The 140,467-nt window shown below is 58.1% G+C and overlaps 1 protein-coding gene and 1 pseudogene across 1 annotated transcript; both read left to right on the forward strand.

Annotated features, from left to right (window-relative positions):
* Positions 1 to 10,998: 10,998 nt before the first annotated feature.
* Positions 10,999 to 12,659, forward strand: LOC123645642 (annotated as a pseudogene).
* A 10,254-nt stretch (positions 12,660 to 22,913) lies between these two features.
* Positions 22,914 to 49,064, forward strand: OLFM1 (olfactomedin 1). Its single transcript, XM_045562301.1, has 6 exons — positions 22,914 to 23,377; positions 25,436 to 25,585; positions 30,265 to 30,420; positions 32,492 to 32,711; positions 40,209 to 40,315; positions 47,395 to 49,064. The coding sequence occupies exons 1-6, from the start codon at positions 23,228 to 23,230 to the stop codon at positions 48,067 to 48,069; spliced, it is 1,458 nt and encodes a 485-aa protein (XP_045418257.1). The 5' UTR covers positions 22,914 to 23,227; the 3' UTR covers positions 48,070 to 49,064.
* Positions 49,065 to 140,467: the final 91,403 nt, after the last annotated feature.

A 140,467-nucleotide genomic window follows, 5' to 3' on the forward strand; every position in this document is an offset into this window, starting at 1 on the left:
AGCCGGGCATGGTGGTGCATGCCTGTAGTCCCAGCTACTCGGGAGGCTGAGGCAGGAGGATCGCTTAAGCCCAGGAGTTTGAGGTTGCTGTGAGCTGGGCTGATGTCACAGCACTCACTCTAGCCGGGCAACACAGCGAGACTCTGTCTCAAAAAAAAAAAAGAAAGAAAGAAGTCTCCAAAATCACCAAATTCACAATTTGAGAAGCTCAAGGAGCTGCAAACAGGGCACATTCGCAGAAACCGCACCTGGGCTGTCATAGCAGCTGGCTAAAACCAGAAGTAAAGGAAAATGTCGAAAGTAGCAAGAGAAAAAAAGACAACAGCTTAAGTGACCTCAGACCCTTCTCATCAAAATAATGAAGACAAGAGAGCAGGGAGGCGTCTTTAAAGAGCTGAGAGAGAGAGGAGCGCGAGAGGAGCCCTCCCAGCCCAAGACTCTGTATTCAGTTAAAATATCCTGCAGCAATGAAGAATAAAGGCCTTTTCCGCTAGAGGAAAACTAGGTGTGTCCCTCTCCAGGAGACCTCCCCTGCAAGTGCTAAAGGAATCTCCTTGTCAGAAAGGGAACAAGGCCACGTGGAAATCGCGGTCTCCAGGAATGAACGAAAAGCATCGGGAATGGGAAACATACAGGTAAGTAGAAACGACTGTTTTCCCCTTAATTTCTTTAAAACACATGACTGGTTAGAGCAAACAGTATGCAGTGCTTTACGGGGTCTCTAATGCATGTGGAATAATGCATTTCACAACCGCAACACAAAGGATGAGGGTGTGAATGCATCTGTAGGATTGTTGAGTCGTGCAATATTAACCCTCAGCAGGCTGAAAAATTAGATATTGCCTATCAGAACCGATAGAACAACCACTAAAATAATAATGCAGAAATGTGTAACTAAAAGCCAAGAGGTAAATTAGAATGGAATCCTAAAAGTCAGACAAATAATCCAACAGAAGGTAGGAAAGTAGGAGAGGAACCTAAAAATAAAGGAAAAACAAAACACATGATAAAGCAGTAGACCAAAATGATTAAAAAAAAAAAAAAGCAAGACCCAACCACGTGCTGCCTGTAAGGGAAACACTTTAAGTATAAAGACAAAGGTTGAAAACAAACGCGTGACAAGGCATGTGCGGGGCCAGCAGTGAGGCTGAGACGTCGCTGGCGGCTCTTTATTAATGTCAGAGCAACCAGACTGCAAGGCAAAGAATGCTGCCGGAGATGAAGACAGAAGCTTTGCAAAGATAAAAGGGTCAGCTTATCAGGAAAATTTAAAAAATCATAAATGCGTGTGCACCTAATAACAGAGGCTCAAAATATATGCAGAAAACACTGACAGAATTGAAGGAGAAAGACAAGTCCGCGATGGTAGCAGGAGACGTTAACACTTGTCTCCCGGCTGCAAGTGACAGACCTGGAGGGAAAACGTCAGTAAAACAGAGAAATCTGAACAACACTGTCAACTACATTGATGTAATTGATCGGTATTAGACACTACAAGAAGCAGCTGAAAAGCAACATTCGTTTTACGGACACGTGGTCTGCTCACCAGGACAGGCCGTTCCTGAGCCAGGAAACAAATAAAATAAATTTTAGAGAGTGGAAATCATACAGAGCACGTCTCTGACGACAATAGAATTTGGCTGGGAATTAACAACAGCCAGATATCTGGGGACCCCCCGGAAACACACGGGGCCAATGACACTTCTGAATAATTCGTGACCAAAGATGAAATCACAATGGAAATTGGAAAATATTTCAAAAAACGATAATGAAAATACAATATATGAAAATTTATGGGATGTAGTTAAACAGTGTATAGAGAGAAATTTATAACTGTAAAATGCTTGCATCAGAAATGAGTAAAGGTCTAAGATAATAACCTAAATTTCTACTTCAAGAACTAAAAGAAGAGCAAAATCAGCCCAAGGTAAAAGAAAATAATAAAGACATGAAAAGAAATCAAAGAAAGAGGAAACCTAAGATAGAGAAAATTGACAAAGCAAAAAGCTGATTCTTTGAAAAGATTAAACAATCGACAAACCCCAGATAAACTGACCCATAGAAAAATGAGAAAGAAGGAACAAAAGAACGATTGTTATTTCAGATCTCACTGACATTAAAAAGAAAGGAAATATTATGAATATATGTAAACAAATTCAACAACATTAAAAAGATAAGAGAATTTCATGACTAACTTCATGCCAACGAATATGACAACTTCAATAAAAAGGGAAGATCCCTTGAAAAACAAAACTTACCCAAATTTACACCACATGAAAGAGAAAATCTGAATATCTCTTTAGCTGTTTTTAAAGTGATTTTTTAAAAAATATAAACAAACCTTCCCACAAAGAAAATTTCAGTCTCCGTTGGTTTCATTGGTGAATTCTATCAAACATCCCAAGAAGAAATAACACTAAATACACACAAACTCTTCCAGAAAGCAGAAGGGAAACTTCCTAGCTTGTTTTATGAAGTCGTCATAACCCTGATACCAAAACAAAAAAGACATCACCAACAAAACAACACAAAACAAAACCAAACTAAAAAAAACCCTGCAAACCAATGTTCCTTACGAACATAGACACAAAAATCCTTAACAAAATAGTACCAACTCAGGAACTCTGGTGACATGTGAAAAGGATAGTAAGTAGGAGCACGTGGGTGTATCTCAGACGGCAAGGCTGGTTCGACATTTGAAAATCCACCGATGCAATTCGCCATCTGAGCAGAACAAAGGAAGAAGATCATACAGTCATTTCAACAGATACAGGAAAAAATCAACAAAATTAAATGTCTAATCATCAACTCTCAGAGAAGTGAGGACAGGAGGGAACTATCAGCGCAGCTGTGTAGAATCTACAGCAGCCATCACACCTAACAGTGCTAAACGCTTTCGCCGTGAGACTGGGAACAAGACCCGGATTCCTGCTCTCATCACTTCCATTCCACGTTTACTCGAGGTTCTAGTCATTGCAAGAGGAAGACAAAGACATACAAGCGCGCAGATTTGAGAAGAAGTAAAGCAGTCTCTATTTGAGGGTAAAATAATTGCTTTGTAAAAAAACGTTGGGACGTCTACAAAGCACCGGAACTAACAGGTGTGTCAGCAAAGTTGTAGGATATAAGGACACAGAATCAATCACTTTTTATATACTAACAGGAAACAATTAGAAAATGAAATTTTAAGAATTCCTTTTACAATTGCACTAAAACCTTTAAAAGGGATGAATTTAACAAAAAAATGTGATTCCTCATCATTAAAAATCATGGAACACTGCTGAGAGAAATTAAAGATGACCCAAGTAAATGGAAAATAGACTATTCCTGTATGAGAACACCCCAGCATTGTCAAGAGGTCAGTTCTCTCCAAATTGAGCTTCAGATTCAGTGCAACCCAAGCAAAATTCCAGCAGGCATTTTGGAGAAATTGACAGGCTGATTTAAAAATGTGTATGGAAATGCAAATAACTTACAGTAGCCAAAGAAATGTTTACAAAGAACAAAGCCGAAGGAGGGGCTGGGCGCATTGCCAAAGGTTGGTGGACAAATACAACAGTTCAGCTAGGTAGGAGTAAGCCCTAGTGTTCTAGAGCAGTTCAAGTGACAGTAATTAGAGCGGGTGTTGAGTGTTCCCATCACAAAGAAATGATAAATGTTTGAGGAGATAGTTATGCTAATTGCCCTGATTTGATCAGCACACATTGTATACAGGTATTGAAACATTACACCGTACCCCATAAATATGCACACGTATTATGTGCCGATTAAAAAAAAAAAGCAATAAGCGAATACATACAGATTCCTAGGCCCAGCCACTCCAGCTGGATTGGGGCTTTTCAGGGAAGGAACCTGGGAATCTACATTTTGATGATGCCGGCTGCTCTTACTACCAGGCAAGCAGCAGAAACCCTGGAACTAATTCTGCTTGGATCGAATAGTAAATGTCTTTTAAGCTGAATATAAATAATTTTGTAATTTTGAGCTTTCCAAGTATAGTTCTACTTAAATTACATCATCAGATGGAGATATTCTATGCTTGCATTTAGATAAAGCACAAAACAAGCAGAACTAAAACTGTGCCGTTGAAAATCTGAGAGTGGTCGGCCTTGGGGGCTTAGTGGCTGAGAGGGGCTTTCTCGGGGACCGAGAACATCCTGTTTCTTCCTCCGGCACAGGTTTCGTGTTCAGCTTGCCAAAATTCATCAAGTTATGTGTGTGCATATATATAGTGTATAGCATGTATACCTAATGTATAATTAATGCTATACACATATACATCAATAAAAATGGTTTTCAGAAAGATTTAAAGGTGGAGGCATTATAAAGGTTAATTGAAAAATAAAGAAAAATAGACATGCCAAGAGTGGCTCTATTAAATCAGCATTTTTATTAATATTAAAGATCCATAACCCAAATATATATGGACTTCAGATTATGTGCTTCGCCCCCGGAAAAATAAAAGAAAAAAGTTTGAAGGACTTAATACTAATCTGACTTCGAAATTTATAAATATATAGTAGTCAACACAGTGAGGCCTGTGCAAAAGGATAGATATAGAAATCAATGATACCTAATAGAGAGTTCAGGAATATTCCCATGCATGTATGTTAAATTGATTTTCGACAAACGTGAAACAGCATTTCAATGGGGAAAGGAAAGTTTTTTTCGACTAATGTTGCTGGAATGATGGGGTGAGCCTATGGGGGCAAAATGAATATTGACCCTAAAACTAAAACTATAAAACTTCCAGGCCAGGCAGGCGGCAGTGAGCTATGACGATGCCACTGCACTCCAGCCTCGAGTGCAGAACCAGACCTGGTCTCAAAAAACAAACATACAGAAAACTTCTGGAGGAAAACATAGGAGAAAATCTTTGCACCTCTGGGCAAAGATTTCTTAGATTGGATGCAAAAAGCACAAATCACAAAATAGAAATTGAAAAATTGGGCTTTATCAAAGTTAAAAGCTTTTGCTCTTTGGAAGACACCATTAAGAAAACAAACAAACATGAATAGGGCAAAGCACAAAGTGGAAGAAAATATTCAAAATACGTATATCTGACAAAAGACTCATACTCAGAATATATGAAGAACTTTTACAACTCAGTATGAGAAAAAGCTCGATTAGAAAATGGGTGAAATATCCGGACACACCACAAAAGAGAATAATATGCACCAGACCAGTAGGGCACAAAGAGATGCTCGAAATCGTTAGTCGTGGGGGGCGGGGGTGACCAGGAGACCCGAGAAGAGACCGCGAGACCGTCCGGGCCTAGGCACCTGGGCTCGAGCCCCCCCAACTGAACCCATGGGTGTGACTGTCCTGGGGCCACTCTTAGAGAGAGTCCCAGAGAGGCAGCGGGACAGCAGTGGGACTTGCTGAAGTCCCACAGGGAGACCAGCTGACTGGCCCACGGGGGAAGTGAAGCCCAGTCCTAACCTCGCTGGCCCAGGAATGCGGGGCTCATATGGGAAGACTCCCCGCCCTGCCCCTGGTATCTCAGTGCACCTGTCTGTCTCCCCCTCATGCCCACCTGCCTCCAACAAGTTACAGAGTGCCCACCCCAGAGCCCACAGTCCTGCCAGAGAGGATATGCCCCCTAAGAGAAGCAGACAGCCCCAGCCGGGAGGCCCACGTCAACAGCGCAGACACACGGAGCCCCACGGAACTCCCAAGCGAGCCAGGGCAGACCACCTGCTCCCCACATTGCAGACCCCCTCTGTTCTCCCACTGGTCCAGCCCCGCATCTGGGGAGGAAGGAGAAAGTTACCGCCACGAAGGGTCAGGCAGGACCCCGCACAAGTTAATTGTTCAGCAGGTGGCAGCCCACTTATGTCTGTGTCCCCTGATGGCTCTTGGCTGCAAGGGTGGAATTCAGAGCAGGTCTCCACCCTGGGAGCCGGGGCGACAAGACCAAAGCTGCGTGGACTCTCGTGAGGCGGGTGATACGGCGGGAAGGCAGCTTCGGGACAGGAAGAGGAAGACGCAGACGGTGCTTAACAGGTAAATATTCCCAGATCCGGCCAGAGCTTTCCCATCCTCGGCCTTAAGGAAGTCATGTGTCCAGCATTTTCATTAATACTTCAGTTGTGCGGAAGCCGTTGCATCCCCGCACTGACCCCGGCAGCCCTGCAACGGTGGCACGCCCCGGGCTGCCCAGGACTGGGCCCGAGACCCCACCCCTCCTGTTCTCCCTGACTCGGTGCCCCCCGAGAAGCAAATGTGGTGCAGCGCCGGGACAACCGAGCCATTGTTTACGGAACCAGAGCCCTGTGAGGCCTCCGAGTAGCCCTTCCCCGGGGTCGCCCACCCCAGAAGCACTGCGATGTCTGTCCCGGTGCCTGGCACCGCACCCGGCAGCCACCATCTTCACAGAGCGCGTCACTGAAACGCAGTGCAAGGGAGCGAGGGGTGTGTCCAGGAGGAGGAGGAGGTGGGAAAGGCCGGCGGGTGAGAACGCAGGACTCCCAGGCTGTGGAGGGAGAGTGAAGGGGAGAACCCTGGAGAGGGGTCTCGGCGCTGCCGGCTCTGGACGGACGTCTGCAAGTGCACACCTGACACGAGTGGGCATCGCACGTGCTCCTCAGGCTCCAAGGACTGAGTGACGGAACACGCGTGAACTCAGCACATGCCGACACGCAGCAGGCTGGCGATTCCCAACGACCCGGGTGGTCCACGCAGTACGGGGTCTCCCACTGTGCCCAGGAGTGGCACCGGCCACATTTCCTTCCTTGCCATCTTCCAAACAGCAGCAGCCGGCCACTGGGTAGCCAGCCACGGAGGTGATAAGGCAGGACAGCCTTGAGTCCTGCATGAGTCCACTCGCGGTGGCCAGGGGTTCTCAGGGCACTTGGGGAGCTCAGTGGGACCTGCAGAGGGTGAAACCTGAGGGCACAGAGCACAGGTGGCCACTGGCTAGGTTTCAGGCCCCATTTGGTAGGCAATTCGCAGAGAGGAGGGCAGAGTTAGTGCTGTTGCCTTGGCAACGCTCTGTCACATTATAATGAGGCTCAGCAGTAGAAGAAGCCTCGCCTTAAAGCAGCACAAAGCTTATCGATTTGCTGGTGTCCCGAGGCAACTCAGCAGGGGAGGGGCTGCTTCCCTGGCGCTCGCTGGCCATCAGGAAGGCAGCGGGAGTGGGGCTGGCGGGTGGGGGTGCCACAGCCCTGAGACCTGCTGTGCCCGCCCGAGAGCCAAGCCGGGCCTGTGAGCTGGGTGTCCACTGGGCCTCGTCCTGGGACAGTTCAGGGTCACCGCGCTGGCATGGAAAGGCGGGCGGCTGGCCCAGGCTGACCAGAGCCCTGGGACCTGGCCCCATGCACACCTCTACGTGCAGCCTCTGCCCCAGGCGCAGATGGGCGGGGCTGGGCATGGGCAGAGAGACGGGCACCTGAGTCGGTCAGAGTGAGGGGTGAGGGCTGCAGGAACGAGTGTGAACATTATTAACTCTGACGGTGTAAAAATAACACCAGCGAGACAGACTCAGAGAAGGGACAGAGGAGGGCAGAGGGAGAGATACGGAACATTGCCTAGCCTTTCGACACAGGACGTGGCCAATACGGTAAAAATGGGGGCGTGGGATAGAAACGTGGTTCAAGGCCACCACAGACCCTCGCTCGCAGTCTTAGCAGGTCCTTCCAAGAAGCAGGATCCCGTGCGGCAAAGATAAACGAACTTCCAGTCAGCGTCTCGGGTTTACCCTGGTTTCCCTTCCTTCTTTAAAGCCAAGTAATACTTCTAAGTTGCGAAGAGCAGAGAGGATGACCTCACCATCCACGCCAGCGCCGCTCACCTTGGCCTCCGGGCTGTGTCCAGCCACGCACAGTTCCGGGCACTGTGCACGTGGTAGCACCCCACCTCCTCCCAGCACGGGGTGAGTGGGGTGCGGAGAGGGGACTTGCCCACGAGGGTCACAGCAGCCCCTGAGAGGCAGGGTGTGGGTGGGGACCCAGACACCAGGTTTCAGAGGCCACCGTCACCCTCTGACCCCACGCACAAAAGAACGTCTGCACCGTAACCCCCGGTGCCAACAGTGCTTATTCTGGGGAGGGGCTGTTGTTAGTTCTTGTTTGTATTCTATTTTTTTAAAGCAATATAATAACAAGTCTGTGTGACTTTTAAAAAGCAGCTTTATTAAGATATAATTCACATATCATACAACTCACCCACTTAAAGTATACGATTCAATAGTTTTTGGTATATTACATTATTTATTTTTAAAATTGTGGCTATGTATATGTATATATAACATAAAGTTTGCCATTTTTAGTGTACAGTTTAGTAACATTAATTACGTTCACCATATTGTGCAGCCGTCACCATTATCTATTTCCAAAACTTTGTCATCACTCCTAAGAGAAACATGGACCCATTAACTAATCACTCCCCGTCCCCCCTCCCGCAAGCCCCCAGCCTCTAATCCACTTTCTGTCCCTGTCGGTTTGACTCTAGGTCCCCCACGTATGCGAAATCACATAGCATTTGTCCTTTGGCGACTGCCTTGTCTCACTCAGCATAACGTCCTTGAGGTTCATCTGCTTCGCAGCATGGGTCAGACTTTCCTTCCTTTCGCGGCTAGTGGTCAGTTGGACGGTGGGCCACGTGGTCCATGCACGCGCTGATGGCTACTCGGTGCTGCTGTGAGCAGGGAGTGCAAACATCTGTCCCCATCCCTGCTGTCAGTTCCCGTGGGTTTATACCCAGAAGTGGAATTTCTAGGTCATATGGTTGTATAATGCGGTCAGTGTGACTAAAAGAAAAAAGTAAATTAAAAAAACTAAAAACAATTCTTGCTAAAATCGGATCCTAGACCTAGTCCACCTGAGCAGTCAGTGCAGCCTTCCTTCCCCGCGGGGAGGAACAAAGCCTCAAGGACTGGGGTGCGCACGCCAGCTCCTCGGGAGGTCCACGTGTGTCCCTGTTTCCTCTTCTGGACACAGTGGATGTCAGCAGAGCCTCAGAGCAGGAGCATGAAGGCTGAAGGAGAGGCGTGGGACGCCGGGTGTGCTGAATGTGGTCAGTGCATCCCAAAACCTTCCCTGGAGACCTCTGAGTTTGCAAAATATTTTAACTATTCCTGCATTTGATCTTCTCAACAGCCCATGAGACACAAATTACCCGCACCGTTCATTCCCGTTCTACAGATGTGAAAACTGAGGCTCAGAGAGTCGCTCCCTGGGAGAGCCAGGACAAGACACCAGCCCCTTCAGCATCAAATAGTGTCCTCTCCAGCCCCTGCTGCCTCTCTCAGTGACCATGGTGTGGCCGAGAGGCCAAGGGGCTTACAAACAGCTTTCCTTCCTTCTACGGTAAGAACACCTGGGGTAATAAAGAAAGGGCAACTGGGTGGAGAGAAAAAGAACTCCCCGCAGCTCCACCCTTTGTTTCTCCCAGCGCCAACTCTCTCTGCTAAAACCCCCCAGGGGTGGGAAGCCCACCCTTGTTTCCCCTGGTTGCAGCTCTGCTCTTGGGGCTCAGAGGACAGAGGCATAGCAATGCCCCCCAGAGAGTGAAGGCCACGACACCCCCACACCATTTTCTCTTCTCAAGGTGCCTATGCCCAGCTCCTTCACCCAGTGCCCAGAGGACCCTCCCAGATGCTGGGCAGCATGGTGACAGGGGCAGGAGGTGGCAACTAGTCCTTGCTCTGGAACTCTCTGGGTGGCCAGGGTGACTGATTCAGCCCTGGTCCCAGCATCCTCATCTAAGACATAGGAGGGTTGGACCACATCCTCCCTGGCAGCTCTGCCATCTGCGATTATGGGCTGTGGAGCCTCTGGCCACCAGATAGTTTCTTTATAGAGTTTATTTTTCAAAGACTGAAAACTAAACTAAGGGGGAGCAGATAAGAGAGGCATCTAAATATGAATACCGATTGCAACCTTATCTTCTCAGAAAACAGAGGTGCTTGGGAACACTGCCCCCCAAATGGAGAATTTAAATGGAAAATGTGGCCCCCAAGACCAGCTCCCTTGGTCAAAGGCTTTGAGTATGTGTGCAAGGAGGGCAGAAGGTGCAAGGGCAAGAGAAGGAAGAAGGAGGAGCCTGCCTCCACCCCAGCTGGAGGGTGGTCTCTAGGCCAGGGGCGAGGCGGGTGGGTATGAAGACAGGCCAGGCCCAGGGAGATCTGGAAGACCCCGGCCTGGTTGGAGAGCTCCTCTCCTAGGCTCCTGGTTCCAGCAACGCATCTGGGGCGGTTAGAACTGTGTCACAACCCAATGCCAGACTACAGTGACTCTTACAGGATGTGCATATTCACCCCCCCAACACAGACAGACCCTCATCCCTAGCCTGCCTGGGGGCAGGACCCCAGCATCCAACGCCTGTTCCTGGTCAGCTTGTGCTTACCACCCCACCAGGACAGATGACCTGGGTTCCAGCCCGGGCTTCTTCCCCTGACCCCTGCTCCTGGAGACATCCTTCCTGGCTCTGAGCCTCAGTTTACTGCCTTAACGGTGACTTCTAAGGATCTGTTCAGCTTCATCTCCTGTAACTCCTGGAGACACGAAGACTCTCCATCCTAGACCGGCCACCAGCTGTCCTGCCCGCTCCCCTCTCTGTGGTCCACTGGCTGTCCAGAGGCCCGGGTCCCGGCGCTGGCCGCCCGCCTGTCCCGATCCCAGGGACCCGGAGCCCGCCCGGTTCAGCCGGCCAGGATGGAGTTCTCTATCCCATTCAATTTCCCCCGCCTTTTTGATGTCACATCCTGTCCCAGCCTGCTTCCCCGCCGGCGCCGCCGCCCTCCCCCTCCCCGCGCGATCGAAGCGCGGGTCCCTCGCGCCACCCCCGCCCCCGCCCCTTCCCGAGCAAACTTTTGGCACCCACCGCAGCCGAGCGCGTTCGTGCTCCGCAGGGCGCGCCGCGCTCCGCCAATGCCAGGCGCGCGGGGGAGCCATTAGCAGGCAGGGGAGAGGAGGGCGCAGCCCGCGCCCAGCCCAGCCCTGCCCAGCCCTGCCCGGAGGCAGACGCGCCGGAACCGGGACGCGATAAATATGCAGAGCGGAGGCTTCGCGCAGCAGAGCCCGCGCGCCGCCTGCTCCGGGTGCTGAATCCGGGCGCCGGGACACGAGCCAGCGCCGCCGCTGGAGCCCGCGGAGCCGGAGCCCCAGCGCGTCCGCGTACACGCAGCCGCCGGCCGGCCAGCACCCAGGGCCCTGCGCGCCAGGTCGTTGGAGGTGGCAGCGAGACATGCAACCGGCCCGGAAGCTCCTCAGCCTCCTCTTCCTCATCCTGATGGGCACTGAACTCACTCAAGTACGTGCATCCAACGCCATTTTCCTCCCTGCCAGGCGCCCAGCCCGGCCCCAGGGGAGCCAGGCAAAGTCGTGAGCGGCTCAGCGCCCCCGTGAGCCCCCTGCCTCAGCGCCCAACCCCGGGATTGGGGAGGGGGCCAGAGTGCCCTGCCGGACCCGGGTGGGAGGGCGGTGCAGGCTGACCTGAGGCTGTGCTCCCTCCAGCCCCGGCCCAGTGGGGCTGCACAGCTGCCCCCCACTCCCTGCTAAGTTCAAAGGGCAGCCCGGGGGGTCTTTGGCTGTTGTCATCTTGGGGGAAGGCTGAGAGTCAGGCAGCCGAGCCCCCAGACATTCTCAGAGGTAGAGGGACCTAACTCCTTGCCTCCAACACACACCCCTCCCTTTGGACACAATGCTGCCCTTGGGGCTCCCAGGCGGTGGGAATTGCGCCTCCAAGACCTGCCTGGAAGGGCAGGCAGGTACCGGCTGGGGTGCATGGTCTGCCTAATGTGGAGGGCGTGGGGGCTGTGGCCACATGCACCACAGGAGGTGTGAGTGACAAGTCCGGATGGCTCTGCTGGGGACCGCCCCGGGCTTCGCCTGAACAATGTATCAATAGAGAACGTGTCTCTGGTTGGTATTCTCCATTTTAGAAATGCATCTTAGGGCTGGCAGGTCTGGGAGGAGGGGAAGGGCTGTCTGGGAGTGCTGAGCTGGGGGTGCTGCTCTGGCATCAGGGTATACGGAACAGCCTGCCAGCTCCTGGAGCCCGGCTGCTCGAGAGTGACATTAAAATGCCCTTTCGATGGTGCCACTGTGCCACACTCTGAGCTCGGGGCCTCTGGCCCTTTGGAGTTGCAAGTCCAAGTGGGGGGCAGCCAGCATCTTGGCGCCAAGCCCCAGTCGCCACAGCTGCCTTGACCCTCCTTCCCTCCCTTCCTGCCTCCCTCTCTCAGAATAAAAGAGGAAACAAAGGAGAGAAGATGGGAGGGCCAGAGAACAAGAGAAAAACCACTAAAGAGAAGACGCTGGAACAAGCTCCCCTTGTTTTGCCTGGAAGCCCTTGCTGGCTCCCTGGCTCTGCCCAGGAGTGCAGTCCAAACCCGGACCCCACAGTGGCGTTCTGTCATCCCACTTGCCCTCAGAACCCCCTGCCCTGTGCTGCCCAGGCAGTCGAGCAGTCCCCCCTAAGGAGGTTCTGCATGGCCTCTGGGAGATAAGTTTTCTTGGCCCCAGGAAGGCCTGGCCGAGGAGTGGCAACTGTGCCCCGTGGCTGGACAGATGCATGTATGCGCACAGATGAGCACATGCCTGCAGAAAACAGCCAAGCGGGTCCCTAGGGGTGGCACGCTGCCCTGCAAAGGACTATGCCTGTGTCTTATGGAGACATCTTGGCAAAGAGATGCTGGTTCTGGGTGGCCCTGAAAGTGGCTGTCCCCAAAGGCTCTCTAAGCCTTACTGGCTTCTTCCTTCCAGGTACCCCTAAGCCTCCGTTCCCAGACCACAAGCTGCTTTTCCTTCATAAGTTCTCCTCTTTGTGTCTTTTTAAAGATCCCCTGTTCTGGGAAGAAACTTTTGGTTCAACTTCAACTAGAAGCTTTGTCTCAGTGGTGAAAATGTTTGCCCAACATGCTGAAGGTGCCGGACATCCGAACCTCAGCTTGCCCTGCGCACACCTGCACCCTCGGTCTCTGGAGTCAGGGCCAGCGGGATGCCTTCAGGACCCTGGTCAGCTCCCCGGCCCGCAGCCTCCCCTGGGTCAGGCAGGGAAATGATGTTATTTTCTTTGTTTGCCTCAAGATCTCTCAGGGGCTTGGGGTTCCTCAGCTCAGCCAGGAGACACCTCCCACCCTTGCCTCGTGGCTCTACCCTCCCTGGGCCAGCCTCTGGAAATCATGCTTTCAGAATTTCGTGTTGGAGGCTGATTATCCCCAGTTGTGGTGGAATTTTGGAGGAAAGTCTCACTAGTTAAAATCGCTTCAGGCTTTTTGAGTCTATGAAGGGGTCAGAGGGTGGCTGGCTTGACGACCAGCTCCTGAGGTCCTGGCTACCCTGGTCCACTTGTGTGGGCCCCACTGGAGCTGAGCCAGGCGACTCTCACCTTTAGCCGGGAAGCCGGACCTCTAAGGCGGAGCCTGGGATCCGGAGTAGGTGTGGGTGCAGGACTGGGCTGCTCTGAATCTGAAGCTGTTCCGGACGTCCACACCCAGGAATCTTGCTTTCTGTATCCCAGAGCGATTCCTTGCCAGGTGCCTTGAGCAATGCGCTCGCATTTGTGAATGAATGAAGCAACACCCCTGGGCTGCAGGAAGGGTGATTGAGCTGTCTGGGTCTGTCTCCCACAACCAGTGCAGGTAAATTGCTCCCCACAGCCACACTCTTGCTTCTAGGCCCTCCAAGGGACGTGGTCACACCATTCCAGGGCCACTGTTTCTAGATTAGCATGCATCAAATGGGAACAAGTTGGAAACGTGTGGATTTTACCTGCACTCAGTAAATGCTGCTTGCAGGACTCAGGCAGACAGGCGGGGGGAGTGGAGCACATGGCAGGGCCATCTGTTCTCCTGACAGCTTGCTTACGATGAAACATTCAGTCCAGTGCCAGCCGTTGATTGATGGCCTACTACGTGCAAGGCTGTGGGGCCAGATGAACTTTTTTCTTAGCCAGAAAGATATTTTACCTGGTCTTGCTCTGTGGTTTTCAGTAAGATGCTGGCACCTCGTGCCTTTTGAGAAGCAGGGTGCGGTGGCATATATCGAACTTCCTGACCAGGGAGCTGAGGGGTTGATCCCTCGGCCCTGAGGGGCTGGGGCAGGGCAAGGGCTCCAGCCCACCTCAGCCTCCCCTTCAGAGAGAATCTTGTCCCTTGTATGCAATGGTATGAAAGGGGCTCAGAAGCTCTGTAGCAATGACCTTGAACCCAGTTGTCTTATTCTTCCCCTGATCCCACCAGGCACTGGCTGGGTGACTTTGAGAAAGGCGCTTAACCTCTCTGAGCCTGAGCTTCCCTCTCTGTGAAGCAAGGAGGATTAACATAGGTGATTTTCTAAGATATCTCTCTACTCCAAACCCCCAATCCTATCCTTTCATTTGCTCACTCATCAGCTCCTCGAATAAGCCATGCTTGGCTACCAACTGGTTGGATTTAACGCAGTCAGATCTGGGCTTACAGTGCTGAATGGGCCAAACCCTTGCGGTCGGGCATCTGGGGCGAGCGTGCTTTGTGGGAAGACCTGAGGCTCTCCCGTGATCATTTGTCTCTGTGGTGCAGGAGCTGCGTGCACCACGTGCTCTGGGCGGGAGAGGGGGAGTGAGTTCTGCCTCGGGGCTGGAGAAAGCCTTGGAGAAGGGGTGATGTTCGATCTGGGGCCAGGGTTGCATCTTGGTCCGCTAGTGAACCCAGGGAAAGAGGATAGGAGCGGGGGCTGCACACAGGCCGGGAAATCTCGACCCTCATACCCAATGCTCAGCACATGTTTGTTGAGGGTATTTGATTCATTTTAAGACTGAAGTGGAGTTCTTCTCACCAGCAACTCACACCCCAGGCTGGGCACGGCCTGTCTCAATAATGTGACATCCTGCATGCCCCAGTGGTGGTTCAGGCTGTAAATGAGCACAGAACGGCCTTGAGTGCCAACTGTTACTGAGGGTGCTGTTCGCCTTCAGGCTTTATTGAGTGACTAATGCATGCTTGGTCTCAGAGTTGGGTGAGCTGTTTGCCGTCTAGGCACCTGCACAGGGACACGGACTAGCCCTGGACGGTGTTTGGGGAGGTGTGCCCTGGTGCCGGGTGTAGACAGGACTTGTGGAGATGACAGGGGAGGTGACACTGACAGAGCCTCTCAGAGCCCCCGTGGGGCCTGTCACTCCCAGTCTGTTCTCTCATCCTCACATTCTGCTTGTTCTAGAGCAGACTTAAGTCTACTCCCCTGGACAAACTGGATGAGAAAAAAAAGCTGAATGTTGTGACGTGCTCCAGCCTGGGCTTGGGCCGGGTGGTCCCACTCACCTGCCCTGTCTACCTGCCAGCCCCCCTGCCGCCAGCTTTGGGGCCCACATCTGCCTTGGATGTGCTGGAGGGAGAGAACCTCTGCAGAAGGGGGTGGCGGGCTTTTCCCAGCAATTTCAGGATGCATGGAATGTACTCGGTGTTTGCACTGAAGTCAACCACTGCCCCTGGGGCCAGTGACACCTCTGGACGCACAAAGGCTGTTCCGGGGAAAGGAGCACTGGGGAAAGGGCCACCTCGCTGGCGGGGAGGCTCCGCGACACGGGGGCACTGGCTGTAAATCCTGCATAGGAGGCAGCTGCTGCATCTCCTGAAGCAATTTGCTTCTCATCCCACTGACTTGAACCTTCCCCAATCAAAAGAAGGTAATTTTCTGCCTCGAGTCGTATTTATTACTAAAGTTATCAGCCCTGTAATCAGTATTAACATCACCGTGTAAAGTAATACAAAACTAATTACTAGCTAAACTGAATTAGATACATAGTGACTGTCAGCCGGGCTGACGGGGACAGCGGCCAATTCTCAGCCCTGAACGATGGGCCACCGGAGCTGTTCATGCTCAGAAACCAGCGCCGTGAGGTCACTGCCACGGGCAGAGCCACTTGCAATCGTAAGGCTGCCCCGCTGGCATCACGGTAGGACCGAGGTGAGGGGAGGAGAAAACAGCCAAAATGAGTATCTCTTTCTTTTTTCAGATTATTACACATGGGAAACTTACCTGGAGTGAAGGCCCCGGGGATGCCACCAATATCAAGGGCTAATATTCTCTGAGTGTTGTTGTGTGTCAAACTCCCTGCCACGAGCCTAATAGTCCCACAGCCCCGGGCCACTGTCCTCACTCTTGCCACAAGACACTGAGGCTTGGGAGGCGACACCACCTGCCCAGTGACCCAGCAAATTAGTGATGACCCCAGGTGCAGTCCTAGGTCTGCCTGACACCTGGGAAACCTGAGTTCAGGTGCTTGTTAAGACAGAGAGAAAATAGAAAGTTCAGAAAGCAGCTCAGTGTCGCCGAGCACCAGTAAAACGGAAGGGCCTGGTGCGGTCATGCCCGTTGCCGACCTCTGCATGGGTTCCTGGAGAGCCACTTAGCTGTGTTGTCTAACTGTGGCCAGACGCTCTGCGGCCGCTGGCCTGGCAGATTGGCTTTCAAAGGGGTGGCAGCAGGGCGGGAAGGAAGGGGTGTGGGGTGGAGGTCGGGCCGCAGTCTCCCTCCACCACCACGGATCAGTGACTCTAGGCAGGTCCCCGCAGCCCTGGGAGATGGCAGGTGTCCGCAGATGCCTGCTGGGGCTCCTCACCTTGCTTCTCCCAGGCGTCGTCGTGTGAGGGGTTACGCAGGGCGTGTCCCAGCATTTGCTTGGTGACTTGAGATCTCGGAAGAAACAGGACGTACGTACTGAGCTAAGGTTGCCTCGAGCTAACTCTCTAAATGCCTGTGGCTCTAGCGACATCCTTTGTTGCATTTGGCACATTTTGCACAATTCCGGGGAAGACAGTGTGGCCAACGTGAAGAGAATGTGCCTCGAACATGTGTGATCCGCCCTCGTTCGTGGCTGCTCTTTGGGGGAGGGTTTCTCTTCCCTCTTCTCCTGCGTGACGTTAAAGCTCATGGCCGCTGCCTGGGTCACAGCTGCTGATGTGGCTCCTTTGGCCTCAGATAGTGTTTAGGACACGTGGGCTTACCTGCAAGCTTGCTCCACAGAGACACCCGGCAATAGGGACGAGGCCTGCATACTCCTCATTACAGTTCAGTGACGTTTAAAGTCCGCTCAGAGAGTGAGTAAATACGCAGAGTGGAGACTGAGGGGTCCAGGGCAGAGATCTCAGCCCCAGTCCGTTCAGCAAGTTAACGGCACTTACCCAAGTGGTCACCTAAAGCAACCCCGGCCGATCCCGTAGTTTTAGCAGGGAGGCAAGTTGCCCTCAGGGGTTTAAAGCTCCCTGCGGAGATTTCTCTATTCACAGAATGGCTCTCAGGGTGGTTCTGAAAGGTGCTTCAGGTGATGCTTTGAGCATCTGAGGGTCAAAGAGAGAACACAGGTGTGTCATAAATAGCTTCACTCGGTGCCCCCCAGGGTGTCGTATTCAGACAGCACAGCAGGACTCAGAGAAACAGGGAGCCAGCCGTTTGTCAACAATTCTGCCTTCAGGTATGTGAAATGCCCCTGCCTCCCCAACACACTCACGCACGCACACAGGCACAAACACGCACGCACACGCACACGAGCTCCCGTTCCCGGGGCCTCCCAGCCTCAGCATCCTGCCCCATTGATTCCCAGGCTGAGTCAGCTGTGCGAGGTGACAGGGGGAGGGCGTAGAAGGAGCCAGGGTCTCATATTCCATAAGCAAAACACCAAGGATCATAAAACAGGAGACTTCTCCAGAGACAGCACCAATGTTTGTTAGCAGTCGCCAAGGACGTTTCTGAGGCCGAGTCCCAGCTGAGCAGAGGGTGGGGTGTGTGTGCCAGGAAGGCCCCCATATGGAGGCCGAGCGTCCTCCGAGGCAGATAACTTAGTCTCCAGAACCCAGCTCTACACAGACGCTGCGTCCTCTGCTACACACCCAGCCGGACGCTGGGGCTGACCCGTGGATGCTTGCATGATGGCGCCATCTTTTCATTCACGTCGGGACCAGTTTCTTATTCCACAGAAGCTGGACTGTCCTTCGCAGTTAGCTGTGGCGAGTCCCCTCCCCCTGGACAGCAGGAAATGGGATGCTCGTGGGGCCCCTGAAAACCACGAGTTCAGTCCAGAGGGGGACGTGTCTGCTGAGTTATCTTGTCCCTGTCCCACTCTCAGAGCTGGACCCTATTTCTACTGGGCAACCAAGAGAACAGGGAGCTGTGGCTTCCACAGTCTGGCCGAGAGCCAGTCTGAGGCAGCATCCGTGGGAGCTGCGTGGAACTTGCCAGAAGAGGGAGCGGAGGGGGTGTGCAGCGTCCAGGGTGGGCAGGGCCATGGGCAGTCCACTCCCTGGACGGACAGAGCAGTAGGACTGACAGCCAGAAAGAGGCAGATTGTGCCTGGATGGGAAAAACTGTCCCTCGTGACAGCCATGGGGCAGCAGGGTGCTCTCCCTAGGGGGAAGTGGCTCCAGGTCACTGGGGGCCTTGAATAGAAGGACCAGCCCTCGGAGGAAGCCAGGTCCTGGGCTGGCCAGCCCTTGCTAGCTGTGCTGACAAACCCCATGCCCGGGCCGGGAGCCAGGCCAGGACGAAACCCTCTCACGGGAAGGGAGTGAGGAGCAACGACGCCCTCACCAGTTTGTGAGCCCAGAGGCCATGGAGGAGGCAGAATCACGGGGACATTTGGCACTGACGGCCCACGGTAGTCTTCCGCGGCTGCTGGGAGAGGGTGCTTGGGGACTCGTGGCTCCTCACAGGCTGCCCTGCTCAAGGCCAGGTCCTTTCCCAGCTCCGAGAATGAAAGAGGCACATCAGGGTGGCAGAGCAGAGGACTCCACATGGGACCACTGTCTCTCTCCCCCCGACTCTTTCACTCTCACCTTCTCTCTCCTTCTCTCTCCTCTCTCTCTCTCCTTGCCCCCTCGAGCTACTTGCAAATAGCTGGAGGACAATATGTACATTTTTAAACAGCAAAGGGGCATCAGCACTTTGTCCTTTGGGATGTCCCGTTGCCAGGGAGCATCAGGGAGTTACCCAGAGACCTGCTTCTCTGCAAGCGCCACTCCTGGCTTGGGGCCCTGTGGCCTCGCGGTTCTGACCGTGAGGCAGCGGCAGCTAGAGGCACCTCCCGGCTCCTGGCGTGGCTGTTGTAGGGCTTCCCGAGGCGGTTCTCTAGCACGCTGTGCGTGTCTGTCTCTGGTGGGGACGACAGAGTTTTAGGCAGGAGCATCCCTCAGGGTTACATAACACCAGCCCTCATTCTCAGAGCCGTGAGTGCCAGGGCTGTGGAGGCTGGTGTTCTTGTTTCACGTGCACTGATGAATCTGTGCAAAGCCTGTCGAGGTCGGGGCCTGTAAGGGGCTGGCGTGAGGACAGAGACCAGGCCAGTCTGACCTGGCGTGGCAGGTGACCTGGCACTGCAGGCGGGACAGGACATCCCACGGGCTGGGTGGGCAAGGGCCCAGGAATGCTCTGGCAGAAATGTCTTCCCGTGGGCCTCTGTGCCCAGGGAACTGTGCAGGTGGCCAGGGCTTCTGTGGCCTTGCAGACTGTGTCACTTCTGGGATTCACGACACTCGACGGTGGCCACCACATCTGAGAGACGGGGTGCTGCCATGTTTTGGGCTTGGCTCTGGAAGCTCCCACCATTTGACCTTGGACAGACCTTGTTACCTTTCTAAGCCCGAGAGTCCTCATCTGTAAAGTAAGGACAGCAGCACCGCCCCTGGGCTTCGGTGAGGATTAAGCGACATCATGCATGGCTAATCCCCAGGGTGGTGTGGGGCACGGCGCCGGCTCCATCAGTGTTATTATGATCATTCAGAGCGGCAAGTATAAATGCGCCTTTGCTTCAAGAGAAGTCGTGTGGAAATTGGGATTTAAATTCCTCTTTAGGAACACTACGGATGTGCCGATGCCATAGATCCTTTAATCCAAATACCTTCATTCTTCAACAATCCATGACTTGCTTTTGGAATGTCACGCAGCCTTCCAAATCACATTACACTGCTCCAGCCTCCTCTGATGCCCCTCTCAGAAGCATTAAAGGCAGCAGTCCCTGCCTCCGAACCACAGATTTCAGAAACTGGATAGGACTTTGGTTTGGGATTAGAAGAGTTGGAAGTGACTTAACTGGAACCTCCCAGCACAGAACAGCACAGGTGCAGCTTAGTGCAACACAGTTGCAGGTTAGTACAGCACAGGTGCAGGCTTGAAGCTGGAAGGCCAGTGCTGTGTCCCCTGCACATCCTGTTCTAGCCATACATTCCACGGGGGTGCGAACTGTATATCTATTCAGTTCTCTATAAGCATTAAAGATAATGGCTAGTAATTAAAGGTAAGGGGGGGTCATCTTTTCCTTCCATAACTCTAAAAATCCTTTGACCTTAGCTCCTAGAGATCTTAGGAATAACAAAGTCTGGTTCACATTTTTTAGCAAGTTCAATGTGAGTCACCTGAAACCACATTTTTAAAAGAATGCTTCTCAGCCGTGCCTTAGGGAACCATACACCCTCTGGCTGCCCGACAGGACGTGAGCTCAGGAGAAATACGGACGGGGTTCAGCTCTCCAGGCCATGCCTTAGCTGCCTGTCCCCAAGAGAGGTGGAGAGAGTCCCCAGGCCAGTGGGATGGAAGCTTGCTCTTCGGTCCCTGGGCCTCACTGGCTCCAGCGATTCTGCTGAGTGGCATGCAGCTTCCTCACTGCAAACTACCTGGATCCCACGTCCTCCATTCAGAAGCCCAGCCAAGTCGGTGCTCTCCAAATTCAGAGCACCAATTCCAAATCCTGTGCAACATCACTGACGTAAGGTCAAATTGTAAGTTCTTCAAGGTCAGGAGAGTTTCTTTTCTTTTCTTTTTTCCAACTAGCAAGGCCCATTACTTCAGAAAGGAGAGTTTTTAAATTATTATCATTCTTTCTATTTATCCATCTGGAACTTACCCTTCCTAGAACGTAGCTCCCGTTGCTGGGGGTTATTTTTATATCCAACAATACCTCTTTCACATTTGCACATCTGTACCAATAGCACCTCTTACTGATGGCCTGCAGCCAATGGCAGCTCTAGAGGGAGGTGGCAGAGGTTTCTGGGGACATCAAATCTCATTTTGAATGCAAGCTCTGTCATGCGTTTCTGCCCAAGTCACTTAGCTGAGGTACTCACTGAGCCTGTTTTGTCTCCTGCAAAGTAGGTGACAATGTGCGTCACCCCATCAGGTGCCAGGCTTGTTCCTGCACCCAGTCATTTAATCCACATAATGCGCTGGAAGGGGAAGGTGCTATTATTAAACCCATTTTGCAGATGGGGGGGCTGAGGCTCAGGGAGGCTGATGAACTGGTGGGAGGTCTCACAGAGCCGCACCTGGAGGCAGCGTTTCTAGCAAGGCCTCTCTGGCAAGGGCATCTCCCGTTGGGTCTAGGGGAGTTTGGGTTCAGGCACAGTGCCCAGCTGCGGAAAGTGCCTGGGAGTGTCATCATCGTGTTGGTGTTGCTTCTGTTCTGGGATTTATAGCGCACTGTACTCCACAGCTTGCACATAGTGGGTGTTTAAATTATCTGTGGCTTCTGAGAGTACCTGAGAGTGTTGTGGATTGGATTGGATTGGATCTGAAGTCGTTCCAACAAAATAAGCATTCCTTGTCTTTCTGTCCTGGCCAGTGGGTGTGAGGGATTTGGGCAGGCAGGCGAGGCTCGTGGCCCCGACTGGGTGTTGCATATGGGTGGCAAGAGAAGGGAGGCGGAGACCCCAGCCGGCGGCCAGGTGCTGCCCGGCTCGGCGGTTGTGCGAGCCGCGCCTGCAGTGCCAGCCTGCACTGGGAGATGGCGCCCTTCCCCAACAGTTGGCATGTGCTGGCGCCCAGCCTGCCCGTGCCCCGGCACTGACTGCGCGCCCCGTCGGGAAACGCGGGGGCCCCGTGGCCCGCGGGCCTCACCCCAGCGCTGGGGCCGGGCGGTGACTGGAGGCCTCTCTGCGCATAGGGACCGCGCACAGGGACAGAAACGCCCAGCAAAGTGGCGTTCTTTTTAGGCAGGTGCCAGGGAGGCTCCCTGTCTTTCAAAGCCCATCCAGGAAGGGAGATTAATTTTCACCCAGGCAGAAAGAGTGCAGTGAGCGATCCGGGGATTCTTTCCTTCCCAAATGGCTGGGAGAGTTTAATGGAAGGCCTGCAGGAAGCGGCTTTCATCTCCGATTAGGAGCCTTCCGCAAACTCGAAAGCCCAATTAAAGCGTTTGACCCGGTGGGGCCTGTGCACGCGGGGAGAGAGAGCTACACGCCCAAGTCCTGGCCGCGGAGGGCTGGGAAGAGGGCAGCTCGTGCCAGCCCGCCCTGCCCTGGCGCCTGGGCACCGCGACTTGGGCTCCAGCCTGCGAGGGCCCCAGGGAGCCCGTGGGACACCCCCGGCCCACGCCCCTCAACCCGAGACCCCAGGTCCCGCCACACTCCCCTGCAGCAGCGCATCCAGGTGGGTGCGGGGAATGCCCGGTTGGCGCCCTTCTGCCCCAGGCCTGGGGGCACCGCGGCTGCCTGCCCGGTTCGCAGGAGCGCCTTCCCCTTTGCGCCGAAGCCCCCCACCCAGCTGGCGCTGGAGACCCCCGCGGGGCCCGGGGCTACCTACTTTCGGAGCCGCCCAGAGCCCCCCTCCTGGCTGAGCTTCAGCGGGCGGCCCGGGCTGGCCGGGAGCCCCGCGCGGAAGGTTAGAGGGCAGGCTCCGCGGGTAGCCCTCGCCCACAGCGGGTCCCCGGGAGGATCTGAGACGGGTGCGATCGTGAGGGCGGGGGAGCCCGGGATGGAGGGCGGCGGGCAGCGCGCCCAGCTGGGTGTTTTATGATCCGGGACGGTGGTTTGTCTCTCCCCGGGTCACCCCATCCCAACTCCTCGGCGGACCGGGTTTGCAGACCTCGCTGCCAGCAGCCAGGGGGCGGCGGGGAGCCGGAGCGAGGAAAAATCCACCCATTTCTTGGGCTGATTGCGTCGGCCGCCGCCCGGCCGTGTCTCCGCCTCCCGGCCGCGGCCCCCGCGCGCAGCCCGCGCAGCGCTCAGAGCCGGGCGGCCCTTCCCGGCGGCGGCGGCGGACGCGGAGGGACGCGGCGGGCGCGGGGCGCGGGGCGGCGGCGCGGGGCGTTGGGGACACGGCCGGGCGGCGCCCACCCTCCTTGGCGCCCGGGGGCGGCGCGGCGATGGCCGGGGCGCGCGGGGCGGCGGCGGCGGCGGCGGGCGGGCGGCGGCGGGCGGAGGGGGCGCGGGAACACAGCCGGGCGCCCCTGCCCGCCGCGGTGCCCGCCGCCTGAAGGCTGCCCGGGCGCGGGAGCCGGTGCCAGCTCGGCGCGGGCGCTGGAGGCGACTCGAGGCGCGATGTCGGTGCCGCTGCTCAAGATCGGGGTTGTGCTGAGCACCATGGCCATGATCACCAACTGGATGTCCCAGACGCTGCCCTCTCTGGTGGGCCTCAACACCACCAAGCTCTCGGCGGCCAGCGGCGGGACGCTCGACCGCAGCACCGGCGTAAGTGCGCCCGCCGCCCTCCGCGCGGCCCCCTCCTCCCTCCCCCGCGCGAGCCCAGGGCCGGGCGGCCGCCGCGCGGGACCCAGGAGCCCTGGCAGGCGGCGGGGAGCCGGGCGCAGGGCAAGGGCAGGGGGCGCGAGCCGGCCCTCGGGCCCTGCTCCCCACGCCCCCAGCCCAGGCCGTTTCCCAGCCACGGCGCCCCTGGGGCGACGCTGCCTTTGCCCAGTCCCGTCGCCGCTGCGGGGCTGGGAAAGCCGGCCGGGGCTCAGGGGCTTGGAGCCCGCATTTACTGATAAGCCCCTCCTCGTAAAGGTTAGGAAACTGAGCATGGGGACTTGGGGACTTGTCCAAGGTCACTCAGCAAGTAAGGGGTGGAGCCGCCGCCGGACCCCAGCCTGGGCTCGGTCCAGCCAGGACTCTGAGCCCGCCCTACTTTAAAACCAAGCCGGACTCGCCGGAGTGGGGCCCCGGTCGGGTGGGGTCCGGAGCCGTGCCCTCTCCGGCCTTCCGAAGTCCCAGGGCGCCCTCCCTTCCCTCCCCATTGCCATAGGCCGGGTTTGTCGGGGTCCCCTTGGAGGAGGGTGCACGGGGCTGGGGCCGCCCTGGGAGCCATGCCCTGCTTGCCCCCCGCCTTTGCCTTCTGCGCACCCCTTTCTCCGGGCCTCGGAAACTGAAATCAATCGCTTCTTCCCCTTCCCAAGCCGAGGGGGAGGGGAGCGGTGGCCAGGGCCGCTCCTGGCAGAGCTAATTTAGATGGCTGAAGAGGAGGCTGAGCTGAAGCCACCCACCCCGAGGGCCGTGCCCTGAGGGTCCCGCACTGGGAAAGGGGGGCCACGGGGAGGTTCCCCCGCCCCAGACCACTTCCCCGGAGCTGAAAGGAGAGGTGAAGGACGCCATCTCCTGTCCCTCTCTCTTTCTGCTGCCAAAGGCTCGTGCTCTTAAGGAGGTCTCCGTGCTGTGACCCCCTCCTAAGACCCTTGCTAGGGCCACCTCACCTGCTGTTTCAGGAACTGCACCGTACTTCCTTCATAATGACTTTGTTCCCTGCCCCTAGGTCCTGAACATCTGGGGTTGGAAATGAATGAAATTAAATATACCAATGCTATAGATTCTCTCCGCCCAACTTCTCCTCCCTGTCTCCATGCTAAAAATAGCAGGGAGGTGACCTGCTGCCACTGGAGAGGAATGTGCTTGGAAACAGCAGGCAGGCTGCGGGGGGCAGCGGCAGGGTGTGGGGTGTGTGCTCAGAGAGGATTGAGGGCTTGGCGTCCGCCCTGTGTACCTGGCAGGCAGGACTACCTGAGCTGGGTGGAAAGGTGGGACCAGCCACGCACAGCTCTGGTTTCTTAGTGGTTTTGGGGCAAACCTCAGGAACTGAGGTTGAGGGTGACCCCTGCAGAACGTGTCACTAGCAATTGGGTGACATCCACCAAATGGCTCGTGGGTGGGAGCCCGCATGGACTTGGAAGCCCAGTGTTTTCTCGGGACAGTCTGTGCCAGGCAGCCAGCAGGAAGGTTGTGTGGCTTGTGGTCATTGCAGCTCCCAGCTCATAGGCCGCTGGGTCTGGGGCTGTTACAGCGGGTGCTTCATCTCTAAGTGTCAGGGGAGGGACCGCAGAGTGAGGCTCAGCTGCGCCAGCCACCCCTCTTTGCCTTAAGGGGAAGAGCCCTTATTTCTGAATCGGTGCCTGCAACCAACCGCTTGCTTCCATCCAGCTGTGGCCCCTGGCTGCCCCTCCCACTCCCCCACAAACGAGTTTGGTCAGATGCCAAAACTCCCAACACCCCTTGGGTTGCACTTGAATTTAAAGAAATTTAAAGAGTCACACCTCTTTGACTTCCTTCTGGCCCTGGGCACCCTAACAGGAGACCTCTGTCTCTTTGTAGTCAGGGACCCCTTTCTTTCCTCTGCGTCAGAGCATGTCTTTGGACCATTTCCTTGTGCCTTCTCCCTGGGGTTGGATGTAGACAATCCCCCTGGCCGTTATCTCGGTTGCACCACCTGATAGTCTCTCTTTCTCTCCCTCCCTCCGCCTCCCCACACCTGTGCCGCTCCAGGTGTTGCCCACCAACCCTGAGGAGAGCTGGCAGGTGTACAGTTCTGCCCAGGACAGCGAAGGCCGGTGTATCTGCACAGTGGTCGCGCCCCAGCAGACCATGTGTTCACGGGATGCACGCACAAAACAGCTGAGGCAGCTACTGGAGAAGGTGAGTCTGCGTGGGTGTGTGCCCGTGCACGTGTGTGTGCCCGTGCCAGCACCCAGGCTTGGCTGGCCTGCGGGGGCCATCCCAGCTCTTTCTTGGCATGCCCCAGTTGAAATATTTGTGAATGAATGAATGAATGGAGGATGGGTGGGTGGGTGGATGAGACTCCCAAGGGTGGCCCAGGGGGAGATAGATAGACCCCCTCCTGGTCACTGCAGGCTCCACAGAGGAGTCATGTGGGCATAGGAGGTGGCGTGCAGGGCTCCTGTCCCATACCGCCATCCGTCTGGGTGATGCGCTTAACCTGTAGCCCAGAGGGTCAGAGTGTTGCTGAGCAGCTACCTGGGAGGGCTCCTTTGGACCCGGGAATGCGTGGCCATTTGGATTTTATGTGGTTGGACCTGGCTGGTGGCTGGACAGGCGTTCACCACCACGGATACCTTCCTGGTGTGAAGCAGGCACACTGCCGTCTTCATAACCCCCCGGGAACAGCAGTGTGCAGTTTGCATGTACAGTTTGAATCCGTGATTTCACTTAATCTTTACAAGACGCATGTGAAGTTGATGGGGGTTTTCACTCCATTCCAAGAAAGGGAAATTAGTGTTCCAAGAGGTGGACTGACTTGTCCCAAGCCAAACAGCCAGTTAGCAGGGTAGCTGGCACTCCAGCCCACGTGGTGAGCTCGCCACCTGGTCTGGCCTCCTCCACTCCTCACTTGGGTCAGGGTGCCTCCTCCTGACCAGTGCAGCCCACCAGCCTTCTGGCACATTCCATCCCAGTAAACCTAAGTGCTGGGGGTCCCCTGGGAGTTACTAAGGGAGGAAGGAGAAAGGAGTGGGCCCCTCTGTTCCACCCATCCCGTTCCCCAGGGAAAGGGGCGTTTATATGTAGCCCCCATGGGCAGGGACCCTTCCCACCCTGAGCGAGTGGAGTCACACCACACCCGCCCCCAGTACAGCCGGTCTTTTCCCGCAGTTTGGCCTTGGACTTTCTGAAATGAGTTTGCTAGCTTAAGAGTATGAGATGAGGTCTGCGTGGGGTGGGGGGCTTCTGTGACTCGGGGACAGGCCCCATGTTGTGAGGACAGACAGGGCTGTTGCTACGCCGGGCAGGTGGGAGCAGCTGGGTGGGGGGACAGCGTCGCGCCAGCTGGGGTCAGCATTCTTCAGTCGGAACCCACGGCAACCACAAAGCCTTATGCAACTCTGGGCAAAGCAGGTCCCCTTTCCTGGACTCTGTTTCCTCAGCTGTCAAGGGCGAGGTGGGCTAGAGGTTCTGGAGCTGAGCCAGGCTCTGAGGACTCCAAGTTACTGCCTGTTTCTGTGCCCCAGTGCCCGAACGGGCACCCTTGTGTCCTGGGGCAGCAAGGAAGCATCGTGGCCTGGTCCGTAGAGCACCCTCACCTTGAAGGAACAGGGTGTGACTTTTTCTGCCATCTTTAGCCACCTGAGTAAATCACTTTAAAAGAATTAAAGTAAAATGCACTTAACAGATTCCATAAACATTTATTAACACCAAACTAGACCAAAACCTAATTGAGCCTTGAATTATTCAGAACCACAGAGGAGGGAAGCGGCGCGTGGCGGCCGGAGTGGGGAAGGTCGGGACAGAGAAGAATAGGACTGAGCCTGGAGAGGCGGCACTCGGTGGGAGGGATGGTAGTTGGGAAATGGATTCCAGAAAGCTCTGTGCCCCTGGGAATGCAGGCCTCAGAACTTTCCTTCCTGCCTGTGCGTGCCACAGCATTACTGCTTAAAAATTTAAAGCCTCATTTGATACCATAGCGGGCGCTCTATTTTCAGAGGGCCCGAGCCGTTTGCTGGGAAAGAGGGCTGCACTCCCTAATGCATGCTGAATATTGAAGAGGGGTAGGGCTGCCCCCGCCTTTCTTTCCCTTCTCTTTTCTTCTGTCACCTGTGTGTGTGTGTGTGTGTGGTGGGGAGGAGGTCATCACCCGTGGGGGCAAAAGCAGAGAGATGCTCCGGCAGTGGCAAAGCACGTGCCCTGCTGATGGGGTTGGTCACAATGGCTCATTCCACCGAGTTCAGGGTTTCTCCAGCCTGGCTTTGCCCCAAAGCCCACCTGGTGAGACTGCAGAGGTGCTGAGTCCTAGGACCCACCCCAGACGCTCCAATTTTCGTTGGCCTAGAGTCGTCATGTAGGGCCTGGGCGTCGACCTGCCTTGCAAGCGCCACCATGGTTCTGACGCACAGCCAGAGCCTGCAGGGACGGGGCCAGGCGGGGGCCCGGGCTCTGTTCTCTCTGAAGCGGCACTTGGCTCTGAGCTCGAGAGCATAGGCTTTGGAGTCCGTCCAGCCTTGACCTGGCTGACCTGGCCGTGTAACAGGGAGCACGTGGCTTAACTTCTCCCAGCCTCAGTCTCCGTGTGTGTAAAATGGGACACAAAATAATGTCCACCTCACGGGTTTTTGCTGAAATCAGGGAGATAAACAGCATGGCAGGCTCAGCATGGCGCCTGCACCTTGAAGCGCTCTGCAGAGAGTAGTGAGCAGGTGTCCCCTGGAGGCCAGGTGTGCCTGCTGCTGTGGCTGAGGCTGCTATCCCAGCTGCCTCAGCGGGGAGGACATGGGTGAACTGTCATTCGGTAGCTCTGTGACCTTGAGCTTGCCATTTGGCTTCTCAGGGACACATCCTGCAGGTAGGAGATTGCGAGTGCCCAGAGGAGGGGCTGTGGGCTGTGGCTGCGGAGGGCGGAGGACCGGCGGGTGGTGGCAACCCCCGGCTGACTCTCAGGCAGAGGCCCCGTTTCCTGTGCCCCACAACTGGCCAGAAAGCAGAGCGTGCAGTCAGGGTTAGGAGAGCTGTAGCAGAGTAAGTGTTTTGTTTTAAGGAGGCTGAATAGCTTGGCATCTTTAAAATTTGTTTTTTACATTTAAAGTCTAATCTCCAAATCTTGTTAAAAGCATTCCTTCTCTGGGGAATAAAAGGCCCAACATACTGTGTGTGGTCTCCTGACCAAAGCCAGCCCGGGCCCAGCCCCTTCTCCTGGTCACGTGTCAGCCCTCTGCTCCACTCACGTGCACTGGCTATACTGGGCTTTGTGCAGCCGATACAGATGTCCAGACGCCCAGGCCCCTCCCTCCAGGGGTTTCCTGTCCAACAAAATATAGTAGCTGAGACAGGTGTGTGGCTCATTCCTGGGCAGGTGCTGTGCCCACGGGGTGATGTTTCCAAATAGCAGGTAGCCACTCACAGCCCAGCCCGTCAGGGAAGCCTCCCTGAAGGAGGTGGCGTTTAGTCTGGGCTTTGGAGGATGAATAGTACCAAACTTTGCAAATTGTCTTGAAAAAAGTGCTGCAATTATTCGAAGTGACAGAATAAGACAGGTGAGGGGTGGAGGGAGACAAAAGGCAGTAAAATGTGTAAAGAAAGGGATCAGAGAGCGTCAACGTCACCCCACATTGTGTGTTGCAAACTTGAAATTTTAAAATAAATTTGTGTATGTTACTTTGAAATAAGACAAAACCCCATGCATTAAGTGCCGACATTAACAATACTGGTCTTGCTCTCACTGAGAAGGCTTTGGGTGGCTCTCTCTTTTTTTATTTCACTTATCTGCGGGGCTGGAGGGTGCACAGTAAGAGGTGGAAATCACACTATCGTCTCCTCTTACCACAGCCCAGGCACAGCTGAGCCTCAGACCCAAACGATTTTGTTCCTAGAAGGGAGAGTATTTTCAAATTCAGCAAAAAATCAGAAATGAAGATTTTCTGTCACGGAGGTATCTCCCTCCCGAGTAATTGGATTAGATTCTGAGAAAATGACCCAACACCACTGCGGCAACCAACCCTCCCCTGCTCTCCGCCAACCAACCCTCCCCTGCTCTCTGCCCGCCTGGTCCCCGCGTGCATCTGCACAAGCGCAAGCCAGTTTCATGAAAATAAAACGCACTGGCAGGTGGCTGCACTAAAACTGTTTTTCTTTTAAGCTCTCTGGAATCCTGTTGAATATTAAAGTTCCATCTTGAGGCCAGACTCAATTCAGATCTGCCTGTAAAGATGTAAAACAGCGATTCTTCATTTGCTGGGTGATTGATTCCTGACTCCACGCTGGCAACGTGCGTGTTTGCAGAGCAGTCATCTACCTATGATACTGCGGGCCGTGATGGATGGCTCACGAGATGGGGGGAAGAAAGCTTGGTGCAGAGTCAGGGAGAGCGGCTCCCTCGTTCCTCCCTCCTGCACTTAAGCAATCAGACTTCTCAGCAAGGCACTCAATGAGATTTAGGGGGAAGGAGAGGTTACAGCTGGGGGTGGGGCAGCCTAAGGCTGCTGCTCCTCTGTGTTGGTGTTTATGCTTGCTGAACTGACTTTCTCCTGCAACATTAAGAGACTAGAAACAATGCCCCCCCGCAAAAAAGAGGAAAATATCTGTCACCCAACGTCCTGTGCCTGGAGGTGCACCCGGTGGGGTTCCTCAACCCACATGCCTGACTCTAAGAGCATGTTCTGGAAGATGGCACAAGGAATGTTTGCCGAACCAATTTGCTCTGTTTGGGGAGTTACCGGACGCTGGCGATTAACTAGTAAATAATGCATGGCCACTTCTGGTTCCCAGCGGGTCGGCTGTGTGGGAAAGGTCAGCGTCAGGTGTGGGCAGGCAAGTAAGATCGTCTGGCACCTTCCGCAGCTCTTTCCTTGAACCTGTTGCCCTTTTGACAGGTGCAAAACATGTCTCAATCCATAGAGGTCTTGGACAGGCGGACTCAGAGAGACTTACAGTACGTGGAGAAGATGGAGAACCAAATGAAAGGCCTGGAGTCCAAGTTCAAGCAGGTGGAGGAGAGCCATAAGCAACACCTGGCCAGGCAGTTCAAGGTATGTACCCTCCTCCTCCTCCTCGCCTTCCTCCTCCTCCTCCTCCTCTTCCTCCTCCTCTTCCTCCTCCTCCTCTTCCTCCTCCTCCTCCTCCTTCTCCTTGCCTTCCTCCTCCTCCTCCTCCTCTTCCTCCTCCTCCTCCTCCTCCTCCTCAGCTGGGCTTGTTTTCCCTTCCTGCTTTCCCTTTCCCTGTAGAAATAGTGATTTGGGGCCAGGAGGAGCACAAGTGAGGGTTGCTCTGTGCCTTGCAGAGGATGGCTGCCTGGAAGTAGAGTGGCAACCCACCCTGGCCCCAGTTTGCCAAAAGACACCCTGAAAGAGGCAGGCCTGGGCAGCAGTCTCAGCACACACTGGCTCCCCAAACCCCCGCCAATCATGCTTGGAAGCCAGGGGACCCAGACCTGCGCCTCTCTAGCCAAGCCGAATATTAGCTGGGAAGGGACGTCACTGTTGGCCCTTGTCATTCCACAGCTGCTGCAGGTAAATCACATTAGCCAAGGATTAGCTTAATTGATTAGAGCCATTTCTGAGCAGGGATCTCTGAGGGCAATTTTTCACACCTGACCTAGTCTAGCTATGACAAGGCTCGCTGTAGACTTGCAGGGAGAAAAGAGAGAGACACCAACAGCTTTTGCAGCCCATGGCAAGTGTTCTGCTCCTCCCGGTAATTCTGGGCACTGAACCCTGAGTTTGTTTGACCTAAAATTATATGTACATGTGTACAAATATGTACATATACACCTACAGCTGACTCGATTTCAAAACTATTAGATTGAGCAATTATATGTCACCTTACTTAAGGTATACATGCATTTTAATTAGAAATCTAGCCCCGATGTAAATGACTAGGTCAAGTTACACAGCCTCGCTTGACAGAAGTGGCCGATATGCTGTCTGCCTGTCCCTTTTTATGCTAATGTTTTTCTTTGATGTGCTCCCTGCATGAAGCAAGAACTAATTCTCTTTTAAAAACAATACATTAAATAGACGAAATGGCAAGCTAATGAAGCTGTAAATCTGCATTATAAATAAAATAATAGCAGGCCTGATCCTACGGAGGCGAACTGAGCCGACTGCTCTTGTCAGAAGCAGGTAGACATCTTGTCCTTGCTTCTGACCCATCAGCAGGAATTATCCTGGAGAGAGATTTTGACCTGTCTGACCAGAAAGGGCTTGTGTCTCTCCTTGACGGGCCAGCATTCCCTTCCCTGTGGTGACAGACTCCTCTAAGGATGGGGTGTCTCCAGCAAGCACGAGGCAGCTCATTCTTTGCGGGTGTTGTCCACACAGCCATCTCTCCTAGTTCCAAAATTTGGGGCACTATGGCTCTTGGGGAAGAGAAGCAAGCCCTTGCCTTTGACCATGCTTTAATTTCATTGCAAAATTCCAACAGACATCATTGTGAGGGAACCTAAAGAACTGTTAGAGCAGTTTGCTTTGACCAACTCCAGCATTAAAGTGTGATGTTTTGTGAGCAACCATGCAAATATTTGTTTGCTAACCTCTGTCTATTGAAGGCAGGCTAGTGAGCTAGTTCTTCAACAGTATTTCATTTTCTTGCTTGCAGGGCTAACTTAAAAGCGTTTTTTCAATGCTGCAGTGACTGAAGAGGCAGTCCACTCCCATGTAACCCTGAAAGAGAGCCAGAGAGCTTTTTGCACCATGCATTTTTACTATTATTTTCCAATACTTAGCACCATATCACTAAGGAACCTTGAACACAACCAGGATCCTCCTTTGCATGCGACTGTAGATGCATTTCATGAATAGTTTGAACACTTGTCAATGCATTTTTTGAAAAAGAAAGAAAAAAAAACTTCGTGTATGTGACTCAAAGCATGTAACCTTAAGATGTTGCATTCTAAACTGACAATAAAGACCTTTCCCAAATATGTTGGTGTTCTGAGGACTGTTTAATATGCTCTTCTAACTCATTTGGACCAGAATAAATAACTCTATAAATAAAGCAGGAGGATGTACGTTTTCCCTCACCTAGGGAGAAGCCAGGCCAAGGCAGGGTGTTAGAGTTCTTGCATGCATCGCACTGAACCAGCTTATTTTAACCTTGCAGGCGATAAAAGCGAAAATGGATGAACTTAGGCCTTTGATACCTGTGTTGGAAGAGTACAAGGCCGATGCCAAATTGGTATTGCAGTTTAAAGAGGAGGTCCAGAATCTGACGTCAGTGCTTAACGAGCTGCAAGAGGAAATTGGCGCCTATGACTACGATGAACTTCAGAGCAGAGTGTCCAATCTTGAAGAAAGGCTCCGTGCATGCATGCAAAAACTAGGTAGGCCCAGAACCCTGCGGGACGTGGCGCTGCACTGCCCACCTGCGGTACACACACAGGCTTAGGGAGTGGTGCTGGAGTGGACAGCGCCTGCCTGGCTTCAGCGAGGTGATGGCTGGCTTAGGGCTCCTGGGTAGGGCCACCTGGACAGAAGCTGAAGGAGGCGTGTAGGCAGCAGCCATCCTAGGGCACTGTTCACAGCCAGGTGCGGCACAGAGGCTGGTTCACAGACCCCACCGAGTCGCACATCTGGACAAAAACAGGGTGATAGATGTTGCATACCATCTGGTGGATGGGTATGTGTGTGTGTGTGCGTGTGCGAGCATTTAAGACACAAGTTTAATAGGCCTGGAAATGTACATCTCAGATTCCTCCAGGTTGAGAATGAGGGCTGATGAAGCTCCTTGAAATACTGAATCCTGCATAGTTTGAATAAGAAATAAAATAGCAGTCACATCACAGCAGAAGATTTGCCATTCACGGCAACTGAGGGAGCCCTTCCTAACAGCCTGGGAGGGAGGAAGCCCAAGAGCAAATTAGCTCTTCATGCAGGTTTATGTTTCCCAAGAAGGACCCCTGGTGCGGGGTGACCTGTTTGGATTCCCATGCCTGATGGATTACCCTCCCCTTATCCACTTTCCAGCTAATTACTTCAACAAATCTCAACACGTTCGTGTCCGCGCCCCCTTTTAAAGAGCGCATTTCAAATCCCATTCTTAGGTTTTCTTAATGCATATTAACCATCCGTCCTCACCGACTTTTATTAGCACAAAGGTGGTTAATTTCCATGTTGTATACTAGGGTACCTTTTAGGGTAATTTACCTTACGAAGAAATTTTCCTTGGGCTTTTCCTGACGTTCTCACTTGGTTCCCTTTTTATTCCCCTTTCTACACACACACACACACACACACACACACACACACACACACACACTCTGAATGCCTTGCTATAAACTTAAAACACCCAAAAGGAAGAAAAACCTTAAAATATCTCCAGTGTTGGTAGGTGAAAGAGAGAGATCCAAGGGGAAGGAAATTAGAGTTGGCCCAACCCTCTGCCTTAGCAGGTTCCTGCTTCTAGATGGTTCGTAAGTGCTGTCCCAGCATCCTCAGAAAAGGCACAAAGTCCGACGTCCCGGTGCTGGGTGGAGACAGGGATATGCTGGGAGTCTGCGAGTGAGTGCGTTTTGCTGGGCGCACTGCTGTGCCCGCAGGGCTTGCCACTGCGCGCTCTCAGCTTTGTGCTCCGTGGTGCCCGAGCCCCGGGGTGGCCGGGGCCGGGAGGCGTCTGGGCCGCATGGTCTCCACCATCTCTCGCCATTTGGCCTTCCTAGGAGTTGGTGTGAACGTTTGAAGTGTTAACGGCTGCAGGACTGCATTGGTGGTTATGGGCTATGTGAGTGTTTCCGTTGGGCACAGCCTTCAAGTTTCTGCCCACAGTGACCCTGAATCCACCATTGCCCCTCTCTCCCAGCTGCATGGGGGGGTCCCTCAGCCTCTGAAGAATCCAGGGGTGGGGCTATGTTTGCTGTTTTTTATTTCCCCACAAGCAGTGTCTTCCTCTCTGGTGTACAGACTGGGTCTGCCAGAGAGAACCTGAGACAAAGCCTCCCCATTTGCCAACCAAAGAATCAGAGGAGCAAAACAAAAACGCGGAGTAGAAAGTTGCCAATGCTGGAGGGCGCGCCCCTCCCAGGCGAGCTCCCCCCCATCTGTGTGCGGCCTGTGTTCAGTAGCTGGCAAGTTTCCCTTAGGGCTTCGGGTCTCGAGCCTTTCACGTGGCCACCCTTGGGCTAAACACCATTGATCTGGGAGTAACGAGAGAGGGGGGTAAATGGGCCCCCAGAGGCCCTGTTCCCCCACCCTTGGAGTGCAGCTGCCAGGTCTCACCTCTGCACTTAATCCTGCCCTCGGAGGGGCCTCGCAGTGTAGGCAGAGCGTCTGCAGCCGGGGCCGGGCTCTGATGCACAGCACACTGGGCGCCCCGGTCTGGGCGGCAGCTTTGCAAAGTAGCAAGTGCCACTCGGTAGCCGTGCGACTGTCCCAGGGCGTCCATCTTCTCTAGTGTCAGTGGCCTCCTCGTCTGTAAAGTGAGGAGGGTGTAAAGGGTGCGGGACATCCCCGGGCTCCGGGGCAGTTCACAGAATGACAATTCACGGAAGTCATTCATGCCCCAGGCTGTGCACTGTGCCTGGCACAGAGGAGGTGGTGGCAGGCAGGGAGGTGGGTGCATAGAGAGGTGGAGGGTGGGCGTGGATCATAGCTGATTAATGGATAGGTAGCCAGATACATGGTTGATTGATCCATAGGTGGTTGACAGACACACGTGTAGCTTTAGCAGCTGGTGCTCTCTCTCCGCCCTCTTCTGAGGCATTCGCTCAAGCTCCGTAACTTAAGGACCAAATCGATATCCTGTAGCTGCTTAAAGTAGCTTCATTTTAGCCCTGCAAATAGATGCCCCTCTCAAGACCGTCCTAGCAACCTGGTCCTTGCTGGGAGGTTGCTGTGTCCTGTGGAGCCAGCACGCTCTGCTGGCCATCCTGGGGGGACAGGACTTCTACCCCCCAGGATGAGACGTAGTATCCCAGTAGCTGGCAGTTTCCTTCCTCGCCCCTTGACTCAGTGGCTCCTTGGCGTGCCTGCCACACCTGCTGGTGTGAAGTCTGACTATGGGCTCCTTGGCCTGGGGAACAGGGTCTCAGCTCTCTTCCTGGGGGAGACGGGGCTCCCTGCAGCTCTCCAAAACTCATCTGAATTCCTCCTCTCTGTGCTGCTACCCTCTCTTCAAGCCACTGTGTGCTAACAATTCCTGAGCCCAGAACATACATAGAAACAAGCAAGGAAACAAGCAGAACAGGGACCTGGGTTCCCTCAGCTTTCCACGTCCTTTTCCAAGGTCCCTGTCTCCCTGGGACTGTTTTCCCTAATGGCCCAGCCAGAAATCCACATCTGAAACTCTCATCTCTAGAGCTGGAGGTTGGGCCAGCGTCTGTCAGGCATTCTCTGGGAGAGAGGCAGCTGCTCGGGGTTCCCTGGAGTAGGGCTTGTTGCCAGGCAAGGGGAGAGGCAGTGCTGCCCAGAGACCCGGTCCCCGTTGTCCCCTGAGCTGGGGCATGAGGCTGTCTCCCCAGCAGCTAAGCTGGGTGCAGCCAGCAGCGTAAGACCCAGTGCAGAGTGCTCCTTGCCCCCGGTGCACCTGCAACTTCAGGCCTCAGCAGTCCTCTCTGTAAGCGAGGAGCGAGCTGAGTTTTAGGACTTCTAGTCACACCATGCTGGAGCTCCGATGCTAAAGGCTTCCTTAGTTTCTTTTCTTTAAAAAGGTGGGAAGGAAGCCCCCAGACACTCGTAAGTGCAGGTAGAGCGGGGGCTGCAGAGTCAATGGGGGTCTTTTTGCCCCACTGAGAACACGTCTTACAAAGCCTGCTGGCTCCACCTGCAGCCTCCCCCGCCAGCTGCCGGGAGCTGGGCCTGCCCCAGCGTCCACGTTGGTGAAGGTCCCATGACAGCTCCTGTCCCAGTTTGGGGACGTCAGGGCATGGTGCTTCCTCTGGCACTGTCCTACACTTTGTCTCCTGGGAGACGAGTCTGAAGTCTCCTTGTTCCCTGGCCCTTGCGATGTCAGGCAGCGAGACTGGCGCTGTCCTGCCCAGGGCCCTGGGTGGAGCTAGACAGTGAGCCACCGGCCAGGGCGCTGGCAGAGCAGCGCACGGCTGGCGCACGCGGTCAGGCTGAGAGAGGTCAGTCCTTGCCAGGGATGCCTCGGTTGGGGGGAGCCACCAGGGTGGCGGGGGAGGAAACGGGCTCCAGGCTGAAATGTTCAGAAGCACTGACTTCGGTGGGGTCCAGGCAGGGCCAGGCCTTCCCCGGTGGGATCCCCGTCCCCAGAGTTGTCGGGACTGTGTGTGGGGAGAGGGTTGGAGGCCCTGCCCCGCCCCCGCCCACATAAGGAGGGGAATGCGCCTGCGCTGCCTCTACCCGGCTCAGGGTCTGAGTGTCAGGCCAGTGGGGGGGCTGCTTGGTTTCCCACTTATTTCGTCTGCGTCTTGGATGTTCATTTGTCCCAGCTCCCGCTTTTCAAACTCCTTCTAGCTTAAAGCTTCCAGGTTTCAGGGGATGAAAGCCGGGCCCACGGAAGATGAGCCCAGTGGCTGGGTGGCAGGCCAGGGGCAGTCAGCCCTCTTCACTTGGTCTCCGAGTTTGCCCAGAGACCCCTCTGTCTCTTGGCCTGAGTCCCTTGGTGGGCACCTCCCCTGGGCCGGTTCCGTGAGGTCACCAGGCTGCTGTTCACATGCAGCCTCCTCCTAGGAGTGACAAGAGGCAGATTGCTCCAAGCACAGGGGCATCGGATGGCCGAGCTCCCAGCTTTGGCCCTGCCTCCTGAGACCTGTCCAGGGCCCTCAGGGCAGCCAGGCCCTCCCGGCTGGGTGTGCTGTCCCTCCCTCTCAGCTTCCTCTGAGATGGAGCCTGCGCGGGTGCTTCCTGCACCTCCAAGGGCTCGGGAAGCCCAGCCAGCCGTCTCCCCCGCCCCTCCCGTCCCTCCTTGTGCATGCATCCTGAGCACTCGTGACTGGAGAGGGACACGTTCCTGAGCTGCATGTGCCAAGATGCCGCCGAGCTCTGCCGTGGGCTTTTTTAGATCCTGTCAGCTCCTGAGGTCTTGGCAGAATCGGTCTGGACGGAGAACCAAAAATAACTGCCTGCCTCAGGAGGGCGGGCAGCCTCCGCCCCGAGGGCCCTGGGACCTGTACCTGCAGCCAGCCGCGCCCTGCCCTGCCCTCTCCGAGCCCAGATTTTTAGGCTTGCTTCAAGGGGGGACTTTGGCACCGGAGAGAGCCAGTGGTGAGGGTGACGCTGAGCCCCGGAGCTGAGGTGCACGTGGGTGAGGGAGCAGGACGCCCCCAGCCCCGCTGGAGTGCTTCCCTGTGGAGGTCACACCTGGGACTGCTGCCTGTCTCCCCGGGCGGCCGGAAGGTCCAGGTCCAGGGTGGGCAGGACGAAGTGGACGGAAACAGACGGCCCCTGGCCTGGCCTTCCCCGGGGATGAGGCCCTCACGCCTGCGCATGCCCAGCCTGGACCACGGTGACGCTGGGCCCTGACCTCCGAGGAGCGCTGTTCCGGAAGCACTCCAGGGGTCAGACGCTCGCTCCCCACGGCCCTGTGAGGGGCACTGTTATCACTGTCCCTGCTCACAGCCCGGGCGAGGAGCACAGAGCCTCCCCAGGACAGGCAGCCACGTCCTCGCTGTCCCCTCCTCTGGGAAAGGTGGTGGAACCGCAGACTTGGGAGGATTTGCTGAGGGATGAGCCATTCCTCCATTTGTCCCTGGACACATCCCCGGGCCGAGTGTTGGGAAACGGGGCGAGTGCAGGCAGCGGCTCACCTGGTGCATGGAGGCCTGGGCACCCCTCGGCAGCCCCAGGAGCAGACGGTGATCTGCTTCGGGTTTGGGACAGAGCTTGAGTCTGAATCAGCATCCTGGAAGGGCCCTGTGTTGACCGAGGAGTGTGCAGTGGCCGGACTCTGCACGTGCTGTGGGGAGAAGCCAGCGGGCCTTGCCCTGCGGCTCCCAAACCGTGACACCCTTTGGGGCGATGGCTCCTCTGGCTCCTCCTTCCAGGCCACTAGCAGAGCCACCGTGGCAGGGAGACCTTCCACGGGCAATCACGGGGGCGAGGCGCTGTCTCAGTGGACGCTGGCCCCTGGATGGCAGCGAGGGCAGGAGGACAGCTGCTGGGGGCAAAGGAGGACTCGGCTGGAGGGCGGGTGGGGTTGGCCTGGGCCCTGCTCCCTGTCCCCCAGTCGAAGCTCCTGGCGAACACCCTCCCCATCCCGAGAGGCACAGGAATCTCATGAGGTTTCCCAGACCCACCACCTTTTCTTCCGGTCTCACTTCCAGTCGCCGTAGACGCTGGCTCAGCTTGGCCACCTCCTCTCTGTCACAGAGTCCCCTGCCTCTGCTCCCACAGGTGGGGCGTGGTTGGGGCCTGGCAAACTTGCTCAGAGTCCAGCAGTGACCCAGCCGCCTGTCTCCGCTGGCCCTGGTGCCAGGAAGCCTCGAGCCGTGAGGGGACAATGTTTATGTGGCAAAGCACATAATTTCTCACATTCCTCCTGAACGTGGGGACAGGAGACATAAACATGGAGAAGGGGTCGGGAGAGAAAGTGCTTGTGGCATTTCTTTTTCCAATCTGGGCGAAGGAGGCCGCCCTGGAGCTGGGGCCTTGGAGGGCTTGATGGGAATTTGGGTGCAAACCTGGTCTTTTCCTGCTTGCGGCGGGGTTTCAATCGCTCAAAGCCTCCGTTGCCCAGGTACGCGTCCTCCTGCTGACGGGGAAGGGAGGCGCCAGGGCTCTGGGCCGGGGCCAGGGGTGTCATCGTTCCAGTCTGGCGTGATGCTGCCAGTGGGCACGCTCACTGCTGCCGGTCTGGGGAGAGGGTGGGAGCAGGCCGGGCCGCGCCTTGGTGCTTTGTGGGATTATCCTGGCTCAGCCGCCGTCCCCAGGTTAAGTCACTGGCAATCTCCGTGAGCACCTGGATCTTCTCTGACCTTTGCAGACCGCTGTGTACCTAGGCTAACGGGCCCCACCCTAGGGTGCCCGCAGACTGCGGAGGCGAGGAGGCCCCTGATCGGCCGTCCCGCAGGGGAGCCGCGCACTCGCCACCTCGGGTTTCTGAGAATCAGGAGCATTTTGCCCTGCGGAGGTCAGAGGTCGGTTGGCTGGATTCACGTGTTCGGAGAGAGTTACGCGGCTGTGCACACGGCCCGCTTCCAGCTGTGGTGGGTGCCCGGCATACAGGGCTGTGGGGGCCTCCAGCCTCAGCCCTGCCTGGATGACAGGTGGCCCTGAGCATGTCCCTCACCATCTTCGCTGCCCTCTGTGAGACGGGAGGGCTGCTGAGGTCACATCCAAGATCCCACCCGGCCCGGGGCTCCTCCTCCAGGCGGAAGAGACCGTCTCACCTGTGCAGGGAAAAGCGCACAGCCTCTCCGAGCAGGAAGGGTCAGTTCTAAGGGACAGAGGCCACACACAGGAGCTTCCTGAAATGAAGCTGAAGGCCTGGGCTTTGGGGTGAATCCTGCCTTGGGGCAGCCTCACACTGAGCCTGACTCTGCTCGGCCTGATGGAACATGCCAGCCTTCTAATGCCTTCGGGGGTGGGCTGCTGCCGTGCCCATTGCATAGAGGAGAAAACTAAGCCTTGAGCCTGAGCCCCCTCCCAAAGGTGCCACCCTGCTACTCCGGTCCCCAGACCCCTCGGGCAGGCTCTTCCAGGAGGGGTGCAGCCCTGGATGGCCAAGCGTGGCTCTTGCCTGCTGTCCTGGTCTCCACTACTCTGTTGGAGGAGGGGCTGGCTTCTCTGGGCTGGGCGCAGGGTGATGTCTGAAAACACGGCAGGGCAGCTGATTCACAGACCCAGAGGGCGAGAGGAGGAAGCGCCCCCGGGGCCGGGGCCCTCACACTCCTCCCCGCTGATGCGTGTGTGCTCTCTTCCAGCTTGTGGGAAGCTGACTGGTATAAGTGACCCTGTGACTGTCAAGACCTCCGGCTCAAGGTTCGGGTCCTGGATGACAGACCCTCTGGCCCCAGAAGGTGATAACCGGGTGAGTGTCTATCTCATAACGGGGTCATTTGGGTGGGGTGCTCTGGAGGGCCTGGGGCCCTGGCCTGTGACCCCGTGTTCTTGCACCCATACCAGCTGCGCCCACCTGGCGGGCAGACCCCTCGGGGCTGTGTCCTGGGCAGAGCTTGTTGGCCCCAGGGCGTCTGTTCCCGGGAGGACTTTGCAGAGGGCCCGGCCCCTTGCTGAGGCCCCTGTGCTAACCCACAGGTGTGAGGATGACGGTGGCGAATGATGGGGCCCCGCGGACCCCTGCAGGACCCCTCCCCTGGCCTGCTCTGCCCTGGTGGGCCGGCCGGGCCGGGCAGGACCCGGGTCTGTCTCTCTCCCGCCAGATTCCCCCGTCCCTGCCTCTGCTTTAGGAAGAGAACCCGTTAGGCCTTTCTTGTTTTAATGACATCTCATTTGTATTTCATTTGCCATTCCTTTCATGGCTGATAGGAACTCGTGTTCCTTTTTGATTTAGGAAAGAGGCCATGTTCTTTTTTCTAGGCTTTTCCCCCCGGGGTAAAACCTCAGAAAAGGAGAGAAACAAGCACCACGTTTGCCTTGATCCGGGGCCTGGGTTTCATTATTTGAGCCCCTTTGGGGAATGGGGTGAGGGGGGCTGCCTGAGAGTGCGTGGCGCCTGGCCCTTCCGTCTCTGGACCCCCAACCCCATGCCTAGGACAGCACCGGTCCGTGGCTTCCTCCACAGGGACAGCCTCCAAGGCTGCTGGGGGAAGGAGATGCCGCCTGGACTTCACTGTCCCTTGGCGATTTGCAAACGTGACCACGGCGTGGGCCGCCCTGCGGTCTGGGGCGTGTCCCCCCCCCACCCCCCGTCTCCTCCAGGGCTTTGCAGAACTCCTAGAAGATAAGCACTTAAAACCCTCCCCTGGGGCCGATTAAGAAAGGGACCTGGAGATGTGAGACCCTCTGAGCTTTATCTGGGGCGTTTTTCATGGAAACGACGGATCCTGCTCTCTCCCCCCGCCCCGGGTTTCTGACCCTTTGGGCTCCCCCTTCCCCACCCCCGGCATTTCCTCGTGATCGCTCCTATCAAAGTGTGACGTGGCGCCATGCTTCCGGCACACTCCCTCCTTCTGGGGCTTTCTAGAGCCTGTTGCACTTGCCTGGGTCCACCGACCTCCGTGGGAAGCTCCCATCTCCCACCCACCTGTGGGCCAGCAGCACCCAGACCCTCTCCCCGGCTGGAGGGCTGGCTGGACCGCTGGCCTGGAGTGCCACTAGGGGCGGGTATTTGCTGGGCAGAAGGTTGTTTCTGTCCTGTGTTCTGAATCGTGTCCGCTAACGCTGGGAAGTTTTCTAACAATTTAATTGGCTGTCACTTGCTGTTCTTTGATTCCACATCCCGCTTGGAAAAGCCCACCTCAGTCTGGAGTTCGGTTAGGATCTTGCTCTTGCTGCAGATGTTGGTGATGATTATAGTAATCATGGCACAGAAACAAAACCAGGATGGGGACAGCCTTCACACCGAGAGCAGGTCCTGCGTGCCAGGCACTGTCCCACGCATCTCATTGTGTGTGTTAACTCCATTCCCCTCAGACACGGCAGGGCCACCATGCACCCACACTGCGTGCCCTTCCTGGTTTGATCCTTCCAGGGATCCTCTGGCATCGAGATCGTCGTCCTCGCTGCTGTGTCCATGTGTGATGAGGGACAGTTCTCTCACCCTGTGCACAGGTCTATGCAGGGAAGGCTGGGCCGCGGCTGTGGTGGGCGCTGACACTCCAAGCTCAGTCTCCAGATACCACCCTCCCCGCCCCCCGAAATCTTGCCCACCCCACCGCACAGGGCAGGAAAACCACCCACAAACCCACGCAGGCGGAGTCGAGATCTGTGGGCAGGAACCAAGCGCCTCTCTGCCGCAGAGGACAAGAGGACAGCCGCGTGGGGAGCATTCTGTCCCTAGCTAATGCTGCAGCTCCGCCTCTTGGCCTCTGCTTTGATATGGGGTCCCCGTGTCGTAGGGAGTCAGATTATCTTCTCCCCAGATACCGAGGGTCCGGGGCTCCTGGAAGCCCGGCTGTTTGCTGTGCACAGTACGGCGAGGGTGTGGGTTCTCGAAGCTGTCGGGCTGCTGATGGATGCCTTTGATAATTAGACAGCATTTTCCGCTTGATGACTAGATCGCCCTCCAGGAAAGGAGGCGCTGGCGGCGGGCGGAGCGTGCCGAGGTGGGGGAGGCAGGCCTGCGTGCGGAGCTAGCGGCTCTCGGGGAGGGAGCAGAGGGGGCCCAGGGTGCCTGCTCTGAGCACGTGGGCTGCGGCCATTCCGACTCCCAGCGAGCTAAACACACATCCCCGGGTCCTGCCATTGATCTGCACAGCAATGGATTGTTTTGTTTTGATCTATTCCAATCTCCCATTCAATTTTGATCACACGCACGCAGGAGACCAGTAACTCGCTCCAAAAAAACAAAGTCATTGTCATCGCCAGTGCAGGCTGCCGTGGAGGGCGTGCCCGGTGGGCGTGGTGGGGCGGGGCGGCGGAGGAGGGGGGAGCTGCAGGGGGATCGGAGTGTGGAGCCCGTCTGGGCACCTGCAGGTTCCCTGCGCTCACGCGACCCTGGGGGCACCGGCCTAGCCCACGTTCAGGCTTTTGCTTTCTTTGCGCTGAGCTGTTAGAACTAGGTTAACTGGGGCTGCCTTTGCATCAGACCTTCCTCAGTTCACTTATTAAGCACCAACTGTGTGCCCAGCAGTGTGCTGAGCACTGGAGCCCCCACCGTGCCTCTCAGCGGGGAGCTGCCCACAAGCTGTCCATGGCCCCGGGCCCCACAGCCCCTCCGTCCTTTCTTTCCCGCAGTTTCCAGGCCTGGCCTGGCCCATTCCATCAGTGTTGGGGAACGGAAGGGCTTTGTGGGGGCTGGCCAAGCTGTAGACCGGATGCACATGTCCCCTGCCAGGCTGTGTCCCTACCCCTCGAGACTGTGTGAGCTCTGGGACCCTGTTCCCTGACTCAGAGGCTTGCAGCCCACTCTGACTGCGGACCACCCTTCTGCTGCCCCACACCTGCTCCCCTTCTTACGGGCTGCTTCTGCCGTGACGTCTCAGGCCAGCTCACATCAGACACCAGAAGGGACCAGCCTTGCCCTCTTGCCAACCCCAGGACGTTCACTTTCAGAGGCTGGTGTAATCACTAAAACACAGTCGTTTTACAAATAGCAGCGAGCTCATTGTAGTGTTTCAAAGTCCTTTCCTGTCATCTAAACCGTGTCAAAGCCATCCAGATGTTTCATAAGGATCCTATAGGATCCCTTGTCCTGAAGGTGAAATTATCCAAAATGCAGTAGACTGTGTGGATGCGGCCGGGGCTCGGCCCAGCTCAGTAAACAGACACCCCTGTCAGTGTCTCTGCAGAGTGGGCTGTTCTTGGGGCCGCTGCTCTCTCTGCTCCCCCTCGACCTTTGCCCCCCAGTGGCACCTCTGCCACGACCGCCAGCGCCTCCCACCTGCCTCTCTGCACCCGTTCATCCAGCGCCTCCCTCTAGAGCGTCTCTGCCAGCGGCCCGGCTCCTTGGTGTTAGCAATTCTACCAGGACACGCGCAGACGCCCGCCCAGCCGCGGGAGGAGCAGACTCAGACCCTTTAAATAGCAGCCGCTTCGCACCTCCGCGCCGTGTCACGCGCTCCGTGAGGCGGTGCCAGATGCAAGGCCAAGACGATGCCCCTCACCCGGTGCTGCCTGAACTGAGATGGCCTCTTCACGGAGAGGCAGATGAAAATATTCGGGACAACCTGGAAAATCCTGTGTTCTCAGTAAACTCGGCCATATGCCACTGGGACACAGGCGAGGTGAGGGCAGACCGGTTCTTCCTGCAGGGAAGCCGCGTTCAGCGCTGTGTTTGGAAGAAGTCTCGTCCCCTGGAGCGGGCGGGCTGTGGCGGTGCCCCTGGCCGCGGGGGAGCCTCTGAGGCCGGAAAGCCCAGGGGATCCTCCATCCACCAGATCTGCGGGCACGCGCTGGGCAGTGCAGGCCGGGCGCTCGGTCACAGTGATGGTGAGGAGGCCGTCACCTCCAGGCTCAGGGTCCAGTGTGGGGCACAGACCAAGGACAGTGAGGGGGACATGTGGGTGTGGAAGTTGAAGGGCTGTATTCATCCTGTGGCTGCAGAAACAGACCCCTGCAGACCAGGGGGCTCGAAACAGCAGGGATTTAGTCTCCCTTAGTCCTGGGGGCCAGAGCCCGGCGCCCAGGTGCATGCGGGGCTGCACGACCTCTGGAGGCTCCAGGTGCACCTTGGCTTGTGGCCACGTCACTCCAGTCTCTGCCTCCGTCTTCCTGTGGCCTTTTCCCTGTGTCTGTCTCTTCTGCTGTCTCTCTTAGGGGCACTTGTCACTGGATTTAGGGCCCACCCTTGTCTAGGATGATCTTTCCTTGAGATCCTTAACTTAATCATATCTGTACCCAGTGAGCCTGTGGAGTGGACAGCAGAGCTTCTAGGCCAGGGCTTTTCAGCATCACCCCGTTGACACTTGGGACTGGAGCAGTCCTGCTGCAGGGGCTGTCCTGTGCACTGTAGGGCGTGTGGCAGCATCCCTGGCCTCTGCCCACCAGATGCCAGCAGCACACCCTGCCCTCCCAAGTCATGACAACCCCAGCTGCCCCAGACGTGACCAACGTGACCTGGGGCAGATCACCCCTGGCCAGAGCAATGGTTTTAAGCACAGGGTTTGGAGTCACCTCCTGGCCCTGTCAACTGCAAAGTCACCAACCCTCCCTGGCCTGAGATTTCTAGCCTGAAAACGGGGCAACACCAGCTCCCCTGGTGCATGGGCTCATAGGAGGATTGAAGATAAGAGATGCTGCCAGCGTCTGGCATGGCGAATGCCCTGGGCAAAGGCACGCGAGCCCCCAGGCACCTGCACACCTGGCTCTGCTCTTGGCCTTTCGCTGGGTGCCCTTGGGCCTTGCTGGAAAGAACAGTCGGTCCTTCCAGGAAGCAGGAGGGCCAGATCTCCCCGAAAGTCACACTGTCTTTGGGGCCACCTCCCCAGAGACAAGACTAGCAGGCAGTGAGAGGATTTGATCTGAGCCTTGGGGCTTGGATACAAAGGGAGAAAAGGCACTTCAGGCCAGAAGGTCAGAGGGCGTGAACTCAGAGGCGGGGCTGCCCTCGAGAAACACAGGGCTCCTTATTCGAGGCCCGTTGGATCATGTGCCTGTCTTTGCGTAGAGTGGCTTCTCACTGGTAACTAGCTCAGCCGTGGTGGGAGCACTGACAGCAGGGAAACTGGCCAACAGCCAGGCAGCCTGCCCCCGCGCCAGGCCCCGCCGCCAGGCCCCAGCACCAGGCCCAGCCACCAGGTCCGAGAGCCGGTTGTTACTTGCTGAGCACCTCGTGCCGATTTTCCCTCCCATCCTCGATGACAGTTTAGAAAGTGTTGTGTCCTGTGTCCAGTTTGTCCGTGTACCGGAAGGAAAGGCCATTTAAAAACCCTCAGTCATTGATGCCATCGCCACCCAGTTCTGCCCCCAGGAAGGAGGCGCTGGACCCTGGGGGTATAGGGACGGGTCAGGCTGGGTCCCCGCTGTCCAGGGCTCACTCCTGGGAGGCCGATGTGCGAACGTACTGGAAAGTGTTCTCCGTACTGAGGCAGGAGGGGCGGTTCCTCGGCAGGTGGGGCAGGAGGGGGTTCCTCGAGGAATGTCATTGGAGCCGAGTCTCAAAAGCAGCCAAGAGCTCCCTGACTGAGCAGACGGCCGAGAGGAGGCGGCGGGAGGGCGGCTGTCCGGCAGTGCGATCTCGGAGGTTTCGGCGTGTGACCCTGGCTCCCCGGTACCGTTCCCAGTCCTAATCCGTAACTCACATCATGGAGGGCTGGTCCGTGGGAGGCAAGGATAATAACAGCCTCAAATGAGACCCAGTTAAAAAATAAATCTCATTAAAAACAAAAGGCACATCTGCCTCTAAGTACCTAAATGGATGTCTCAGGAACAAGGGCATGATTTTTTTTACAGTTCTAACGCATGTGTAATGCCAAGTCTGAAAGCTCCTGCCCCTTAATCTCTCGGCGGCGGCCGAGCCCTGGCTGGGTAAAGCGGCTGTCTCGCCGTTAGACAGACGCACGGGCCCATCAGCCTGCCAGACTGCCCTCCGCTAGCCGCAGCGCGTTCTAATTTGCTCCCATATTGGTTGAAAATGCCTAGAGCATTTTGTGCAAAGTCTAGACGGTTCCCAAGTCAGCGGGCATTTAGGCAACCATCAGAAATCTCTTCTTCTGTGACCCCACACTGGCCCTGTTACCGGGTTGACTGAGACAGCCAGAGCCTTCTTCCAGGCCCAGGTTCTTTTCAGAGCGGCGCTTCCCCCGGATCAGGTGTGACAGGGAGTGATGACACACGCAGCATCCCAAATGCCAGACCAATGATGTTCCACCCACCAGTTGGGATGACTCCATCCTGCCGCAGGGGTGGCCTGGCAGGACATGGCGGCCTCACGCAGTGCCCTGTTGGCATACGGGAGATGGCCCTTCCCTGCAACCTTGAGAGCCAGTCGTCACTATAGGCTGCCCCGGTCCAGGGCCCAGGTGGCCGTGCCCTTTCCAGGGCTGCCTTGCGGGTGTCGGGGTCCACGTGCCAACGGGGTTCCTCCCCTCCCCGTGTGTGAGCACCTGCCGTGGGACGCAGCAGTGGACAGATGCAGCTCCTGCGTCACGGCCCGGTGGCACCCCAAGCAGGGGGCTCGCTGTGGGGGGCTGTGGTGGCTGCCTGTGCCACCCACTTACATGGCTTGCGCCGGGCGGCCGCAGCCCATACATGTAGTGTGGCTACGGTGGCCCGAGTGGTCTGTTCCCACATCCGCCTCCCCCCAGCATCCTTTCTTTAAACCGAATGACTCTTTCCCGGGTGGCAAAGTAGCCCTGTCTCCTTTGACAAGTGCACTGTGGGTTTGGAGGGAGGACCTGGTACCCTTTAGTCTTAATTGTTCTTTCCTGGTTCTGTCAACTCCTTTCCTGGTGACAGTGGGTTTCAAGTCGGAGAGCAGATTCTCTCCTGGGAGGAGCCCACCCCGTGCTCCTTCGGAGACGCTGACCACGTCTGCTCTCTCCGCAGGTGTGGTACATGGACGGATACCACAACAACCGCTTCGTCCGCGAGTACAAGTCCATGGTGGACTTTATGAACACGGACAATTTCACCTCCCACCGCCTGCCCCACCCGTGGTCGGGCACAGGGCAGGTGGTCTACAACGGGTCCATCTACTTCAACAAGTTCCAGAGTCACATCATCATCAGGTTCGACCTGAGGACGGAGACCATCCTGAAGACGCGCAGCCTGGACTACGCCGGCTACAACAACATGTACCACTACGCCTGGGGCGGCCACTCGGACATCGACCTCATGGTGGACGAGAACGGGCTGTGGGCCGTCTACGCCACCAACCAGAACGCCGGCAACATCGTGATCAGCAAGCTGGACCCCGTCTCCCTGCAGATCCTGCAGACCTGGAACACCAGCTACCCCAAGCGCAGCGCCGGAGAGGCCTTCATCATCTGCGGGACCCTCTACGTCACCAACGGCTACTCGGGGGGCACCAAGGTGCACTACGCCTACCAGACCAACGCCTCCACCTACGAGTACATTGACATTCCCTTCCAGAACAAATACTCGCACATCTCCATGTTGGACTACAACCCCAAGGACCGCGCCCTGTACGCCTGGAACAACGGCCATCAGATCCTCTACAACGTGACCCTCTTCCACGTCATCCGCTCCGACGAGTTGTAGTTGCCTCTGCCCGAGGCCTAGAGTCCCAGTGCTCACCTAAAGGAAACCCCTGTGACACAGCTGCCAAAAAGATACTAATAACACTAATTCTGAAACATCATCAGCAGTGCGGATTCCGACACCGAGGGATGGCATTACCTCTTAAGTTTCTCCCCTTGCAGCCGGTGGGCGACAGGCTTGGGAAGAAACCCCTGTATTTGCAGCTGGAACTGCAGCCCGAGGCGCCTGGCCCCCTCCCCCGCCCCCTGGTCAAACAACATACTAAAGAAGCAAGGCGGTGACTGTTGGCCCCTCTCGCCCGAGAACACCCGCTGTTAGGGCCGCATGGACATTCCCGGCGGTTGAGTCAGCTCCGAGGGATGTGATCGTCCTGTGTCCTTGAGAGCGCCGGGCCGTGCTTGGCAGTGGCTAGTTTAGCGCGCCCCATCGCAGTGCTGTTTCCTGACCGTGTTGTCGTCTCTCAGATTAACTGTACCGCGACCCCAAGTAGTGCAAGGACCCGTGTCTAGTGCCCCCTGACGCGAAGGTCAGAGTGTGCGGAACGAAGTTGCTGTGCCCACGTCGTCCGAACTCGCGTACCCCGTAGATATATCGTGCAGTGTCTGTCCGTTAGTTCCTTGAGGTGGTAACTGTGTGTGTTCGGTTTATGCAGTGAATGTTGTACATGCAATGCCGTAGTTTGGATTACTAAGTGGATGGTTTTTGTTTCTCAAAAGAAAAAAAAAAAAAATCAGTGTTCACCCTTATAGAGACATAGTCAAGTTCATGTTGATAATAATCAAAGGAATTATTCTCTTCTTGTTAAACTATCTAAATCATGTAACCGCAGATAAGAAGGGCTTGTCTAGGGAAACCTCGGTTTCCAAGGGGAAAGGAATGTCATGAGGGTAACTGTGAGGAAAGTACATTTTTTAAGTAAAAAACAAAAAAAAAAAACAGAGGAAAACTTTGTACTATCCAGTTATCTAAGGAACAATAAAAACACTAGGAGATGTTTTTGCCTCACTTGTCATTTCTGAGGGCTTAAAGACGATCAAGAATTGCAGGTCCTTGCGGATGTATTCCAGAGTTGGGGGTCTTTTCAGACAGGGAAGAAAGGTCCTTCCTTTCGGAGAACGGCAGAGGACGCATTCGCCATTGGATCTCGGACCACCGTCGCCCTAAAAGTCAGAACCTGGAGAATCAGCCTGGGTCCCCTCCCCCAGGTGATGCTGGGGTGCCACTCCCACTTGAGGATGCACTGGGATCCCACCCACACCCCGGCCCCACGGACACAGCCGGAAGGGGTCCGGGGCAGCACCCACTTTAGATGGCCCTGACATGCTGGGGGTGCCGGCAGAGACCTTGCTGAAGAGTCGGTGAGGTGAACCCCCAGTTTGCTCAGCAGGGGGTGCAGCCGGCCCCCTCTGGGACCCAGGGCCCGTGGCCTTGGAGACGGTGGGCCACGTGCAGGCCTTGGCAACCCCGAGGAGCCCGGGCCGCAGGCAAGGTCCTTGGAAGCCCTGTGGGGTCCCTGCCCCTAAGCAGGCCCTGAGGTCTCAGCAGGACCAGCCCCGTCTCAACGTCCGGAGCCTTTCTGGAGTGCCCTGGGGTTCCTGCCAGCCAGAGAAAGAGCAATGTCAGAGTGAGTCCCTGCCCGGGACAATGTTCCTGGCCCTGGCTTGGCAGAAGAGGGCTGCTCGTCTGGGTTCCGCGATGCGGGGTGTGGGAGTCCCCCACTCTCACTCCCCACCCTCCTGCTGGGGCAGCTGTCACCCCACAGCAGGAGGATGGCAGGGCAGTGACGAGGGGCACTGGGAAAGCCAGGCGGCCTGGGGAGCCTGGCCCCGCGGGCACCTGCTCAACCCAGAGCTGAGCAGCCCCTGAGCTTCCATCGTCATTCCTGGAAGGATGGGGACTGGTACCCAGGCAGGGCTGATGATGGCACTCGGACGTCTGCAATGCTTGGTACATTGAGGAGCCCAGAGTCTGAGGATGTCTGAGAATGCACGACACTGGCTACTGTACCCACACGGAAGCTGGGACCGCTGGCACAGGGAGCGGCCAGGGAAGGAGGCAGATGGGGGCATTTGGGGCCCATGTCCACCTTGGTCTCAGTAGCCACCCTTGTTACCTGGCCCTGCACAACAGTTGGGAAAATCTGGGATGATAAATATGGCAAAAGTGAGCCCTAAACCATTGGGTGGGAGGGAGGGTCACAAGGCGTGTCTCGAGATGTACTGGGGAATTGTTGAACGACGGGCCTGACTCCAAGTCCGCACGGCCACCGACCACTTATGGGACGGATGTCTGGCCCCAGGTCCCCTCCTCACCCAGCCGCTGGGGCCACATCTCTGCAGGGGGCTGGGTGGGCCAGTCCTCACCGGCTCCAGGGCCAGCATGTGTCGGGAGCGACTCCTTCCCCACCTCCAAGGAGAATCCCTCCCTCGTCCTGCCCTCCTCTGGGCCCTCAGTCCTCCCTGACCCTGTCCCCTGTCGGTCCCGTCTTCCCAGCACCTGTGATCCCCTTGCAGTTGGCATGATGTATTCTTTGGGATTTGGGGGGACGATTTTTGGTGCCCAAAATAGGTCATTTTCTAAACTCGAGACGAAAGAAAACCCTCTCTTGTGTCTTCTTGTTGACAGCACTTACGTTTCTTCTGCCGGGGAGCTCAGAGCATCCACTGAACGTGACACTTGGGACAGGGGACGTGGGGGGTGGAAATACCTGGTCCCTAATTACAGCCTCATTAGCAGCACGAAGTGCCCCTGAGCAAGGCGGCACTCCCGCAACCTGCAGGAGGGGAGTCCAATAAAAACTTTTAGAAGTGGGAGGCGTGTTCATACCTTTATGTTTACAAATTATCCTGGAGTGAGACGGCACACCAAATCCCTCCTGCGAGACAGAGAGCTGGTTATTAATACAAAAGCCCTGAGTTTCAATAAAGCCGCAGCTCGGTCTGTGCGGCTGCCGACTTCATTTCTGATGTGATGGAAACCTGTCCAAGCGCGATTGGGCGGGAATCGTTCTGTAATCACAGCTGCCATCATGGGCTGATATCTGTGTGATTTCCCGTAATGACACAGTAAACAGCAAATGTACAAATACCTAGTCTGAGTCACCAGAAGACAAAATGATGACCTCACAGGTCCAGAATGGATTTGCTGTCTCAGGTGAGTACCTGCTGGGAGAATATTCCTCCAGGATATTAAATATACAAGAAAAATTGTTCTACCCAGAGAACAAATAAGTAACCGGCCTGCCGTTACATCCCTCGGATTCCAATAACCGAATATATTGGCTGACGGCAGAACATCTGTGAATGAATTTTCTTTATTAAAACTTTGGCCTGGAATCAAACTCTGGCGGTTCTATGCGGCACTCAAAGACCAGAGCACCCAGCCTGAGCAAGAGCGAGACCCCGTCTCTACTAAAAATAGAAAGAAATTATATGGACAACTAAAATATATATACAGAAAAAATTAGCCAGACATGGTGGTGCTCACCTGTAGTCCCAGCTACTCGGGAGACTGAGGCAGGAGGATCGCTTAAGCCCAGGAGTTTGAGGTTCTGTGAGCTAGGCTGACGCCATGGCACTCTAGCCCAGGTGACAGAGCGGGACTCTATCTCAAAAAAAAAAGACCAGAGCACAAGACGCTGGTTCTGTGTGCAGCTGCCTGGTGTTCTCCGAATTTGCACAGGGTTTCTTTCCTTCTGGCCCCTTCAGAGCCACAGGACGCCCATGTGGAACTCACGAAGGCTCCACGCTCTGTGCAGAGCAGCTCGGCTCTGGGCTCCTGGGAAGCGCAGGGCGGACAACTGGTAGGAGGCTCTGTCCTTGGGAGGGACCAGGAAATGAAAGGCAATGTTATTTTGAATAGCTGAACATGCTGGAGCAGCCCATGGCCAGCAAGCCAGGTGACATCGAGGATGTCCTGAGCACAGACGGGGTCATTGTCTCAGACTGAGGGACTCTCCACCCAGAAGAACCAAGGGCTGTTGGTTCACAGTCTGTAAAATCGCCAAGTGTGAAAACTTTGTTTTTCATTGAATCATTTCAACTAATTCCCTTTGAAGGTGACAAGTGACAGCTTAGGCACAGAAAACACCTGGAAGCCATTCCCCAGGTGTCCCTCAGATGTCACACTGCCCCTCCCATCCTAAGATGGACAACTCAGGCTCCGAGAGGCCAGCGACCTGTCCAGGCAACTCGGCCGGAGGAGCTCCATGGGCCAAAACAGAGAAGGATCTAGAGTGTTTCCTGACACTCAGGGGTGACCCGAGCCTGAGACGTGGGATGGCACACAGGTGCTGATGCCCGTGGGGAAGTGAGTCCCGGGCAAGCGGCTCCCAGGGGCTGAGCCGGGACTGGGAGGGGAGGGTGCAGGTCGGACCTTTGTCCAGCCACGTGCAGGTCCTGCTGCAAAGTCAGCCTCTGACTCCGCCCTCTGGCCTGAAGGAGGGGGAGGGGAACACTGTCATCTAGGGCAGAAGGGGATGGGGACGGCACCACCTAGGGCAGCGGGGGGACCAAATGGGCCATTCTGTGGCGATGCTTTCTGTGAACATTCAGTCCACATTTTCTGCCCATTTTCCTATTCAGTTGTTGATCTACCTGCTCTCAGATTTTAGGGGCTCTTTATATGTGTGGAAGGTTCACCCATGTGGTTCTGTGCGGTAAGTTGCAAATATCGTCTCTTGATTTTTGGTTGTGTGCCAGGTTTTTTATTTGTTTCACTGTAGTTGAAATTATCGGTCATTCTTGCAATGCTCCTGGCTCCCGGCGGTAATGAGGACGGGTCCCCTACTCCCAGGCGTAAGGAATCCACCCGTGCTTCCCCCTGGGTACCGCGCCGCCTTCAGACTGGCCGTGCCTTTGGGGTTTAGCAGTGTGAAGTGTGGAGCCGGCTTTGCGTTTGCCCAAAGGCTGCCCGGCACCCCGGCGCTGTTTATCAAGTGGCCCAACTTCCACTGCCAGACCCTGGACTGGGGTCTGTGCGATGCTGCCCCAGGCGGGTGCTTCTCCCGTAGGCGGGTACTCACGGTCTCCTGCCTTGTTCTGTAGAGACCTGTAAACCTGGCTACTGCGCTGTCCGAACCCCCACGGGGGAGTCTTGCCCAGGAGTGGTTACGAGATCCGAGGGGGTCTTTCCTCCAGTAGTCTCCGCCGATGTGTCTCTCTGAGACAGTTCTCTGCTGCCCTAAACCAAGGGCCTCATTCCAGAGACTGCCAGGATTGGAAGGCAAGGTGAGGTCTTGTCCTCTGCAGGATGTTCGGGGAAGTTCCCTGCTCTCCTGGTGTGGCCTAATCTCCACTGCACAGAAACAGACATGGGGAGATTAAGCAGCAGCCCGGAGCCTGGCTGAGGGCCAGGGCCGGCGTGAGCCTGGGTCAAGCTCTGGGCTCTGCTCTCTCCCGCCGTCGGCTGGCCCGTGGCACACATGGCGTGTCCTCCGGCTGGTGAGTCACTGGCTGCTTGTTCATCACACGGCAGGCAGCGGAAGGCGCCAGAACGGTGTGCCCAGCCACGATCTGCACTGGTGAGTCACTGCCGGGTGTAGGGTAGGGCAGCAGCGGGAGGCAGCCGCGGCCAAGGACGGCTGAGCCACAGGGCCAGCGTCTGTCCGGCTGCCCTTGCTGGGAGCCCGGGAGATGGGAGTGGAAGGTTTCCTCTGTGTGCCCTCTGTCTTGCTGCCCCACCTCTGCATGCACATGCAAGCACAGGCACACACGTGTGTGCACACGGGAAGATGCCAAGCACCCACCACAAGCACAGCAGCTGCAGGGCAGCAAGCGGCCTTGGAAACTCACTTGGTCCCCCAGGGTCGCTCTCCACCCTGGCAAAGCGGGAGCAGCAGTTCCGCCCGGCCTGCTTCCGGGCAGACTCTGCTCTCCTGGCCTCATCCTGTGTCCTCAGCCTTCCATCCCGGCAGGAGTCCACCGTGGTTGCAGCCAGCGAGGGCAGACCTGGGTCATGAGTCACCTAGGCCTGGCCTCCACCACACACGGCCCCATCTGGGCCTCAGTTTCCCCAGCCAACACCCGGGATACCAGTGTTGCCCTCGTGGGACAGGTGCTGGGGAGCGTGGACGTCGGTCCCCACTCACGGAGATGGGAGCCATGGCTGTTGGGACAGCTCCGCTCGGCTGGTGAAGGCACCAGGCATCCAGCCGAATGACCACGGCATCACTTGCCGGCTCTACCTGGAAAACGCTTTAATGCTGGGCTCTCCTGGCCTCGAGGAAAAAGACCCTTCATCCCCTCACTCCTCCCTCCCCGGCCCTGTGAAGCTGCTCTTGCAGAGGCTCCCGCAGCCCTTCGCTCTGCTCTAAGGGGCTGCTGTCCCCACTGACAAGCAGACACCTGGGGCCCAGCGAGACCAGTTACCGCCTGCCCAGGTCAGCGCAGCCGGGATGGCGGCCTGAGACGGAATCCACGTCCCCTGACACCCGGCCTTGGGCTCTTGCTGCAGAGTCGTGTTTGGAGAAATCAGTGCGATGTCCCCAAACTGTCTTCTAATTGGCCAGAATTTTCAGAATTGCTGGGGACGGAGCCTGCTCCCTCCGGGGCCATTCTCTTCCTTCCAGAGGTGAGCCCTGGGAGGGGCCGTGGCCGCACTGGCGGTTCAGCCGCCGACTCTGTGAAAAAGCGGTAATTTCCTTATTGATCTCTTCCTTCCCTCTAAGGCTTGGAAGTAAGGTCGCCAGGAATGATGTCGCTGCACGTTCCACATTTCAGTTTTGCTTATTGAATTCTCATTCCTGGAGGACCCCTCACCACCCCCCGCTAAAAAGCTTCTTGCTACAAGGACATTAATGGCTTCAATGCCTCTCCTGGGCCCCTGAAAAGCACCACCCTTGGCCAGCGCCTCCAGCACAGCCCCGTGGCTGTCCCCAGAGCAGTAGGGGACTCAAAGGTGCACCTGTCTGTCACCAGCACCGCCGACTCCCTGGCTTCCTGCCGCCTCGCCCCCGTCATTGGCGGGACAGGCTCCCCTGTCAGCTCCCGGCTGTTTGCCCCGCTTAGGCTGGCTCCTGTTGTCCCTGCTAAATTGGCGGTGGCAGGCCGCAATAAAGAAGAAAAACAGTGGCTGCATCAGGTCATTCCGAGCAGCTGACGTTAACTCAGGAAGGGCCAGGAAAGGAGAGATTCAATTAAACTTTTACTGCAGCTCGGCGGCTCCTGGCCGGGCCTGCAGATCTTGCAGCTGGGCTGAGGTGCAAATGACAGCCAGACGAGCTCCCCCCGCCCTTCCTCCCAGACGGCTGTCAGCACGCTGGCCCAGGAGGCAGGTGAGCGAGCGGCTCCGAGGGCGGGCCCCGCAGCCCAGCTCTGCAGATGCTCACGGAGCAGAGAGCGGCACGCCGAAGCTTCCAGCCACACAACGGTCTCTGGGGCTCTAGTCCAGCAAAGAGACAGACATTCCAGAAGATGTTCCTTGAGTCTCCAATTCTCAAATATGGCGCCAGCAGCTAATTTCACCCACAGAATTACAATAAAATAACAGTTAAATTTAGGCAGCCTTGTCCAGCCCTGAACAGTTCGTAAACACAGGCTGAAAGTAACCTGAGGGGCGATTTCTGGGTGAGAGACATCCCATTCTCACACCCCTTCGCCTTGCTCCCCTCGCTGGTGTGGGCTTCTAGGGGAGTCATTTGCCACAAAGGAAGCAAAAAGGAACACACGACGTTAACACCAGAGAGCGTCTGGGGGCACCGGCGTGGGTGGTGAGTCCCTGCTCCAGCACCGCCGGCCGCGGGTCTCAAGTCTGGAGAAAGACTGTGATGGGCCACGCTGGGGACCATGGCAAGGAGGACTCGAGGCAACCCTTGGAAAACAAACAGGCGTGGAGGTGACACAGGAGTGGGGAGGGGACAGGGTGACATGGATGTGGGGCTCAGGAGGTGACACAGGGTGGGGTAGAGAGGGGAGGGATGGGGTGACCCGGGTGTGGGGCGGGGGGAGAGGAGGGGATGCTGGCGCAGCAGGAGGGGTGGGAGGGCTGGCAGCTCGCTGTCCCTGAGCACCAGGTACGGCTCTGGGCTGAACCCTGAATTCATTACCTCGTGTCGTTGTCCCAGCAAGCGCCATTTCTCAGATGGCAACTCTAGGGCTGGGAGAGCCACCGGGGGCCTGTGCGAGGCGGGCGGGCGTGTCCAGCCCCCTGGCTGTGCCCATGGTCAGGGCGGCCTGCACACCCCCGCCTGCCAGCCAGGGCAATGGCTCCACTGTGGACCGCCTGGGTAAGCTCAGGCCCCCCAGAGCACTGGGTCTACAGGTGCCCATCACCCGTTCACAGGTGTCTGTCCTGCCCTGCAGAGGGCGGCTCCCGGGAGATGGGATCCAAGCCCGGCACGCGAGGGGCCCTCAGAACACGTGTGTTGGTAAATGAACGACGGGCGTGACCCAGGGCCAGGAAAGCGTTGAGGAGGAGCACTGTGCAGGCTGAGAACGGGCCTCAAATGCGAATCAAAATCTAGGGGCAGTCAGCGCTTGGCTTCTAGCACCATCCATTTGTCATTCCAATTTAACAACATTTCCGGGGCTCCTCGGAGGTGCCCACAGTGTGCGGAGCTGCTGGGACTGCAAAGACGCTGTCCGCCCTCCCTCAAGGCAGAATGTGGCCTGGTTCTGGCTCTCGCCCTCCCCCCCCCCGGGTCCCTGGGGACATTCTGTGAGCCACAGCATGGGTTCTCTTGTACCTCCTGCTCCTCAGAACTGCGGTCCGGTCACAACACAAGAGGTGGAGAAGCCCCCAGGAAGCCCCGAGCTCCCGACACCAGAGACCTTTGTGGGAGGTGGAGTCCGGCCCCTGACCCTCTTCTTCTCTTTTGCTTTATTTTGAAATCGCCCAAGGCTCCTGCTCAGGGACAGCGAGGAGGAAGCCAGCCGGCTCCATCCACCCCCGCTGGGGACGGTGAGGTGCGGGCTCCCCCTGAGGTCTGGGTGGCAGGAGCCAGAGGTAGCTGGGGTGGTAGGTGGGGCAGACTTGCCTAGAGCGGCCTTGCAGTGGGATGTACCAAGGGGGCGGTTCCAGCTCCATGCAGGGAAGAGCCTTGCAGCAGTGGTGAGCTTCCCATTACTGGTGGTATGCAAGCAGAGGGAGGAAACCCCCTCCCTCCTAGCCCTGCGGTGCAAATCGGTGCTGCTCAGCAGCCTCTGCCCACTGACTGTCATGAGTGGGCAATCGGCCAGGCTGCGGCTCGCCCCCAGGGAGTGGGCACCGGCCAGAGAGCCGGGTAATTTCTCCGGCAGGGCTCTGAGAGGCGTGGGCCCCGCCCCGGGACCATCTGTCCACGCACAGCGCCAGATCCTTTCTCAATACATCAGCAGCACGGCTGAGAGCCCTCCCCGGCTCCCACCGCCCCGCCCAGCCCCCCCAGTCGAGCACACCCCCCAGGATGACATTTCAGCCTCCGTCTCAAAGTCAGCAGAATATGAGTTTATTGATTGGAGATGCTGGGCTTGTCGATTTCCTGCGTGGGGAAAAGCATGCATTTTCCTGTCTCTTCCTTAAACAAGTCGTAAAATGGATTGCGCATCTAAAAGGGCGACATAAAACACTGGCCGCAGCGAGCTGCGTGGAATTCGCTGACTGTATAAATCAGGGAGATGAGTTTCAGAGAAGCCTCGTCTCCCTTTCTGGACATAAAATGGTTGACTTCTAAATTGTCAGAGAAGTCAGCGCAAATGTCCCCAAGGCTGCCAGGAGGCGGGGGGGACAGAAGCCCTGGGAGGAGAGATTGGGCTTTCAATAATAAAGGGCACTTGCTGTGGCCCAGGTGACAACAGCCCCATGTTGGCCTGAGCCCCAGGGTTTGGGAAGCTTCTTCCTTCTGGGGAAGCAGCAGGGCCTGGCTCTGCCCTTCTCAAACTGCAGTCGCAGCCACCCACCTTCTGGGCACCTGCCATCTCCACGGACCACCTGTGCTGGTATTTGCTTCACGATTTTAGAAAGAGAGTCCCCCTCCCATTCTGTAGCCTCATTTTAGCGACGGTGCCTCCAGCCACGGTTGGAAGGGACACGGCGGCTCCACGCCTCCAGGTCTCCTCTCCCCTCTCCCACGCGATGCTGCAGGGGTCCTGGCACCTCCACCTGTGACCTCCAGCTTCTGTGCAGAGGGGAAGGCTCCGTCTGCACTTCACGGCTGGAGCCAGTCACGTGACCCCGGCCTGGCCGCAAGGGAGGCTGGGAGACGTGATTTGCAGATTACTGGGGAAGAAGGAAATGAGAGATGAAGGGGACCAGTCCCTGCCGCTCTTATTAAAATAAATGTATCTCTGGGTACCTCTCGGGCCACACCTGGGAAAGGCTGCCTTTGGCTTCAGAAAGGCCGAGGTGCAGTGCTGGGTGACATTGGGCAGGTGACTCACCCTCTCTGAGCTCCGGTCTATACAGAGCAAACATGTGTGAATCCAGGGAGTAAGCAACTTTCTTCAGGACACAAGCCAGCTTGTTGCTGGGGACACTGGTGGGTGCTGCTGCTCAGCCCCGGCCAGGAGCACCCTGTGGGCGTTAGGTCTCTCAGCCGAGGACGCAGGGCTTCGAGCCTCTGGGACCCGCCAGGAGGGCAGTGGGCAGCCAGTGAGGGCGTGGAGCAGGGGGAGCCCACGCTGGCACTTTTAAGACGGCGAGTCTGGGGCTGGCGGGGTGAGACCCTGAAGCGGGCTGCCTTCATCAATGCTCCAATTTCCACCCAGAAAATCGAAATTCAGTGACTCATTAAGTTCAAACCAGAAAAGGCTGAGCCAGAGCGAGAACTGGGTCTTCCCTCTGGGCCGGGGCAGAGCCGAAGGTGGCGGGGGGGCTGTGGCGGGCGCACGGGGCCTCTGCAGCCATGGCCATGCCAGAGCCACGTGGGCTCCCACTTTTTTAAATCTCTGCTAAAACAGCAAACCAGGGCAGGGGAGGGACAGGAGTGACAGGCTGGGGAGGGGAGGTGGGGCGGGGCACAGCCAGACCTGGATGGTGACATGCCGGGGTGTCGGGGACCCTGGAGAGAGAGCCAGGGAGTGGAGTGGGGCCGAGACCTCCCACCAGGGCGGCGATGGGCGGGGCCCCTGGCGCCTGCGACAGGCCCTTCATCGCGGCGTTGGCGCAGACGCCAGACTCCGTGGCCTGTTACTGAGATGCTTAGTGACGTTGGGAGAGGCAGGGGGTGACCGTCCTCGCTGCCAGGCAATCTGTGCCACACCCGTGCCACGCTTCGCAGCCCGTGGTGAGAGCGGCACCCCCACCTTGCCAGGCGGCCGGCACCTCACCTAGCTCAGCCACTCGTAGCCTGGGTCAGGGGTGGGGGCCTGATTCTGGGACCCTCGGTGCAGGGGCTGGTCCCACACAGGCAGTCACAGAGGGCCTGTGACGCTGCGGCAGACAGAATAACAGCCCCCCCCACCCCCGCCCGCGCCCCAGTCCCCAGCGCCTGTGGTTACATCAGCTCACCTGTCGGGAGACTTCTCAGGTGAACGTGAGGCTGGCAGAGGGGAGATTATGCGAATCATCTGGGTAGGCCCCACGTGATCATGAGGGTCCTTCTGAAAGGGGGTGAGGGGGCTCAGAGCCAGGCAGAAGACAGGGGACCGAGCAGGGTCAGAGGGGAGGAAGAGGCTGGGGGAGCTCACAGCCTCTGACCCCCCCCCAAGGGGCAGGCGAATCAGAGAGGGCTGCACCCCAGAGGGCGAGGTGCAGCCCCAGGGCCCAGCTGCCCTTTGGTGAAGCCCCGTGAGAAGGGAGGGGCGGCCGCCCTTGACACCCCAATAGCCGGAGCGGAGCTCCCAGGGCTTTTTGGGCTTTTTGGCCCTGGCTGAGCTGGAGCAATAGTGAGATCGGACCTCATGTCTTAACTCCCAGCAACAATGGAGATGAGGCCCCGCGGGGGCAAGAGGGAGGGGTGAGAACACGACCTCAGGCCATCTGTGACCCGGAGCCCAACAGAGCAAGGTCTGCGGACAGGGACCTGGCCCGCCCTGGCCCTGCCGGGAACCGGGAGCTGCTGGAAAACACCCTCTAATCCCTTTTCCAACCCCTCGTGCTAATTTCCCGGAGGATGGACGAAAGACACCTGGGGCTGGAACAAATTTAGACCTGCGAGAAAGTGCTGAGTCACGCTCTGCCTGTTTGGAAAACAGAGAGCTAATTAAGTTACTGCTGGGAGGAAGAGGCTGGCAGCGGGACCAGGCAGTGGAAAAAACCTCCTGTGACACTGGGCTCCGCAAAGCCCACGGGTAGACATGGGTCACCAGGGGAGGGTGCCCTGGGCTCTGGGCTGTCCCCAACCCGTTCTTGAGCACCTGGAAGCACCTTATTGGGTTTGTCAGACACCCAAAGGGGACGTGGCCAGATCCTGGCCTGGTGGAGCTTTCCGAAGGGGTCTTGGGGGTCACAGGCCCCCCTTATGCGGTAGACACTGAGGCCCAGAGGAGGAAGGGGGTAGAGGCTCGGCCACCCTGTGCTGTGCGTCAAGCCTCCCCCTCCTCTGGGACGCCCGACCGTCCCCTGCCTCCTCCCCTCGCCCAGCGTCTGGGGAGCCTCCCTGGGCTGGCGTTTGCCACGCAGCTGTGTTAAAGCAGTGATGGAGGCTGGCGTGGCCCCTGCCCCTCCGAGTCCACCACAGTCTGCCGTGAAAACACCTGGAGCACCCACAGCAGCGGAGTGTGGCGGTGGCTGAGTGACCGTGTGTGGGTGGAGGACGGGAACCTGCAGGCGAGGCAGGCAGGGATGGTTAGAGCCCGGTCTCTGCAAAGGGGGCGGCGTCTGACTGAGCAGACGGCGGAATGAATACTTGCTGGCAGCCGTTCTGGGAAAGACTGTTGCGGGGCTGGGCACACAGCGGGATCAAACTCATCCCCGCCCCTAAGGGGGACGTGAGTCACGCTCAGACACGTGCCACACAGGATGAGGCTGTGGGACAGTCTTGTGTCGGGTTGTGTCGGGTCAGGTCCTGGGGTCCCACCTGACCCCACTCACCAGCACGGGGCCCGGGGCTCAGAGAGGGGTGAGAGTCCACCCAGACCCTGATCCCGCAGGACCTCTTGGCCTTTCCTGAGAACAGAGTCCTGGGCCTGGGTCACCAGCCGTGCGTGCAGGGGCCCGTGGCGATGCCACAGTGACTGGAGACCCTGAGACCCCTCTGCACCTGGAAACCGCACCCTCCAGAGCCGACCTCACAGGAAGCAGGTGCAGAGTCTGATTTCCCCCGGGACTCATGCAGCACCGCAGGGCGGGTGTAGGGTGCACTGACTCTCAGTGTAAGTCCCTGAGAACCCGGACCCGGGACCCCACCCCAGCCTCACACCTGGGCTCCCCAGGTCCTGGCCAGTGGTGGGTTTCAGGCAGGATGACATTGTCACCTCAAAGACTTCTCCTTGGCGATGTCTGAAGCACCCCCCCACTCAGGGGACAGAACTTCTTATTCTGTTTTGGGGTTGGGGGACATTCTAGGACTCCTGCTGACTTTATAGGCAGGTGCAGAGGCCCAGGAGGGGGAGCTTTCCCGAGGATGGGTTGCACAGGGGAGGCAGGCGGGACCACAAGGACGCTGAGTGCGTTGCCTGCCATCTGCCGACAGTCCCCAGCCGCATGCCCTCCACACTCCGCTTCCCGCACGCCAGCCATCCTCAGCCTGATGCCAGGCCTTTGCTCAGCCATGCCCCAGCACGCTGTCTCCTCTCCAGTCGCCCAACTCTTCCTCATCTGCCAGGTCTCACATGCCGGGCCACATCCCTGGAGAGACTCCCTCCATGAGGATTGGGCTTGGTGTGGCCAGCAGGGCTGGTTCGGCCCCTCAGCTGTCAAGACGCAGAGCTTTCCAGCCTCCACTCTGCCCTCCCTCCGGTGTGTGAGCCCTGTGTCTTCATGGTGCAGGGTGGTGGCGAAGCTGAAGCCATCACATCTCTGTTCCAGGCAGCAGGACTCCAGACGTTTACCTATGCACTTGCTCACTGTCCGCACCCTCCCCTACGGCTGAGACTTTGGTGATGCATCTTCAGGGCCTAAAAAAAAAGTGCCCCCAACCTTTAGTAGGAACAGACTAGGTCATTGTCAAATGTGAATTGGTGAGTGAGCTGATGAGAGAACCACAAGAGACTCTTCTCCGAGCCGCAGCGCAGGCTGACCCCCAGGCCTGTGCCCCACAACACCCTGGGAGAAAAGCCCTCCTGGGCCCCTGTTCAGATGACACCGCCCTTTCTGTCCCCTCGCCTTGCTTCATTCTTCCACCCAGCTCATTTCCACACCAGACACAGAACCTGCTTATTCACTTGCTGTCTCTGCTCACCCGATCTGGGGAGGAACGTTGTTTTGTTCCAGTTCCCCAGAGTAGAAAACGGGGCTTGGCCCATCGCGGCGGCTCCACCCACATATTCATGAAGGAGGAAGTGACGTCATCTGGGTTGTGCAGGACACGTCCAAGGTCAGAACCTCTAAGCCACTCAGGGCCCTTCCCTAGTGAGCAGCTCTGTGTCCATTTGCTGGGGATGCCGCACCAAGTACCACAAACTGGGGCTTAAACGAACAAAAAAGAATTTATTTTCTCACAGTCCTGGAACCAAAAGTCCAAGATCCAGGTGTTGCAGGGTTAGTCCCTTGCAGGGGCTGTGAGGAGCGGCTGCCCCAGCCCCTCCCGGGTGTCGGTGGCTTGCTGGCCACCTTGGCTGTCACCTGACCCGTCACCCGACCCCTCCCGCATCTTCACGTGTGGCTTTCCCCGAGCACGTCTGTCTCTCCAGGCTCCCCAGCTTGCAGGGACCCAGTCCTATCGCATCAGGGCCCCTTCCTCTGAGTGGCCTCATCTCGACTGGGTCCATGTGCAGCACCCCTATTTCCAAATAAGGTCACGTTCTGAGGCTCAGGGGGTCAGGACTCCAACATGCAGATTTGGGGACACAGTTCAGCCTGCACCAGGCTGACTGTCCTGCCTGCTCCGTTTCTGACCTGCCACGTCACCCTTCGTCCTGGTTTGACTGATACCAAATTACGTTCAGAGCATCATGTGGATGCTCCCTCAGCCCCCCACGTAGGGACTCAGGGTTCTGTCCTACTTCCTCAGCACCTGAGCCCTGCACGGACTTGGGTACCCAGAGTGCGTTGGATGAATCTCACTTGGTGACTGGAACGTGCTGGATGTTTCTTTGCTCCTCCAAATCCATGCTCAGGCGCCTACAAAAGTCCCTTTTGTTCAGCACGGGGAGGATTCCTGCCTGGTGACCAGGAAGGAAATGCAGGGAGATGCAGGAGGCCCCTTGCCTGGCTGCCGGCCCTGCCCCACCAGCGAGCCCAGGCGGGGTGTGCTGGGCGTTTATTTGGAAACGTCTGTGTTTCCCCAGGGCGCTCTCCAGCCCCCGTCTCCTCAGCCCCGCTCAGCCTGCCAAGGTCACACGTGAGAAGACTAACCTGGCTGGCCAGCAGGGTGGGAGGACAGCGCAAGGGACAGCTGTGCTGGGGACCCCAGGACGAGAACAGCGGGTGCCGGGCACACGCGGGGCGGCGTGTGACCCAAGGCTGATGCAATTCCCTGTCTCCACAGCACCGAGGGCTGCCACGGCCTGCAGGGCTGGTGTCGTGGCTCCTCCCTGCCTTCTGCCAGGATGTAAAAACCACAGCAGGTCCCCAGACTCCAGCCGGGCCCAGAGGCAGGCCCCGGAGACGCTGCGCAGGGACTGCGGGGAGGGAGGGCAGCCGAGGGCCCCTCCTGGGCCTGCCTTCTGGCAACCGCTGGCGTGTTTCCCAGATCGTGGGCTCTCAGTGGGGGGCTCTGTTGTTCTAAGCCGGAGTTGCCACCTACACGCCCTGCAGCCCACCCCGTCTCCCTCTGGCTGGGGGGAAAATCTGAACAGGTAGGCCCTGCAGCTACTGATCACCCTCTGGCTGGGTTCTTGCAGGCGCGTGGCGGCGAGCACCTCTACACACCAAGGACTTGGAGTCACATGCAGCCCCAGCCTCTCCCCATCCAGACTCCTACCTCACCGCCCGCTTGACATCTGCACGTGGACACCTCGTAGAAAGGTCCACCGGGCGTCCAGACAGGACCCGCGAAGTCTCACACCGACACCCCAGGCCTCCCCCTTCACTCCACGCCGGCCTCCGGGTTCCTCCAGATGCCCAAGCCAGAGCCCAGAAGGTGCCCCTGAGTCCCATCTGCCTCACCCGACACCCACCCCGACCTTAACTGTTGCTGACTCAGCTCCCAAAGCATATTCTAGACCCACCCAGTTTGCCCGAACTCCGTTAATTCCGCCTTCCTAGAAATCACTCCATCCCAGCCACCCTCTCACCTCCTCAGCGCAGCTGGCGGCTTCAGCCCCCGCCACCACGCCCGTCCACCTTGTGGACTTCTGTCCATCAAAGCTCCTTCCCGCCCCAGGGTTCTAGCAGGACGCTCCCCAGCCTGGGATGTGCTCCCCAGACCTTCCTGTCGCTCTGATCCCAGCTGATGTCACCCCAGGAGAGTATCCCTGACCCCGACCCCGCTCTCCCCGGCCTCCTTCCTACTCCGTCCTGCCCGGGTCTCCACACAGCACCGGCTCCTACCCGGCTCTCCCGCTTACGTATGACTTTCCCCTCCCCCACTGGAACCCGAGCTTCACCAGGCACTGTTGGTGCCCAGGCGGTTTGGTCCCCGCCGGCCCTCGGTAAACCTGTGACATTGTTGGGTGTCACCCAAGATGATACAACCAGGAGAAGGACATGGGAGGGCTGTGGGGCCTCGGACTCCTCACACCTTCAAGGGCCACGTAGGGGGCAGGCCTTTCCTGCCTCCGCACCCCGGAATTCTTCCCGAATTCCCAGGCCAGCGATTTCTACCTGCAGGGGTCAGAGCTGCCGGGATCGCAGAAGACAGGACACACAAGTGCTCTCTCGCCCCTCCCCCGCTCCGGCAGCCCCTTCCTCTGCCCGCAGATCAGCTCCAGGGCCAGGGAGCCCCCGAGAGGGCCCCGCTGTTCTGTGTCTGGGTGTGCAGGTTTCCTGTGGCCGCCACAGCCAGGGATCACAAACTCGGTGGTTTAAAACAACGCACGTTTGTCCTCGCAGTTGCAGGGGCGGGAAGACTGAAATCGAGCGTCGCTAGGGCCCCGCTTCCTCCAGAGGCTCTGGGGACCCGTCCTGCTGTTCCAGCTCCCGCAGCAGCTCCCGGGCTCCTTGGCTTGTGGCTGCGTCCGCCTCCCTCTGCCTCCGCTGTCACTCGGGCTCTGCTCTTCCTCTTCTCTCCTCTGCTTTTATAAGGACGCTTGCCGGGAGATTCGGGCCCACCTGGTCGAGGACGATCTCATCTCCAGATCCTTAACTTAATTCCTTCTGCAGACTCTTCCCAAGTAAGGTCAGGTTCAGGCCCTGGGGGTGCACAGCTGCCGGGGGGCCATGCAGCCCACTTCAGCAGGTCTACCCGCTCTGGGTGCTCCGGGCCGGCCCGGGTAGATGCTCCGCAAGTGCTCAGCCTCCCTCCGTAGGGCCCTGGGCAGGGTGGAGGGCAGGAGACCTGCTGGGTGCCCAGCCCCAGGCACATGGGAGACGAGGCTGGGCGACGTTTACAGACTGGACCAAGCCTCACCCAGTGACCCCTGTCAGACAGCACAGGGAGGCACGAAGACTTTCCATGACTGTGTGTGCGGGTGCCCAGTCCTCCCCAGCAGATTGGCAAGCAGGCCCTGGAGCCCAGGGACAAATTGGCACCCAGAGGTGACAAGCCGGGGGCAGAGGCCCCACGGGCTGGTGGCTCATTACAGCAACAGGCTGCTCCGGAAGTGGCCAAGGCGTCCACTTGGATCTGAGGTGTCAGTCACTTCACAGAAGTCCAGGAACAAGGGGGAGGCGAGTGTGTGACCCACTTCTGCTGGCTGATGGGCACCGGCTGGCAGGAGCGCCATGGCAACCAGACACACCAGCTTAATTACACTAGCCCTCGTGCTGCCCCGTGAATATTAATGGGGACAGACACGTTCACTTCTCGAGGTCAGAAAGGAGGAAGAGGAGCTGGCTGCTCACCTGAGAAGCCCTGCCCACGGCACCCTCCCTGGCCAGGTGTGCCCAGGTACCTGCCAGGAGCCTGGGACAGGCAGGGCCATAAATCAGTGCTGTGCCCGGGCTCCTCCTCTGCTCCCAGTGGTCCCAACCCAGCTGGCCCTCTGGCACCTCTGGCCGGGCACCTAGGAGGGCAGGGGCTCTGCGTGGTGGGAGACAGGGCGAGGTGTTGGGGGCAGCCCTGGGAGTGGGTGGCAAGGAGAGTGACGAGGTCGTTGTTGAGAACCCACCACCTCAGTTCCCACCTTGACTTCAGAACATGCCCACGAGGTGGCGGCTGCTGTCCTCATTCCCCAGAGGAGGGACAAAGGTGAGAAGTTAAACCAGCCCAGGTGTGAACTGCTCCTCTGGGACTCCAGGCTGCAGTCTGTCCGGCACAGGTGCACAGGCTCGGGGACTCAGCATGGCCACCTCCTCGGCAAAGTGGGGGACATTGTCCACCTCCCCCAGTGTGGCCCTATGAGGCCATGCTGGCTCCTGGTGAGCGCAGCCGACTGGGGGTGATGTCAGCTGTCTCGGCTGCACACCGGGCACCCAGCTGGCTGTGCCGCACGGCCGTCTTCCCTCCCCCTGCAGCACATCTCGAGTGGGGACGGCGGGGGACGGGAGGAAGGCCGAGATGCAGGAAGCCTTCCTGGACAGGGCAGCCTGCAAACGGGGAAGAAAGACCCTTCCCCCTCCAGGGCAACCCTAGGTGCCCCCAGCCCCCAGGGGCCCAGAGCAGCTCGGAGGCCAGCAGGGCCCGCTGGAAGGGGAGGTGCGCCATGGAGACTGGCGAGGGAACCCAGGCTCGCCCCGTGCTCATCGACAGACGCCTCAGGCCGGGGGAGGGCAAGCCCAGAGGGGGACCAGGACGGCAGCCGTCTGCGCCAGGGCAGCCGGGGGCGGGTAGCGGGCACTGGGGCACTGAGGAGGCTGTGGCCGGAGCCCGGCAGGCCGGGGTGGGGTGCGAGGCCCGTGGAATCCTGCAGCCTGGGGAACCCAGACACAGCACAAACAGGGCTCCTGGGCGTAACGGGGAAAACAACTTTATTTTTGTCCCTTTAAAATGCACTCGGTGGAGACGTCCTTCCGCCCTGGACGAGGGCTCGGGCTAGTCTGGGACTTCCCCGTTCTTAGATAGCAGCGAGTCCCGCTCTTCCCCACCTTGCTCAGAGCCACAGCCTCGACCTGGGAGGTGGGCCGTCTTGTCCCAAGTAAAAAACATTATTGAGTTAACACTAAATTCAACCAAACTGTTAGACATTGATTTCACATTAATGTGTCCGCTCCCCCTGCCTAGGGGCTGGTCTACCTGAGACCAGGTGGGGGGGGGCCCTTCTCCCCGTCACCACCTCGCCCCTCCCGTCTGGCGTTTGCCCCTCGGGTTGGAGTGCAGGGAGGAGGCGGCCGAGGCCTTACTTGCTGGTGTGTCGGGAGCCAGGCCACGGCTCGGCCACGCCACTGTGTCCCCTCCCGCAGGACTTGCAGGGCCCCGACAGGAGCTGGGACCCCCCCCACACACACACCACAGGGCAGTGACCAGGCGCAGGCGCACATTGCCTGTTAATTAATAAATGAGTCTTCCCACGGAAGCTCGGTGCTGTGGTTCTTCGGAGGCGGGGCTCCCGGGAAGCCGCGGGCGGCCTCCATCTGGGTTTCGGGGAGCAGTTCCTCAAGTGCCATCACACCCAGCTTCCTCCGTGACAGCCGGTGGGAAGGCTTCCCAGAGGTGCCGGCGGGGCGAAGGGGGCGTGCACACCCATCATCAGCAGGGCCCGATGGCCGCCCTTCCCAAGTCCCTTCTGTCCCCGTCTTCCCAACCCCCCCCCAACTCACCTATCACTCCTGCCCGGCCCCAGCTTGCCGCTTCCTTTACCCTGACCCTCCCACCGGACCACTCTACCCTCCACCTGAGCACCTCTGTGCCCTGCTCCTGTGGGTGGCTGGAGAAGCAGGCCACAGGAGCAATGACAGTGCACCCCAATAGCCACTGTGTCATGGCCAGTGCTGGGACCACAACTGGCGAGACCTTCTGGAGCTTGGGGCCGCCCAGCCTCTCTCCTACCCCTGCCCAGGCCCCCGCCTGCCCCACACGTGCCTGTGCCGTCCCTCCCTCAGAGCCTGCCTCTGTCCCCTGCCTCTGCAAGTCCAGCCTTCCCACCCTCTTCATGACATTTGCCACAGCGACTCCATGGTGCTGGGACCACATCCTGTCACCACCTTGTTCCCAGGGCCTCGTGCAGGGTGAGGCCCAGCCACATAACTCTGGGGGGTGTGGCCGGCCTGGTGGAGGGAAAGAATTGGACCCGAGAAACCCAGGACTCTGCCTCAGATCTGCAGCATCCAGCCACGTGGCCTGGGATGGTCAGCTCACCTCAGTGAGCCTCAGTTTCCTAATCAGTAAAATGGGCTAATAAGTGACCCTGTGTGGTGGCTGTGATGATTGGGGGACATGCATGGACAGTGGGGAGCCCTGAGCCTGGCATGTTCGGGTGCTGGTACTCAAGGCCATGGCCACCTCCTGACTGTAGGGACAGCAGGGTGTCGGGGGTTCAATCACAGCCCCTCTGCACACCAGCTGGGACATGGGCAAGACTCGTCACCAGTGTGAACCTCTGTCTCCTTCGCTGTAAAGTGGGGATGGCAGAGCCAGCCACCCCGCACTCTTGTGTGGCCTCCATGAGACAAGGGCTATAAAACTTCTAGCTCAGAGCTGAGTGCCTAGAGAGACGCAGTAACCGGCCGCGGATGGCATTGCTGACTGCTCCATAGAAATATATCCTGAATCGATTTCACCTTCACCACCCTGCTCCTGTGCAGAGGGCCTGGGGAGGAGCCAGTGTGCTGTCTCATCTGCATGCACACACACGCATGTACACACGCATGTACACACTGGAGAAGAGCTAGTGTGCTGTTTCATACGCATGTATACACACATGCATGAGCTTGCATGAGCGCACATATACACACAAACACGTGTGTATATACACAGATGCACACTTGCACATGAGCAGTTGTGTGCACACACAGGCACACACCTGCACACACGAGATGCATGGGGGTGGTGCGTAGAGTAAGGTCAAGGGGCTGGCAGGGGTTGCTGCTCCAGGAGCTGTGGCTGGCCCTGCACACATGGGATGCATGGGGGGTGCGTAGAGTAAGGTCAAGGGGCTGGCAGGGGTTGCTGCTCCAGGAGCTGTGGCTGGCCCAGGGAGGGAAGATGGACGGGCCACACACAGAGGCCTCTGTCCCAGCTGCACGTTGCCTGGAACTGCAGGGGCAGCCTGTTCTTTCCAGCCAGTTTACTGCTGGTTTTGTTTGGGGCTGAGTGTTCTCCACGGGGCAGAGGACCACTCCAACACTCCAGCACTTGCTGCCCCACGGGCTGCCTCTCTGACCTCTGTCTTGCAGCCTGGCCGTCACTAACGTCACTAACGTGTGAGGCCTGGGAAGGTTTCTGCAGCTCTCCAACCCCCAGGCAGAGCTCTGAACTTGCCTCCTCTGGTATCAGCAGGGCCTCTGAAGGGGCAATAGCAGCGGAGACCCTGAGGCCACGTGAAGCCCGAGGGTCTCCTTGCTGGAGCTGCCCATGGTGCTGACGGCCCGCAGCGGGCTCAAGGTCTCAGGTCCAAGAGGCCAAGAATTTCCCATCCCCACCACCGTGGTGGCAGTGAGCTGGAACTCTGGTTGATAAGGCCTGAGTGGCAGAGCCCAGTCCGGACGGGAGAGAGTACGCTAGTCCATTAGTGGTGTCTGCAAAGAGCGGGGCAGGTGAGAACAGACACACGCACGGTGGCTCCGAGTCTGCCTAGAGCTACCAGCCAGGAGACCTGGGCTCCTATCCTTGTTTCCATTTTCAAACGGGGAGACTCTAGAAAGAGTTCCTTAATAGGGCAGAGCTCAAATCCTCTTTACAGCCCATTTTAGGATTTGAGATGAGTGGGAGTGTTGTCATGACAGCTCCTCCTCCCAAATTACGCTGTTAGAGATATTTTACTGCTTCCCCCCTTTCTCCTTCCCTTCCTTCTTCCCCCCTCCCTCCCTTCCTTCCTTTTCTTCCTGTCTTTTTGTCTTTCTTTCTCTATCTTTCTAATAAGATTCTTCATGAAAATAACACGAGCAGCTGCTTCGTCTCGAGCAGGATCCTGTGCCGGGGTCCCGAGAAGGCCCCCCCGTGCACCACCCCACTCAGCCCACACGGCAGCCCTGGGGGCCACGGCATTACGTCCCCATTTCACAGATCAGGCTCGGGGAGGGCGCGTCCCAGCTCACGGCTGCAGCCACAGAGCCAGGACTCAAACCTACGTGTCTCTGACAGCTAAGTCTGAGCTCATATCTGTCTTGCTATAATATTCCTTTAGCAATTTTTTTTTTAGTTCAAAGTGATAATTGGAAAATGCAAACAAAAGAAGAAGAAAAAAGAAATCAGCTAGGTTCTTTCACAGAAAAAATAACTTAATTAGAAATGTGATTTGTGCAAGAGTTTTCTGGTGTGTCGGGCGGCCTGCTTGAAGGTCAGGGAACAGCAGCCAGACGGGGCAGCGGAGGGAGTCTGGGTCCAGCGCCCCAGGCGGCTCGGGTTGCCGGTCTCCGGGTTCCAGGGAGACCTGTGTGCCAACCCCCTACTGTCTGGGAGCAGGAGCGAAGCCATTTCTTCCGGTCCTGGAATCAAGACTGGCACGTGTGGGGTAACCGGTCCTCTGAGGAAACACATCCCGTCTCGCCCCTCCGAGTGGAGAATGCACCTAAGTAGGGTGAAACGACAGAGGAGGAGCTCTGAGATGGGTCTGTGTGGAAAGCAGGGACATCGCTGGGGAAATTGGAGGCTAATTAGCGCTTCCCGGCAGCGGGCTGCAGGTGCGGGGAGTTACATAAGAAGGAGGATTAGGTTGGAAGGCTGGGGAATAGCAGGCATGTTCTGTGCAGCCGGGGGGAGGTGGAGCCTTCCCCTGCTCTGCACACGCACATCTCCCCGTTCGTTCAGCTTAGCAGACCAGAGCCGGGGGATGACAGCTCCCAGGCCCCAAGGCCGGCCCCTCCTGCCCACGGACAGAGCCTGCGACACGGACCCTCTAAGAGCTTTGGCTCTTTCATGAGGAGACACACAGGCACGCTCACCCCCTTGGGGGTGGGGAAATGGTGCGGGTTTGTGTTAAACTTGCTCCAAATGTCCTTAGACATCCTCCCTTCTGCAAGGAGCTTGTTCTAAACCCCAGGGATGAAGAAATGGTCTCTCTTTGGCTGAGACGAGAATTCTTCACCACAATGATTAACAGAAACCCGCTAGATACCAATAAACTCTGCTAATGCTGACGCCAGCAGCGGAACCGGATTTGCCCACAGCCCGCGCCGCCGAGGCCAGGATATGAGAGGCTTCGTTCCCAGGCAGGGTCCCCTGGCACCCGTAAGCCGCTGCAGACAGACTCTGCCCTTGGCGATCACTTTAGTGCTTGGCGCGGAGGGCAGGCTGGCGGGTCCGTGTGGACGTCAGAGCTGCAGGGGCTGTTCTAAAAGGCTGCGGTGGGCAGGGGACGGGGGAAAGGGGCTGTCTGGGGCGAGACAGACCTGGTGTGGACCTTGGTGCTGCCACGGCTGTCAAAGTGACCTTGGGAGAATCCCTTGCACTCGATGAGTCACCAAATTTTGCCTGTAAACACAGACATCATCACCTACCTTGAAGGGTGGTTGGGTTAAGGGAGATTACGCACACCCAGTGCCCGTGAAATGCCCCTGCTTTCCACAGGCCTCTCCCCAGGCTGCAGGGAAGCCCGTTACGATGGGCACAGCTGAGAGTCATCGAGCACGGTGTGAGCAAGCCCGTGGCTTCTCCTTGGGTGGCCTCACCTTGACCTCTCAGCCACTCAGTGAGGAAGGTGCCATTGTTAGCCCCACTTTGTAGATGGGGACACCGGAGCTCTGCGAGGTTAAGAGGACATCCCTTCTGGTCATGTTCCACGTGCCCCAGGACCCCGCCCCTGCTGCTCAGCTGTTTTCCTTTGCTGCAAAGCGTCTGGAGAACGAGAAATTTCCGCTACTAACAAAGATGAAGAACCACTGAGCTCCAAACACCTCCGTTTTAAAGACAGGGAATTGAGGCCTACAGCAGGTGAGGGACTAGTTCAAACTGTCCAAGGACACAGGATAAAGACTTGACAAGTTAGTCCCCAAGCACTCATGGGACGGGAACACACACCCAGGTGCTGCCCAGTCCAGCCGGTCTTTGTGCGGTCAGTTACCTGACGGGCAGCCTAAGGTCCCCGACACCCTGCGCCCAGGCAGCCTTTCGGCAGGGCGCCTGCCAGGGGGGAAGGAAAGTGTGTATGTCAAATGTGTGCGTGTCAGGGGTGAGGACTGGGCGTGAAAGTCGTTCATGGAAAACACTTCTGGGTTGCTCATCTTCTGTACCCTCATTCCAGGCCCATTTCCTGAATGTCACTGTATCTGTGGCATTGTGCTCCATCCAGCAACATGAAGCTGGAGGAGGCACGGCCCCGGCTGTCACGGATGTCACAGTCAGGTGTGGGAAACAGATGCATACCCAGACACATGCCACGGAGTGGCTGCCGTCCGATGAGCTCTCACCACGTGCCAGGCGCTCCACGGTAGGAAGGTGCTGTTAGCATTCCGATTTTACCAATGGGGAAAATGACGCTTAGAGATTAAGTAACCAGCCCAAGCCACACAACTAGCAAACAACAAAGCTGAGATTCATAGGTGTGATCCTAGATTCGTGCTTCCACCCATGGGGAGTTAACTGCTGCAGGAATTTCCCTCCCGGCATAGACAACTATAACACTGGGCCGTGCACAGGGAGTGACAGCTTGCAGACACTGGCCAGCAGCCGCTGCAGAACTGTGAGCCCCGAGAGAAGGGAGACGGGCAGGGAGGCCCTGCAATGGCCACGGCTCCTGACCTGCAGGCAGAGCCCAGCAGTCTGACTGAACTGCGGAATCAGAGATCAGAGTTCCAAGAGACCAGGACAGCTGGTATTTGCAGAGCAGAATTGCAAGGGCGGAGAGGCCCAGGGAAAGGTCCCAGAGACGTGCGGCAGTGTCTGGCTGTGCACCAACCTGCACGTGCCCTGTACGGAAGTGCACGGAGGCGGGAAAAGAACCACTGGAAAGCAGGAAGCCGAACAACTCCCGGGACTCACACGGGCCTGGGGATGGCTCAGGTCCCCCCCCAGCCGGGCGGGGCATTGCTTCAGGCAGTGTCCTCAGAAGGGCAGCACCGCCAACCCTAAACTAAAGGCCACCCTATACCTATCCCCAAAAGAAACACTTGAAAGGGTCACACTGATTCTGAGTAGTTTGATTGTGAATCAACACAAAGTCCAATACTCTTTAAAGGAATATAACAAAATTTACAATTGCCAACATCCAATCAAAAATCACCAGGTAACAAAGAAACAAGAAAATATGACTCATAATCAGGAGAAAAACCAACCAATGGAAGCAGATTCTAAAATAATACAGATGATCTAGTGAGCAGAGAAGGACATAACACAGCCATTATACACACATAGCTCCACGTGTTCCAGAACGCAGCGGATGTGAACATGCGGAGGAGGGAAAGAAGGGAGAGACCAGCTGGGTGGAAAACGCAGCCGCTACTGAAAAGCGCAGCAGAAATGCTCATCCGCACACTGCGTGGCACAGGGGAAAAGACCAGCGACCTTAAAGACACAACTTGGAGAAACCACCCGAAATGAAGCCCGAAGAGGACAAAGACTGAAGGGGAAAGAAGCACCTGTGACCTGTGAGGTGACATAAGGTGATTAACACACCTGGACTTGGGGGCTCAGAAGTAGCGGAGTGGAGAAAAAATACTTGGAGAAATAAAGGCTGAAAATTCTCTCCATGGGATGCAAAGTATGAACACAAAGATCTAAAAATCTCCATGAACCTGTAAATGGGTAAACACGGAGAAAACTGCACCAAAGCGTGTCTCACTCAAATTGCCAAAAGTCAGTGATAAAAGACCCAAAGTGGCCAGAGACCCACAGAGGAACAAAAACAAGAAAGACGTCAGAAGAGCCTGGTGTGACATCTTTAAAACACCAAAAGGAAAATAAAGCTGCCAACCTAAGATTGCATACCAGAGAAAATATTTTTCAATAAAGAAGGTGCAGGAAACGCTCTTCAGACTCTCAGAATCAGAAAACTTATTGCCAAGACATGCGAAAGAGACTTCGTTAGAGAGAAGGAAAATCACACTGACTGAGCCCTGGATCTGCACGGACGGCTGCAGAGCGCCAGGAACGATCCACACGCGGGTAATTACACCTCTCATTGCTCTGATCCCTTTAAACGCAATTGTCTGTTTATAGCAAACCTGATGACCATGTAGACGGGGCTGTCACATGCAGAGGTGAAGCGCATCACAGCAAAGGCACCGAGGACAGGAAGGGGAGGCGGGCGGGCTGCACAGGGCCCGACACTACGTGAGAAGGTGCGATGCCACTCGGAAGGTGACCGTGTGCGCCGAGTTAAAAATGTAAGCAATAAACTCCGCAACCACCACCAGTAATGTGAGAGGGAAGCAGAGGGAATGTCCTAACTTTAAAGTCCCCACTCTCCTCCCTGGGGCTGGCCTGGGTCCTGAGCTGCCCTTAGAGGGGTGTCGGGAAAGGCTTTTTAAAGGGGACGTTCAAACCGCGTTGTGGAAGTGAGCCTTCCTCCTGATGCTGAGCGGGGAGGGTGCGGGGAGGGTGCAGGTGCGCCTGTCTGCGCTGGAGCTGGTCGAGGACGTGGCAGTGGGACAGGCGTGTGGCCAGGCGGGGAAAAGCGTGTGCTCCCGCCTGGTGGGCCTTGGAGAGCGGCAAAGTCTGGAAATGCAGGGGGGGTCAGAGGTCAGGTCAGAGGTTGCCATCAGAGGAGCCTGAACAGGGAGCCCCAGGCAGGGGCAGCAGGCCAGGGGCCCTTCGTCCTGCGGGGTGGGGGGGAGCCCTCCATGTCAGCCCTGGCCGGGCTCCAGCTGCGACATCGGGGGCAGCAGCAGGAAAGGTGCGAAGAGGGCAGTGCCTGGTGCTCGTCCTGGCCGCGCCTCCCGTGCCTGGGCAGCCGCCCCTGCCAGCAAACTGGGCGCTGCCCTCCCCCGGCCCACGAGAGACGGTGGACAGAAGGCGCCTGCACACTCCACTGCCGGGCAGCCAGGGGTCTACATGGCTGGAGCCAGGGCGGGAATGGGTGTCGGGGAGGCAGACGGAGCCAGACTGGCGCCAGCGTGGTGTCTGCCCTTCCCTGGAGTGATGGGCACCTTGGAGAGTTTTAAGCGTGGGAGGGACTGGCTCATTCCCCGTGGAGCAAGATGGGCTGCCTTCCTCCCTGCGAGGCTCTGCCCCAGTCTTCACTCCCAGGTGGCGGGAGGAGGCGGGGCAGGGGCTGGTTTGCCCCCTGGTGCCGATGGAGAACAATGTCTGGACTCCCTGAGGGTGGGTGACGAGAGCCCCCAGCCTCCAAAGGCTGGGAGACTGTGGCTGGGGTGACCAATTGGTCTACCCTTGGGCACTGGCTCCCGCCAGCCCCTTCCTGAAGCCCAGGGCCCCATCCCCAGCCAGACCGACACGGGGCTACACCGCCATGGGGAGGTGCAGGAAGAGGTGCACACCCACATGCACACGGGCAGGGACGGCTGAGGCCAGAGGCCGGAGCTGCCGGGTCCTGGGAGGTGCCCAGGGCAGGAGGGAGCAGAGAGCATTTCCCAAACTCGACTGAGGACACAACTTCTTCCATGGAGCTTGCTAGAGGATGAGGGCTCCATGGTGGCATTTCAGGAACTGTTCTAGTTGTGCGCAGACGCCAGCCCTCAAGAAGGGCTTGACGTCCCCGGGCAGCCCAGGCAGGGTCATTTTTCTTTCTCAGCCGTGGGCAACTGGCCAGGGGAGCCGAGAGCCCCAAGTGTCCTGGTGGCCTGGTCGCGGAGCTGTAGTTGGGGACTCAAGGGTGCACCCCCGGCTCTGAGGGCCTGGCTTCCGCCTGCGACTCCACAACTCTGCCTTTAAATTACACACCCAGGGCATTTGTTTTGGAGACTGGAGGCTGCATTCATCACGGCTAACGTGTGCTCTCGGGAGGGGCTGTGCCTCAGCCGTCCATAAATCCCGGAGGTGGTGGAGATGGATCTGCGTGTCAGAGCGTGGCAGTCTCACCGCCCAGGGGGAGATGGATCCTCCGCTCGCCGCGGAGAGGCAGCTCATCCGTCTGGGGGCCGAGCAGGGAGGTGGGGGCTGAGCCTCCCATTTGTCTGAGGAGGCGTCAGGAGTGTCCTTGCCTGTCTCGCAGCTGGCTGGGCCACCCTGTCCCCCGGCTCCCACAGCCACCGGGGACTGAGGGCTGGAGGTGCCATGGGAAGGGCAGATTGGCCGGTGAGGAAGAGGAAGAGGAAGGCAGCAGCCCAGGGACCGGGCATTCAGGACTTCTAGTTCCAGGTGCTCAGCAACCGCCCTGCTGTGCAACCCCTGAGTTGAGAATCAGAGAACCAGGGGTGCCAAGCAGAGCTGGTGGCAGAGCACATGGTCCTCCAGCAAAGACCCCTCCCGCCCGCCCCTTCCCTCCGGGGAAGAGCCGTGTCCCCTCCTGGCCAATGGAACATGACGGCCGGTGCCGGGCACAGGCTTTCCGAGGCCCCCGCGTATCCTCCCGTCCTTCAGGGAGGGACCCGCCTCACAGCCCGGCTAGCACCTGCCCCGCCCACCTGGCCTGGGCGAGACCCATGGAGCCAACCCACCACCGTGGAGCAAGGGGCGGTGCTGGTCACTGGATGTGGCTGAGACGCTGGGACTCTTGGTACGTGGCAGTCTGGCCCCCACAGGGTGTGAGTGGAGGTGCAGAGACTGTCCCGTGAGCACCTGGTCCCCTTGCCAGGCCCAGGCCCCAGCGGGGGCTTTGCAACCACATCACTGACACCACGTCACTGAGACCATTCTCACGGCCTTGTGTCACTTGATTTCTGCCCACTTGCCTGGGCAGGCAATGTAATGAGAGGATTAATAGCTCTGACAAGCGAAAACCTCTCTAACATGCTAATTAGTGTTTTCGTGTGGCTGCCGGTGGAGCCTTTAGGATGTCACAATACATCCTTCCCCGTGACGGTGATGCCTCCATGGGCGCGGCGGGAAAGAGGCGGGTGCTCGGCGTTCCCCGGACCACGCTGCTGCCTGGTGCCTTTGCTCCGCGACTCCTGGGATGTCCCCGGGCTGGGTGGACGGGCGGGGGAGCAGGCCTTCCTGCCTCTGGACAGGAGCGAGGCCCCAACCCCAGGCCAAGAGGAGAGGTCTCGCAGCCCTGGCCCCGGGGCACTCTGGGGCCGGCAGAGATGGCAGCGTCCAGATAAGGGCGCGGAAGCCAGGTGCCCCAGAAATGGCACAGGGGTTATGGCACAGGGGTTCAGGTGGCTGAGGCCCCAGGGAGGGAGGGGCGCCTTTTTAGCAAACTCCACGTCTTTGTCATTTCTAATACTTTCTGCAAGGTGTCTGGTGGATGAAGGAGTAACTCCACCACGCCCCTCGTGGAGCAGCGATAGCTAAGGTGTCCCCCACTCGGCCCTTCATCCTCTCGCTGCCTGCTGGGGGCTCGGGATTCTTGCTGAGCCCGGATGAGTCTCTGCCCGACCTCTCCCCAAGCCGGACGGAGACATTTGCCTGGGGGACGGAAGCACCCATTCGGCATCAGCCCAGCGCAATGGCGTACGGGAGAAAGTGGTTTTTGCTACATTAGGGCCTGGTGGAGTTTCTGTCTGTGTCTCTCCTGCAGGAACAGAGCAGGAACGGGAGCTGAAGCGCTGCCCTGGGGCACAGAGAACCTCAGCCCGCAAGCCCCGAACTCCCATGGTTGGGGAAGGGTCTTCCAGGCCACCGCAGACACGGGGGCAGACTACCAAGCTGCTCGGCGGTCCCCGGTTTTGTCATGCCAGGAAGTATTATTAAATTTACACGTTGGCGCCTGTCAGAACCAGAAGTGCAGGGCTCATATTCAGCAAATAATAACTAGCTAAGGGGTGGCTCCCAGCAGCCGTGCTGTGACCATGAGGAGAAGGCAGAGCCGAGAGAGCCACAGAGGAGCAGGCCCAGGGATGGCCACACCGTGCCTGGGACCCAGCGGCCTCCAATGCCTGAGTTGGAAGAGGAAATAAGCTCTCATTGTTGTTTGAACTGGTGTGAGTTGGTGTGTATATTTTGTACAACCAAAGCCTCCTGTCTGAGTCAGATTCCCCTCTACTTAGTCTGATACGCACCCAGGCTCTGGAAGCGCCATAACACACCACCCCATTGTCTGCACAACAACCCTATGACCTGGGAGCTATTCACCTTCCCGTTTTACAGATGAGGAGACTGAGGCTTAGAGAAGCTAAACCACATGCTGCAGCCACAGCCAGGACACAGTGGAGCCAGCGTTTGTATGCAGGTCTTCTTGGCCCAGGGTCTCGATCCAATTAGCACGCTATACTGCCCAGTGCCAGGGTGCTGTCCTGAGGCAGAGGAGGTGGGGGAAGCAGTCACAGGGTGCAGGGGCCCGGGAAGCTCTCCCAGAAGCCCCGGCAGGGCAGTGGGGGAAGCAGACGTCAGCTGGGAACAAAGCGTGCGCTGCTGGCCGGAATCATCCGGTCCCCCTGAGTGCCACGTGGATGGTGGTGGCAGGTGTGTGCACACTGGGGACGAGACACTGATGGGGAGATAATGAGGCCACATCACCCGGCTGAAAAATGTCCCTGTCTTCATTATCCCTGCAGACATGAGGAAAACTTTCCATTCGAGGAGTGGAGCCAATTCCCACGCGGTGCGTGTGGGGGTGGGGTGGGCGCAGAGAGATCTGAGTCTGCAACTGTGTGGCTTTCAGCACTGCTTTACGGAAGGAGTCTTTGGAAGAAACAGGCAGTATTTAGACATGATTTGGGAGAAATTCAAGGAACTATGTCATCCGGAGTTCAATCTCCTCCTCTGAACCTCCTCTTAGGTCTCACGTAGCGCACGGGCCCTGCGGCCCCACTGCAGGTCCAGGCCCGGGAGCCCTGCTCCTGGCACGGAGGACCAGGGCAGGCCACGAGCCGGCGTTCCCAGTCCATCCCGCCAGGCTGGCTGGGCTCTCACCCGCTCCACCCACACAAGACCCTCCGTGACCACTCCACATGGGGACCTTGGGGACCTTCTGCCATCCGTCCCAGCAGCAAGAGTGTGCAAAAGAAATGGAGTTGTCCTCTGACAGCAAAACTTTAAGGAGGGGCTTGTGGGCTGAGCCCAAAGGGTGGACGTCTGGGCCTCAGTGGTGCCACGCGTGTGTAGGGGTCAGCTGTCCGCTGCCATGGGGCCTGGGAGCATTGGTCTCTTGTCAGGAGGAGGAGGAAGGTCTCCCTCCCCAGAGACGCTGTCGGTGGGGACCCTGCGTCTGGCAAGTGCTGCGTAAGGGACTCGCCTACTTTCCTCTCGGTCGCGTTGCTTGTGGACTTGGGCTATTTGGGGAGGGAAGGGGCCCTGTGTGGGAGGGTCTCTCGGTCCAGTTTTGAAGATCTTCAGCGTGAGCCAGCAGGAAATCCCACCCTCGCTAGGTGAACAAAACAGGAATGAATCTGTGATAAATAAAAAGCCATCTGTAGAGGAAAAATACCACTTTCATGAAACCCATTATGCACAGAACACATGTTCCATTCTCATGCATTTCAAACCGAATCCATGACGTCATCAAAGTGGAAAGATGGGGGCTGAACCCTCATCCGAACCACGTCAAGGCCAGATCCGAGGTTTTTCACAGGCCCGGAACCGGTTCTTACGTCCCACGCAACTTGAGACGCTTCCGACAGTGCTCACGAGGGGAATCTGGGGTCTGGGTTTGTTGCTGTGAGAGCTGCCGGGGTCCAGATGATTTCGCTCCAAATGTCAGTGAGGATGTTTCACAGGAAGAGTTTTCAGCGCAGCAGATGGTTTGACGTGAGCGTGTGGCGGTGGCTCAGGGAGCCATCTGAGGTCACCATGTCCAGCGTGAAGGTGGTGGACAAGGCCAGGGACACTGGCTACTGCTGCTGGGCAGGGGCAGAGACCTGGGTTTGCGGTTCTAAGCGTTGCGGGCTTGTAAGGACAGAACCGAGCCTCACGCTCCCGCCCTCACGCTGGGGTTCCCGAGCCTACCTCGACCAGCACTTCTGGTCCGACACAACATGGCCGCAAGGAGGTGGCTGTGCCCTCGTCACTACCCCCAGATGGATGTGAGTGGCACGGCCCGCACACCAGGGCTTTGGACTCCCTTTGCCAAGCCGGCATTCCGTGCTCGCGGCAGGGGAACGTGCCAGCCCTGTGTGTCCCGGCCGTGGGAAGCAGATGCCCGGGCCCGAGCACCGCCAGCCACCGCCCAGCCTCCCGGGCTCGGCCCCCAGGGTGGGGGACAGATAAGCGTTTTCCTTTTACAGCAAAAACTTCCTTCCCAACTTCTCACACAAGATTGCCTCTGTGGATGGAAATTTACCAGAGTCCTAAAGCCACAGATGACTTTTAATATTATGGGAGTTCTCCATTCTGTACTAATTTAATTTCTGGGGCTATTAAAGGTAGCCTGAAGAAACACCATCTGTTGAGTCGATGATAGACCAGAGAAGGAATTTTAGCAGTAAGACTGTAAATTTCCACTTTATCAGGGATCTCGGAATCTAAAATCGATTTGGGGAAGCATTGGAATGCTCAGCAGGAGAATTTCTCAATCAGGAGCCTCCTCCCGGCCCATTTTTCATTCCGATCAATCAGGTCCGACACTCTGGGCCCAGGGCAGGGCCCGACGCTCAGTGTCTGCGAGCGCTCCATCACTGCCAGAACAGCCGTCAGGAAATAAAATATGCAGGGGATTTCATTTTTATCCAAATCCACTTCATTTCAAGAATGCCTGGGCCTGTTCTCACGGACGTGCTTCTTTCTCAGAGTGGCGGAGACCCTGGCTGTGCGAGCCGGACCCCACCCCTACCCTGCGCCCCATCTTCCGCAAGAACCCTCCTGCCAACCCCTCTTCCACGGGAACGGGCTGGGCTCCCACCTGCAGCCGGACTCCAGCGTGGCCCACGGCTCGGGCAGCACTGCTCGGTCAGTGCCGCTGTGGGCCAGGCCCGGCTGAGCGAGACAGGCCCGGCTGGCAGTGAGCAGGGCCACCGCGGACTGTCTGTGTCCCCCCAAAATCCGTATGTCAAAACCTAACGCTGATGTGATAGGACTTGGAGGGGGGCCTTTCGGAGTGAGTGAGTCACCTGCCTCCCCTCTCGTCTCTGCTTCCTGCCCATTGGCCTCACCCCCTCTTCCAGGAAGCCCCTCGGACGCTGCCCCCGTCGCAGCTGCTCTGTCCTCCTCGAGGTCCTTAAAGGCTTCCTGGCCGCGAGTTCTCATCTTCAGCCGGGCACACAGGGCCCCAAGCGTGTCAGTGACTGTTACCTGAGAACAGGACAGTAACCTGAGAAGGGAGTGGCAAGGTCCAGGGGCCTCTGGGCTCACAGCAAATTGCTGCAGAGCTTGGACGGGGAGGGTGGCCCCTCGGTGGCCCCTGTGCCAGTCTGGGGGAGGGACACTGGATCAGATTACTGCCACAGCCCACCCAGCTGCCACATTCCGGGATGCTCTGAACTCTGTTTCTCTGGGGTTCCAGGGACGATTAAAAGCCAGAGGAAGTGGAGGGGCTGGGGGTGCTGGCTGTCCGTGCCCGACCCACCCCAGCCCCCCAAGGTCGAGCACCGCAGGCTTGATCCCGACGGCCCCCACGGTGCTGGGAGACGCAGGCGTCCTCTTCTGCACACGGACCGTTCTGGGCCGGGTGCAGCTTTAGGCAGTAGCAGGGGAGCGAGCTGGCCTGCAGCCGTGAGCCGTGATGCCAGCCAGCTGCCCGCATCCCTCACACTCTGCTGCGACCTGTCATTCCGCCATCTCTGCTCCCGCACTCGGGCTTCTGAAGGGGTCCTGACGTTCAAACCCCCTTTGAAAGGTTAATGCCTTGAGGTGGCTCATTCCATTATCATCATCCACTAGCACTTCCACTGTCAGCAGTTACCTTCATTAACAGCTAACACCTTCATTAACAGCTAACACCTTCCTTAACAGTTAGCACCTCCGCCAGGCAGGTTGTCAGCCAGCTGGGAGCCGCTGGGGGCAGGGTGGCATGGCCACCATTAAGGGGCGTGAGGGGCACTAAGAGAGGATGGTGCCAGGGCCTTTGCCCCGGCTGGCCGTGGAAACCCCCACGTGAGGACCCTGAAGGAGACCCTCCGAGAAGTGAGGAAGCTGGCGCTTCCGGATTTCAGAGCCAAAACCAGCACCTGCAGGGCAGAGCAGCTCCCGCTTAGCGGGCACCTCAGGTGGTGGCCCTCACACAGCCTGTGACGTTGGGGGTGGGGCAGCTTGCTCTGTCAAGGCTGGACAGGAGACGTTTTAGGCTTTGCAGGACAGACGGTCCCTGTCATGACTACACAACTCTGCCAGGAGAGCACGGCAGCGTGGGCTTGGCTGTGTGCCAACAAACCTTTGCTTATGAGACCAGGCCGTATACAGCCTGGGGCCGTGGCCTGCGGACCCCTGGACGGTGGCATTTACTCTTCAGAAAATCCCTGGAAGCATCCGTGACACCTGTCTCGCTCTGGAACCTGGGCTATGACAGGTGGGAGTGGCCCAGGAGCCCTGGGCAGTGGGGGAGCCACTAGGCGCCCCAGACCCCAGGAGCCAGGGGCACTAGCAGGGGCGGGACCCAGGGAGCTGCCCACTGTCCCTGTTGTCACGGACAAGGTACCAGCTGGGAGGAGGAGACAGGGCCTGCCCCTCCCTGTCTGCCTGCCTGCTGGCCCGCCATTACTCACACAAGCTGGACACAAGCAGAGGTTTGGGCGGGAGCCTGTGACGGTCACTGGCACAGGTCCCCAGCACCCAGATGAGTGCCACCAGGCCATCTGGGCCAAGTGTGCTGCTGTGTGGAGACAGCGCAGCCGCCCCCGCTGCTGGTGTCTGACTCGGAATGCAGAAGGGAGAGGCCCATGGGATGACCGACGTCCATGTCACCACAGCTGGCCAGCCGTGCTCAGGGTGAGCCTCTGCTCACCAGTCGCGTCCCCTCCCCTGGAGTGGGAAGCTTGTCGGTGGCTTCAGGCCACCACCAGCATTTCCCGAGCTCCTCGGGTGGCCTGAGCTGGTGCTGCACAATCAAAGGGGCACAAGACAGGAGTCACCCTGAGGGAGGGACATGGCGTCAGGCCGGGAGGCTCCAGCCACTCACGCGCCTGCCCACATCCCGGGCTCCTGCTTAGCCAAGGCCTTGGACACATGCGCCACCGTCCCAGGGCATCCGACTTAGGTGACGTTTCCCGGCACCAGCACGGGGCTGCTCCGCCCTCACAGGTGCAAGGCTCCCGCCCTACGCTGGGTCACCGCGAGTAAGCACCACCCCCCAGGCTCAGGTCCTCGGGGCTTCCCCGCCGGCTGCACCTTCTGCGGGTCTGACCCTGGCCGGGGGGTGTACCTGGGAGCTTCGTGGCTTCTCCTGACGTGCAGGTAGCCGGTGCCCGCTCTCTGGCCTCTTGGAGCTCCTACCCCAGGGCGTTCTGTGGGGGCCACCGCATACAAGTCACGGCGTCCATGCCGTGTGCGGTCCAGGCATCGGGACCGCGTAACAGGGGCACTTGATGAGCATATCTTGTCCCGGAACAGCTGCTGCCAGGGAGGCCTCCAGAGAGCGACGGCATCTGAGCTGGGCCCTGCAGGGGAGAAGCAGGTCCCCAAGCAGGGAAGGAGCCCTTAGGCAAAAACGTGGGCACGCGGGCCTGCCCGGCAGGCTCTGGGGGGACCCTCGGCCTGCCCGGTGAGGTTGCAGTGTTGAAGGTCAGGGAGCGTCTCTCCCGCCACGCAGGTGAGAGTGACAAGACAGAGTGTGGCTTTCCCCCGAGTCCCATCAGGGCACAGTCACCCGCCTCAACCCGTTACCCAGCTGCTGACAGCAGGGGCGGGTTTCCCAAGCCCCAGGTGAAGGACGGCTGCTGTCCCCACAGCCCCAGAGCCTCCTGTGCCTCCTGCCAGAGCCAAGTTCTTTTCCTGGATGGCGACCCGCCCCGAGTGACACAGCCAGTGTGTCTGGGCTCAGCTGGGGACCCACCCAAGCCAGGTGGAAACCACTTTCTTCAGAAGGTTTATTATTGCTCACACCCTGGTTGATGCGAGAGTTCTAAGTGCGGCCACTCCAGGCTTCCTGCCGTGGCATCACCGGCTGTCAGCAGTGACCGGCTTCCTGGTGCCTGAATCTCTCCCCTACCCGGGCCAGAGGCAGGGAAGGGGCCTCCTCTCTCCCCCGGGGTGGGTGTCCCAACGCTTGGCCTGGAGCTGTTGCGGGGCACGCTGCAGTAGCTCCCCGTTGTGCAGAGACCCCTCGACGTGGCTATCTGCACAGGTGCCACCTCACTGGGATGTTCCCTAAGCCTGGAAGCGACCCCTCCAGGCCGTTTTCAGGCTGTGTCAGAGCAGGAGGCGCAGAAGAGGGTGGGGCCGGGCTGCAGAGCCCTGGGACACCAGGCACGTCCCAGAAGGACTCTCGAGTTCCAGCTGAGAGCATGTCCTCCTCCACCCTTGTCTCTGTGGCACGTGTGGCCGCACGCACAGAGAGCACACGGCCCCAGAGAGCACACGGAGGCTGTCTCAGGAGCCAGCAGGCCAGGGCCAGCCCCCTTGTCCGGACGGCCCAGCGAGCGTCTGCAGGGCTGTGGGGGGCGCTTGGCCCAGCCCGTCCTGCCCCGACACCAGCTCTGCGGGCAGAACAGCACCGGCGCTGGAATAATCCATCACTGCTTGCCAAGCTCCAGGGCTGCAGTGTCAGGGGTCACTCTGGAGGGGCGGGCTGTGTGACAGGTGGAGATGGGGCGCCCTGGTCACGGATGATGAAGTGTCTGTGGGGCCTGGAGACAGCGCCCATAAATCTTCCACGTCCAAGGGCCTTGGGCCTTTTGTCTGAAAAAAATATTATTCATGAAATGGTCCACCCTCGCTCGGGCTGTTAAACTCAGACGAGGACCTGAAATGAGCCAGCAACAGCTCCCTGGGGAAGGGCACAGGTGGACCCAGCCTCTTCATTCATATGGACCAAAAAGAGCCTCTTATGGGGACCCTCCAAGGTCACACAGCCCGTGATCTTAGGAAACACACATGTCCATGTGTTCCTGCCCTGCACTGCAGCCTTCGGGGACTCCCGGTTGCTCTTAGATACAGTCTCCATCTTTCCTTGGCCTGGGCCCGACCGCACAGCCCGGCTCCCTCCCCCGTGTGTGCATTGGCCCAGGGTCTTCACGTCCCTCGCACACAGGACATGATGACAGGTGCCTGGCTGTCTGCGGTGAGTAGGCCAGGGTCAGCCCCACCCACCGCCGCAGGGAGGAGGCCACCAAAGTCCCGGCTCTCTCTTCCCCGCTGTGCACGGCCTTGGGAAGAGATGGGGGCCCCACACGGCCCTTCTGGCTCCAGGACACACCAAGCACTTTCCTGACAACAAAATCTGGTACGTGCTGTTTCCTCTACCAAGAATGTGTTTCCGCTCAGCCTATGTGCATACGAGTGCATGCGTGTGTGCAGCACACACACACACACACACACACACACGCACACACACACACACGCACACACACACACACACGCACACCCCATACACACACAGCCTTCCAGCTAGATGGCTCTTTTCAGATTTCAGTGCAAGGATTTCAGCCTAAACACCCTTCTCCAGAGATCTCTCCAGCCCTCCGACTTGTCTGGGTCTCACGTCTGGATGGTCTCAAAGCATCCCGCGCTCTGCCTCACGCAGCCCCGTGGTCGGAAGGCAGGAACGGATGGCGGGGAGGGCTAGCAGCCCAGCCGCAGGAGGGCCTGGCTCTCCCGCTGTAGACGCCTGCAGAGCGGGATGCAGAGCGGGATCAGATGCTCGAGGCAGTGGACAGAAAGCAGACTCGGTCCCTGAGGGCTGCCACATACACGGAGAGTCCTACAGCCGCTGGCTCTCTGCCTGGGGCACTTCCCGGGCTGCTGTGCGGTCCCACTGCCTTGCCACTCTGCTCCTGCCCAGCCTGCCCTAGAGGACGCCCGGCTCCGCAGAGAACGATGACTCCGTTGAGCTGGGGCGGGGTGGGCAGGGATTGGAGTCCGGGCGGGTGAGGCAGCTGAGGTTGGGGCAGAGCCTAGGAGAGGCAGAGCTGCACGGAGAAGCTTCAGGAACTTGCACGGGGATCTCGTTAAGTGTTTGGCCAGGTACGGAGCTGCATGTTTAGGGCCATGCTACACGCGGCCTGCAAGGAGAGCTGCTGGGGAGACACGAGCAGAACTCGCGCTCTGATTCTACGTCTCGGACACGGGAGGCTGCCCCAGCCGACATCCAGGCACCCGCTGAACCGACTCGCCAGAGACGCGGCTCCCAGGTGTGGGGCTCACCTGGCCCTGGCAGGGCCACTTACCCCAGGCAGACGGAGAGCTCATGGTGAAGGAAGTTCTTCAGGATGAAGGAACTGATGCCAGATGGAAATCCCCATCTGCAGGAAGGAGCGCAGAGCCCTGGGTGGAGGAGATGTGGAGAGACCCGGAGAAGCGATGTTTTTCCTCCTCTCAGTTGCTGGGAGATCACATCTGCCTCCTGGGATGGCGGGTGCAGCGAAGAAGACACGACCGCGCTTCCGGGGCACCCGCCGAACCGCACGGCCACGTCTTGTCACGAGGAAACAGGGGACTAGCTCAGATTGAGAACAAGCTGCAAAATGACTGACCTGCACCCTGGCAAAATGTCAAGGCCAAAGAACACAGCGGAAGGCTGAGGAATGTTCCAGAATAGAGGAGACTAAAGACACATGAGTATTAAATGCAACTGGTGATGAGCTGGGTTGTTTCCTGGACTAGAAGGAAGAGTTCTGCAGCGTGTTGTCGGCGCAGCCGCATGCACCTGAGCGTGGGCCGGGACCCCCGGGGAACCCACCTGACACTCCAGGTGGGGCCTGGAGCGGGTCCCAGCTCAGCGCCAGTGTCCACGAGACCGTGGGTCTCTCGGTCCCTCCTGGCCAGTAAGATGATTGTGACCCAAATCTCTCACTCTGGAGGACAAGTTGCTCTCCTTGGTGACCAGCATACTGGACAACCAGGGACAACAGCCGTCACTGTCCACCTTTAGTTGGATTATCAAAGCCACTGGCAGACGTCAGCCTCCAAAGTTCTGACTGGGAGTAGCTCCCGCCCCTGGGATGCCATGTGACCCACAGGGCTGGCTCGGGGTGTCACTGCTCCAGGACTGCACAAGCCATCCCCAGTGGGTCCCCAGGGCTGGGCTCTAGGTCCCACATCACCCTGTGCTGCTGGCTCACCTGTGTGCCCGGTGTCTCCAGGTGGGCTGGAGGCCCCCGGGGCAGAGACCCTGCCGTCTGCTTCCCTCACACCCCTCCTCCACCCTGGGGACAGGGTTGGCCTCAGGAACACTCGGGCTGCTGTGGGCTGGATGGGACTCCAGGAGTGGGGCTCCTGACAGCACCTGGGGCAGCAGCGCTCGGCCTGCTGCGCCTGCCGTTGAGGGAGTCCCCAGAGTCCCACCTCAAATGCGTGCCTAGCTGGTGCTCACCCACAGTCCCACCTTTGCTTGCGCCTGATGGGAGGGGAGGTGGCGAGATGCCCAGAGCCTCCCACCGTAAGCCCTGCTGCCTCTGCACAGGTGGCCTCGGGGTAGGCCTGACGTCCAGTCTGTGCCATGTGGCTGCTCTCAGCAGGACCCTGTGGCCCACGGGGAGGACTCAGGCAGCAGGCTGGAGGGACAGGGCATCTCTCCAACCCTTTGTGACCCTCCACAGTCCTGGCGCACAGCCCGCCAAGCACCGCTAGCCTGGGCCTGGGTGTGGGAACCCGGCTTCTCCACGGGGAATCCAGCCCCGCCGCTGCCCTGCTGTGTCTACGGGCGAGTTCTCACCTTTCCAAACCTCTGTCTTCTCATCTGTAAAGAAGACACCTCACCAGGGGGGTGTGGAATTCAAGGAGAAGACAGGGCCGAGAGCCTGTGGGGCGCCCGGCACTGGCGGCCCTCGTTCCCCAGTGGCTATAGCTGGCGCTGCACGGACTGAGCAGGGCGGGGTTAGTGCGTTCATGGTTTCCTCCGCAAGAAAGCAGGGAGGGAGAGGACAGCATCCTCCACCAGGTGGGCCGTCCCTCTGGCCGCTCAGGGAGCGCCGGGCCTCTGCTGTTCCCGCCACCTGCCCCGGCTCTCCAAGCAGCCGGAGCAGAGGATGCTGAGGCAGCGCTGGGGTTTGGGGTCACGGGGACTTGGTAGGACGTTCTCACCTGTCCTTCCCATCCGTGTTGCTATGCCTCGGAGGGGGGTGTCCACGTCCTTGCAAAGCCTGGCGTCGGGCCATCTGGCTCTTGTTGACAACGGGCCAGGGAAAGAGGTGGGAGCAGCTGGCGGGACGCTCAGGACCACGGTCTGGTTCCGTTGCCATCTGAGACCTCAAGGGCTGCAGTTCCTGGGATTACACGGTGCTAATTACTGTGGAGTTGGCTGGAGCCCAGGGAGTTGTAGGTGGGATCCCTGATCCCTGCACGCAAGGTAGGGGGATGGAAGTTTTTAAGCTCTGCTGGGAGAGAAGATTCCAGAATGAGGCTGGGGTTGTGCTGTCTGAGTCAGGTCCGTCTGAGAGTCCCCCCGACAAAGGAAGATCTGCCCAAGGAGAAGCCCTCCTGCCCCTTCACGTCCACATCCTGAGACTGACCAGCCTGTGACCGACAGACCTCACGTGGACCCTCCCCACCACCCCGCAATCCCTGTAGCCCTCTCTGCCTCCGCTCACGTGCTGGGAAGGGCACGGACCAGGTTCAAGGTCAGCCGCGCCAGCCCCTCCCTCGGGCAGCAGAGTGCCACACCCCAGCTGGCCGGGCAGCTGGCCCCAAGACGTTGGGCAGGCTGTCACCGCTCTCTGGGTGTCGTCCCTAACTCAGGGCTAATGATAACCACCTACAGTCTTCTTCTCTAGATTAAAGAATGAGATTCAGAGAGCTCTGCCTGTAATAAGCACATGACAAATAACAGCTATTACTATTATCCAGTTATAAAAGCAAATGCCAAGTAAAATAGCGGGAGCCAGGTAACACAACAACAGTGACACTAGGGCCATTCCAGGGTGCAGCTGAATTGCCAGGGCCTAGTGGACCCTGAAGGCTGAGACTCAGGGTGGGAAGGGTCCCTGTGGGCTAGAGGGGCAGGTGGATCTCAGTGGGGTTTGATAAAGTCCTCGAGGAAACCACAAAGTGACAGGTGAGGGAAGGGGGCCTGCCGGGAGCTGGTAGGCCGCAGGGACAGACAGACCTGGGGACAGGCGCGTCATGCCAGAGAGTGGGGACTGTGAGGGCAGGCGAGGGTGGGGCCTGGTGGGCGGCCCGAGGGCCGGCTGAGTTCATCCTGCTGCACGTTTGTGCCACAGCATCGGGTCAACCCAGCCACGCCCCCTCCCCGCTGTCCTGCACCAGCAGCCCAGGCCTGGCTGTCCTCAGGGGTCCGGTGGGTCCCGGCGGCTGGCAGAAGGAATGTAAGAGTCACACACACAGTTCCTGGTTATAGCCGGACCTCCTGGGTGCACTGACTCCTTCCACACATGTGCATGAAGCTCTACGCGGCACAGGGCAGAGGACAGTCCTGGGCACAGCAGGCGCAGTCAGCGTGTGAGCCAACCACCGACCGGGCCAGGGCCCAGCTCTCCCGGGTTGCTGGCACTACAGCTGCAGGTTTGATTGGAGGCTGAACGCTGAGGACCAGTAACGGGCCACCTCCGATTCCATCAGACTCTATTCCAGGCACAAGTCCCCACCCACAGCCTTGTGGTCCCGCAGGGCTGGCAGGACGTGTGCCCAGAGGGCTCAGCTCAATGGCCGGGGCAGGTGCTGTGGTCACGTAGCCCAGGGCCCCAGCACTGAGGCCTCCAGGGCTGGGTGCAAGACGCGCGGCTTCGGGCGGTGCTGGCGTTGCTGCCAGGGGGTGTCGAAGCCGGGTCCCGACGGGGCAGTGAATCTGTCTCAGGGGGCGGCCTGCAGGGTGGGGGCGGAAACTCCACAGTGGACACTATCGCTCAAGGCTGCAGCCAGGAGTTCCCCTTTAATCTTAATTAGTTCACTAGTACAAAAAGCACAGTCAGCAGAACCCCTTGGGGACAGCGAGGACCTCGTGACCGTAGCTGTGTTTCAGAACCAGGCCACTCCGTCTTCACGCTCAGCCGGGACTTAGCCACGCGTTGCTGAGGGCCAGGGCAGGTGACGCCCTGGGCTCCGGGGATGCTCCATCCCGGGCCCTGTGGGGCCCTCACAGCTCGCTGGGCCCCGCACTCCCTAAGCACCAGCTCCTCACCTGGAAAATGGGCTAGTCTGGACAGCAGTTTCCAGGAGTCGTCGGAGACCCTAGCCGCAGTGGCTGCCGTTCCTGCGGGCCCTGCAACCCACGAAGGGCCCTGGGTGCGGGGCATGGGCTTCCAACCATGGGCGCCTTCAGCCCACCCCGTCCACCCGGGGCCGCTCGGCCTGTCTGCGAAAAGGCATTGAGTTATGCTTTCTAAGAGCCACGCAGACGTTCTTGGATCTGTTTCCTAAACACATTCCCACTCTCACAAGGACCCAGTGGTGCCTCTTTTAGGAGATTCTCTTGGAGCAAAATTGGCCCAGTGAGCAGACTTAACAGCAAGTACGTTCCATGTTGTGTTGTTTACGGAGAAAAATGGAAACAACTCACAAACCCTTCAACACGGAACACGCGGGGTTGGTCACAACACGTCCGTGTGCGGGAGTCGGTGGCAGGAGCCAGCAGAAGTCGGGGTCGTGGAGGACACGGGCCGGGCGCAGAGTCCCAGCCAAACCCCGTGCAAGACGGAGCTTCGTCCCGCGGCAGCCGGTGAGCAGCGCCCTGACCTGGGCTGCACTCGCCCGGGGTTCGCAACGACGAGCTGACACTCAGGGGGCCCCTGCCTCGCCCGAGGTCTTGCCTGGCCTAATTTGAAAACCAGGTTCCCAGTGGAGATTCACTGTGGCCAAGAAGGTGACCACACGCATGGCATTCATGCACGTGGACGGGTGTTTGCGGAATCCTAAGCAGAACCAGCCAGTGAAGGGGTGCCGGCACAGACCCACCCGGCTTGGTGGCTCACTTCCTGCACAGAAGCTGGGGCGCGCGCTGGCTGAGCACCAGGGTCTCCTTCTCCGTACGTCCTGCATTTTCCGAGCTTTTTTTGCAATAATCATGTATTAGTTTGATAATCATAAGAAAACAATAAAGCTATTTTTAAAGGCTGGCAATTGACACCTCGGAGATGAGGAACGTTTCAGATTGAAGCCAGCTGCGGATGAATCATCTGGCGACACTAAATTTAGCGGCATGGCAGAAGGGATTAAACGTAGCCGGAAAAGCTAAGCCTGCCTGGACCCAGCAGCCCCCCACAGCGGGGGCAGGGACCCGAGGGGCCTCGGAGGAGGGGCCCAGGACCGAGAGGAAAGTGGGTGGAAGGGAGGAGGGAGTGGGTCCCCAATAGCAACGTGACAGCTTTGTCAGTAGTATATGGGACATCCTTCTGCTCTCCTTAGACGCTTCGTGCCACTTAGAAACACGCACACAGATGCAGCACCTCTCCAGGTGGGGTGGGTGGGAGAGTAAACACCATGTCCCTTTCGGGAACTGCACCCTGTGGAAGGGACACAGTCCAGCGTGGAGGGAAGATCCCGCCCCCCTGGGCAACCGTCCCACAGTCCTAGACAACGTCCTCATGGCGCGGAGTCTCCAGCAGTGGAGACGGTCTGCCCAGCCACGCACACGGCCCGCAGGGGCTGAGCACGGTGGCTCCGGACACCCTGCTCTTCCCAGCTGCGTGACCCGACCCAGACAGGCGCTGGTGTCCGACGGCGGTTTTCGTACTGTTCCACCAAACGCTCATCCCTGCTCTGAGAGTGGCGCCCGTGCCACCGCTCCGCAGCACAAGGTCTCCCCCAACAGTGAAATAGAAGTGCTTCTGGCCTCCAGTTCACTTGGTGGATGGACAAAACACAGAAAACGACGCAGTCACTGCCTGTGCCGGCCGCGGAGTGGCAGGTGATCGCGGGAAATGAAACAGGCCTCCTTCAGTCATCCATCATAGCGCCCCATGTCCTACCCCGCCCGGCCGAGGGGCGAGGGCTCTCTGGGAGTGTCTGTCACCGCGGTCACATTGCTGCAGGCTCTCCGGGAAGCCGAGATCCACTAGATGCCCAAAGCCCACACCTGCTCACGCGCTCGGAAGCGCTGTTTAAACGCCGCCCTAAATGAGTGTTTAATTAAAGTGTAATAAGGCATCTCATATGTGCTCAAAGGACAAGGCCCACCTGGAATCAGCCATCATTTAAATAATTACTTTGCTTCCTTGGTTGGCCACAGCTCCATCGCGGACGGCTGCGACCAGGCTCCCGCCAGCCCCCCAGTGCGCCCGCTGGGATGTCTGGGGCTCACCAGCCCCATTCCTGGCCCTCCTGCTGGGGTGTGGGGGTGAAGACCAGCCTGGTGGTGATGGGGCCACGTGACCAATTCTGACCAATGAGATGCACAGGCCCTCCTAGGTGGGCCTCCCTGAGCCCCAGGTGAGTCTCCACCTCTCTCTCCGACCACCTTGGGAAACGGGGAGGCGCAGCTGGGATGGCGGAGCCGCGGCCGGCTGGGTTATGCCCTGGAGGACAGTGCCTGGAGGGCAGCCTGGCCGCAGAGTGGTCTCCACAAGCTGTGTAAAATGACGGAGGGTCTCTCACTGCAACAGAAGCCAGCCCACATGGACCCACCCCACAACAGAACCCCTACTGCCTGCCGGCTGGGGGTCCAGGGGACAAAGAACAGAGACACGGGTCTCACTTTGTCAGCCTCAGTCTGGAAGAAACCTCGGGACCCATTTCCCATCGCAGAAGTGAGGGGCTAGACTCTGAGGACGGAAGGCCGTCCCCAGCACCCGGCCGCAGAGCCCTGGCTCCAACCTGTCAAGCCCCAGAGCCCGCAGGCTCCCAACCTTCTGGAAGCTCCTGCCTGCCAGGACCGTAGCAAGAGCTCTTGGTGAGTTTGGTGACCCAGACAGAGCCATGGGGTCAGGGGACCAGCTGGGGACACAGGCAAGAAGCCCCTGCCTGCCCTGCGTAGACCACCCGGCTGTCTTCCTGACCATCTCCCCCCGGCAGCCGTGAGGTCGGGACATTCGCGGTTTGGGAAACCCGGTCGGTCACGGTCACCCTCTCGTGGGCGTCACTCGATGTGGATGGAGCTGGCTTGCTGGGGAGGTGGGGGGAGATAGAATAGAAAACTCATGGTGGGGGGTTGTGGGTGGTGGGAAGTGTTTCAACAGGCACTTATAGACAGCCTGCTGTATGCACCGCACTTGGCCTAGTGCTCAGTTCACCCTTCTGTTACGGCTTTCTCACCTTTCCTTTTCAGGTTCCAGACGTGTGGGCCCTTCGGGAACGCAGAGCCAGGGGGGACTCCGGGGGCCTCTCCTGCCTCTCCCTCTGACACTCCCGGGGCAGCTCCAGGAGCGCAGACGCCGGCTCTCCCTGGCAGCCCAGGCCGCGCTGGGCCCCCTGGAGTACGTGGCAGGGCGTCCGGCAAGAGCATCGTGATCGACGTCAACACGTCCAGGCGTTGGTGGGTGGCCTGTGACGTCATGCAGTGCTGCACCTGCAGTGGGTCCAGCCGCGTGGGCTGGGGCTGGGGTCGGGGCTTGTCTGGGCCTGATCGCGAAGCGTGGACGGAATCTGGACACTCCGCTGTCCGTCTGCCTCAGAGCCGGGTGAGGCCTCACCGGGACTCAACGTCCCCACTGTCCCCTTCCAGGGTCCAGGGCTGGAGCAGCCATCGCACCCTCCCCTGCCCCTGGAGCACGGGACAGCCCCTGGGAGGGCAGCGCTGCACTTGGGAGACGTCAGAGCCGCGCGGAGAGTTCAGTGGGTTTTCTCTCGGCTGGCTGCGTCCTCCGGCCCTGCCTTTAGGGGCTCCCATCCTCTTCCTCCCTCACACGCCGCCTCCCAAATCCTGTGCCGTTAAGGAGCGTTTATTCTGCCTCAGATGTTGCGTGTTTGTCAGTTCTCAGCGTGAAGCAGGAGGATTGCAGAGGTGTTGGCAAGCTGGTTAAAAATAGTGCCGTCTATTAAAAGGTGAAACTGTGGTGCGAAGCGCAGGGGTCTGGGGGGCACGTGCTGTGCCTCGGTCCCCCCACCTTTCCGACAGAGCCAGCCCTCTCCCAACTCTGGCGGCCCAAGAAGGCCCGGACCCTCCCTGTCTGCAGCCCACGCGGCCCGCGGGTGTTGCCCTGCCCGCCCACCGAGGGCCACGTCAGGCCAGCGGGGTGGCAATTTGCTTGTTCATCTTGCTACCTGGACACATATCTGTTTTGAAATCAGGAATGTGTTTTCTCAAATGCATAGTCTTTTATTAGGTACCACGTGCTGCTTTAAAAAGAAAAAAAATCACATTAATTCTGAGTATGTGCCGTGCGCTTGGACCAATGCCGCTGTCAGGGCATTGGTGGTCAGCTTTCCTCACGGGGGGCTCTGTCACCTCTGGCACCAGTGTCAACAGCCGCCAAGGGACCCTAATAGGTCCGGGGACCAGCCCTGGCACGGGGAGGGGACCGTCCCACACAGACCTCGGTGTAGAAGTGCAGGAGCTATGCTGGCTGAAGGGACGATGCGCTCGCAGATGCCGAGGGGGTGTGGCACCTTCTGCCATGGGTCCTTCACTCTCGTCTTCCAGGGTCTCTGGCCAGAGAGCTTCGAGCGCTGGGGCCACTTTCCTTGCCAGGGTGCAGAGCCCCCTCCCCTGTGCAGGTGAAGGGCCCCTTCTCCCAGCCCAGCAGCTCCCAGTCCCGGCTCCTCTCCTCCCCTGCAGCCTTCCCGGGCAGGGCTGCGGCGGGAGACCGAGAGGCTGCAGTGGAGCCAGCGGAAGGGACGGCCCAGCTGGGGAGTGCTATCTCCTCTGTGCCCCAAGACCACCGTGCCACGCCCTGCCACCCCAGCCACGCCCCTAACGACACACTCTCCACAGCCCCATTACACCACGCCCCTGCTATGCCCTTCACATGCCACACCGCACCACTACTGTGCCACCATGCCCCGCTAGGCCATGCCCCTACTATACCCGCTTCTCCGTCACACCCCAGCACACCACACTCGCCCCTACGCCCCTCCACGCTGTGGCCGTGGTCCGCCCTCCTCCCACCCGGCTCTGCCACTCTGCGCCTGGCCTGTGTTCCTTCCGCTCCGCACTTGTCCTACCGGCACCGCTCTCGAAGCCGGGCTCAGCCCCCTCTGCTCCCGGGAGACAGCCCGACACAAGCGGAGGACGTGGTCCGGTCCCCCGGCTCGGGATTGGTTACGAGTAATAACTGCACGTCTCTCGAGCCTTCGCAGGGCTGAGCCCTGGACCGAGGGTTTCGCGTGCACTGCAGCCACACACCGTGTGGGGCCGGGAACTTGGGCCTGGCCCACGGCGGGGTCCGCACGGGTTTGCAGTGGTCATAGCCACTGACGCCAGCGGGGTCTGCTCAGCGCAGGGGAGTCACGGAGCCCTCAGGGGACACAAGGAAAGCCGAGCGCACACAGTCCCGGAGACCTGCACATGATGTCGAACGCACAGACCCCCTCAGACCCCTCTCATCGTCCTCCAGGCCTGCGCTTTGGCCACGGGCTCCCCTCAGCTCAGCTCCCTGGGGGGCCAAGGCCCTGGCTCTCCCACCAGGGCCCCCGCAGGGCGGAAGCTCGAGAGAGGGTTGCGATGGGGACCGAGGCTGGAAACGGCCCTGAGGATGCACACTTGAGCTCCACTTAGCTGCCAGCTGTTTAAAAATGGAAGAAAGAGATTAAAACGAGCAAGCAGAATGGCTTTGAGTAAAGCCCTCAGCAGCCCACATGTGCAGCCTAATTCAGTTTCTGCACCTGCCCTGCTCTGAAGTGTGCAGGCCGGGAGCCCCGAGGAGCTCTGTCGAGGAGGGAGGAGCTGAAGCGCGTGGAGCAGGGGCCGCCCGCCTTCCTCAGTGGCCCCTGTAGGTTTCCCAAACTCCCCCCAACACGAGCACCCTGGCTATGGCTCCCGATAAAATATCAGCGTCTGCCCTGGTGACCACCCAGCCCTGAGGCGCACCGTGAAAGACAGAGGAAGGCAAAACTTGGCCAAGGACACGCTTGGGCTCCTGCGTCAGCGGCCTTTAGCAGAACTTTGAACCTCGTGGGGCCACGTCGGCCACTCGGCGCTGACAGCCTGCCCTGCCCCTCTGGCCTAGTCCCGTGGGCTGTGTGGTATCTGCTGCTGCATCGCTGTGGGACAGACCTCCCCCACACCTACTGCCGAGGACACGGACAGGCAGCGGCTACCTCGGGGTCCCTCAGGACCTGGGAGTGGCTTGGCTGGAAGGTCTCCCAGCTGGGAAGCCAGCGCTGGGCTGCACCAGCCTGTGTGGCAGGCGGGGAAACCGAGGCTCAAAGGGCCGAGTTTCTCCCAAAGGTCCCCCTGCTGGCCCCACACGGAGGACGGAGGATGTGACTGTAAGAGCCGTGGCAGGGGCCTGTGGCGAGGGCCTGTCCTGGGCCAGGACCGGCTTTATCCCCTGGACCCTCAGTGCCCCCACCTGAGGCAGATGTCGTCATTGTCCCCCCACTCAGGTGAGAGGACACTAAAGGCAAGAAACCTCCCCAGAGCTGGAGAGCTGGCGGGCAGCCTGGGTCCCACCCGGACCCCCTCCCGGCTGCCATGTTCCCACCACCTCCCCTCGGAGTTTGCAGCCCCCGCCCTGCCGCTCTGAGTGCGTGGGAACACGCGTGTGGCCGACCCGCTGCTCCCTGGGCCCCGCCCACGTCCAAGGAAAGGTGCTGCGACCTGGCCGAGGTCCCGGGAGCTGCCTGCCCTGGGACTTCTGCTTCAAGAGCTTTGTCTCGACAGCCCCTGCAGCCGCTGGCGGGAGGCTTCCTCTCTAAGAACTTGTCCCCGAGCAAGGGACGCTACTGAAAGGCCAGGCTGGGCGGTCACGTGGCTCTGGCTCTCGGGCAGCTCGTCATATCACTGTTGCTCTGCAAGTGACAATATTTTCAACCAAGAAGAGGAGCACAGGTGGGATTTGATAGATCCATGGGACGCGGAGGCTTCCAGCTCTGGCCTCGCATCTTTGACAGAGACATGGAGGCTGGGGGAGGGGGACAGACTGGCCCAGTTCGTGCTGCCTCAGTGGCCGGGTCGGGACGGCCGAGGCATCCCCAGGGCCAGAGCAGCTGCCCCAGGTGCCAGAGGAGCCAGACTTGGCAATCGGGCACCCCAGCCCTGCCACTGCCTGGCTGAGTAAGTCTCTCTGGTTAGCACAAAGGTGACACGAAGCAATGGCCACACCCCAGGGTCCCATGGACGGGGCACCCAGACCCAGGGTCTGCACATGAAGCCCACACGCTCCTGTTGGTCTTTCCTTTGGACGTGCTATAACTCTCTCAGTCTTCTCGTCCATGGGGTCCAGCCCCGTGGTCAGCTTGACCCTTCCCCTCTATTTCTAGAAGCCACCAGGAGAACTGGCAGAGGGACAGGCCACAGGGCAGGGACACAGCTCTCAATCTCCTCTCAGCCAGGGACAGGGACAGACCTCTGCTCAGTGGCTGGGTTGGGGGAGGCGAGGGGGCCCGTGGGGTCATTTCCTCACCAGCCTTCTGCAAACACTCCAGCCAGCATGCGAGAAGCTGCTGGGCCCGTGTGGCAGAGTTTCAGGACCCTCCGGTCGTGACGTGGCTGCATTTTCACAGTGGCTGTGTCACTCACTTTCGTCCTGCTGGACACGGATGTGACAAGATCCTCTTCCCTGGCCCATAAGCAGCGCCTCTGCCACGCACCAAGCTTGGATGCGTCACTTACAATCAGCCCTGGATCCCCTGCCTGGGACAAACAGGCACTGGGCAAACGGTGCCCGGGTCAGACAGTGCCCCCCTGGGCTTGGCAGCCTGTGGGTGGGTGGGCTGAGGGACTCCCACCCAAGCTCCGCAGACCCACACAAAAGGACCGTGTGATCAAGGGACACGGGAAATCCTCCTGCCAGACGCTCAGCCAGTCTGTAAAGACCTGAGAAATCCCCACAGTCCTGTTGGACTCTGTGTGACCCAGCCTGCCCTGAATACCTGTGACCAGAACCATCTGCAGGCATTACGTTGTATCAGCCAGGCTAGGTCAGGTCGTGCCACAGCAACAAACAGCCCCCAAGTCCCTGTAGCTTGAAAAATAAAAGTTCAGCCCCCAGCTGTGTCCCATGTCCAACGTGAGCTGGCACAGGAACTCAACTTGCTAAAGTGGCTCAGAAGCCCAGGGTGACAGAGGTGCCATCTTTGCACAAACGTCCTCTGTCGTCACAGAAGTGAGGAAGGAATATGGCAAATCGCCAGTCACTGTGGCTCTTAAGGCTTCCTTCCAGAAGTGACAAATGACAGGCGTCACCTTTCCCACGTCTGACTGGCAAAAGCCAGGCACAGAGCCACACGCACCTCCAGGCCACGAGCAGGGCCCCTCACCTGTGCCCACACAGAGGGAACCGGGAGCCTTTGGTGGCTGGCACTTAACACCTGTGCAGCGGTTAATGTCCCAGGATGGTCCCACGAAACGGACTTCAGGAAATGTTGTGTTTGTTTGTAATGACCCCACGGCAGGAGAAATGTCCTAATGCAAGATTTAAACCCAGAATTTCAGAGGAACACAATTAGCCAATGTCAACATAGGCAACTTGTGTTTCTCTATTTCCCCAGGCGCAGACTTCTTCTTTGCATTTTGAATTCACATATTTATTCATATGGAAAATGTTTCCCCAGCCAATTGTGACATTTGGATACTGAGTCACTGTTTCAGTTCATCTTCGACATCCCACAAAAGATGGAAAACATCAAAAAAAAATATTGTGGACACTGAGTCTTGATTATATGTTTCCTGGAAGCAATTTTTAAATTAATGACTAACAGGAAACAAAAACAAATAGAACACAAATGCTCCCTCTGTCTCAGAGGGAGAGGCGAGCTGCTCCCTTCACACACAGTCTGGGACGTTAGGGCCGTGTGGCGGGGGAGGGGGGGGGTCGGGGAGGGGCCGAGCTTGGCGACAACGTGAAGCCACTTCCGGGGAGGCGGCCCAGCCTGGCCCTGAGCAGCCTGCCCACGCTTCTCCAAGTCCAGGCAGGGGAACCCCCAGACTGTCCGATTCCTCCGATTACCCGGCAATCCAGGGCTGCCAACTTCCCTTTTTGTGCCTCGGTTTCCCCACCTGCTGTGAGGGTGACTGTGCATCCGCGGGACAGTGTGAAGCACTCGCCTGGTTTCTTCTCCCTCTTTCTCCCTGTGCTTGTCAAAATCCCTTCCATCTGCCGCAAGCCCACCTTCCCGGGGAAGATGCCGGTGGCATTTGCTGTCCTGTCCGCTCTTTGGAGACCCAGGTCAGGGTCCAATCATGGGCAGTAGTAGAGGCAATGGCCAAAGCCCTGGAAAAGGCCATCGTGTCACTGAGCACCGGCCATGTGGTCTGTGCACCGAGAGTGACAACGATGCCGTCCTCGTGGTGGCAGACGCTGCCGGGGAACGTGGCCCAGCTCTGTGGGCAGCGGCACTGGGCTCCGGAGATGAATTCTCTGTTCTTTCCTGTCAACAAAGAGCACACCCTTACTTTGTTGCCCCGCAAAGCAAATGGAATTGCCTCCTACCAAATCAAACTTCTAGAAGGTTCCTGGGGCCGCCTGGCTCACGCTGCCCTCCTCCTGGGGTGGTTCTACTCTGCCTTCCCCTCGCCGCCGCCTCGGCGTCCTCCAGACGTCCTCTCACCCTGCTCCCCGGGGAGCCTCCCCACTCACACACGTGTGTGGCAAGAACCAGCGCCGGAGGGTCGGGCAGTAGCTCCACCCCTGCTTCCTCAGCTCCCTGCCTCAGTGTCCTCGAGTGCAGGGGGACAAGCAGAAGCCAACCTCACAGATCGCGTCTGCTCGGGCCTCCCTCCCCGGTCCAGGCTCCCCTGTCCCGAGCAGGTCCTGGCCTCTTCCTTCACAGTGCCCGCCCGGGGCCCCCCACCGCTGGTTTCCACGTCCGTTCTGAGCACCTTCCCGAGCGTGGAGATGATGTTTTGTTCTGCTCTGTGTCCCCCTCCCCGCACAGCACTGTGAGCCTGGCAGACTGCAGACAGTAAGCAAGCGCTGGTTGTGTGACCAGGGGCCCTGAGGCCAGAACCCCTACCAGGGGCTCACCCTCGGACAGAGAGAGCCTGGGACCCTGGGCCCAGACACCCTGTGCAGACATCCGTGCGGTGCGAGGAGCCCGGAGGCCGCTCGTGCCAGCAGGCGGCAAACTGGGCAGGGAGCTGCCGCAGTCCGTAACTCACAGGCCCCTGAATTAATTACCATGGCAGAAGTATGGGCAGTGCGGCCGTCTCTTGGAAACCACCTCCAGTTTATACAGCACTCGGATTAGTTAAAATATTGAACCTGTTAGGAGGAAAATGAAAAAGCCAGACAGGCTGCTCTTCAGCCTGGCTGCAGGCGCGTCGGGGCAGCAAATGCAATCTGCCCGCCTCCCTCGGCCAAGATTAATGGCAGTGGAGTCAGAGAGGGGCAGAGCTCCAACTGCCAGCCCCTGAAAACCCAGTGAAATACGATATTTTGTAATCTGTGTACTTGTCATGTAAATTAGTGTCCTTAAAGGGTTTTTACATGTGTCTTGGCTTCCATGCAGAAAGCCCAGCGCGCCCAGCCGGAAAGAGGCATTCATCATCCTAATCGCGGGTTTGCTGCAGCCCGCAGGCGCCATCCAGGCCTCCAAGGGCAGTGCAGGGCCTTTCTTCTCACTTAGCCGGGGTGAGCCAGGTGACTTGGGAATTAGCGTGGCCACAGCTGCGGTGCTGGGCCAGGCTAGTCACCCCCTCCCTCCGCCAGAGCCGTGGATTTTCCCTGGTGGTGCGGGGAGCTGGGGAGAAACGGGGTCAGGCCTGGAGACCCAGCATGTCTGGGAGTTAGCAGGGAATCGCTTCTTAAACCGGCTTCCAGCATGCTCTGTCCACAGGCTCAGAGATTGATTACTGAGAGCTGTTTGGGTTCACGCATGGGTTAGACGTCAGTAAGGACTTCCAACAGACTAGTCTTGAGTTGCAAGAAGAGGGTTTTGCAACTGGCCTCCTTAAAAGGCTAGACAGAGAGTCCAGTGCCGGCTGGAACTGCAGGGAAGGCTGGCGGAGTCAGGAGTGGAGGCAGAGGGTGAAGATGGGTGGCTGGGTCCTCACTCCTCGTGCTGCACCCAGGACAGATGTCACTGAGCAGTTTGCAACTCCCTGTCGCGTCCAGCCAGGAGAGCTGACTCCTCTGCTACGCAGCGGGTTGCAGGCTGGTAAGCCGACAATGGCTAACTTAAGCCAGGTGAGCTAAACAGCAGCAAATGGATTGACAATGATGACGATGGATTTGCTGGCGGGACGTGGGCAGGTCACAGTGTTTGAGCAGCACTGAGGAGCCACACCGAACAAGGACAGAACCCAGAGCAGCTCCAGGGGTCTCAGGAGCAGAACCCACTCAGGTCCTCCAGGGGAGGGCTCACTGCCGGGACGCATCCTCTCCAGCCACTTGCCAGCTTTGTGTCTGTCCACTCGAGCCGCAGGCCGAGGAGAACGTGGTCAGCAGGGCTTGGGCCGTGTGCTCACCCCTGGCTAGGTGAGGGCAGCGTCTTGACCAAAAGTCCCAGCAAGACGGACTCCGGAGGGAGCAGCGAGGGAAGCCTCACCTGTGCTCACAGCCGCTCCCCACCACTCGCAGCGCCGCCTGAGCCCCGCCTCCTGTCGGTGAGCTGCGGCATTAGACTCTCACGGGAGCGCTGACGCTGCTGTAAACCGCGTGTGCGAGGATCTAGGCTGCGGCTCCTTATGAGAATCTAACGCCTGATGATCTGGGGTGGAGCTGAGGGCTGATGCTAGTGCTGGGAGCAGCTGCAAATACAGATTATCATTAGCAGAGAGGTTTGCACAGAGACCAGCATCAATCAATTGCTTGCAGACTCATAGCAAAACCTATCAGTGAGAGGCAAGTGACAATTCAGCTGCATCTGGTGGCAGGCTTCATAGTGACAAGGGAGTCCATGTACTTCAGGTTTGCAGCTGCACCTGGTGCAGACTCCACGTCAGAATCCGACGCTCACTTCGGCACACGGGGCCCACCCATCATTTTATTCGCCGCCTCCGTCTGCGCCTCTTTCCCGCGCTGCGCGCTCGTCCCTGCCACGGTGCCGGCAAGCCCACAAGCTCGTCCTAGCAAAAATGAGTCAAAAACAAACGTCACTGGAGAGCTGCTTTGAAAGGGAAAAGACCCAATGATGAGACAGAAGACTCCACGACTGCCAACAAAATGAAAGCTGCATTTAAAAGAAAATACCAAGAGTCCTACTTAAATTACGAGGTCATTGCAACAGGTGATTCACGTTTTCCAAGCCCCCCTGGCCCATCTCTCTCCACCCCCACCCCCATCTCCTGTGACGAGAGTCTGCCAGGCACATAGGCTCAGCCTGAACAGAAGGATCCAGAAGCCACGCCCAAGCTCGCCCAGCGGGGCATGTTCTTCTGCACTTGCTCACACAAGCTGCCACCTGCCCCCACTGGCCGGGGCTGTAAGCCCCTGGCTGGAGGGGCCTTTCCTTCCCGAGGACCTGCAGGCCTCTATGTAGGAGACAGCAGGGAGCAAAGGGACGTGCTCCCAGTCCCTGGGGCGTACGCCTCGTAGGGCAGAGACGCACCGACAAATCATGATACAAAGCGTTTAATTACAGCTGTACTCTGAAGAAATAAAACAGCAAGCTGTGAGCACAGATATCACAGGGACGCAGCCACCACTAGGGTACAGAAAAGTCTCCCCTCAACAAGTGACAGTTAAGCCTAGAATTGGGGTAACGTTTGGGAAGGCAAAAAGCTGCAGAGTGGAGAACATTCTAGGCAACAGGAAAAGCACGTGCAAAGTCCCTGTGGCTGCAGGGTAGCAAGTCAGAAGGAGCAGCAGGGCCAGCCGTGCGAGGCGGAGGAGGCTGTGGTGAAGATCCGGGCTTTATGTTTGGCCCCTGCGGGATTTCAGCAGGGAGCACGTGACCAGGTGTGGGTGCTGGAGAATGGGGTGAGGAGCATACAGAGGTGGGGAGGCCCAGACATTCCCGTCTCCAACGGTGAGAGCAGAGCAGTCGGTCTTTCCAGCTCTAAGCTCTGACATCCGAGGGCCTTCAGGACGGGTTCCAGGCGTGAGCTCGGTCAGGGCTGAATTTTAGAGACAGCAAGGAGAGGAGAGGGGGGCCTCCTCTCTCCTTCCTGGCTCTGGAACCCCACAGAGGGCGTGGCTGAGCCCTCTGGTCCTGACCACACCTCAGAGAGGCCTGAGGCCCTGCGGGCACCAGCCGCGGAGGGGGATTTCTCCGGTCACCTGAGGAATGGGGCTCAGGTTAGCCCAGGGCAGGCAGGTCTCTCCCACGCCCACTCGGGGGTCCACTGTCTAAAATTCCCACCCTCGACCTCTTTTCAGGTGGGAGCTCCTGAGGGCGGTGCCTGGGCACACCTGGCCGTGCACGCCAAGCTCCTGGGGCCTGGTCACAGTGGAGCTCCTGCCTCAGTGCTCGGGGCCTGACCGTGCACCTCTGCCGGGTGGTGCTGACGCTGCCGGCCCAGGACCACAGGAGCCCAGGGCGGGGGCCTCCTGCCCACTGACACCTTGTGCCAAGCCCCCTTCGCCAGCACAGCCTCCGCGTGTGGCACTGTCTCAGAGGACCTGCGGCGGGTCTCAGTGGGCAGGCCCAGCGTATGGGGTCCAAGAGATCTCAGTAGCGGCGTCGTGGGGAGCGCTGGGTCACCCCAAAAGGTCAGAAAAGGGCTGGGCCTGCACGTGGCTCCTGAGTGGCATGAGGGACGCTGGCCTGACCCTCTAGAGGCAGAGATCCCAGCCCCACCTGACACACACCTCCCCCATGACAGGTGCCACATCCTCCTCTCCCCATGGGGTGGTCTGTCTAGCTCGTCCCCGGCCCCCGCCCAGTCGCTGTGGGAGTGGGCAGGAGCAGAGCTGTCCCTTGTCCTTCCTGCCGGCTGTGCCTTCTAGTCCCTGCCTGGATTCCTTCCTCCCTCCCCATCAATCTCCCCCAAGGCGGCCACCTCCACCTGCCAAATTAAGTCTTCCAAGAAGGATGACCCTTCAGCAGGTGCCCGGTGTTCAAGCTGCTGGGGTGGATTTGGGGGAGTGTGGCACCTCCGAAACTAACGAGCGGGACTCTGAGGACAAGAGAAGCGTATGTGAGCAGAGGAATATTCCGCTGGTGTTAGTTGCTGTGGGAAATTACATATGCAGCTTAACGCACTAATGTCAGAGCAAATAAATATACACGGAAACGACCCCTCCGCCTCCCCGCCCATCCCCACCGTCGTGCTCTGGCCCAGTGGTTTCCTCCTGGGCGCCCCACATCTTTAATCTCACTGATTCATGTCCCTGCCTTCGACGTGGCATATTAATGTTAGGTCAAAAAGTATTTCATCAGTTATTCTGAAGGTCTTATATCATTTTTATTCAAGAATGTGTAATCCTGAGAAAAAATAATTACATGTGAGAGCAACAGTGCAGCTCTGCCCTGAACTCACAAAATCGTGAAATCTTAAAACCAGAAAGGGAAGTTAGATCCAACCCTCTCGTTTCACATACGGGGAAACTGAGGCCCAGAAAGAGAGAGGGACGGGGAGAAAGAGGGGCCACAGCCTGCCCAGCATGTGAGTCTGTGCCAAAGCCGGGCCTGGTGCCCTCCTCTCCTGCCCAGAGTCCTCATACGGCACGTGGGCCGGGTTTTTGCCTTGGTCATCTCAGGTGACAGCGAGCTCCCTGGGGCTGGAGGTGACCGGCAGAGACAGGCTCGGAGCTGCTGCAATGACCATCACCATTGCCGTCCCCGAGTGTTCCCGGGCCAGGCCCTGTGCTGAGCACCCTCATGTCTGTCACCTCATTGAATCCTCAGCTGCTGGGATTGTCCCAATTTTACAGATGAGGAAACCGAGGCACAGAGCATTCTGGAAAGTGACCGAGGCCACGCAGCTAGTGAGCAAGTACCATGTCAGGACTCGTGCCCAAGTGTATCTGACACCAAAGCTCGTTCTCTTAACCCGAGTGCTCCCCTGCCACGGGGGGGGGGGGGCACTATGGCACTAACCATGTCCACGTGGCCTCTGAGTCTCCCCCCACCTGAGAGCCCACTGAATACTGGACACATTGAGGGGGCACTTCGGGGTAGCCACAAAGGGCAGTGCTCATTTTCTGTTGCTGCCATAGCAAATTGCCGTAAATTTAGCAGCTTAGAACAACACGGACGTGTCTTCTCACGGTTCTGTAGGGCAGAAGTCCACGGGGTTGGCCGATTTCTCTGCTGAGAGTCTCCCAAGGCCAAACCCAAGGTGCCTGCGGGGCTGCCTCCCCCGCTCAGGCTCTGGGAGAGCCCACAGCCCTGAGCTCTCAGCGTGGGGCAGAGTCCGGGCTGTGTGATCGTGGGACCGTCCCGCATCCTTGCTGGCCCTCCCTCCATCTGCAAACTGCAGTGGTGGCTCAGGTCCCCATCACACCTAGAATCTCTCCTGCCTTCAAGTCTCTCTGACTCTTTTGCCTCCTCCTTCCACGTCCAAGGGCCCCTGTGATTGCACTGGGCCCACGGAATTCGGGACAGTCACTCGCCATAAGGTCGGCCCCTCAGTCGCATCTGCAAAGTCCCCGTTGCCACATAGGGTGGCACATTCACAGGTGCTGGGGATTGGGATGTGCTCGAGTCTGGGAGGACATTGTTCCTCCTGTTACGTCTGTGAATACAGGGAGCCTCGTCTTGGGCAGGAATCAAGGGACACTGGGGAAGGCCCGAGTTACGGAGCTGCACACACGCGTGGGCCGGGCTAAGTGCCGGTGAAACAGGCAGGGACCTGGAAGGGGCCGGTCAGAAGGCTGGTGGCAGGGGGGCTGGGGAAGAGATGTGTAGGGCTCAACCTCCCCGAATGGGCCCAGAGGGCGAGTGCACGCATGTGCAGACCAGGCTGCCCGGCGCCGGCACTGTGTCCCTGTGCCTGCTGCCCTCTGGGGCCGCCATGTCACGGTGCCGCCTGTGCCCCACCTCAGTGCCCACCGAAAGGCCCCATCAGAAGGAAGCAGGGATGGACTGATAGTGGACTGATAGTGGACTGTCAGCAGGGATGGACTGATAGTGGACTGATAGTGATACGCGTGGACTGATAGTGAGTGAGGACCCCCAGGCGTCAAGGTTGACCCGGCCCCACCCCTGTGCACCCAGTCTGCAGACGGCCGCAAACCAGTCTCAGCTTCCATTATGGGTCCGATCACGTCCTCCCGAAACATGCCAAAGTGGAAAGAGTGGAAAAGTTTGTTGAAGACTCACCTTTACAGGGCCTGCTGGGGGCGGGGGGGGGTGTCCTTGGCAGATGGGGTGCAGTGCTATAGTGCACAAGACAAGCCTTTAACCAGCCACTGTGATGGTGTCGGGACCCACACGTCAACAACCAGATGAGCTGTGCACATGACCCTCCACCTGCCAGGGTTGGTTTCCTGTCCCTGCCTCTGCCGTCTGCTGCCTAGAGGTGTCAGAACCTCACACTTCCACAGGGTGCACGATAGCGGCCATTCCGGGTGCTTCGTGCTGCTGTGCAAAGAGGAGAAGGAAGTTAAGTGCCGGTGATTGAGTCTGAAGATTCAGGAGAGCTAGCACTGCGGAGTGGTGTCAAAGATAAAGCCAGGCAGGAAAGTGGCTGGGACAGACCTCAATCAGTGACAGCTATTGTGACAGGGGAGAGTCCAGCGTCGGCTGAACCCCATTTCCATTTGCAGGGAGGTTTCAAAGGGAGAATGAGGAACAGGGAGGGGCTGACGGGGCTCGGTGGAGTCGGCAAAGTGACAAATTACACAGCACGGGAAGCGGGTGGCACATGGAAACCATCCGATTTGCTCCCTGGCACTGACCGGGGTGGGGCTCTGGCCCCACCTTCGGGTGTCGGCTGGAACGAACAGGAAGTTCTTTCCTCAGCTGCGAGTTTTTTCAGGCAGACACGTTAAGGGGGCTGGGGTCATCCTGGGTGTGGCCTCGAGCCCCCAGAAATGAAGGTGTGAGTTCTCCGGGGGCAGCTAAGAATCTCAGGCAGATGGGTGCTGGCTGAGGGCAGAGGGCCTGGCACAGCACGGAGGGGTGTGGTGAGTGCCACTGCAGCCCCACCCACGCACTGCAGCCCCGCCTCGCCCCCTCTGCTCCTGGCTGACATCCACGTTCATGTGTATGTCCACGTGTGCACTCACACACACCTGCTCCCTGTCCCTTTCCCGTGACATCAGTGTTCCATGACAGCTCTGTTGACGGGGGGATGATGGAACAGGTCAATAGCTGCGAAGACTGAGAGGAGCACTGGATACCGCCCTGGACTTGAGCGGGATGTAGTGCTTGGTGAGATTTAGGGTAATTCGTTTTGGGGGTGCTGAGTGACTTGCATGATGGGGGGGGAGCATTTTCATAGGTCATAGTGTGAACGTTGTCAGAATCAAAATGGAGTCACTTGTGTCAAACCCTAACAAAGATAAAGCGAGCTGGGAGGTCAGGAGGGAGGGCCTCACACACACACGTGTGGTGAGAACCATTGGGAAGGGATCCTGAGCACGTGTGCCCGTGGCAAGATCTTTGTCCAAGGCCTTTCCGGCTGCAGCTGCTGCGGGGGTCACGGCAGCGGAATGTACAGGAACGCTTGCCCGCCACGCTGTCTCCTCCGTGAGCTGGCGTCAGCTCCCGAGAGAGGGCCCTGGAACCAATGTTCTCTTTTTGCAAGACAACTTAGGTGCGCTCCTCCTTTTGCCTTTAAAAGCTTCCCCCTGTCTCGACCTCCTTGGATGTGTCTACAGCCTCATAGTCTGCACACTCCGGATTTGCAAATCCCCTGCGCTCTCCCGGATAAACTCCGTATCTTTGGCGAATCTCTCTGTTCATTATTTAGGTTGACAGTAGATATGGGATGAAGGGTGTTGGACAGAGAAAAAGTGAGATTTGTCATTTTTCAGCAACCACCGTGGGCAGGGTTCTACTGCAGAGAACAGAATCCACCCCGGCTGTTATAATAGGAGAACATTTATTTCAGGGCACGAAGTGGCTTCAATAATTGTGGGGTTGGGGAGCATTGCTTAAGAAGAGAACTGCTGGCCAAGCTTTCAAGAGTCACTCCCAACGTCACCCCACAGAGCCGCCGTCCCCTGCGCAATCAGGAACCTCTGGCTCTGGAATCACAGGACCTCCTTGCCAGGAAGACTTTACGCTCTGGGGTCGACCGGAGCAGAAAATGACTTCCGCCAGCTCTGGAGTCAGGCTGCGTCCTCCTTGATCAACGCTGACAGACGGGGCGCCCGTACCTGCCTGCCCACAGTGATAGCAATGGCACCCCAAGACCTGGTCCATGGCTGCTGCCACCCGCAAACCAAATGCCCAGTCACCGTGCTTGCCAGCAGAAACGGGCAGCAGCAGAGGTGTGGCCTCTCCCAGTCTCGCACGAGGGGACCTGACTCACGCCAGACCCCTCGCTCTGAGGAGGTCTGAGGATGCCAGTTTAGCTCCCCGGCCTCTGAATACAGGGAGGAGCCTAGAAGGCAGTGGATGAGATACTAGGCATAAATGAACAGAAAAGGCCAACCCTCATCCCCGCCGACCAGCCCCTGAGGCCTTTCCAGGCTTGTGGGATCCCTGTCCTCATCAAATGCACCAAAAATGGCAGATAGTTTATGCCTGGCATCTCTTGCAGCTAGGATGAGTCACATGACCCAGATCCACCAATCGGATGCTCCCATCCAGATTTTGAATCGCAGCGAGAGGCAGTGCAGAACCCACTTTTTACAGCAGGGCAGCAGCATGGACAGTGCTTGCAACGCCCGCATCCGGAGCCGATGTGGGGGGACTGCCCAGTGACAGTGGCAATGTGACATTTGCAGGCTGGCACTTCAGCATGATGGGGCACTGCTCCTGGCTATGGAGATGTCCAGCCTAGGTGTCTGCACTCACTCATATTTTGGGAGCCCCCAATGTCCTTTGAGTAAATCTCTCTGTGTACGTAGCCGGAGTTACTGGCTTATAGCTCAGAGCCCTGCTGGATGCAAGACGCTGTCAGAGGAGCTCTGCGTGTGCCTTTGGCCATGTGGGGGGGTTTGCGGGGGGAGGACAGACCCAAGGGCTGCACAAATCCAGCAGAAGTGGCATCCATCAATGTATTCCACGCAAGTGGTGCACAGGCTTGTGGCATGGCCTGGGGGACCTTGGGGGCAGGGGCTGATGGAGGAGATGCAGCCTGAATGCTTTTGATCCTGAAAAATTGTCGACGTCCAGTCCTTGTGGGCCCCAGCGCTGTCTCAGTAGGGCCTGGCACAGAGCTTTTTGTGCACATTGAATGACAGAGTATGTCTCCTCCAGACGCAGGTTTCAAAGTGGGGAGGGCTCTGGCTGGGGCCGCAGTTGCCATGGAAGATGGGAACTGTTTGGGGACTCAAGTGCACTTCTGCAGGGAGCTGTCACTTCTGGTGGAGACAGAGCAGCTGCTTGGTGGAGGAAGCCTTGCTGAGCGGCACCAGGCCTGGGCAGGCCTTGGCCCAGGCTGTACGTGTCTGGTGGGTTTGGCCAATGGGGAGTCCAGCCTGGAGGGAGCGGGGAGAGAGCCGGTGGCTGAACGACAGAAGTTGGAAGGGGAGAAATTCCAGGTGAGGGTGGGAGGGAAGTTGAGGCAGGTGGTAGAGACATTTGAGTGGCATTTTGGGGAGTTTCGGCCTCATCCTGCCAGGACCAGGAGGCCATTGGTGCCCATTCTGGTGGGGAGGCCGAGTTCTGCCTTCTACAGTAAGGGTAGCCTCATGTCCCCACGTAGGAAGTGCCTCCACATCCACGGTGCCCAGGAACATGCCCCTCAGGACCCTCCTCCACACAGCGCTCCAGCAGCCACTGCCCACGCACCCGGGCACAGGCCCACGTGAGTCGCCTCCACGCCGGCTGTCGAAGAGCCTGGTGGCAGCCTGCTCTGGGGGTGCACAGGGGACTGCTCTGCTGTCGGGGCTCAGTGTCTAATACCCAGCACGGTTTTGGTCACAAATAGGGGCTCAGCAAGTGTTTGGTGGAAAAATGAGGAATCGGCTGGAGAGTCGCCCAGTGCCGAGGAAGGTGGGGGTCAGGCCCCCGCAGGCAGCAGCGACCAGTGCCCACGCCCGGCCCTGCTCACAGTCCGCGGGGAGACTGATTACGCCCTGTGCGCAGGAACCCCCCGAGGCAAAGGCCTTCTGAGAGCTGCTGGCAGGAGCTGGTGGTCAGTGGACGTGCTCAGGCCACTTTGTCCCTGACAAATGGAGTCAGCGGCATTGACGGGTGTGCTGCCTCCAGGAGACATTCGGATCCTCGCAGCGTCTGGGGTCGGGGAGGGAGCCCGGGGCTGCAGAGCGCTGAGTGTCTTCTGCCGGGAAGAAAATGGACATTTGATTGACTGGCATGAGACCGCGCCAGGGGGAGAGGAAACTGGGACTGATGCTGTGTCCCGGCCACGCCTCCCGTCCCCGGGCCCCACTCCTGCGGGACCCACACCAGCAACTGGGCGGCCTCGTGCACACTGCAGGTCCCATCCTCCCCAGGACCCTTGAGGGGACATCATCCCCCCCACCTTACAGAAGTGGCAGCTGAGGCTCCACGAGGTTAAACACTGACCTGCTGGGAGCATCTGGTCAAAAGAGAAACGGCCCCGAGAGATGTCTGAGTCCCAACATCCGGAACCTGTGGCTCTTTTATTTTGCGTGGTGGGGGAGCTAAGTGTGCAGATGGAGTATGGCTGCTAATCACGTGACCTTACGGTGGGGACATTCTCCCGGATGTTCCAGCTGGGCCCCACGTAAACACAAGGGCCCTCAAGCGTGGAAGAGGGAGGCAGGAGGGTCAGAATCAGATGATGCCACGTGAGAGCGGCCCAGCCAGCCACTGCTGGCTGCGAAGATGGAGGAAAGGCCACGAGCCACGGAACGTGGCAGCCTCTACGCGCTGGCAAAGGCCCTGACACGGATCCTCCCTGGAGCCTCCAGGAGGAGCCAGCCCCGTGGACACCTTCACTTTAGCCCAGTGAGACCCATTCTGGATTTCCGAGCTCTGGAACAACCATGAGATAATAAATTTGCACTGTTCAAGCTACGAAATTTGCGCTGATCTGTTAAGGCAGCTGTAGGAAACTCACACATAGCATCAAAGTCTGGACTTGACCTCAGTTCTATCCCAGCCGGAGGCTTCCTACCCGCAAGCTATGCCGGGGAGCGGGCCGGGAAAAGGGGAGAACCCAGGCACCACCACGGCCGCGACCCTCGGCTGAGACCCCAGCACAGGCCCCCAGGTGAGACTGTCTCCTCCAGGATTCCCTGCGCCTGAGCCTGACGGGGCAGTGCTCCCAACCTGTGCTGCTCCTGGTCCCCAGGGCCTGAGGCCAGCTGTGCATTCACACTCCATCCCCACAACACTTGTCAGGCCCTCCCCTGGCCTTGGTTTCCCCATCTGGAATGACAACCTTGGACCTGCTATACTCCAGTCACCTGTGCCCCCAGCTCAGACCTTTCGAAATGGACACAGTCACCCCTGCAGGGAGCAAACCCACCATGTCAACCCCCCACCAGGGACATCACTGGGTCTCAGGAGGCCAGGTGTTGGGACAGGATTGCCCACTGGCCTCTCCGCACAGTAGCCCCAGGAAGCAGGTCAGGATGGCCCAGGGGACTTGGGCCACACCTCATTTACCCTCATTTCCCTCTGGGGCTGTCCCACTCATGAGCCACAGACTCTTTTCAGAGCTGTTGGGACTGGTCTCCTGACCCCGGAACCATGACATGCACACAGGTTCTGCCCCGATGCCAGGATGCCCATCCCTGGGCCTCAGCAGCCCCACTTAAGGACCCTAGGGCAGGGACCACGGCTGCCCGGGTAGTGGGTCCCCAGCAAGAGGCAGTTGCTCTGACTGGGTCCCAGGCTGCGTGTGGGTGCGCGTGGGCTGGGGGTGGGCTACAGAGGAGTCACCGGACACCCTGTTACATCTGAATTCCAAATAAACAGTGAATAATTTCGTCCATATAAGTGCGTCCCACATAGAGCAAAGGACACAGTTATACTATAAAATACATGTGTTGTTTCTCTGGAATTCAGATATCACCAGGCATCCAGTGTTGTGTGTTGTGTTTTTGCTAAATCTCCAGCCGCAGCGGGAAGGAGAGTGTGGAGGGGTGGGGGAGGGGCGGGTGCATTTTGAGCCTGGTTTTCCAGCCACATTTCACAACAAAGGAAAAACACACGGAAAAGCCGGGCACGTGGAAATGCACACAGAAACGACAAGGATGAAAACACGGCAAGGTGCATGTTGTGTTTCCGTGACCGCACAAGGCCCCCCGTGCACACACAGTCGGAGGAGGGCAGTGTGTGCGTCCGGGGCCGCCTGCTCTTGGCAGGACCTCAGGACTTTGCAGAAGCACTTAACTCTGCTGCTATCCGTCCTCGTGAGATGCAGCCTCAATTCCCAGGCTTGTAAAGCATCATTCAAAGACGTTGTCAGCTACCAACAGAAATCGCTCCCTGCCTTGTGCAGACTGGCAAAGTCGGCACACACAGGACTCAGAGCCCTTGTAAACCTGCCAGTGTCTAAAAAACAAATTCAAAAACATCGCAGGCAAAGCTAACAAGTTTAAATTGAAATCCTATATTTAGCCCTCAGCAATCCCACCCCACCGCCCGACGTTAATTACCCCGCAGCCGAAATGAAATGTTGCCATGCCCGGCTGAGGCCCGAGAATACTCTCGCCTTGGCAAAAAAGAATTTGTCAAGGAAGTTTTCATGCTTTGATGTTTTTTGTTTTCCTGACTATATGTTCACGAGCCTCCGACCACTCATAAACACCATCTCGTCTCCTGGCCCCTCCTCCCGGCCTCCCTCTCTCCCACCATCTCTGTCTCCTCCGTCTTTGCCCTTGCAAACCCGTCTGGGGTGGAGTGAAGCTATGCCTGGAACTGGGGGCAGAGGCAGGTGTAACCCAGCCCAGTTGTTCCGGGATGATGTAAGCTGAGCCCTGTGGCTGGAGGACGCATGTGACACAGTGGCTGGGCTGCACGGGGGATGGGCCGGAGACCCTTGGGGGTTGGAACCTGCAGCACCAATGGCCCCAGGTAACCAGCTCTGACAGTTTTAAGGACAGCTCGGTGCCAACTGCCCCAACCCCTCCCCCAAATGCCTTCTGGCTCTCGGCTCCACTCCCAGGCCTCCGCCAGGATGTCCCGGGGAGCCTCAGGTCCAGATGGCGACACCTACCTCCCAGGGACCCAAAAGAGCCGGGTTTTCACTTGCTGGCCCTGCTGCCATGAGCAGCTCTGTTCACCTGTGGTTCAGGTGACTGAGTAGGGACATGGGTCATAGTGTCAGCCTAGCCTCTCTCCCAGGTGAAGAGAGAGGACGGTGCCACACGGGACAGTGACCTGCTTTGAAAGTAAAGGGCCCAAGGCCCCCGGCTGCCTGGGGGGAGGGACCCATGTGCTATTCTACACACTTCTGATTTCCCAACGTGGGTGATCACATGTTATTAAAAATGTGGATTGACAGAGGCGTCGGCACAAAGATTGTGCCGCAGTGGGATTGGCTGTGCTGTGCTGTCGTGCGGATGGGCCGGCCACGCTGCAGCTGCCCTTTCAGGGACGGCCTGGGGCCAGGGGTGCTCGGGCGCCTCGGTGGGCGGCGGTGCCCTTGGCCGTGGGGCGGAGCCGGCGTGAGCAGGGCCCTCGGCTGCAGCCTGACCAAGGACTAATTAACACATTTCCCAAAAAGTCCGTTTTGCCACCAGGCTTCAGAATCCAAGGGAAATGAAGACAGCCCTCTTGGGAGCCGCTTTTGTTTTAAAGGGAAATTTAATTTAAGACCAGAGCGTGTTTGGTGCCACATGACCTGGTTTTAATTGTCATTTGGCTGTGACTCAGAGAAACCAGCTGAGCCAGAGGTGTGGACAGTGGAGGGGTGGGGGGGCGCTCTCGAGTGTCCGCGCAGTGGCCGGCAGCCATGTCCTCCCGCCTCCAGAGCCTCCTCTCCCAGGCGGGCGGGGCCTGGCGCCGATTTGCGTCCGGCTGGAAAAGTGCCGCAACCCGGAGCAGTTCGGTAGCTCGACCCCGTCTCAGCTCTCATCTGCTGCTCATTTGCTGACCACAGTCATTGACTAGGGTGCTGTGTGACTTTGCTCCCTGGCTGTTTTGTCCACGACCTGGGGACTCCCGGCAGGTGGGAATCATGCCCTCTTGTTCATCACTGTGTTCCTGGCTTCTGGCGCGATGCTGTCACATCCTGGTAGATATTCAAAGTCTCGTTGTTGAACGGGCAAAGGAGTGAATGGACACACAGCTTCCCGCCCCCGTGTTTGCAGAGTAAGAAAGTGTATGGTTTGACCTCAAGCTCAAAGAACCGAGGTCTCAGAAGAGGAAAATCAGAGAAAGAGGTAGAGTCTGTCAGATGTTCCTAATCGTTAATCATTTTCTCTCCTTCGGGGGCCATTGGTTGGAGGCCAGCCTAGGCCGCTGTCCTAAACCTGTCCTTGCCGGGTCTAGGACACGGGAATTGGTGTGTCGCGGAGCTGCCCGCAGCTGCCCGGTGCCCACTCGCACCCCAGGGGTGACCTGCCTATTTCCCACATCCACGAAGGCAGGACCAGTTATCCCGTCTCATAACCAGGGAGCCCAGGCTCAGGGACAGGAAGCCAGAGCCCGAGGCCACACAGCTAGGACAGGGCAGGTGGGATCTGCGGGACCCAGGACCCAGGCCAAGGGTCCCCACGCTGTTCCCTCTGCCCCCTCACAGAGAGGCCTGGCCACACGCCAGCGCCCCTTCCTCCCCCTGTCCAGGCCCAAACCGTGGGGAAGGGTTTCCACCCTCAGAACCTAGAAAACAAAACCGACCAGCCACAGGATGAGCCGCCATCTGGGGAACATTCGCTGTGCACTAAAGGGCAGTGCCGCGCCCTGAGAGTGGGAAGTCGGCTCTCAGGAGAGAATGAATGAATGAATGACTTTCCCTGTCTGCCACCGTGAATGGCTGGAGCTTCCGAGAGCCCAGGTCCCTGAGACTACGTCCACGTTCTGGACGTGGGCACACGGAGCAGAAGAGCGGCGAAACAGGGGGGCTCCCTGCAGATTTCAGTGCCTGAGGGGGGAGGGCGCAGCACCAAGGAAAGGTGGTCGGACCTCAGAGTGACCCACCCTAGGGAGTGACCGTCCTAGCGCCTGGGTCCTGATGTGACTGATGGAGTACTTACGAAGGCCTCTGCTGCTGTCCCTCCTGGAAACGCCACTTTCGGTACCAGTGGGCCAGAACCCGGGGTGGCAATGCGGTGGGGTGGGGGTGGGGGCACATGCTGTGAGCAGGGGGGAGGATTTACTGCCTCTGTTGCCCCTCCTGCTCCTCCCTTGGTGCAGACGTGAGGGGCTGATCCGACACCAGGTGGACGTGTCCACGCGGCTCTGCCTCCGTGAACTGTGTGGCCACGGGCCAGTTTCAGACCCTCCGTGGGCCTGGATTGGCATCTGAGATGGGAGGCACAGCTCTCTCTGAGTCATCAGAGGAGGTGCCATCCCGCCGAGGCCCCTCAAAGCTCCTGGGAGCCGGTCTCCCCCTTTTGCACTGGGCCCTGGAACCAGAGCCCGGGCGGCATGTGGGTGTCAGGCTGTGAGGCGGGTGTCCTAGGCTGGGCTGTCCTTTCACAGGGGGGCACGTGGGAGCTCTGGGCCTTTCAAGGCTGAGCCTGGAGACAGGCTTGCAGGAGGGACCCAGACCCTGGCCCCAGAGAGCCCTGACCCCCGGGGCTTGGGCAGATGCGGACACCCCTGGGGGCCAACAGCTTGCGGGAAGAAGAGGAAACCAGCAGAGGTGGCAGAGGGTCCGACTCCCCTAGCCCTTCCTGGACTGCCCCCTGCCCCAGGCATGAGGTGGGTGCTCCCAGGGAAAGGCCTCAGGTAGCTGAAGTCCGGTGGTGACCTGGAGCCCTCTCTCCTTTGGGACAGGCTGTGGGCCCTGCAGCAGCCTCAAGACTTGGGCACCACCTAGGGTGCCACGTGGGGGCCACCGGAGTAGCCCCAGCCCCTAAGAGGCCAGACCTCTGCAAGGAGCAGGGTCAGGCTGAGGCTCCCGCTGCAGTGTTGAGCCCCTGAGGGCCACTGGCCTGAGACACACCCTCCCCACCCCGGGCAGGGCTGCCAAGACAGGCAGGAGAGGAGTGAGCCCCTGTGTAGCCCTGGAGGCCCGGCCCGGAGGGGCTCCCGGTGCTGGGGACGGCTCAGCCAATAGCCTGGGCCCCCCGCAGCTCACCTGAGACCTCTGATGGTCGCAGAGCAAACGGCCCCAGAAATGCAGCGGGCCCGGGCCCCCTCCCCCCGGAAGGGAAGGCCCAGCAGCAGTGGCTGAAACACAGTCATCTCTAGCGCCAGGCTTCCCCCATCTCAGTGGATAGGAGGCATTTTTGTAGCAATAAAAATAGATTTAATAACCAGACAGCAAAATTACATTTTTTAGGGAAAAAAACAAGGTAGTAAATATTCACTGATGTTCCCTGTGAGATCGCTGGGGTCATGTTCTAGAAACGGATTACAACACACGGCGTCTGCGCACGCGGGCACGCAACACCCCGCTGTCCAGGGGCACGCGGATGCTTCTGTGCCTCGGGAGCTGGAGAGGGGCCCCCCCCACCCAGAGCCGCACGATATGGTTTCCAGGTTTCCACGCCTTCCCCAACACATGCTCCTTCCTGCAAAATCACATTAGGATGATAAGTACAAGCCCCTTGGTGGCGAGGAGCCACGCCAGTGGAAGGCTCTGGAAGTGGGGGGAAGGGGGAGAGAGAGCCTGGGCGGCTCCTGGGGTCCCAGGGCCACGCCCGCTGGGGGCTGCGGTCCCGGGGTCACTAAAGGAAGCAGCCCACAGCTCCAGCCCACCCAGAGCAGCTGCTCCCAGGCAGCTATTCTGGCGTGGAAACGGCAAGGGGAGAAAAATCCCGTCTCCGCCCTGCCGAGGCCTGGATTTCTCATCTCCTGGGGAAACGCCTTGTATCTGCGATTTGCATTTTCATCCATTCAGCAAATCTGCTCTGAGTTCCTCCGCCTCGTGGGCGCCATGCGGCACACCCAGGTGGGGGGCAGAGGCCACTGCCTCTGGGAACCCGGCGTCCAGCAGGGACCTTGGACCAGAGCGAGCACTGGCCGAGGCACCCAGGCCCTGTCAGGGCCGGGAGGTGAGCGAGGACAGAATTGCCGACAGGGGCCTGCACACAGCCCTGGGAGGCAGGACCCCTGCCATGGTACCCAGGGAGGGGTGTGCGGCCAGAGGGCTGGCGTATTTGGACTTTAACTTGAAACGATGGGGAGCCACGGAGGGTGTCGGAGTAGGGGAATGACAGGGTTGGGGCACATGCATTTGGAAATATTCCTGGGACACCGTGGGGAGGAGGGGGCTGCAGGCAGGCTGCCGGGGGTGGGGCTGTAGGGAAGGTGCAGCATCTGAGCAGTAAGGGAGACGCTGGTGACACAGCAAGGGCGTCTCCCTGTGAGGGTGGCTCCAGGGAGGTGGCAGCCCCCTCTCTGAGCCTCTGAGCTAGTCTAGGAGACGCGGACCTAAGGAGGGCAGTGACAGTGGCATGGAGCAGGGGTAGAATCCAGAGGCAGCCCAGAGACGGCCTGTCTAGCTAAGGTACCTGAAAGGTCCTTCTGGGCCTTTCCAGGGTGGGATGGGGCTCAGGGGGGTCTTGTTCCTCATTAGGTTTGTAACTCAGTGATGAAAGAGTCCCCAGGGATATGGAGATCAGGGTGTGGGTGGCAGGTTGGCCGTCCCTGCCCTCCCAACAGCATGTCCTGGGCCCATCCCACACCTGGGGGGGTTGGGCCTGCTGGTCCTGAAGGCCCCACCTGGTCCCACCTGGTCCCACCTGGCTTCAGCTGGGCTCCCGCCTGCGAGTGCCTCCTCGGGCTCCGCCCCCGCCCAAGGCTGTGGGCGCTCTGATGCCCTCTGCCCACAGGATCAGGCCTCCGCCCATCGCTGAGGACCCTGCCCTGCAAATCCTGCAAAGACAGCCTGTGTCCGCCCACTTGTCCAGGTAACACCCACCCCGGGGCCCTTTCCAAGAGGTGGGTCTGGTACCAGGTCGCTGGGCTGCTCTGTCAGGCAGAGGCTTCCTGCTCTGCGCGTGCTCGGCACAGCAGGGACCAGACGTCACTGCCCTGCAGGTTCAACAGCAAGGGGCACAGAGGCACGTGGCAGAGGCGCCAGTGCAGCCTCCCTGCTAGGTGCTGCTACACTGCACAGCTCCAGGGGGCGCCACCCACAGAGAAGGAAATGCCACTGGAGCCCCTGGGAGTTGGCAGCGAGGTGTCCCTGCATTCAGAGGACAACCCTTGGGCAGCGTTCATCCACCCTGTGTGTGCCACAGCTGTAGACTGGCAGACTGAGGCCCTCACTCTGGGGCAGGGGCTCGCCCAGGACCCTCACGCCGACGTCGAGCCCGCTCTGGTCCCAGCCCCTCCCGGCGGAGCCCCCATTGTGAGGACCAGCGGCCGATGCCTTCCCCGGGCCCTGCCCCGGCCCCACGCCAGACTAGCCCACTCGCTGCACCAGCCAGGCCCAGGCTGGGACAGGCTTAACTCCAGCCCCAGGGAGCTGTGTCCCCACCTGGTTTCTCCAGACGCCACTGCCACCGCCTTTGTGAGGGAGCGGACGGCGCAGGCTAGCAGGCGGTTCCATTTTAAGGGCAGCCACCGCGCCGGCTCCTCGGAACGCACTGAATAAATTTCCCTTTATTAGACACAGGCTCTCCCATCACCGCGCCTCCCCTCATTATTCCTGCATAAGTTCGGGCATAATGGGCTCCAGACCCCTTTTGCATTCAGAAGCCTGGTCCCTTCAGGACCCCGGCAGGTGTGCGGCATCACACAATTTACAAGAACAAGCAGGAGAGAGCGGGTGGGAGCTGGGTAGGTGCTGGCGGGCCCGGGGTGGGAGCCCCCGCTCTGCCGTGTGCCTCCCAGGAGCTTTGGTTGACAAGCCTCCCATGGGCTGGGCCTCGTGCTGGGCTCGCTGTGGAAAGCACGGGACGGAGCTGGGAGGTGGCTTTGCATGGCAGCACGGAGCAGACCCTCATCCCGCTGGCCGGACACACTCACACGCAGGAACACCTTCATGCGTGCACAGCCTGCACACACACACGCTCTCACACACTCAGGCCATCCTTGCTCTCTGGGCAGCACCTCCTCTTCCCTCAGACCACCCTGTGACCCTCGCTGGCCCCTCTGCCACCCACCCACAGCCCCCAGCCCCAGCCCTGCCACCCTCTGCGTAGTGGAAGGGGGGGGCTCCGGGTCCTGGTGTGACGGGGCCACTGACCAGCTCTGTGGCTGGGCCTCGGCCTCCCTTCCTGCCCTGTGGGTGGGGGTCTCGCCCAGGGCCCACACGGCTCCCCCACTCCCAGTGCCCCGAATCTAGACCCTGAGGTGTCTCCACGGCTCTCTGGCTGGGCCCCTGCGAAGGTCGTGCAGGTGGGGAGGTGTCAGCCCCACAGCGGGACTCACGTGGCTACCCTCACCCAGAGCGTCGCTGGGGCCTCACTGCGGCTCACCGGACTGACCGATGGCTCCTGCCTTCCGGGACCGGGACTTGGCGCTGCCTTTGCTGTCTTCAGAGCTTCTCCAGTTCCGCCTCCTTCCAGGCCTGGCCTGCTCTGTGGGGAGGAATCTGCCTCCCAGCGCTGCTCTGGCCCGTGTGACCCTGGGCCTCCCAGCCCCCAGCAGCCCACGGCCCACGGCCCCCACCTCGCCCAGAGAGCATCTGATGACCGGGATGTTGTCACAGCTGTGCCCATCAGACGAGCTTGTCTGGAGCTCGGCAGGGCCTAAGGCCCGAGAATCAGCTTAGATGGAGCCTGAGACCCCGCAGAGCGACGTACCTGAGATGGCAGAAACCGTGGCCCTCGGGGACTCATGACTCAGGCCTTGGGGCTCTGGGGCCGCCCAGGAGGGCAGGTGGGGGCTGGTCCAGGTAGGGGCTTGTCTGAGGGACATCCACCCGGAGCCCCCGGGGCGAGACCCACAGAGCCCCTTGCGGCCCAAGTGAGGCTCCGCTCCCAGGAGGCATTGGCTCCACTCTGGACCCCTGCGTGGCATCAGCACTTCCCATTACAGGGAAAACTGGCGGATTCAGTTGTTTCTAACAGGACGATGGGCTCAGAAAAGGGCGAGACACCCACCAGGACCTCAAAAGACTCTGGGACCAGGGGCGGCACTAAGATTGGGGTGAGAAAGAGGCAGCAGGAGGCCCCAGCCCACCCTCCCCCAAGCATTCTGTACCCAGAGAACACTTACAGAGCGCCTACTGCATACCAGGTGCGGTTCCCCCGGAGACACAGCAGGGAAAGGACGTCTGTGTGCAGGAAGTTGCGCTCAGACAGGGAGCAGCACAGACGTGTCGCGAGGCTGTGCACCGAAACACAATCTTAGGCCCCTCAGCTGACTCTTGGCCAAGGGGACCCCACAAAAAAATAACCTTAAAGCTGAGTTGCTGCCCTGAGGAGAAGGGAGGTCCGACATGCCTATTTTCGCCTGGTCCCAATTGGAGTTATTCTTTGTCACAAGATACAAAACCATTAACAAGCCTCAAGCCACACAAGACACAGCTTAAACCACACCTACAGGTCCTCAGTTTACCTAACAGATCACTGGAATCTGGGTACATGTCTGGTGCATGTCAGGTGGCTTGTCTCTGATTAGCAGACGTCCCTATCTTAAAACATACCAAGCCTTTAGACAAAGCTTCGTTTCTTTAACCAATTACAAATTAAAGAATCTTCAAACCCACCCCTAACCTGTAGTCCCCACTTCAAGATGTCCTGCCTTTTTTGGCCAAACCAATGTACGCTTCCCATTTACTGATTTACGACTTTACATGTAATCCCTGTCTCCCCGAAATTATAAAACCAAACTGTGACCCAACCACGGCAAGACCACTTGCTCAAGGCTTCCTGGGCTTGGCTCTCCCAGCCATGGTCACACATATTTGGTTCAGGATAAACTTCTTTAAATTATTACCATTTTACAGGGTTTGGATTCCTTTCTATGGGCGAGGTGATAAGTTCTGAGAAGGGGATGCAGTAGGCAACAGAATAGAGAATGTTGGGGGGGCTGGGATGAGATGGGGAGGTCAGGAAAGGTCAGGAAGGGGCAGTTAAGCAGAGACTCAGGTGACAGGAGAGAGCAAACCATGAGGATACTGGGGAGAAGCCTACCAGCCCAGAGAGCAGCAGTGCAAAGGCCCTGAGGCAGCCGTGAGCTTGGGGCTTTGGTAAGGAAGGCAGAGTGGTGGTGGGGGAAGTGGGGGACTCAGAGGGGTGATGGGTGCAGGGGCTGTGTGGGAGTGAGGTGGGGGGTGTCCACAGCCACTCCCAGGGGCTTGGGGTCAGCCCTGAGTCAAAGGTCACACTAACCCAGCCCACTGTTGAGGGGGCCACCGCCTACTGTCCCTGAAGATGCAGAGCTGAGCAGCTGGCTCCACTCTGTCTCATTTGACCTTTTAGAATCTTCCTTAATGCAGGAGGCAGAAGAGCAGCCGCACACATCAAAAGCCCTTTTCTCTCTCCCACCATGGGGGCTGGGGGTGGCCGTGGAGGGAGCAGAGACGCCTCAGAAGCAGCCAGGCGGACCCAGAAAAGGAGTCGGGAGAGCGGAAGTGGTGTAATTCTTTCTTTTCTAGGAGAAAGTGTCTGTCTCATCTCCTTGTGCAATTCTGAGGGTCTCCGGCCGTCATCCTTGGGGCCAGTGTGGTTAGTTAGAGGCCAGAGCTGCGGGAAGAGACGGGTGGGTGGCCAGCGGTGGGCTGACACAGGACAGCTGCCGGGGGCTGAGCCGTCTGGGCCGGAGGGATCCTTGGGAGAGCAATCCTCAGTCCCCGGTCAGTAGACGTCCTGGGGCGCTGGCTGGGGTCCTGCCAGGCACACCAGGGACCTGATATCACGACATCATGAGCCTCAGGCTCTGCTCCAGCCTGCGAGGGAGGTGGCCCATGGCGGGTGAGGCCCCCGTGGCACAGCGCGCTCACGGGGCCGCCTCCCACCTCCGGCTGGCACGGGGAGCATGGCCAAAAAGGAAAAGCCCATCCCACTGCGGCCTGGCGTTTCCAGCCAGTCAGCTGTTGGTGTCTCACTCTGTTGAAAGGAAGCTTCAGAAAAATAGCCCCCCGGCCTGGACTCTCCGCTGGCCTGCTGGGGGTGTGGGCGAGCCGCGTCCTTCTCCTGCCAGCCGAGGCTCTGTCTGCTGCGCCAGTCCATTAGGTCCACCAGGCCAGAGGAGCGATGATCCCTAGGGAGGTCATGGTGGCCTCTGTGTGCCTCAGTTTCCCTGTGAGCCCTGGCAGGAGCCAATGCTGCAGTGGACGTGACAGCAGCCACACAGCACAGGAGGGAGCAGAGGTACTGACTAGAGATGGGGGGCACAGGCACAATGGGTGCCCCTCGTGGACCACCTGTACAAGTGCCCGCGAGTGAGCGTGCCACGGGATAATCTCCAGCCTGCTTTGTTTCTTTAAATGCGATTGTGAAGGTCTTAACCGAGATGATGGACTGAGAGTGCATTTGCTTCCCTTCCCTCCCAAAACTCCGTCAGAGAGAAACTTATTTTGAAACAATAAATCTCAACTTCCTTTCACTCTGAGCCACGCTAGAATAACAGGGACAGAATTTATGCTCTTGCCTTAAGCGACTAGAACAACCAGGGAAATAAATGAAGCAGCAGTTTCATCCCAGAGAGGAGGGGTGAGCCCTACGGGAGCCTCGTCCAAGGCCTGCGGAGTCTCCGGACAGTCCAGGGTTCAGGGGCACCAAGGTGGCTGCGTTCAGACAGTGCCGGGTGCCAGAGAGGAGGGTGCCGCCCCGAGAGAGTGAGCGCCAGGGCCCTGCAGAGGGTCCCTCGGAGCCACCAGCTGTGCATGGCCCTGAGGGGGCGACTGGGCCAGGGAGAGAACCACACGAGAGAGTAGGCAGAACAACAACGCCCAGAGCTCACTGCAGGCATGGGGGGGTGGCTTGTGCCCCACCAGGCTGAGGGCGGAGACCTCCTAGCCCACGGGGCATGGGCTACAGTGCTCAAAAGGTTCCGCCTCAGCGGTGGACTCTGATTAGCCTCACACTGAAGATTGTTCCGGATGAAGCTTAAAAGAAAACTTCAAACAGATTGAACTGATTCCAATTTAACTGTGTCCCAGGGGAAAGTTCAAAAAATTTTTAAAAAAATACAAAACACTCAGCCCCAAACGATATAAAATTCACACTCTCTGGTATCAAATAAAAAATTCCAGGCCTGCAAAGAAGCAGGAAAATACAATCATAATCAGAGAAAAATCAGTAGAAACAGGCCCAGAAATACCACAGAATTTTCAGACAAGAACACTAAAAACAACTGTTATAAATATATTCTACAGTCAAGAAGACCAAAGAAAGTATATGAGTGTGATCGGGACAGAAATTAAAACTGTAAAAAAGATCCAGATAAAACTTTTAGAGATTAAAAATCAACATCTGAAATTGAAAAATACTAAATGGGATCAAGCACAGGCTGGACAGTATAGAACAAAAGATTAGTGACTTTGAAGATACGGTAATAAAACTGTTCTAAATAAAGCACACAGAGAAAAATATTGGGAATAAAATGAACAGATCATCAGTGACTTGTGGGCAACATGAAGAGGCCTAACACGTGTGTAACTGTAGTCCCAGAACCAAGGCGCGGTGGAGGGGGGCAGGAATAATATTTGAAGAAACAATGGCTAAAATGTTTCCAAATTTGACACAAACTGTAAACCCACAAGTCCAAGAATTCCAATAAAACCTAAACAGAAGAAACATGAGAACACCACACCACAGTGCTAAAAACTGACAACCAGCTGAAAACTAACGGTAAATAGAAAATCCTAAACTAGATAGTGATACCTATTAACTAAATTGAATTTGTAATCAAAATCCTTTCCACACATAAGCACAAACCCTCTATATGCAGAGACCTCTGCTGTCCACTGAGAATTTAGTGAATTCTATCAAATATTACCAAAAGGATTAATGACAATTCTACACCAACTTTCCAGAAAACTGAAGAGGGAAGAAACTTCCCACCTTGTTTTATGAAACCAGCATTACCCTGATTCCAAAACCAAAGAAATTACAAGAAAAGGAAACTACAGGCCAATACCCCTTGTGAACATAGATGCAACAAAATACCAGTCAACTGAAACCTGCAGTATATGAAAAGCATAATGCACCATGACCAGAGAGGTTTTATCTCAGGAATGCAAGGTGGGTTTGATGTTTGCAAATCAATCAATGTAATTTCCCACATTAACAACAACAACAATGTTAACATCTCAATAGGTGCAGAAAAATCATTTGACAAACCCAACATCCATTCATGATTAAAATACTCAGCCAACTAGAAACAGAAGGTACCTTCCAACCTAACAAAGGACGTCTGTGGAAAACCACAGCTGGCATCCTACTTAATGCCAAAAAGACTGCTCTTGCCCAAAGACAGACTGGGGCTGGGGCGAGGATGTCCCCTCTCATCACTGTCATTCAACGTTGCACGGGAGGTCCTGGCTGGTGCAGTAGGCAGAAACAAGAAATAAAGTGTGCACGGATTGGAAAGTGAAGTGAAATGGTCTCTATTCGTGGACAGCAACATAATTATCTAGGTTCAAAATCCTAAGGAATATTTAAGAAGCCACTATATCTAATAAGTGGGTTTACCAAGTTCCCAGGACACAAATTTGCTAGGGTCACCTCAACAAAGTGCTACAGACCGGGTGGCTGAGACACAGGAATTTATCTTCTCACAGCGCTGGAGGCTGAAAGTCCAAGGTCATGATGTCAGCAGGGTTGGCTCCTTCTGAGGCCTCTCTCCTTGGCCTGTGGGTGCCACCCTCTCCCTGTGTCCTCGCGTGGTCTCTCTGCCTGTCTGTGTCCAAACTTCCTCTGGGTATAAGGATAACAGCCACACTGAATTAGGACCCACCCTAATGACTTAATTTTCACTTACTGACCTCTTCAAAGGCCGAATCTCCAAATACAGTCACATCCTGAGGAACTGGGGGTGGGGCTTCAGCATGTGAATTTTGGGTACAGGGGCACAGTTCAGCCCATAACAGTCAATATTTAGAAATCAATTTTATTGCTGTGTGCTAGCAACAAACAATCAGAAATTTAAAAATTTTAAGTACCATTTAAAAGAATGTCAATGAAATAGTTGGGAATAAATTTAACAGAATATGTCCAGGTCCTGTACACTGTGACAAAAAATATCACTGAAAGATATTAGATAGATAGATAGATAGATACATGTTATAGATAGATACCCCCTGTTAGTGCACTGGAAGACTTGATATTGTTAAGATGTCAGTTTTCCCCAAATTGACATAGATTTAGTGTAATTCCAGTCAAAATCCCAATAGACTTTTTCACAGGATTTGACAAGCATATTCTAAAATTTATATGGAAAAGCAAAGGACATGGAATAACAAAACAATTTGAGGGGAAAAAAGTCAAAGATAGAGGACCCACATGAGCTCACCCCGAGAATTACTACATCACAGTAACCAGGACAAGGATGAACGCAGCAGGAGGCAATCCCAGGTGTGGACCCGAACACGTACGGCCACTGGTTTCAGCAAAAGGTCCAGCACGTTCCGTGGGAATCCTTCCAGCACATGGCACCAACCCCCTCGGCTGTGCACGAGAAGATCCCTACCTCACAGTGCTCACGCGCAAAATCAGAAGAATTCAAGAGTTAAATATTCTAATAGACTGTAAAAGTTTTAGAGGAAAATTAAAAAGTACATTTTTATATTCTTTGGGAAAGGAAAATGTGTGAAGTACAATATGAAACCTGGAAGCCATAAAGAAAATGACTGACATATTTTATTCATAAACCTGTTTTATATCTTCTGTTGGACCAAAGGCGCTATTTTTAAAATTCAAAGACAAGTAACAGAGGGAGAGAATATATTTGAAACCCTTGAAACAAACAGAGGATTATTATTAGAAAGGGTTATTATGAACATTATTCTTGGAAAATATGAAGAGAACTTACAGGCAAGTAAGAAAACTATGACAAACCCAATAGAAAAATAATCAGGCGATTCAGATGGGGAGAGGCAGAAATGCAATTAGCACAATTCAAGTAAATTCAAATTAAAGTAACAAGATAATATTTTGTTTCCAAATTGACAAAATTTAAAATAAGGAAAACATGCCCAGCACTGGCTCCAGGGTGGGGAAGCAGCCACGGTCATGCCACACGATGCAATGGGTGGATGGAATTTATAAATGTGTACATGTGTAAAGCCTACTTATTGGGCAATTGCACAATGACAATAAAAATTGCAAATGCGCATACGCTTGCATCGTGCAAGTTCATTTCCAGGAATCTATCCTGCAGAAACAGTCAGACGTGTTCACAAAGATGAGTGTACTGGTTTCCTTTGCTGCTGCAACCAATTTCTACAAACGCAGTGGCTTGAAAAAGAACAAACTTCCTCCCCTACAGCAATGGAGATCAGATGTCTAAAATCAAGGTGTGGGCAGGTGTTACATGGACCCTTGTGATGACGCTGGGCCCAGCACGTGATCCAGGTAATCTCCCACCTCGGGGTCTGCTCCCTTGGCGTATCTGCAAGGCTCTTGCCTTGTTAGGCGGCGTACTCATGCGTTCTGGGGATGGGGACGGGGCCATCTCTGGGGCTGTGGGCACGGTTCCGCCTGCCACGCTGGCTATCCAACGATGTCACTTGCAGAAGTGAAAAACTGAATGGCCTACATGGCCATCAGTAAGGGGACAAGGGCCACATCCATACAACGACCTGCCCCACGGCCATGGAGAAGTAAACTCACCTCCTCACGCAACACGCAGAGACTGGCGGGCCCCACCGTCGGCTGTGGGATCTGCACGGCACAATCCCACGTGTGCGACATAATCGTGATGACAGTGACGATGCTGTGACTGCCAGTCCTCATGGAGCGAGGCACAAAGAAAGGAGACACAGAACATTCTCTGCTGGTGTTTCTACCTTAATATTTCAAATACAAATGTGTTCACTGCTCGTGTGAGGCCAAGCTTTCCCACATACCCTGAGGATGGAACCCTCGTCCCCACTTCACAGGGGAGGAGCCTGAGGTGAGGCAGGTGCGACTGCGCGTGGGTGTGGCTGCGGAAGGGGACCCGTCACTCCCTCCCGCTCTGCAGGACGCACGGACAAGGCCCCCTTCCTGCCCGCACTGCAGGCAGGTTCCGCTGAGCCCTCTTTTGGACGAGGCCTCAGCCTTCGGCCCTGTCTTCACCCTGCACAGCCCGGGTCAGCAAGAATCCTGCTATGTTTGTTTGGCCAGAGTCCCCTCACCCTTGGTGACCGGTCATCCCCCATCCTTGCTATCAGAGTCCTCGCTGGCCTTTAGCGAGAGCCCCCACCTGCTGTCCAGCCAGTTCCTCTGGGGAGTGTCCGTCCCCCGCCCCCGCTCTGCCCTCTCTGTGTTCAGATGGAGCCCGACCCCCCTCTGTGTTGTCATCGTCCCGACACCTGTCACCACAGTCCTGAGTAACATCTGCCTCGCCATCCTGACAAGCCTTGGAATATCTGTCCTTTAGCCATGTCCGCATGCAGAGGCCACTGCGGGGACAGCAGAGTCCCAGTGTCCCACGCTGGGCCCAGGCCGGCCCGGAACCACGCCACCACCCGACGACCACGCGGGCGCCTTGAGAACAGGATCGCTGGTACAACCACAGTATTTTACACCGAAAGGTTAGCAGGTGGGAAAACTGGCTGGTTCCAGAAAATTAGACATTCCTAATATTTTATCTTGTAAATTTGTTAATCAAACCAGATGCTCAAAACTGTCATATTCTAGATTCCCAAATAACTGGGTCTGAATTAAGGAGTTTTTACTCTGCTTTGAACAATTTTGTCCTAATGGTCTTAAACTTTTTTGTCAGAAATTAAAACAAAAAAACAGTTGACCAAAGGGGACACTGACGAAACCTCAGCCCACGCCCTTGTGTGTGGTTCTCTGTTGCCCTTCGAGCCACAATCCCTCCTCAGTGTGTGCTGAGCCCAGAACTACGTCAGGTTCTTTGAAGGACACAGAGAAGCCAAGTGTGTGTCCCCTGTCTTTGAAATGCTCTCATCAATAATAAAATTAAAACAGCAACAGAGCCTCTGTCGGGCACCGACCACATACTAGGAAGCCCGACAGAGCTGGGTGTGCCCTGTCCCCGAGCTCAGGCACGTGAAGGCTGAGCCACCGGACCCCATGGCCCCTGCCGAAAGCCCCAGTCCTCTGCCCAACCTGGTGGCACATCTCAAACGCCACTCCACCCGGGCATCGTGGCACTCGGACCCTGGAGGGGCCTGTGAGCCTCCCCTGATGGGCGCCCAGGTATCACAGGTGCACGGCTGCGGTGACTGTGGGTGGAGGCCGGCTCCTGTCTGCCTCTCTGCCTCATCTCCCGGCTTTCCTCCCACTCCCTGGGCCCCTTTGCTTCCCCGGGGCCCTTTAGCATGCCAGCTTTTCCTGCCTCGAGCCAGCCCACAGTCTCTTCCTCCTGCATGGAAACCTCTTCCCCACTCGTTGCTTAGTGAACTCCTATTCACCCACAAAGCCTCAGCTCAAATGCCCTTCGCTGATAGGCCACACCTTGGGGCACATTGTCCTTTGCCCTCTTGGTATGTCATACGTGCAACGGTGCATGTGTGAGGCTGTCAGCCTCTGAGGCCTCTCTCGCTGGATGCCAATGTGGTTAAGGGCAGGGGTGTGCGGAAACTGCCGGAAGCAGCCCTACAATTCAGCAGGGAGCTGGGCTGGGCCAGCATTAAGAATCAGCTGCCATTAGCTCCTAATGGTTCCCCGGGAGACGCAGGGCCGAGGAGCAGAATGGCAGGGCCTTTCTGAACGAGGCCTTAAGTGGCCCTTTCAGTCCTAAAATCTATCACGCATCTGCTCCGTGTGGGGAGCGACTGAGATCAATGTCAGCTCCAGCACAAAGGGGCAAGCCGGCCCTCCTGCTAACTTCGGAACAGAGAGCTGTTCTCTTATCAGAGAGATTGCAGCCCCAGGAAGCAGGTGGAGGAGGTATTTTGGGGTTTGGAAGGACCCCCCCCAAGCCTGTGAAATTGTACCAAGTAGGCAGCCACCTACTCTACCTAAATATAACGCAGTCTCGGCTGCCGGAGCCGCCTCCCAGCCAGTCGCCCCCACCCGGCAGCGGGGGCTCGGGGGGAGAGCGGCTCCCCGTGCTGCACGAGCCCCGCACACCACCCCTCTGCTGAAAGCCGCACCCTGCTGTCCCTCCCAGTGTCCAGCTGTCCTCATGGGGGGTTGGCGATGGGTGTGATTCAAAAACTGTTAGTCAGTTGGAGAACGGACAGCATATTCATGAGACATAAAAAAGCAGGCGAAAGAAAGCACCGTGTCCATGCCTCTGAGGTCTAAAAGCTCCCAGGAGTCCTCTGCGTGGTTCTCCTTTCCTGGGCTTGTTGGATCCTCCCTTTATTTCATGGCCTCAAAGGTGTTTCAAGGTCATCTCTTCCAGAGCTCTGGCGGCACCGCAACAGAGCTCAGGGTGGGGTGTCCGGGCTGGCTAGCCTGGCCACGGACAAGCTGCTCCCCTCTGCACCCTCCTGCTGAATCAGGGGCGCGCCCTCACACCAAGGGGGCTGCAGGATGGGACGCTTGCTGGCCCACGGGAGGGGCCCAGTAAGCCCCGCAGGGAAGAACGTGCTGTGTGAAATTTCCGGCACAAGATCATTCTGCTCCATCTTGCTTGAAGCCGGACAAACGGGTGCGAGTCCCTGCATTAGCGCCTTCCACAGCCCTCTGGGCAGCCCCTGGGCTGAGATGTTCCGTGCCCCACTGAAGGAAAGCTGAACCTGCCACAGGCAGCAACCCCACCTTGGTCAGAAGGAAAGGACCAGAGGCTCAGAGTGGGGAAGCGAAGGCCTGGGGTGGGCTTTGTTCCATGTTATAAAAACAACAGGTTGCAATTTGCTTGGAAATCGGGAGATCCACCCAGCCAAGAGCGTGGCAGGCGTGTGAGTCCCACCCAAATCCAGCTGCAGAATTTGAACACCTGGTCCATTGGTTCCCGAGGAAGCCCCTGGCCAGGGTGCCAGCGTGGCCAGTCATTGCCCTGCCCCTGGAGTTTGAGCAGGCAGAGGGTCAACTGTCCCCAGGGCCCTAGGTGAGAAGATTCTCAAGGACAAATCTAATTTCGTTCAATTTCCCACGGAGCAAGTAGCCTGTCTCTCTGCAGCGAGCGAGACTGCTGCTGCCTGCACCACCGCCTGCGGCTGGCGACACGTGCTGGTCGTCTCCGTGCAGCGTGCCTCCCTCTTGGCTTCTCCTCTCGGAGCCACCCCTGGGTTTTCCGTAGCTTCTCCTGGCACATGGCACGGAGCTGCACGAGTCTGGGACGGGCCGGTTGGCTGCTGCCCACTGGCAAGCATGGGCCTGCTGGGGCCCGCGGGCAGCCACGGGAGAGGAGGATGTGCCAGGGAAGTTTGGTGCCTACGTAAGAAGTTTGCAGATCACTGCGAGGGGTGGGAGTGGGAGGCAGCCCCTCCCTGGGTGCTCCTCCTCAACCCCCATGTCCCGGCGGCATCCTGGGACAATCCCCGCCCCGGCCATGGGTTCTCGCTCCCTGCTGCCCTTCCCAAGTCCCCTGGGTCACCCAGCCCCTGACCCACCTGCAAGTCCTCTCCCCGGCATTTCTGCCACAGCTTGGCCAGTCCAGTGTCCAGTGACCTTTCTTCATGGGTCTCTTCCTAGCTGTCCCCTCTGCAGCCTCCATCCAGGAATGCTCCCTAAAGCACAGCTGAGCACGGCTCCTGCCCCAGCCTCACGGCAGCCTGTGTGACTTCCTGCCCAGACTCCACCCTTGTCTGTGGCTCAAGGCCACCCACGTCCCTGTTCCCTGCACTTGGCCATTCATTCATTCACTCAACTGCTTGTCCTTCCGCCTGGGCTCATTGCTCCCGCCTCTGGCCTGGGTGGCCCACGCACAGGTCTCGGGGTGCAGCTCCCCTCGCCCTTCCCCCACACGCCATCCATGCCCCTGCCGTGGACTCCTGTGGCCGCTGCCGTCCCTGCCTCTGGCCGCCTCCTCCTCCCGTGGACGGCAGGTGGCAGTGGGGTGGTGAGTGTCGAGGACTTGAGCCACAGCAGCGTGAGGCAGGCCCCACTGAAACCCCAGTCCCGCTGCTGGCCACAGTGTGGCCTGGACTCCCAGCCTTTCTGGACTTCCATTTCTTCCTGCTTCAAAAGGAGGCTGAGACAGCAGAGCGAAGGGCCTGGCTCTGGCCTGGCAGGCAGTGACGTCCGTGAAAGCCGTGAGCTTTAGCTGTCGCCAGGAACAGTCCCCGGAGGCTTTGCAGGGATCATCATTCTGAGCACTTGCTCAGCCGGCAAGTGCAGGAGGGTGGCCCAGGGCAGCCGAGGGTGCAGCCCACCCATGCTGGCCCCGGCAGCACCCAGGCAGTGCTTCAGGAGGGCAGGCAGGGTTACAGAGGCCCTGGGATGCCGGTTATGGTGCTGGCGTTTCAGCCATGGCCCTGCGTCACTGAGCTGGGGACCTGGGGCAAGTCCACACCTCTTGGCAGCAATTCCTCCTCCGGAAACAGCACTAGCCGGAATGACCCCCGAGGCTCCTTGCAGCTCTCCCGTCCTGTAACTCACGCACAGCCCGTTCCAGCCAGCATGGGCACATGAACACCTCTAGCCATGGGCACTTACTCACTGCAAGGGCAGCAGGGAACCTTCCGGATGACTTACCCCAGCTACTGTAAGCCGAGGGTGCATGGCCCACCTCTCCTAGGGGAGCCCCGTTCACAACCCAGAACCGCACTCCCTGTGCCCTCAGACCTTCCTCGGGTGGTACAGGCCTCCTGGGACAGCCTGGGGACCTGGCAGCTGTGACCTCCTCCAACGGGTCAGAGCCCACAGGCACAGCTTCCAGAGAGGCCCCGCTCACTTCCTTTTGCTCCAGCAAAACCAGGCCCCTGGTGTCACCAGGGTCCGACCTGGACAGAGGTGCACAATCCACCACATGTGGGTCTCCCTTCTTGACACCCACATGGCTCTGCATTTAGGGAGCACACTGCCCCACTTGCTGCCCATCCGCCCCGTCTCCCGGCAGCCCAGGCTGGCGTGGGCTCTGCAGGGCCTCGGCCTCCGGGCTGTGCCTCCGCTTCTAGTAAGTGTGTCTTGGGCTCCCCTCCCAGGTCGGTTTCGGGGCTGGCCCCCGGCAAGCTGGCTCTTCCAGCTCACAGCTGTGGCCACACTTTGACTCAAATGGACCCCTGGTGGCTGGTGACCGCCACCCGCCACCCCATCCTGACTGCCTGGCAGGCAGCCCTGGGCACAGGACACCGGGGCCCCCGCGTGGCACGAGCTGTGACTCACCGACACTCTAGGCTGTGTGGGGTTTTATTTTTTGATGATGGGGCTTTTTTTTTCTCTCCGTGATCTGAAAAGTTACTATAATTCAGCTGACGTGTCTCACCATTTCTCGTGCACTGGAACTAAGGGAAAAACACTTTTTGGTTTTAAAAAGAGTTATTAGCTTTTAGACAGTAATCCTCAAGTCGAGGCTTTTCTTGCCCAAGTCCCTTCGCTCGCTCTGGCCGCCGTCCTCACCAGCAGGCAGCCGTCAAGTGTCCCGGCTGCTCTGTGCCAAGCACGGTGACGGATGGCCTGCCCGGAGCTCTGCGGAGCCCGACTCCCAGCCCGGCAGGCGGCGCCACGGTCCCCGCTCACCAGCACGCCATCATCAGGGCTCGGAGCCTCTGGCAGCGCCAGGTGAGCGGAGTGTGAGGTGCGGGGGAGCTGCCGCCCCAGCACCTCTGGGGGCAGCACAGTGTCCAGGTCAGCCACCACTTGAGAGCCTGTGCTGCTGCCCAAGGCCTGGATGCCACTTGTCCCCAAGGGGGAAGGTCACCGTGCCTCAGTCTGCCCCCTGCTCGCTCCTGCTTGGTGAGTCTGTCCCCAGATGATGACATCTGTAGCTCCGACCCCGCAGCCCCCTGCCCACTGCTGGCGGGACGGGCGCATCTCCCGTCTTGTCATCTTGGAGGCTGGATTGGTGCTCTGTGGCTGCCGTGACAAAGTGCCCCAGGCTGGCGGCTTAGGAAAACAGAACTTCATTCTCTCACAGTCCTGGAGGCCAGAAGTCAAGATCAAGGTGTCACCAGGGCCACGCTCCCTCCGAAACCTCTAGGGGAAGAAGCTCTCCTGCTCCTTCCAGTTCGGGTGGCCCCAGACAATCCTTGGTTGCGGCCACTTCACTCGAACCCCTGCCGCCGTCTCCGCGGGGCTGCTTGTCCTGTGTCTCTGTGTCCTCTCCTCTCTGTGTGGGCACACGGTCACTGGGTGCAGGGCCCACCCCAAGTCCAGGATGACTTTGTCCTGAAGTCCTTGCCTAATTGCGTCTGCAAAGACCCTGTTTCCAAATAAAGCCTCACTCTGAGGCTCTGGATAGACATAAATTTGGGGAACCCTGTGTACCCCACCACAGGGCTCACACTTTGAGTCCCCACAGGGCTGGGCAGGGAGCGGAACCCTGAGATCTGACGGTCCATTTAGCCCAACCCCCTCAACCTGCATCCAGGGAAACTGAGGACCCAGAGTGGGGGGCCGGCCCCGGTCCTGGCAATCTGGGGCAGAGCCGGGCAGAGCTGGGTCTGTGGGTGCGTCTGCTCTCCCAGGTCCTCGTCACAGGATAGGAGCAGGGGGCCCCTCCGCTGGGTCGCCCTCCCTGGGAAATAAACAAGCAGGTAAGTAAACAGCCTGGCGGGGTGGGGTCTCCGGAGCAGCGAGAGAGGCAGGCAGGGCTGGGACGCGCGTTTGGAAAGGGTCCGTCTTCCCGGGAGCAAACCGCGCGCCCGTGGGTGGGGGCACGTGTCTCGTGGACAATGGGGCCACAGGCGGTCGGGGCTGGACTTGATGGCCCCACCGCAAGGGCCGCGGAGCACAGGGGCTGAGTGGGCGGCATGAGGTGCCAGGGCTGGGTCCTCCTGGGGTGGGTGGGCCCAGGGTGGCCTCGACGCAGAGGGAGGAGCAGTGGGGGGGCACCCGTCCCAGGTATGGACACAGGGTGCTCAGATCCCGGAAGGGACCCTCCTCCTTCCTTCTGCTCACCCTCCCCTCCCTGTGCAAGAAAACGGGGAGGCCACGTGTAGGCCTCAGACCCCAGAGGAGCCCGGGAAGCCCAGGTGCCCACCGAGAGCAGGGGCTGAGCCGGTGACCATCAGGGCAGGTGGCCCGCAGGGCTGGGGGTGGGAGGGGAGGCGCGTGTTGGGCCACGTGCAAGGTGGGGGAGGGGGAGAAAGAGAGAGAGGAGTGGGGCAGGGGGAGGAGGAGGAAGGAGAGGAGCTGGAGCAGGCAAGGCCACAGAGCTGGGACAGGCAGGGACACAGTTCCAGGCCCCCAGAGGAGACTTGCAATCAACCCCCCTCCCTGCAGGGACAGTTGGACCAAATTCTTACCAGCGTGTCCTCCGCCCTCTCCCTCCGCCTTCCAAGGAGACTGGCGGCGCCCACTGCGTGTGTCCCCCGCCGGCCCCCACGGGGTTTGTGCTGGCAGCCTGCTTGTCGTGTCGTGTTTCCACTCCTGAAACAGACCTAGCAGAAGGGAAGGATGTTCACGCCGGCAACAGGGCTGGGCGGGGGGAGTGGGCCTGCTCGGTTCTGATTCAAGGTGCACGGAGTGGGGGACAGACACCGTCACCTGGGAGGGGTGCGGGTGGGGAGAGGAAGAGGTTTCTAGGGGTGCTGTGAGCCATGCGCTCCCCTCCTGGGGTCGGGAAAGTCAGGTAAGGGACTAGAGTTTTTCCAGAATTTTCCTGCCTGCCGGTCTGGGCTCTAGGGCACCTCCCACCAGGCCCTGTGTGGCCGGGGCTCCAGGTCCCAAGGCCCCTCCTGGGGGGAGGGGGCAAGCCAGGTATTATGGGACCATTTGCAGCATCTGGCTCAGGTGTGGCCCACCAATGACTGCTGACCCAGCCACGTGGAGTCCTGCCAAGGGGGTGGCCAGCACGGGGCTCTGAGCCCTTGTCCCCAGGCCCCTGGGAAGAACCAGCAGGCTGCACTGCGGCCGACCCCCTGGGCCCTTGGGACACAGGCTCAGGGTGGACGCTGCCATGACGGACCTCTTAGCTGGGGCCAGGGAGGAGAGGCACATGTTTCTCTGCCATGGCCGCCCCATCCTGGGATTCAGGAATCAACCTCCCAGCGGGTGAGCTGCAGATGAAAGGAAGAGGGAGAGAGGAGAGCAGAACAGCAGAGTGACAGCTCCCTCCACGCGGTCCCCAAACCATGTGATCATGGTGAAAATAAACACAAATAGATCAACTGGCACACTGCCTTTCAGCCTTCCTTTCTCCGTCTGGGGCTGGCGTCCCAGAAATGCATCAAACCAGGCGTTTAGGCACGTTTCTGATCTGGCCGTTTGGAAATTAACCCCAGGCCTGCAGATGTCCAAGGCCTTGCATCCGCTCTGCGGGCACCCGCGGGCCCGGCCTCTCCCACTCGCTCCGATGTCCACTCCTGTCCACTCATGTTTACTCATGTTTACTTGCTTCCACTAGTGTCCACTCCTGTCCACTCCTGTCTACTCATGTCCACTCATGTCCACTCACGTCCACTCATCCACTCACATCCACTCATGTCCACTGATGTCCACTGGATGTGGGTGGATGTGGGTGGACGTGGGTGGATGTGGGTGGACATGGGTGGATGTGGGTGGACGTGAGTGGATGTGAGTGGACGTGGGTGGCCGTGGGTGGACGTGAGTGGATGTGGGTGGACAAGAGTGGACGCGGGTGAACATGAGTGGACTAGGATGACCTGATGTCAAGGGTGAGGAGTCTCTGCTCTGTTAGCAGCCTGGCAGGTGCCACGGGACTCAGCTTGTGTGGCTGGTGAGCTCCCAGCATGCACCTGCCACACAGTAGGTGCTTCGTAAACTCTCATTTGATCCGTGCAAACCTCATGAGTCAAAGGGAGAAGATACATACAGTGTCACCGATTTTCACAGGCTGGCCGAGGCCCCAGAGAGCTAAGGGCCTCCCTGCAGCCAGTCGGGAAGCAGGACAGACCCCAACGAGCAGAGCCAGCTGCGGGGGCCCTGACAGCACCGACTGCCGGTCAGCCGGACAGGACGTCTGCGAGGCCTCCCCATTCCAGAAGCAGCGTGCCTGTCCTCTCGGCCCCAGGAGGAGGGTGGTGGCACAAGGGCAGGGCCGGCTTTGTCCCAAACCTGTCTCGTCCTGCACCCTCTTCTGCTGCGGTGGCAGCCAGCCACCAGGGCTCCGCAGAGACCCCCTTTTCCCTCGGAGATGACTTTTGGCAGAGTAAACAACGTGTGCCCTGGAGACTGGGGCCAGCTGTCACAGCGAGGGAGGGGACCTCACAGATTGCAGATTTGTCCCCACGGGGCCCCTGTGCTCGGCCGAGACAGCAGTCAAGGGCTTCGAGGACATTCTAAAGGGAAGAGAAGCCCCACGCTTCTCCCCAAACTGCCACTTTGTACAGGAAATGTTTTCCTCATCAGGCAAACAGCACTGTCACCTCCAGACACTTGACTGAGCGTCCCGGGCCTTCTCCTGGCACCGTGTCCAATCCTCCGCGCCACACAGTCCCCCGGGAGAGCAGTGCAGCGTCCCACGTGGCGCAGAACCAACTTCCAACACAGGTGAGGTCTCACTGCCAGCTCTCACGTTTCATTCACAGCTGCTCACATGCCCACAACCCGGGTACAAGCGCCCGCACACACAGACAACACCCTCATGGACACACGCACGTGCACGTTCACGTGTGTTCCTGAACACCTGCGAGTGTGTGTGCAACTGCACGGATGTGCTCGTGACATGTATGTGCACATCATGCACGTTTAGCCATGCAAGTGCACACTCTCACGTGTCCAGTCGCACACACGCATGCCACGCACCTGCATATGCACACCTATGTGCTCCTGACACACACACACACATGTGTGCACACATGTACACCCCCCCGAGTGGCAAGTTCTGGCCTTAGCTGCTTCACCCTCAGTGTTGGTCTGAGTAGAAAGTGCTAGAAGACTTGCATTCCCAGAAGCCCAAGAAACATTTGGTGGTTGGGGCGGGGGAGGGGGTGTGCAGACTTCAGCTCCGCCTCCTGCTGCTGGGCCAGTGCCCGGTGGAGCCGGCTGTTTGATCCCTGGGCCGACTGTCTGGGCTCAGAGATGGGGAGTGCTGTTTGATCAATCTTTGATCAGTCTTTGATCCATCAGTGTCCAGCAGACTGGAGGGGGCTTGACAAGCTCTGGCCAGGAAAGCCCCAGAAGCCCACGGCCCCTCTGATCAAAGCCGGGCCCTTTTCGGGCTGTCGGCTGCTCAGCCGGGCCTGTCCTCCTTCGAGCGGCAGCAACGCGGACCACAGATACCCTCAGAAATCCACCTGCTCCCGCCCCCGTGCCCAGGGACGGGGCCTCCGAGCACCAGAAATCTGCAGCCACTGTCCCAGCCTCTGCGGCCACAGTGAGGACACCCGAGAGCCCTGGGCCCTGGGAGAGGGTGGCGGGTGCACAACTGGCTCCTGGGAAGGGCAGGATGACCAGGGTGGAGCCAGACAGGCCACAGAGCGGGCTGCCTATGGGCCAGGGGGGCCCCTCCCAGCTGCACCTCAGCACAGCCCGGGGGGCTCCCTGCCCCGCCCCCAGCACCTCCTCTGGGCATAGGCCAGGCAGGCGTCAGAATTCTTTCCTAATTCCCCAGTTGGCGCTAATAAACAGCAATGGCTGAACATCACGACTCTGCTCAGCCCCCTCTAACCAATAACGGGATCTGCACCCCGCCAGGCCCCAGCCCCCGCCACCCTGCGCAGACATACGGCATCTTCTCCCAGTCCCTGGCCTCTGCGCCATGATTCCAGGGACCGTAACCTCTCTGGCTGCCGAAGCAGATGGACCTCTCCCGTGGCTCCACCCAACAGGGTCTGATTGGCACCATTTCTAGATGTGTCGTTTGAGCCCCTTCTGGGCCAAGTTCTGCAGTGAAGGACAGAACAGCAAGACCCCTGGAGCCGAGGTCTCGCCGTCCCTTCCCTGCTCTCTCCGCCTCATTCTTCTCGTCTGTAAAATGGGCAGAGAAGGGTCTTGTCCCCGAGGGTTGTGGTGATGATGCTGACAGCGTTTGGGAAACTCCTCCCCAGCAGCCGTGGCCGCCTCGCACCGGGGCAGGCGGTAGTGACGTCCTCTCCCCTCCTGGCGCACGGAGCTGAAATCTGCCTTTCCTGGCCTCGGTTTGCTGGTCAGAGGAGCAGGCACAGGGATGGAGACGGCGGCACCACCAGACTCACTGCCTCACCCCTCCCAGCCTCAGTTTCCCCCCAGATAGGAGGGTCTCTGGAGCCTGCCGTACTTTCCCCATGGGGCTGGGGGGAGCGTCCCAGGAGCCAGGGACGCGATGCGCTTTAGTCCCCATAGAAAGCAACTGTTCCCGGGAGCTCTCCCCACAGGATCCCGGGGTGAAAGGACCAAGTAAGAAAGAAAGAAGGAAAGGCAGGAAACCGGTCTCCACATCTCCGGCTTGTTTGCTCCTGTGATGGCACAGCCCCGTCTACACTGCGCTCTGCAAGGACTCCGACTCACTCACATACGAGCCCCCGTGGGCTCCACGGAAAGCTCCGGGGTCAGTCAGGGTGAGTCGCGTCACCATCTGACAGTCGGGGAGACTGAGGCTCAGGGGGAGGGGAGAAAGGGCACACGCACCTACCAAACGGCCAAAATGAAACATAGTGACAGCACCAAATGCCACAGGATGTGGGTCCCTCAGGTGTCACCGGTGGGTGGGAAATGACGTAGCCACTCTGAAAACAGTTGGGCACTTTCTCTACAGACTGAACTCGCAGCCACGTATGACCCAACGATCGTACACCCGAATGTTTACCCCAGAAAAATGAAAGTGCGTGCCCACACGAAAGCCCAGCACCAGAACACCACACCCGACTGTTAACAAAGGGACCAACCATGGACACGGGCAACAGTGCTGAGGCGTCTCTGGGGAATTAGGCTGAATGAGAAAAAGCCGACCCCAGAAGGTTCCGGACTGCGCGACTCCATCTACGTGACTTTCCTGACAGGACAAAGCTGCGGAGATGGAGCGCGGCTCCATGGCTGCCGCGGGCTCAGGGGGGCAGGACACGGGTACGAACGGGCACAGGACGGTCCCTGAGGTACGGGAGGTTCTGTGTCACGGCTGCATCCTAGACTCCTGCAAGCTGTCTCCACGGGGGAAACTGAGCAAAGGGTACGAGGGACCTCTCTGTTTAGTTCTTAAAACTGCACGTGAATCTACAGCTGTCTCAAAGCAAAAAGTTTAATTAGAGAAGAAAAGAGAAAAAGAACAAAAATAGAGAATTAGGAAGCAGGGTGGGAGGCAGAGGTGTCCTGGCTCCTAGGGAGCCTTGGTGACAACACGTGCGCCGCGCAGCCCTTGTCTTCAGAGCGGTGGTGTGTGCGTGTGCGTGTCTCTCTGTGTGTCTGTCTCTCTGTGTCTCCGTGTGTCCCTGCCTGTGTGTGTCCCTGTGTCCTCGGTCTGCCTCCCCAGGTCCTCCGACCCAGTGAGCCGGGGAGCACTCGGCACCCCGAGATGGATGTGGCGGGCGGGCTCATTAAGCATTTAGAGGAGACAAATGCGTCTCTTCTGCCGAGTCACCCCATAGCCTCCTGGCCGAAAGCCAGCCTCCTTGGAAAGCGTGCAGAAAATCATTGGTTCAATCAAAGTCATTAATGAAGCCGTAAATCATTAGGAGCTAATTTTCCTGAATTAAATCTCTCTTTGATTTGATTTTGCTGGGCTGCTGCACCCACAGGCCTTTCTTCCTTGGATGTGAGCCCCCGCGGCAGGGCCCTCTCGCCTGCTCGGTCCACGTGGCGAGGGCCTGCCCGGGAGAGCGGGGGCAGCTGAGACAGGGCAGCTGTCAGAGGACCCCGGCAGGAGCCAGGACCACACTGCCCTGGGGACATCGTAAGTGATGTCTGTGTCCCAGCATGTTCTTGGCCTCCTGAGCAGCAGGGCCGCAGAGGGGAGCTGCCTGGGACGGGGAAAGAGTCTCTCCAGGTTGCCCGGGCCCTGCTGTTCATGAGAGAGGCGGGCTCCCCTGGGGCGCCCCCGTCTCCCAGCGAGGCTCCTGGGCACCCACTACCACCCAGGACTGGCCTCGCCCTGCTCCCAGCCAGGCTGCACTGCCCTCACCCCTGCGGTGGGGGCAACCTGAACGCAGCCCCGGGGGCACAGCCCTGTGACACCTGGATT

This window comes from Lemur catta, chromosome 10, assembly GCF_020740605.2.
Source record: "Lemur catta isolate mLemCat1 chromosome 10, mLemCat1.pri, whole genome shotgun sequence".
In the NCBI taxonomy this organism is placed as follows: domain Eukaryota; kingdom Metazoa; phylum Chordata; class Mammalia; order Primates; family Lemuridae; genus Lemur; species Lemur catta.

What these genes read in the sequence shown, in the direction of transcription:
- OLFM1 (XM_045562301.1), top strand. Translation starts at nt 23,228, where the DNA reads ATGTCGGTGCCGCTGCTCAAGATCGGGGTTGTGCTGAGCACCATGGCC. An exon ending in CGCTCGACCGCAGCACCGGC is followed by an intron (nt 23,378 to 25,435) that starts GTAAGTGCGCCC and finishes GTGCCGCTCCAG; the next exon opens with GTGTTGCCCACCAACCCTGA. An exon ending in CCCCAGAAGGTGATAACCGG is followed by an intron (nt 40,316 to 47,394) that starts GTGAGTGTCTAT and finishes CTCTCTCCGCAG; the next exon opens with GTGTGGTACATGGACGGATA.